Source organism: Cyanistes caeruleus, chromosome 1 (assembly GCF_971803275.1).
Source record: "Cyanistes caeruleus chromosome 1, bCyaCae1.hap1.1, whole genome shotgun sequence".
Lineage (NCBI taxonomy): Eukaryota > Metazoa > Chordata > Aves > Passeriformes > Paridae > Cyanistes > Cyanistes caeruleus.
The window spans coordinates 29,212,951-29,327,862 of NC_141701.1; the positions used below are offsets into that span (position 1 = coordinate 29,212,951).

At 41.4% G+C, this 114,912-nt stretch overlaps 2 protein-coding genes and 3 long non-coding RNA genes across 6 annotated transcripts; 3 read left to right on the forward strand and 2 right to left on the reverse strand.

Annotated features, from left to right (window-relative positions):
- The first annotated feature begins 1,325 nt into the window (after positions 1 to 1,325).
- Positions 1,326 to 6,839, forward strand: LOC111924617 (uncharacterized). Its single transcript, XR_015285408.1, has 3 exons — positions 1,326 to 1,665; positions 2,265 to 2,327; positions 4,285 to 6,839. It is a non-coding gene; the product is annotated as an uncharacterized LOC111924617 (long non-coding RNA).
- A 25,473-nt stretch (positions 6,840 to 32,312) lies between these two features.
- Positions 32,313 to 56,744, reverse strand: ZBTB10 (zinc finger and BTB domain containing 10). The gene is made up of 5 exons (XM_023921077.2): positions 55,564 to 56,744; positions 47,598 to 48,495; positions 38,916 to 39,089; positions 36,834 to 37,009; positions 32,313 to 34,422 (listed from the first exon to the last, which is right to left on the reverse strand). Exons 1-5 carry the CDS (start codon positions 56,485 to 56,487, stop codon positions 34,117 to 34,119), a joined length of 2,478 nt encoding a protein of 825 aa, XP_023776845.2. The 5' UTR covers positions 56,488 to 56,744; the 3' UTR covers positions 32,313 to 34,116.
- A 476-nt stretch (positions 56,745 to 57,220) lies between these two features.
- On the forward strand, positions 57,221 to 87,171 carry LOC111924618 (uncharacterized). The gene is made up of 3 exons (XR_002861746.2): positions 57,221 to 57,479; positions 82,706 to 82,838; positions 85,572 to 87,171. It is a non-coding gene; the product is annotated as an uncharacterized LOC111924618 (long non-coding RNA).
- Positions 87,172 to 95,793: 8,622 nt separating this feature from the next.
- LOC147655409 (uncharacterized) lies at positions 95,794 to 102,944 on the reverse strand. Its single transcript, XM_086884143.1, has 5 exons — positions 102,828 to 102,944; positions 102,588 to 102,723; positions 97,816 to 97,964; positions 96,500 to 96,638; positions 95,794 to 96,065 (listed from the first exon to the last, which is right to left on the reverse strand). Exons 2-5 carry the CDS (start codon positions 102,655 to 102,657, stop codon positions 95,857 to 95,859), a joined length of 567 nt encoding a protein of 188 aa, XP_086740269.1. The 5' UTR covers positions 102,658 to 102,723; positions 102,828 to 102,944; the 3' UTR covers positions 95,794 to 95,856.
- Positions 102,945 to 106,124: 3,180 nt separating this feature from the next.
- On the forward strand, positions 106,125 to 112,321 carry LOC111924621 (uncharacterized). Of its 2 annotated transcripts, none has more exons than XR_015285420.1 (3): positions 106,125 to 106,393; positions 108,620 to 108,687; positions 108,793 to 112,321. It is a non-coding gene; the product is annotated as an uncharacterized LOC111924621 (long non-coding RNA). The 2 variants fall into 2 exon arrangements; XR_002861749.2 differs by having other exon boundaries at positions 106,234 to 106,648.
- Positions 112,322 to 114,912: the final 2,591 nt, after the last annotated feature.

The window sequence follows — 114,912 nt, forward strand, 5'->3', positions numbered from 1 at the left end:
GTTTTTGCAAAAAAAGAACAGATAACCCAGATAACACCCCTCCTCAGTGCCCAGCTACAATTCATCCCCAGAGCACCATCCACCTCAAGCATTGAGAAACAGAGGCACTGTGTGGAAAACAACACACAATCCACCATTGAAACCTGCAACATGCTGAATATATGCAGGAGGAGGATAAAGTAAGAACAAGTCCTGCAGCACGATCTTTCAGGTCATATTTAAAGCAAAGACAAGATACTCGTCATCTGAATTCATGCATGTCACCACAAGATCATTAGCCAGCTTGATGAATGCTGTAACTCCACAACATGGCCTTCTGCCATTTGAGCTGGAGGATTAACCTCTGTCCGTGGCAAATTGCCATCTCTTACACAGATGAGCAGTGCAAGGGCTTGATGATTTCTTGCTGTTATTTGTTGACAGCAGAAGAATAGCAAATTGTGGGTGCAGCTCCACGTTTCCTGGTGCTGGTCCATCAGCAGAGGACATCCCACTCCTCTCAACTCTGCAGCAGCGATGAGCCCCTCCACCGCTCTGCTTCCTTGCCCTGGCTGGGGGCAGGATTAGCAGGGGGCAGTGCATGGGATGAGGAAGGGATGGTGTGAGCTGGAGGCAGAAATCTGCGCAGCAGCTGTCCCTGAGGCCACACCGGCTGTGATCAGCCGGCCCCCGACGGGTAATGCACCCTCCTCCAGGTTCGGGAGGAATTGATGGATAGTACTCCTGCTGCCTTTGTACTTCCTAGGCACACTTTAAATCCCTCCCCTTCAACCCACTGAGTATCTCTGCCTTGCTCAGAAACTCTGTTTTTACATTCCGGCGTCTCTGTCTGCTTCCCCACGCCCACCAGGTCCCTCCACGCAGCTGCAGCCCCCACGCTCGGGTCTCTCCAGACGCTGAAGGAGGGGACTTGCAGCACCATCTGCCCTCACGGGCTCCCGCCCTCCCCTTCCAGCCGCCCCCATCCCGCCTCATCCTCTCTCCGGCCCTGTCACCTCCCGCCCGCCCTGCCCCCAGCGCTGCCTCCCCCCGCTCGATTCTTCCCCTTGCACCAGGGGAAAAACACACCAGCTCGGCTCTCTGACGCTTTCCTGTGTTAATTCAATTAAATAAATATAACAAACGGTGACTGCATTTGGACGATTCCTCCCCACCCCGAAAAAAAACCCAAAAAAGCCCCCAACCCTCCCCCTGACAAACCAACAGAAAAACCCCACCAAACAAAAAACCCCGCAGGCACGCCAGCACTGCGTGGCGCTGCGTTCTTTCAGTTCGGGGCTGAGATCTCCCGGGTTCTCCCAGGGCCGGGCCGGGCCGGGCCGGGCGTGCCGCGCCCCGGGCCCGGGCAGCCGCCGGGCGGGCCTGCTGTTTCCATGGCGGCAGCGGCCGCTGAGGCGGCCCGGCGCCTCCCTCCCACTGCCGGGCCGGAGAGGCGGGAGAGCCCGCCCGGCCCTCACATCCCCCGCGGAGGCCTCTCCGGCGAGCCGGGAGGGAGAACTTAAAGAGAAACGGAGACATGATGGGGGCAAATCTTTTTCACCCCAGAGGATTACGCAAGCTAAGGGAATGGCCTGTGAGAGAGGCTGAGCGTCTCAGTGCAGCCCTTTCCAAGCCAGTTTTCCCCATCCTTTGTGGACTAACAACAGCAGCTCGTTTTTTCCAGGGGTAGGCTGGTTTTCCCCAGGATATTTCTATGTCCCTGTGGAAAGCACACTGATGGCTTCGCAGGACCAGAAGTGGAAAGTCGTGGCCAGCACACAAGCGTGTGCCGTGCCAGGGTCTGTGGCCTGTTTCTGAGCCACTGGGAATGTGCGTTTCCAGGACTGCTCTTTTCCAAGTGCAGTTCAATACTTCACTCTCAACCGTTCAAGATTTTACTAAACTAACATATTTCATGGAAAATTCAGCGATTAGTATTGAAGGTCTCAGTGCTGATTAGTGTGGGGATGACATTGTAGTCAAATTGGTCTGAAACAAAAATTATTATTCATTCAAGGATATCTCAGTTTTTCTACACATAAGCAACATTTCAGTCACAAGAAAGACCAGAAGTCACAGCAGCACAGTTAGTTCTTTTGATTTTGTTCAGAATTTTGATACTGACATCTTCCAATCTTCCATGAAAATGGAGACCAAAATGTTTTTACAAACACTAGGGTTATTGAAATAATTTAACTTAAAAAAACAAGAGCGTTAAATATGGGCATCAACAGTGTATTGCTAGTGCTATGTAACTGCATGCATTATGTCATGTCTTATTCTAGGAAACTCAAGGAAATCCATCGCTTCCAAATGATTCACTCCTCCAACCTGGCAGCCAGTTTCAAGTGAGTAGTACAGAAGAGTAGCACATCCTACACATTCCCTGCAAACTTTTAAAAGTCAACTTCAGGAATCCGGGATGGGCAATGCTCTGCCACAGCCAAACTATATACAGATATTGCCTTGTGCAGAAGCCTACTTGGCTATGTAACTGTATAAACTTGTTTGATATTTTCATTATTTTATTGCCGCTAAGAACTCTCACCCAAATTAAATAGTTTCAGAGAGTTGCTTTCCAAGCACATGTGAAGATTAGAAGCTCCTTAAGGTTCCATTTATGGGCTATTAATTATTATTATTATTTATGTAATTCTCTTCTGTGCTAAGTACTTGTGACTCCATGTGCTTAAGGAGCTTACTGGAGGGATTCCAAAGCAAGGATGTTGCAAAGGAGAAGAGGGCAGAAGAAGTCTGCTGCTTTTTAGAGGAAAGCAGCGTGTTGTATAGGGCTCATTGAAGAAGTTGTTTATTGAAGCATATAAAAGGAGGAAAGCAAAAGAAGACAGGACAGTAGAAGGGTTTCAGCTCTGTGCAAAGACAGTAGAAATGAGAAGGTAAATTCACACTGGTGATTTACAAGATGCCAGCACTTCTTTGAATCACCGTAGCTTTTAATATATAGCAACCACAGATTTGAAATTAGCCCTTTTCCCTCCTAAAATGCCTAATGTCAGCAAACTGAACAGGGATCTCTCCAAAATAGCTGTAAGAAATGCTAAGGAGAGAGCCACAAGTTAACCCCAAGGGGCTAAGGGGCTTAGGCTCAGATTCTTAAAGGTAATTAGGTACCTTTAAATACAAGTTAGACATATAAATCTTTGAGGCTCAGGATCTTACTTAACTAACTCTGGACTGGAGGAAGTCTCCTTAATGGATTCACAGCCACGAACCCTTTCCTGGATTTGAATCTTATTTTGTCTTGCAGAAACTGAACAGGGCATAGTTTTATGATGACAACTAGGCCAGCATGGTGGGGACAAATACCCTCCAGGAAACAAGAGATATAAATGTAGGGCGGTTAGGAAATGTATAATCACTGGTCTGTTATGGGGATAAAATACTCCATGGCTTTTGGTCAGCAATAAGATTTTCTTAGTATAAGAAAGCCAGTAAGAGTACGGAGAAAAAGCCCTAATTTATGGTGGCATGGAGCAGAATCTCAGAATTCTCAGATTTTAGAATTCTTTATTTTACATTAAAGATATATAAAAATATAAGCTATGTATAAAAATGTAAGATATATGTATATAATATTAAATATTATTTATATTAAAGAATTCTTTATTTTGATGAAAATCACTCATTTCACAGTTATATTCCTATATTCTAGGAACATAACAAACTTGCTTTTATTCATCTCAAGCATAAAGAGCCTTGAAATTGCAGTAACAATAATTTACACTACACACAGGAATCTTATAGTATTTATAATTAATTCCTTGAAGTATTTGTATGTGTTCTTTGGTTTGGGCCGCTGGCATATATTGCATTCCACACACAGGTCTTAAGGGATTCAAAAGGATTCTGAGAGCTACCTTATTAGAAACACAGTCATATATTTGCTTCTGTGTAATGTTCAGCTTTTAATGAGTTACCTTCTCTCTTTGTCTTTCTCTTCTGTCCCTACTGCCTACTGTCATAAGCCTACAGTTTTTCTCTTTAGGAATCTCAGCATTCATTGTTTTGACATTATTTGTGGTGTAATACTCAGTATTTATGAACCCTTTCCTGCTGTAATGTTATGAGGTAAATAAAAAAGAGCTAAATTTAAAAGCATCAAAGCTCATATTTGTACCATGTGAGAAATTCATAGTAATTGAAAGGTTTCTGTGATTTAAATCCAATGGAAATAGTTTTCTTTCAAGTTCCCTGAAGCATTTACAGCCCAAACATTAGTGTTGCAACATTAAATGACATACCTGCTAGAAACAGAATGTGAAAATATTTGTTTCCTTTCAGTAGCTGATGGAGCAAGTCTGGAAAATTGATTTCATTTTTTGTATTTCCATTTTTAATAACCTGGAATACAGCAAACTGAACAAGTCACCTCCTGAATAATGATGCATTGAACTAATTCACTCCTTTTTCCACAAAAAAAAAAAGATGTCTGAAGGAGTCTGAAGCACACTTGTCTTTCTTGCTGAGCTTCCTGTGCAACATCTCCTCCCGACGGACTGCAGCCCTTTGCAGCTCCTTTCCTGATCTCCACACAGCTACACAGCTCACCTCCTCCTGCCCCTTCTCGCAGCTTCTTTCTGTCTTACAAGCCTTAGTAACCTGCACACTGGTTAGAGTAGAGCTGTGTATTTGTCCTCATGCTCTGCACCAGGGGACAGCATAGCAACCCTGTCAGTGACTAAGGATCACATCAAGGCCAGGCCACAGCAGCTGAAGAATTGTGAAGGATCACAACAGGAGCACAGACCTGTCACATCTTGAGTGCTGTATAGCACAGTCATAAACACTCCCACACCCGTAGTTGTGCAGGGAGTGTTCACTGTGGTGATTCTTATGTACTATTGGGGCTGCTGGAATGAAGCAAAGCAATTCAAGGGCTGCTGAAACAGATTCAGTTCTTGATGTGTGCTGATCCCCTAGAACCCAAGCAGAAAAAGAGCTGCCTTGGTACATGAAACCACTTTTGCATCCCATCCCCCCATCTGTGCCTTTGAGAGATGATGCAGCTCAGAATTTGGTGTCTTGTTATCCAAGCAGATCTGGTATAAATCTAAAAGGTTTTCATGGCAGGAAGTGGTAGGTGGAGATATCCTAAGGGCTGGAGCAAGGCTAAGACACAGCTGCCAGGGAAACTCGGGGGGGTGAGTGGGTGGGAGGAGGCAAGAACATCCTGGCAAGAGAGCACCTTCCCAGGGATGAACACAGCTGAGAGAAAGTTACTGAGAGTGTAATGGTGCAGCAGGGGTGGGCTTCATCCAGCGCTCACTTTAAGACCAGATGTGGAATACAGCTTGCTCCATTGTGTCCTAGAGAAGTGAAACAGGAGAAGTGTCAATCTCCTCTCCTACCTCTCCACCTTTCTCCTCTCTCTAAGTAGAAGAGGAGACCTTATGGAATGAGGGTATTATTTCCTTAAAGTAAAAACCAACCTTTTCACTCCTTCCAATATTCCTTTCACATTGTTAATTGATTGTGCTGTTGTTACCAGCAAAAAAAGTCTGAGGAAGTCTCTGCTGGAGCCAAAAAATGTTCTGAACTGAGACCTAGACCTCAAATTTAGAAATGGAAAGTGAGCATTAGATGACATGCATGGAAATTCCAGCTGTGTTGCCTTCTTTATTGGGCCTAAGTCTATTTGTTCTTGAAGGCAACTCTGAGGAAGCATCACTAGGAGAGTGCTGGCATTTTCCAAGGACTGAGTGGGCTGGAGTACCTAGAAGCCACTGCTGTCTATGAGAGTATCAGGAGGATGTTTAAGATGTAGGCTGGTCAGAGGCCATGCTCCCACTAAATCTGATTGCTTACCAACTTCTCCAAGGGAAAAGAAAAAAAAAAACCCTAATAATTTGGTCCTGATTTTATTGGGAGATCTTGCAACAGTAATTGAGAGGTCTGCCTGTGGGCTAAAACAGCTCTTAGAAAGTTGCAAGTAAGAACTTGATACAAAGCCCTTCTAAAGGAGACAAATCCTAACTCCAGGTGGCAACTGTAGACTTGCACATTGTCAGCTGTGTCCAGGTGCTCACAAACAGGCATTACAACATAGAGGTAGAGGTGTCTTTGCTGGAACTGGAGTGCAAGGGAGTATCAGCTATGGGCTCTAAGGCAGTTTTTCACATTCATGTGAGTGTAACAATCTTTGACCTTGGTTTTAAGGTTCATAAAGCCTGTTACTCTGCAAAAGGCTAATAGAGCAAAAGCAGATTAGACTTTCCTAAATGAGTTGTACACATCTGAGTTGGGTTCCTTTGTTCTGGGAGCAGTAGCAAATATTTGTCATGTGAACATATTCACTACAAACTTCAGACAGTTTGTATTTTTTAAAAAAAAGTGCTTTTCAGCTTATTGCTGCAGGGAAACGGGTTCTCCCAAATCAATTGGCACAGACAATACAAAGAAGCTAGAGAAACAAGTCTGCCTACTGGGACTTGAGACTTTTTCTCTATATCCTTTTGCACAAACAAAACTGAAAGTGCAGGTCCTTCAAAATGCTGAAGTGAATGTGTTCATCTAGGAAAGTATAGTTACATCTGTTTTAGGGGAAAAATGATTCATTTGACTTACAGTAGGAAAAGCGGATGATTTCCTTTGTTTAAGACTCGGTGGGGAATTCCTTATTTGGAAAATAATTTCCCCATGTTTGGGAGAATCTGTTTGCTGTTTCCTAAGGATGTGTTTTTTAACTGTGAGAACAACCTAGATTTAAAAAGCAGAGGACTTTCTTCCTGCTAGGAATGTGGGCTACCAAGCTGCTTCAGCGTCCAACTGAACAGTTGTCTTTCATCTGAATATTGAATTTAGTTATCTGTTTGGAGAATACAGATTGAATGACCATCTTGTTACTGTGTTCTCTTTGGACTGTAAACTTTAAACAGATAGTAGTTTTAACCATTTGTCTGAAACAACAGGTGGTTTGATTAGGAAAGCACAGGACACAGCAATAAACAAGAGATTATGCAGCTGGAATAAATGAAGTGTTTCCATGTAAAAGTCTGTATTTACCGTGGCTCCAAGAGTGTTTTGCATTCATTCACTAAAGCAACAGCATGGGATTTTGCAGAATGGTGTTTTTATGCATGGCAGAAAACTAGTAAATGTCAATGTGACTGGGAAAATTCCTTAGGATTTATGTTTTGAGTTAATACTTAATCAGACTTTGCAAAAGTCAACCAGTCTGATGGAGTGGTGAGATATGAGTCAGACACAAAATCCCTATTATAACATCAGTAATAACATTATAGCACCATAACTAGTACCTTTGTTTTCAAAGTATGCTGTAAAATGCGCTCTGAGTTGAAATATAGTGTATGTAATTAGATTTTCCTGTAAAACTTGTTTCTGGAGGGATAATATTCCTAACTACTATGGGTCAAAAAAAAAAAAAAAGAAAAAGAAAAAGAAAGCAGTTCAGAGGAAAGCTATAGAAAGCACATCAGAGCTCCACATAGAAGGGGAAAAAAACTAAGTTTGCAATCTTCATGGTCTAATTAACTTGTAGATACTTCTGACTTCTCCATTTCTGCAGTGTCAAAGTACAGCTGCATCTTACTGCTCAGCAAAAAATTGCTGGGATCAAATATAAAACAACTGTTTGAGTTCATCAGAATTGCATTGAATATTTGCCTGTTACTGCTTTGATCACTATATTTTCTCCTTGTGTGGCTGTGGCATTCCTTGGAGGGGATCTACATGCCCAAGAGCCAGATGTTTGGACCTGGGCAGATGCTACAGGTTGCAAGATTAGAAGGAAGTCATACAGGTAAGTAGATAAGTGCAGGGTTTCTCTTTCTTGTACAACAGTCTTAGTCCGATTTCTCCTCCAGACCTAAAGAGCTTGTGGGACAGAAGAGAAGTTACAGGTCTTCATCCTATTCTGGAACCATTTTACCTACTGAAAGGTAGCCATAGGCCTTGTTTTCATGTTCTGTGTGTGGTCAGTAGCTGCCTCTAAGAAAGACACAGTATGGAGACAGCACATTCTGCATCCAGGAAGATTGTCCTTGCAAAATGAAGAGTTATTCCTGAAACAGCTAGCGGTCGTGCTGTGCTGTCAGTCCCCCCTGAGGACTGAAGGGGAAATTAGTCATCTACTGTGGAGCAATAGGAACAAAAAAGATGATAAACAAAAGCAAAGTCACATTATTTTGTTTTGTTTTGTTTTTATTTCTAAACCTGTACTTTCTTCTGGTAAGAGAATCAGAAGCCAAGGATTTTAAAGGGAAGAGAGATATAAAATCATCCTGTTTAATATCTTTACTGATGATCTGGAGGAGGGGATTGAATGCAATCCCCTTAGTAAGTTGGCGGAGAACTCCGAGTTGGTTGGGAGTGTTGATCTGCTGGAGGGCAGGAAAGCTCCGTGCAGGGATATGGACAGGCTGGATCAATGGGCTGAGCCCACCTGTACAAGGTTCAACAAGGCCAAGTGCTGGGTCCTGCACTTGGGTCATGACAACCTCAGGCAATGCTACAGGCTTGGGAAAGAGTGGCTGGGAAGCAGCCCAGTGGAAAAGGACCTGGGGGTGCTTATTGTGAGCCAAACAGAACATGAATCACTGTGTGCCTTGGTGGCCAAGAGGGCAAAGGGCATCGTGGCTTGTGTCAGCAAAGGTGTGGCCATCAGGATCAGGGCAAGGACCATCCCCCTGTACTCAGCACTGGTGAGGCCGCACTGAGCTGTGTCCAGTTTTGGGCCTCTCACTATGGGATGATACACTGAAATGCTGGAGCATTTCCAGAGAAGGGCAACGGAGCCATGGAAGGGCTTGGAACACAAGCCCTGTGAGGATTGATCAGCTGAGGAAGCAGGGATTGTTTAGCCTGGAGAAAAGGAGGCTCTAGGGAGACCTTATTACTCTCTACAACTACCTGATAGGAGGATGTAGCCAGTTAGGGGTTGATCCCTTCTCTGAGAAAACCAGCAACAGGACAAGAGAGCATAATCTCAGTCATAACCAGAGAGGTTCAGGTTGGCCTGGAGCTGGTTCGGGTTGGCGGAATTCCTTCACTGATAGAGTGGTTTAAGCACTGGATCAGGCAGTCCAGGGAAGTGGTAGAGTTACCATCCCTGGAAATGTCCAAAAAATGACTGGCACTTAGTGCCATGGTTTAGTTGGCATGGTGGTGTTTGGTGAAACTTTGGACTCAATTAACTTGGAGGAGCTCTCCAAACTAAATTATTCCATGATTTATGATAATTGTAGGTGACCTTGTCTCTTTTCTGCTCTCCTCTTCAGTGGAGTATTTCAACTTCTTTCTTCCTTTCTGCACATCAGATCAAGTAAACCAAAGAGTGTACTGCTGCAGAGAAATGTGAAAAATATGCTACAGCCTCACATTACCTGAAGCCCACAGGCTCCTCTCATCACTTGGCAGCCAGGCAGAGCAGGGCTGTACCCACCCATGCTAGGGGCACAGTTTTGCCTTTAGAACTCTATAGTTAAAATATAAATATGTTTCCTAGATTCCTCCTTATGATAGCATGAAGATACCTGAAACTTTGCAGTATCTAACTGATACTGGAGTATTCTGCTGCTTACACTTGGCAAGCCCCTTCATTACTAGTTCTTCCAATATTTCATACTTTCACAGAGATTTGGCCTTCTAATCACTTTTGTGTTTCTGCTAGTTTGTCATTAAAGCTATTATTTTCCTTTTGAAGAAATTGCATTAACTAGTTCAGTGCAAAGATGTCTCAATGTAAATCAGTCTCCTTGTTTTTGAGTTTGCAGTTTTGGCAGTATTGGTGATTTTCGAAGAGATCAGAGACTTTCAAGTCTTTAATATACAACTGTTAATTAGATTCTGCTGCAATTAAATCTAAATAAAGACTTTTAAAAGTTATTTAGCTCTGTTATGGACTGTTCAGGAATCAAATGAATGTGCTGTGTTCTTATACCCAAAAAGCACAGGTCATGAAGATTCAGAAAAACCTCTAGGACTGTTGTTTCAAGAAAGAAATGTACAGTTGCTCTGTTCATAGAGTCCTGTTCAAATCAATGTGGGCCTGAGCAGACAGTACTTCTCACAAAATAAGGGCTGTATTAGGTTTGTGTGGCAAGTTTTTTGTTGCAGGGGTGGCTTCTATGAGAAGATGCCAGAAGCTTCCCCTTGTCCAGTTGAGCCGATGCCAGCTGGCTCCAATGGGAACCCACCACTGGCCAAGGCTGAGCCCATCAGCAATGATGGTAGCACTTCTGGGGTAGTGTATTTTGGAAAGAGAAAAAATCCCAAAACATCAAGTTTGGCTGGGAGAGAGGAGTGAGACTATGTGAGATAAGCATCTTTGCAGACACTGAAGTCACTGCAGAACAAGGCACAGGAGATGCTTCTGGCACTGGAGCTGGGATTCTTTTGGAACCCATGGTGAAGCAGCTGTGCCCCTGCAGCCTGTGAAGGACCATGGGGATACAGAGATCCACCTGCAGCCACTGGAAGAGACCCAAGCCAGAGCAGGAGGCTGTGACCCCATGGGAAGCCTGCACTGGAGCAGGCTCCTGGCAGGACCTGTGGCCCCATGGAAAGAGGAGCCCATGCTGGAGCAGCTCACGAAGAACAGCAGTCCATGGGAAGGACCCATACTGAAGAAGCTGGTGGAGGACTGTACCCCATGGGAGGGCAGGAGGCAAATGAGAGGAGTCTTTTCCCTGAGGAGTAAGAGGCAGAGACAATGTTTGATGGACTGACCTCAACCCCAATTCCCATCCCTTTGTACTGCTAGGAGAGAGGAGGGAGAGGAAATCGGGAGTAAAGTTAAGCCCAGGAAGTGGGGTGTGAGTGTGTGGCAGCAGTTTAAGGTGTGTTAAGATTTAGTTTTTATTTCTCATTATTCTACTCTGATTTGATTGACAATAAATTAAAAAAATGTCCCCAGGGCAGGTCTGTTCTGCCCATGATGGTAACTGGTGAATGATCTTCCCCTGTCCTTCTCTCAATCCATGAGCCTTTCGTTATACTTCTTTCTTCCCTGTCCAGCTGAGGAGTGGAGTATTAGAGCAGCCTTGGTGGGCAACTGGCATCCAGCCAGGGTCAACCCACCACATTGTTTTCTGAGTTTATTGGCACTTTAGACAGAAGTAATTTTTTAGACAGTTGTAATCTGAAGTGAGAAATGTGAGGTGATGATTAAGGCTGGCTGAACTGTAAGAACAAACTTACTGTCATAACGTTCCTCAAGCCCTCCGGAAATAGCCCCCGCTCAGTTATTTTCAGAGCACATATTTGTGTTGCTATTAGGTCGACCCATTTGGTCTAAGTTAGGAGTGTTAATCTTTTGTTGGTTTGAGCCAGTCATTCTGACAGCTACTTAACAGTTTGCTCAGTGTTCATATGACCACCTTCTTTAGCTTAATGTACTGTCTTGATCCTGAAATGTGACAAGCCAGCACTAACCCATGGAACAAATATAAAGAAATAATATGACATTTCCTGACAAATTTTGGCAAAGTTGCTCAAACAGTTGCCATGAGTATGAAAGCATTTAGAAGATGAGCCCATTTCTTGTTACCAGCTGTCATTGTTTTATCCTTGGTCTTGCACCATGAATGGGTTTTTTCCCCATAAAACCACAAGCTCCATAGTTGGAGCTAAGATTATGTAGGAATTTAGTCTTTTATTTTCTTTGCCATTGACAATTCTAACAGTTGCAAAGAAAAATAATTGTATTCCATAAAACATTGGAATTTAGAAAGAAAAAAGCAGTGCTTAAAGTTTTCATGGCTTCTGATTTAGGGAGGCCTGACTTTGTGACTGAGTACTGCACATGGCTGTGCACGTGCTATGACGGCAGGGAAGCCATGGAAGAAAGTTTGCTAATTATTTTACAACAGTTTGAAATGCTTGTATTTCTCTATATGCATTTTTCATAGTAGTTGTAGCTGATTCTTAGATTAAAATAAAATGGTTGGATAAACAGATTCCCAGGATTTCAGTAGAAGGTTTGTTTGGCATTTCAAGTCACTTCTTTGAGGAGCGCTCACCTGTGACACATTACCATGACTACTAATTTATGTCTCAGCCTGTTTTACATTAGTTGTCCCTTCCTGACTCCAATAACAATTTGTTTGTTTAGTTTGTGGCAGATGTGCCAAGCTTGAGGATTAAAAAAAATGAATAACTTCTCCTCCACACATCCCCCAGTTAGGTGCCTCCACACTGTGGTTATTTATTTTGGGCAACATTGTTAGGTTCTTTTATTTGCATTCTGGTTTCTGAGCTTGAGAGTGGACCTGACTCACATTTTCCAAGCACTGTGCAAGTGCTAGGAGGGATTGTTAGGGTTTTCTTTTTCCTTAGCAAAGTTCTGTGCTACTGCAGTCTCCCTATTCCTGCAACCCAAATCTTTAGGAAGAAAATCTATTATAAAATGAGGTGCAGCAAACCCACAGAAGCTGGCAACTTATTGTTGAGCATTACTTACACAAGACAGAGAGCTCAGAAACAGTGCATGGTGTTATGCTTGTTGCAAGATGAGAACAGTAGGTATCCATATTAATTGCTGTGTCAAAATATTATGTTCTAGCCAGAAGTAAGAAAATTACAGCTAGTATGTGAATCCAGTTATCATGTGATTTTTGGAAAAAACAGACCTGAACTGCTTTATGGACAAGTCAAAAATTCCTGAACAGTAATTTATAATGAAAGCAGGCCAAAAAGTCTACCAGTGCCCAGCCAAAACCCACCACTCTTGCAGAACAAGACTTGCAGAAGATGAAGGTAATTTTTTAATTCTAAGTACTTACAACTCCCTGTTGTATTAAATCTCTGAAGTGTGACTCTACAGCTCACTGATAGGGGCCTCTTTCCTCTCGAGATGTTGGATCTCTGGTGGCTGCCCCCTGCTACACTGCACCCTCCTCCCCAAACACTTTGACAAGGCTGTACAACCACCTCCAGTCCCTCCAGCCTGACTGCCCTCAAGGAGCTGTTACAGTTCTGGCTACAAAGCTATTATTTTGCAAAAAACTTTCATCCAAGTGTACACAGTGAATTTCTACTCCCTCAGAAGAAACAGCCTAGTAGAAATCATTCCTTCCCTTTTCCTGAGATGCAAGTGAGAAAAATACGTTGCAGTCTATCACATTAAGGAAAATTGCTGGAGGATGTAGAGATTTTCCCTCAGTCTGCTCCCAGTTACATTTATTTTCTACTTTAAATGTGACCTAGTGTGCTCATAGCAGTTTCAATGCTAGAGTGCTCTGCTGTGACCCCAAATAGAGCTTTGTGTATCCCAGCTCCATTTTGTGATTCTGTCAGTCAAATGTTGGCCCAATTCTTTCTTCATGTCAGACACTAAGAGCCTAAAAGCCTGAAACCAAAGCATTAAACCATTACAAACCCATTAGAAGAGAAAGTTTGGAGATGTCATTGCTAAATCAGTTCTTGTTACAATTTTCTTGCTCACAATTTGCTACATTGGTCTAATTCCAGGTAATTTCAGGTATTATTTGTCCTCCTCAAGCAAAAAGCCACCTTAAAGGAAATAAGAAAACCTGTATGGACTGGTCTGCATGTAATATGCAATAGAGCTGTGGCATTAGGCCTACAGCCCATATGTTTCTTTGAATTTAAAGTAGGATTGTCATTCCCTATGTTTGAGCAAAGTGAATTATGTCTATGTCTACATACAGAAATAACAAAAACCAGAAATAAAATACTGAGAATCTGACTGCAAAAAACCCTAGTCTTGATTTGGCCAACCTTCTGGAGCCTCCCAGCCACAATACTAAAATCTTAAAGCAGATCAAGAGTCACAAGCAATATACTGTATTTACTTTGCAATCAGGATAGAGAATGTGCTAGAAATGGCTCATGAGGAGGAAATAAGCATGATCAGGAGTCCCATAAATTCATTGCAGGAGGCATTTGGGTCTCAGTGCCATTCTGTGGAGTTAACTAAAACCAGCATGGCTGATTCCCTCCTTCCTATGGGGTGTCAATAGGCCCACACGCTGAAAATCACAGAATCTCTGAATTGTTTGGATTGCAAGAGACCTTAAAGATCATCTCGTTCCAAGCCCCCTGCCATGGGCAGGGACACCTTCCACTAGATTGGGTTGCTGTTTCAATTACCTCTGGAGTGAGTGGATTAAAACAGATAAAAAAGTCACCAAAGACACAGGTAAAGACTTGGATCTCCAAATGCACTTTTAGATCCCTTGCTGAGAGTTGGTATTTGTTCCTCAGTGTCAAAGTACATAATAAACCTCAAGTGCTTTCCTTCCAGCAGCTACAGCAAATCTATTCCATCACTGGGAGGTAGAAGCTGGTAGGCAAACAATTCCAGTTCTGGCTACCTAAAAGCTGAAGTGTCAAGACACAAACCTTAAGGCAATTTATGACTTCTCTCACCTATAATGGAACAGTTTTCCAAATCTCTCCATGTCTCCTTTTAACAAAAGACAATCTAAACCTTCTTAAAACCAAATTTTTAGCTCCCCAGCAGAACACATACTGTCCTTTGGGATGGGGACATGTTGTTTAGTAGACAACAGAGGTGCATACAAGGAGCAGAGTATTTTAAGCTCACTGTTGTGTTGACTAATTTAGAAAATAAGTTATAAAATTGAAACTGAAGTTCTGATTGCAGTAGAACTAACATGACCTGTCCTTTTATACATCCAAAGCTCCAATAACTGTACATGCCTTTATGTAAATGGTTAACATGTGCACTGGGAAAACTGTGACCTTCATCCAGATTTGGTGATGACCATAGCCCCTTGTCACTGTTGATATATCTTTATAACACAGTTAGGAAGAGAAAAACATTTCTGATACCAGTATTTCAGTTTATTTTGGTTTTTTTATGGTACTGTACCTAAAATTTAAAGAGAGAAGAGTGCTAGTGAGGTTCAAGATTTGCTCCAATAATTAAAAAGCCTTGTGAAATGCTGAGAGAGTGAGCCCTGGCTTTTCTTTTACAAGCACTTGGCAGGTCATAAATAAAGCATGAGAGAAACAAAGGAAATAAAATTGTGCCAGCCCCCAAAGCACCTTAAGGTTCATTTAATTGCCAGAGGTATTTCTCAGTGAAGGAAAACTGCTTGTATAAAGCAAGATGCAAAGCAATCGATATTGGCAGCATTCAGTTGGCCTGTGTCTTACCCATTTTGTTTCATTTTTCTGTATCACAATTTTTTCAGGTGTTAGCTGCAAACAGGGTAAGTTCAGGTTAGATTAGTAATGAACAGGCCCTTAGAAATTCTACAGTTTTTACTGCAGTGAGCAGCCAAATGCATTGCAATCAAACATGTATTGGATAGTTAAGCACTTTAATAGACCAAGCATGTGGCTGTGGCAGCCTGCATCTTTGTGAAAGGGTCTGACTGTTGCAGTATGGACTGTTCAGCAACCGTCTTCATCCCCCCAAAAAATCCACAACTCAAAACTGAGGAAGTTTTCCTATCAGCCCACTCAGCCCTTTTTGCATCCATGATTTGTCATGTTTTAATACAGTTTAGTTTTGCATGAATTCCTCCATTTAGTTTATTCAATGTTACAAGGAAATAATCAGCACAAAATATGTCCACAATAGATTTCTGTCTGCTCTGTATAACTTGTGGTGCTGGATTCTCTGAAGAATGTCAGTCAATTGAAACTAAAAGTAGTGTGCAAAGAACCCCTCACCACTGGTCCCTGAAAAAATGCAGAAAGTCTTTTGCAAGTTAGTTTGCATATTTTTAAAAGAACCTTGGTCCACAGGACAGATAATTGAAAATTCAAATATACGGAACCAAAATTAATTAGGCTACAGATACAAAATTTCATTGACTTCCACATGCAACTGAGAGTTAAACTGATATCCTAGGTTTAAGCCTGTTCTATAGGCTTTTATTCTGATTTTTTACTATGAGTCTGCTGTTGTGCCTTCATCCATCCTCAGCTCCTCCATGTCTGTCATGAGCCACCTGTATACTGTGTACAATACTTACTTGGGTCTACAAGAGCCAGAGGAAAGACCCTGTGCTGGTTGAAATAACACCTCTTTTCCCTGTGAAGTCATTTTCTGGCAATGGAACAGTAACCAGCAGCTTTAGTTCTCAGTCTAGAGAACCTGCTTAAAAAGCTTGACATTTTTGCACAATTTCAGCCAAGTCAGTGGGACTGGCTTCTGGTGGGACTTAAGTGTTCTCCTGCCTTTAAAAGATGAAAGCTGTAACATCAACTTCAATTCAAAAAGGAATGAAGAGCAAGGAGTTTTATATATATTTATATATATATAGATAGATAGATTTACTATTGTACTCTAGCATTCTAGGACTGCACTGTTACATATCTCAGTTTCTAGAAGAAATGCATGAGACTGTGCATGTTTAAGCTTCTTTATTAGACATTTTATGAGAAAGTATGACAGACTTAACAAGAAATTAATGGCTAAATATAACTTTACAGCTACATCTATCTTTACAGCTTACTGAAAGCTAAAGTTTGTACAGACTTGCTTTAATTACCTAATTATAAAATAATACATGATGCCAAAAAGCTATCAGTTGACATTATCTGTGTATGTCAGCACCAGTTTGTTTCACTGAGCTTTTGCTTAACTCCGGACTCCCTTTAATTTTTATACTCTATGGCTCTGTCAAAGGTAAATAATAAAGCTTTGCCCACAATAAGATACTATGATATTTTCTGCACATCAATGTTAAGAATCTTATCATAAGCAGCAGCCACTTCTAAAGGAGTTCTGATCTAAGGAATTGGATTCCAATCTGAGGATTTCCTTGGCAGATGTAGCATTGCCTGATTTTTGGTGGTGCTGTTTGCCATGGCTAACTCATACACACATGAGGGTTGTTATACCATATTGTTTTGTAAAATGAAGAATAAGGATAAAGGGTAAGTCTTCATCTTTGGCCCAAGCAGCTAAAAAACCTGGAGTTTTCTGGATTGTGAAGATAACAGGGGAATGGCTTTTCCATGCATTCCTGTATACTAACAAACCCTGTTTCCCTCAGCAGAGAAAAGGAGGGAGCATCACTGTACATACCAGCACTTAGCTGCCAAAAACCTTTTCCAGGCCTTTCTCAAGGTCCTGTTGCTGTGCTCTCCTGGCCATCAAGCCTAGCTCCATCCTATGGAATCAATTCAAAGTATTCCAGTTTTTCAGACACCCAAATGGGACTGGCTGAGACCATGCAGGAACTGAGACCCATCGCCCTGACCAGCAGACAAGGGCCAAGGAAGGTACCCTCAAACATGTGAAATTAAGTAACTGGATTGAGCCTTAGCTCCCTTCATGTGAAAGGGGTTTATTTTACAATGATTAAGAAAGCATAAGCAACTCCTGGGTTAAGTTTATCATGTTTTAAAGCAGACGTGTGAAATGGATGAGGCGAGCATAGCAAACCTGGATGAGATGCAATCCAGTGCTGACATAAATCTTGCACGTGCCTTTGATTGCTTGGAAAAGCATGCCTGTGTTAAGGGGAGAGATCGTGAATGTTTCATATACATCATCATAAATTAAGACTAGCAGCCACATTCTCAAATGCTAATTAAATGTAACTCTTTCAGTCTTCCCAGCACATGCAAGCAGATTATTTTTCCTTTAGCTAAAAAATGTTGCTTGCATGCTTTCTCTTTCTTCTTTTAACTTAATTGTTTGTTAGAATGTCTGGCCTCTTTCCAGAAGGGAGAAGCTTTGATGACTCTCCTGCTGGCACAACTCGGAGAAACACATGGAATTTTTATTTTTCATTTCCATCTTAGCAGCAGCAGTCAGAAATAACTGTCCAGCTAACACTTAGAAAGAATGACAGCCACACAAAGGTTTTAGGGATAGAAAAATCAAACTGTGTGAAAATATCTGTCAAGGATTTAAACACCATTCTAGAGACAGTTCTAGGGGACACAAAAAAGGTGTTTTGTTTATCAAAGGATCATTTTTACATAAGAATATGAATGTGTGTATTAAGTAAGATAATTAAATACAAAGAAGAGACGCTATTTGAACTTGTGTTTTCAAAGAAGGGCAATAAACTTGGTGAAGGGTCTGGAGCACAAGTGCTGAGTGGAGCAGCTGAAGGAGTGTCACACTCTTCAGCAGTAGCCAGAGGCAGTTGCATGGATACAAGCGTGGGAGCAACACGGGATATGCCACATTTCCCTGGAAGCAACAGCAGCTCAGGGACTGGAGAGTATGAGACAGCACTGCACAGAGGATCACAACAGTGTGATTCCACAACATGGGGGCCTTTAAAATCAATACTGATATTTAGTAAAAAAGTAAAGATAAATGGACTTTTTTGTAATTACACCATTGTAATTTATAAAAGAATGGTGAAGGACAAAGGACTGGTTCTTGCTTCTTCTTCATTTAGACACTTATAGCTGGGTCCATGCATATTTCTGCAAATCAAAGCCACTGTTCCTACTTCACTTCTTGACGAGGATCTAAAACAAACGGGCTCTGAGGAGATGCTTATAAGGGAACAGAGTGGGATTTCAGGAAGATATTTATCACTGAAAAAGAACTAATTGTTTAATTTACTCTAAAAGCAACTTTAAAAGAAGGCTCTCTGTCATTTGTAACACATTCTTATTTAATTGCAAACACTGTTTTTCTTTCCCTCCATCTCATTTTCCAAGTGGCTATCCAATACAGTAATTGAATGAAAATTTAATTTAAGAATTCTTTGTGCCAATCTGAACAACACATTATAATCTGTGCAAAAGCTATCTGATTGACTGAATATTTTGCACAAAAGCAAACAACAGGCAAACTCTTTCTAATGGAAGGTGCTACATGGCTGAAGATGGTTGGAATTTCCATTCAAGACATTTCACAAATAAAGAAAAAAACCAACAAGAACTACACAAAGCCATCAGCTATCAAAGAAAAGCGAAAGAACATGGCATCCATATTTTCAAAATAAAGTTAGGTAATTTATTCACCACAGTTCCTAAATGACTTTTCATGGATTATTATGAGCTGGAAATAGGATACTCAATTTAAGGTCTACCAGTCAGCCTAGTTCGCATTTGGAGAGTAAAGGTCTTCCCTGCATCCTTTGATTGATTCCTGTAACGGTCTTTTAGACTCGATTTTTTTTTTCTCTGTAATGTATTAAAGTGTTTGCAAACTCTTAGGACCATCAACCAATTCCCCAAGACTCTGTATGGCTTGAGGTAGTTAATATTTCAATAGGAGTTCAGCATTTAAGACTATGCAGTAAATTTCTTTCAGACTGGCCACTATCTGAGCATCTTCAGTGATCAGTATCACTCATCAGCTCCTCAGATACTTATATAAATTAAGATGTGGATGTTTGAGGACACTTAAGGTAAAACTAAAGTGCTTTGAAAAGTCAGGGCCTATAAACTTGTCAGATTTAATGAAACATTTGACTAAGCCTCTTCAAATTAAAGAATCTGCATTTTAGGAAGTTGAAATTAATGATCCAGAATTAACTATTTGCTTTGGATTTGCCAATTATCAAGAGTAACCAATAAGAACAGTAAATCTGTGTAAGACTCTGCATGACCAGACACACCGGAGTGTTCCAACTCCATTTCAAAGTGAAGCCTCTCAAAATCGGGGTGGTTGTTTTCAGAATGTCTCTTTGTATTTGCTGCCCTGGCTGTTGCTGCCTTACAGTGATTGCCACCCTTCACTGGCCCAAGTAGGAATCACAGAAAATCTTCTATAGGTTCAAAAAGGTTGTGATAACTAAAAAGATTTTTCATGCAGGCATAAAGATTCACCACTGTCACATCCAGAGCTGCATTACTAAACTAAGCCACTGAGCCTTAACTGGGTGTGTTTCTTTTGCTGGAGTAGGCTGTGGGGCAGGGGCTATGACATAGGAACTCAGAACTTAAAAAAACCCCAGACCACTCTTCCCTGAAAATATAGCAGCAGCAGGACACTCACCAACTGCCACAATCAAATATGGGATTGAAATTCATCCCCTGTATTTGCATCAGGTCCATTTGAGAGAAGCAAAAATACTGCTTGTCCTGCTTAACCCAAGTTTCACCCTAGCCCAGCATCTTTGGAGGGGCAAACACTTTTAATCCTGGTGGGTAACAGACACTTCTACAATTAATTCAACATCTGTTTGCCACTTTGAGTCACACCTAACAGATGGGCCACATCAGCTGGGAAAAAAAATTAAACAGAAAGGGCACCTCATCAGTTCCCTGACTGAAACACTTTGTGACATATTGCAAATGGATATTAAAAACAAGGAAGACAGCTGTAGGGGAGGATGTTATCTTTAAATTGTACCTATTAATACTGTGCAGGTAGGAACAAACCCAGACTCTATTTTGAATCCTGCACCCTCAAAGCCATCCCTCCTTCCCCCTGCTCCCTTCCCAACTTCACTCTCTTTGCCTGGCGAAAGGTGGCAACTTGCTTCCTACAGCTGTAGGCATTTCACCCTCCATCAGGGAGGTATGATTGCTGCCTGCTTTGCATTATCACAGGACAATCAATCTGATCTCTGGAAGGTGCCCAATGTTTTTAAAATATGGCTGTGAAACCTGCTTGATGAAGTTTCCCACTTTACATGATCAATGAATGTTTGATTAGTGATTTTTTGTGACACAGGAATAATTAGATGGCTGGTTTCCAAGCTAACCCTTGTTATGAGCACACACAATTGTACTTCAAGCAACTGGGCACAAGAACAGTCAAGTACAGCTTAGCTTCTCATATTACCAGTCATCTTTTTCATTCTCAACGTGCTTCATAAACATTAATGATTGCCTGTCAAAATGTAGCTTGTACAAGCGTGATGAAGATTGAATCAGACTGAAGAAAGATTACAATCATTGTTATTGTGAGCATTTAACGTGACAGAGAGACAGTAGAAGGTTTCTGAACAAGTTCTGCACTATATAAATGCACTCCCTTGTGTTAAGTGACAATTTGTCAAAATACCTTAAGTAATTTGTTGTCCTTTCTAGGACCCAACCTTGCAACTCTCAGAATAACAAGGAAATTACTTAGGTGGAGAAATGGTGCTTTGGCCAATGGTCAGGATGTAAAAGCCAATGGTTACTCAGCTTTTCTTTGACCAATTTATTTTAAAAGAAGTGGTTTCTAGGCAGGTCCAGTCCACCTTCCCCAAAGTGGTCTGTTATAGACAGAACACAGAACAGGCACTCAGGCCATCCCAGACAGCTGCTTGTGCATGTGTGACTCACCTGGACATTGCTTGTGCTGCCCTCTCAACCAAAATTACAATTCAGGGCACAAGGAAGTATTGCTATTGGATCCCATGTTCCATCAGTGCAATTCCAAAAAGTATCCACCATACAGCCACAGGAAAAGGCTAAGTGAGGGTTTCCATTGTGGCAATAGCTGTTACCCAGACAGCCTGCCTTCAGCAATATGCTCAGCAAACAAAGCATAAGCAAACAATTTTATCCCTAATGTTTTTCAGGGGGATATTGGAAGTCCCTATGAGAGCAAAGGCATTACAACACCCCATGAATAGTTTCCTGAAAATCTCTAGGACAAAGTGGTTGTTCTTCCTCTGCATCATGTTAGAAATTGGCCACAAAAAACCACATCCACAACTTAGAACTAATCCTGTTATCACCACTGTGACTCCCCCCACCTTAGTCACTGCTTCAGGTGAAGACACTGTGCTGCACCAGAAGAGTTCTAAAATAAAATGTAAAGATTTTAGCATTTAAAGACACTTCAGCATCATTTAAAAAAAGCCACAGCAGGATACTGAAGCAAGACAAATAAGTAAGGACATGCAAGATTACAGGTACTGCATCATCAGCAGGAAGAGAAATACTCCTCTTACTCCCAGCCTGTGCAGCATCACACTGCTAAAGAACTTGGGTAGAAAAATCTGCCAGTAGTTACCATGGTTTGTAAATTGCTTTTTTTTCAGTAATTATTTTGGAAGTTAAGAAATTCTATGTCCTCATTAAGTCTTTGGTAGAGTCAATGTAAGCAAATAACGTGTGCCTAAAGCACAGCTCTAGGATAGCACCATTTGCCTATGTCTGTTAGTTCTGTGATCCCATAAAAGCAGATGTGTAAACAATTGTCCAGTCTATGCACATTTCAAGGAAATTTTCCTTTAATTAGCTTTAATTTGGTCCTACAGACAGGGAAGCATTTGTGGTTGGAGCATATCATGAACACCCCTGAAGTCTATCTTCAGTTAGTTGTGTCCAAAAGGAATTCAATGAAGCATTCAGGGAGCTCTGCAATAAAAACTACAGGTGGGTAACTGGGGGTGATGGAGAGCTCTGCTTCAGGACAGACCTCCTGATCTAAACTAACTCTGGACCTGGATGCAGTTACTTTGGCTTTGACTGATTGCACTGGAAAGCAATAGCTTTTTTGTCCAAGCATACACTGAACAAGTTGAAATGTCTGCACCTTGACTCTGCAAGAGCTACAGAACAGTTTCAAGTCCTCTGGTTTCTCTTGTCATCCCAGAAACAGCCCAGGGAACTGGGGGTGTGAGAAGTTCTAATAGGATCTGCATGTAAGATCTTCATTGTTTCTTCCAGCACCAGTTTCAGACAGTCAAGTTTTCTTCAGTTGCAGAAATAATCTGGAAAACAATTTCTTTGCCTCCTCATCCCTTTGGATAGGAGTAATTAACAGGCAGATAGTGCCCAAGATATTCATAGTGCCAAGATATTGCCCAAGAGCAAAAATTCCCAACCCTAGTGTGCAGCTGTTGTATTGTGGGGTTTTTTGGTTGCTGGTTATTATTTGTTTGCTTTTTTTTAATGGAGCAATAATTTGCAGTTCCCTTTTGCAAGGTGAAAAAATTAGATCCAAATGTCAGTTTTCAAGTTCAATGAGAACATGGCTCAAGCAGTATTTCAGAACAATGCATCATTTGAATTTATATACTTAGTAAGGAAGCCAAAAAAGTTTTGAAAACAGGTTAAAGAAATTAAGGGGGTGAGAAAAGAAGACTACAAATGTGGTTGTAATTGTTTTACGCTTTGCTGGGAACAAAAAAAAAAAAAGTGGTGACAACTACACAAGAAACTTGACATGGATAAACTTTCAGCAATCAATTTTTGTTATTCTGAAAAGAGAGGTTTGGGTACAGTAACTTCTAAACAAGCTAGACCTAAGCAATGGCAGAGTTGCCCTTTTCACAGTATTTGTGCCAACCCCAGTATTTGTTTTACGTCGTAATGATGTGACAAGGCTGATTTGTACTTTCCTTGGCTTTAACAACAATAGTAGCAAACTGATAAAGCTTAAGAGTAAAGAAGCTTATTAGCACTGGCAGCTTAGCCAGCAAACATCATAAAAAGGACTTAAATCAGAAATTGCATCTGTGCCCCTTGCTTTTGGCTGATAACAGCAAAATACAGGATACCAACAAATCAACCACTCTGCTAAAACTGTCAAGGAGCAAGATTAGTGCAGCCCTGACACAAAATCTGTCAATACTGAGCCTGTTATCCCTATCACCCACAATAAGGCGTCATCTCTATTAAAAGGTAAGGGAGAGCTTCGTGTCAAATTTGAAAAGCTGAACATAAACCACTTCTCGTGACAGAGTTTATTAAATATCTAAGCCTCACCACTGTCATGCCCTGCCCCACAATATTCAAAGACTGCTGCAAACCAATTAACAGCATGCTCAAATGAATAACCCTGTTCCCTGGGGAGAACGCTGGACGCCTGGTGCACTCACCTTTTGTCCCTCGGGGTGATGTCCAGGAGAAAGCCACACACTACAGAGGATGAGCATTGCTTCTTGGCAGAGAGCAAACACAGATCTGACCAAGCTTTCAGAAAAGCTTTCCATGTCAAAGGCTACTGATGTTTGTGTTCTAGCTGCCCAAGCTTTAGCAACACCTTCATTTCTCCCACTTCACTTGCTGAAAAAATCTGCTGCACTTTTTTGATACAACTGCATTCTGTACCATGTTTTATTCATAATTACAACTGTGCCTGAGAGCACACTCCTCAGCATGGAACCACAAGACATTACTTCAAGGCAAAGTTGGCATTAAATTAACATTACATGCATTAATAAGACATGCCTTTGGCCATCCTGAACACAGTGAGGTCAAATGTTCAGGAACAATCTCTATTTCAGCACCTGGAAAACAACACACAGCTTGTTTTATTCTTTTCTTGACAGAAGCTATGCAGAGTGCAAAAAATACCAAGTTTCAAACTGTGTGCTTACCAAATAAAGATAAACATAGTACTGATGCCTAAAGTTTTAGCTTTCATGTTTTTTAGATTCTGTGCTGCCTTGGTGTGTAACTCTGAACTTCGTATTAGGTGTAAGTTCTCTTCATAGGGCAGTTAGACAAAACAATCCTTTTCCAGACTGAGAACCAAGGTCACTGTTTCAGCTTGAGGCCCCAAAAGTATAAAAAACAGCAAATTGAGGAGAGCAATCTGGGAGGATGGGACTTCATAACCTGAAGCTGTAATTGGACAATTAATCCCAATATGTAAATGGACCAAAACTTATAAAAGTATGAAAACTTGTGACCCATCATCCATCTTGGGCAGAACCCTGGCTGGGCTCTTGTACTGCCCAAGGTGTATCCTTTGAAGGGCTTTTAATAAATACCTATTTTATTCCTCTCACTCTGTCTAGCCTCTGTTCCAGGTCAGCCTCTCTAGGCATCAGTTCAAGAAGTTTGATGTTTGATTTGGTACAGGAAAAGCAGCTGAGAGAGGTGGAGAGCAGCTGCATTTCAAAGGGAAATCCTGATCTAGGGTCCTTGCAGGAACAAAGAGACATAACCTGAGCTCCAGCTTGCTTATCCAATAACTGCAAGATGAAAAACAAAGCCCTGTTGCATGTGAAAATGTAGCGCATATATTATCTTTTATGTATCATTTTCATTCAACTGAATACATAGAGAGTATCAAACAGTAGATTCTGAAAAGCTCAATTAAAAACACCATTAGAAAAAATAATTAACCTTTAAGTTGGGAATTGAAGTCACACTAAACCCAAAATCTGACCTGCACATGGCAACAACAGGTTGCAGACTTACTGCTCCAATGCACTAAGCTCTTATATACTGTTAAAAGGGATGCAGTGTAAGCTCAGACTTGGAATCATCGAAGCGCCCTAGCACAAAAGTTCAAATTCCAACCGGGCTGACTCAGTCCTTCCGCCTTCCAAAGTACATAAATCTAATTCCATGTAGTTTTACTGTGAAAGGAACTCTAAAAAGCAGGGGTCCTCCTCCCTGCTGAGGATTCCCTCTCCTATGTTTTCAATTGCTCCATTCTTCATGCTAGAACTGACTGGCAGGCTCCATGTCAGATCCAGCAAGCAGGAGGTTTCTTCTTGATATTAAACATGTTGCTTTGCGAGCCCAGTGTCAAGTTATAGAAATACAAAAGACCTGGTGCAGTAATTTACAGTTAGTGCAATATAGCTCAAAAACTGGTGAAAAAATAAACCCCTAACTGCATTTTAAGATGCGTAACTTAAAACATTGTATAACAGTGGCATCAAATCCAAAATGAAAAAGTTATTGTTTGCTTTCTTATAAATATTTCACTTACAAAGAAGTGTTCTAGAATGCTAGCAATATTCAGGATACACCAAATTTGCAATTTACAAGCAGAAATTTTTGGCCAATGTCCATGATGCAGTCACTAAGGATTTACTGCAACTGTTCTAACTTCAGTAGGAGGTGTGGGGAAAGTCAGTGATCTTCATTAACACCAGTAAAAGCAAGGCAGCATCATAACAAAATGCAGAAAAGATACTGACATTAAATACTTTCATTCTTCTTTTTCCATCAAGTGGGTTTTGCAACTATGAGCTGACACTGAACAGACACAGATCTCCCTAACTCCACTGAGGTTCTTTACTACAGAAACTCATTTCCAGCATCTTTGCATCTCCAGCAAGAAAATAAGGCAATAGATCTAGAGAGACAATCACTTCAGAGCCAGCTAGTAGAAGTGCCGAAAATGTATGTGCTTAATTGAAGCAATCCAGCAAGAGATGGGAGGGGAAAAAAAAAGTACCTGGTGCAAGACAAATAAGTAGAAGTGTGTCTGAGAGAAGAGTTGTTAAGAGATTTTATCCTGTGATGATAAAGAAATGAGTCAGCATCCATCATTATGAATAAACTCTGAAGTTAAATCATTTGATGTGGTAACTTAAAACCACATTCAGTTTTAGATTCTTTTTTAAAGGTACATCAAAGAACAGGAACCTCCAATAATTCTCATTAAACACCACAGACTTACACAGGTACTCCAGTACTTTGGCTCTTGAAAAACAATTTTCTCAGGGCTTCAGGAGAGAAATATGAAATATCTCAGGGAAAAGACAATTATCTTCTTGGGGAAATGACATACACAGGGCAAAATAACCTCCCAAGCACTACCTAGCAGGCCACAGCTCAAAAGGCAACAAAACAGCTTTAAGAGTCCTGTCAAATGCTGTGATCACATCCACCACATCATCAGCCACAGTTATTAATGCAGCATGAATAGTGACAACTGCACTTAAGAGCATTCAGCATTATGAAATCACACTTTTATTAATTTAAATGGTGCATGAGCATCAAGTTTTATGTTCAGACTGACTAGTGGCCTCTTCACAATACTGTGTTGGTTTCAAAACTAAAATGCTTCAGAGCAAGATGTAAGAAATTCCAAGGGAAGTCTGCTTCCAGTATGAAAATACATACACATTTTTGGTAGATTGCAAGGGTTTTTTAGCCCTATGAGAATATAGTGGTCACCATGCTGCTTTCCACATCTTCCAGACAAAAAACACCATTCAAGGAGGAATCCAAAGCAGAATAATTATCAACAGAAACTTACTGACAACTTTAGTAAACATTATAAAATCGTATCTTACTGTTTCTAGAAAGCGAGTAGACCCTCCATAGTTGCAAATTGTCTTAGAGGTATCACAGGAAAGATTACTTTGAGATAAATCCAATAGTTCTGAAAAAAACTGTGACTGAAAATGGCAACAGTAATTTTTGCAAACTTAGCCAGAATAATATAATGTATCGCATGCAGCCCATAAACATCTTGGCATATCAAGTCTCGGTAAAGTTTAAAAGCAAGCATTTCCCTGAATTCCAGTTACTCAAAGATTAGAGATAAACCTTCCCACTCCCCCTCTTCCACTTACCTCAATTTCTGAAAAATAAAAACATAAAGACATACTAATATTATATCCTATGACCTCAGTAGTGTGATCTCCAAGTGGCTGCAGAGGATAACCTGCAGAAGGATGGCATGACAACATCTAAAGATCACATGCAGGTCACTCACTAAAGCACTATTTCTTAAGGAAAATAGTTACTTAAAGAATGTTTCAATTAAAGCAATGCTTCAGAAATTTATTTCCCACACTTCACAAATGTGAAACAAGAAAAACATTCCCAGATAAGACTTACTTTGTGACACTTCTTCACTGATAATGTTTTGCAACCTAAACCCAGGAGGAGGAACTTAAGGCCAGTCTGAACAAGATGTAACCTATGCAGAAAGTGTCTCAGGAAAATGCAGCACACACTGACTCATAAAAGCAACCCTTCCAAGCTAGACACAGCTTACAGAAGTGGGACTCAGCTACCATTTCTTGTCAAGCTGACAGTTCTGGCAATCAACATCAATAAAATCTTTGCAGGAGCTGGACCAATACTATGCCTCTACTGCATGAATTTTGGAAATAAATGCACTTAAGTGGTACAATCATTCACATGCTCAAAAATACCTTCATTTGATCTGAAAATAATTGTGCCTGTTCCTTAGCATAAGCTTGGTATCTCTTAACAGTTAATCCTGTATGCATTTCCAAGCTAAAGGGCTAAAGGGAGGCTGACTACTTCAAAGTTTGATGTTAGGTCTATCCTTTAAAGGCCAGCATTTCAAGTGTTAAGCAACATCAACTGAGCTGTACTGCAAGATAAGCACCTTTTCCTTGCTGAATGTACCCAGACTTCAGATCTACTAACAAAGCTGCTACATTCATGCAGCACTGGCTTTTCCACCACCTTCCCTCTAACTCTGCAGTTCATCTTCTAGAGCTCCTTGCTGTCTCAATGTTAATGCTTATCTACTTAGATTGAATTAGCTGAATTTTAACAAACATGCTTTTTCTGCAGCTGCTCTTTTCTAGCTACAACGTTAACACTGTTTGGTGGACTCTGAAGCTCTTTTCCTGACATATTTAGACAAAATATAATAGCTCATATTCATTTAACAAAAAAAAAAAAAAAAAACAACAAAAACATGTTACTGAATTACACTTAATTAATAAGCTTAAAACATATTCAAGTCTAAAGCAAATTCTCTGAGAAACACCATTTAGATAATTAAAAATAATGCTGAAATTTGTTTAATGACCTAAAAGTTCTTTTCCAGGCTCTTCCCAAACTGGAGCTGTAGTCCCCCACAAGACCATTTCCTCACATGCTCTAGATACAATCAGATGTGTACAATCAGGTGTGCAGATCCAGGGAATAGGAAAAGCTAATTGGACAGAGGCCTTTGGTCCTCAGTAACCCCTGGTATCCCAGTCAAGACACACAGGCAGACTTGCCTGTCCAGGAAATCAAACCTAAAACTTTCTCTACAGGGCAAACAGAAAATTTCAGTGTTCATCCTTCAAAGACCCAAAGGGCTGATGATCTACACTGAAGAAACCTACCTGTGTGTGATCTACCAAAAATATTCCATATCTAGAAGGTAAATTTAGAAGCCAAAGCACCAGTTTAAACACTTATCTAGCATTATTCAGACAAGATGCTTTTAATTAATCCAGCTGAAAGCGCTCACTCCAAAATTCTCAGGTTGGTGGAGCTGCAGGGAGGAAACAAAGCTGCAGGAGAAAGCCTTTGGGCACACACAGCACTATGCATTTCCAAGGGGATCCAAACCTTCTGCCATGCACGAGACTGGGGCTGAAGTACCCCATCTGTGACCTGCTCAGCTTTGCATTAGTTTGTCTAAAATCCAGTTTTAGGTATAATCACCTTATCTGGATTCTGCTTTTTGGGAACTAGTCATCTTTAAGTTGGAGTGATAATGTATTTCTAAACCTGCCTTATTATGAGAGAAGTTTAAAAACACAGCTTAAAATTCCATAAATTATGTGCAGTAATTTTTTTTAAAATTTTTTATGTTTTATTTTTTTTTATTTAGTATTGAATGTTAACACTCAGCCATCCAAAGAAATCTTTGCATCTACTTGTGGAGGATGAGGAGGCGAGGCACAGAAAAATAGATAGAATAAAATGGTTATTTCTTCAATTTATTTGCAGCATGGTAACTTAAAGACTGGTGCACAGAGTATTAGAAGTCTTGAAATTATGTTTACACACCAAAACGTTAGTGAGAAATTAGTTATATCTGTATCCTGAAGTGGCTAATCCAAATTGATTCAGGTAAGAAACATTATGTATAGCTTATTTAAAACATTCACTTCAAATTGCAATAATGTCAGATACAAAGTACTTGATAAGCCAATTTTATTTTCAAGTCATAAGATCTTTCTAGTGTCATTTTATGTTTTTTTCCCACATAAAATTATTTTTAAAACCCATGGTGAATTATACATGGAATCTTCAATAATAAAGGGTTCTGCTCTGCAACACCCCTTCCCCTGGATTTCAAACCTGTATTTTCTTTATTACAAATGAATTATTTTGTTACAGGTTTGTTAAAAGACACTAAATGAAAACCAACTTCTCTTTATGCATTGTGTCAACATTTAACCTTTACCATACTGTTCAGTGATGCACAGTAATGTGCTATTAAAACGTATAAAAGGCAAAGGAGCAAACATTTATCAAATAAAAAATGGGTAACAGATCACACAGTGAAGAGGGATGCTAACAGAAGGTTCTACAGTAAATTATCTACAGAAAGCTACTCAGTGCTACGACCTCTGCAGAGCCTGAACCACATTCTGAAGACACTGAATAAACTCAAAGCTGGGCTTCTTGCATAGCTTCTTCATCAGGTTGTCACCAAGTAGTGCTAGAGAAAAGTACAGTGAATTGTCCAAAACATTCAAGTAACAAACCAGAGGAATTGTTACAATGCAAATTCAACAGCCTTTTTCTTATCACATTGCACTCCATGTTTTGCCCCTTTTTAACTCTCTTTTGGCACAAGTTTTTAGGCTGCTGGTGGTGTCAATTGTCTTGCTTTCATTTCAGTTTCTAAAGACATTTAATTACAACAAAGTAGAAAAGGAACAGCAAACAAGGTACAGTACTTCCAAAAGTGAATTTTGCATCTATGTGGAATCAGCAGACTACAAAAGTATTTTGGAACAAGTGGGAGACTTGTGTTACTGGATGGCAAGAACAAGAAAAATCAAGTGAAACAAAACTTCAAAGCAAGCTAACAACCAAGATTGGCCTCATTAAAGCAAATCCTATTAACAGCCTTACCAACTTAAACCTAGGCAAGGAAAGCATCTTCTGCTAACAGCATTACTGCCATGACCCACAACTGGGAGCATAGCTCATGCCAGTGTCCTGGTCCCCAACTTTTCTTCACTTGATAATGCTTATTCTTGTCAGAAGAAAGAGTAAGTGACATGTAGTGATACCTGAAAACTGCATTTGCAGAAGGCTACACACCCCAAAAACCAGATGTACACTGTGGGAACCAGCAATTACAACTCATACTTCTTAGGATGCATACTGACAACTAAATACAACTTCTGGTTTTCAAAACTGGTTTCACAGCAAAAATTATTTTACTAGAGGATTGTTTGCAAGCTGAATGACAAAATTTGTCTAGGTAATTGGAAAATGTAATAATGTAATTTTCCCTGCAAGATGCATCTGTCACTACAATTGAAAAATGCTTTCTAACGCACTATAGTAACACTGACGTAAGACAAACACATTTTATGTCGTGTCTTCGTTACATCATTTGACCTATTTTGACCAGAACTTCTAATTATGAATCTAAAGTGAATTTACTTCCTAATTTAAATTATGTCCTGCATCACAGTGCCCTGCCAAAAAACGCTCTGCATGATTATCTCTAAAAGATACCCACCACTGCTTGAAGAGACCAGAAAGCAAACAAAAACCCACTGAGAAAGGGGAAATCCCAACATCAGACAAACTTAGTTTTCTAACAGACATGATTGAGAATTATTTTATCAGAGGACAAAATGAAAGACTGAGTGTCTTTTAATTTGATAAATATGACATTTTAAGGGCATCAGCTTTCTTTCAAAATGGAAAAAAAATCTCAAAACAGATAAAATCCACTGCCGTGTTACTAGAGCAACTTCAGCATTTCTTGGGGAAAAGAATTTCTTGCACAAAGAGAAATGCCTTCCTAATTCTTAAAATAGTGAAGAAACTTGAGCTGTCCCTCAAGAATTAGTTCTTCAGAAATTTTATTTTATTAATTTAGAACTACCAATCAAGCTAGCATATTTAAAATAATGTCTAAATAAAACAACTCAGAAAAGCCAGCCTGGAGACAGCATCCAAATTCTTACGGTTCTCCAAGACAAGAACAGTGGACCTTCACTGAAGTATTTCACACCATTTGCTACGGACAGTCATCCCTCTCTCTCCAACCTACCATGGGCAATTACATACAATTTCTAAAAGCAAGCTACTAAGCTTTACCAAGGAAATAATGATTGTCACAATGCAACAGAATATTAAGGCCAGTGAATAATAACTGAAGAGTTATAAATAACAAATGTCTACTCAAGCCTGCTTTTCCAAATAGAACCAGAACAAAAGCACAACAATTCTGTAGTGTACCAAGTGTATATTTCGATTTACTGTAATGCAGTCTAACAACAAATTTGGTCATAATTTACCAGATATACATAAATGATTTAAGTAGTAAAAGAAGATTCAGTTCCAAGAGAATAAGTTCATACCTTGAAGAAAAAAATCCCAACAAAACAAGAGAAAAAAAAAAAAAAAAAAAGGAAAATACATTAAGAATGTAGAGCCAGGTCCAGATTCTAAGCATTAAGTGAGCAGTATTCTAATAAAGCAGATTTAGGTGAATTTCAGATATATATATATATTTATATATATAGACAGATCTACCAATTGTAAACTATGGTCTTAAAAGGGATAAATGGGATGGAAAAATCTTTATGCTATACTTACATATTCACAAAGCAGAACATTACTTTAACGTTTAAAATACTTTTCATTCATATCATCTTTGCCCAACTAATTTCTACTTTGGACCCCACCAGAATTACACATTACTCATTTCAGTCTAGAACAATGAGAATAAAATGTAATCTTCAGTGTAAAAAAAGGTACCCCACCCTCCCAACCCTCCCCAAAAAAACTATTCATGTCAGGTTTACAATGATGTGGAAACTACCAATGAAACAAGTGGATGATTAAAAAAAAGCATTTTAATTCCCATATAACCGTAGTTCAAACTCATCATCTCAGTTTCAATCAGCAAAAACAATGTCTTAACATTATGCTACTGTTCTATGGACAACAGTAAAGCTTGTCTCTTTAAATACATACCAACTTTGATCAGATGGAGCACCAGTAAGATTTTGTCCATCAAAGCATAATTCATTATCCACACAACTACCATAATTTAGTTACCTGACATAAAATAGGAAAAAATATACTCATTTTAAAAATAAACAAAGTTGAAAAATATGGTGACCCTCAATTGTTTTTTATACAGTACTGTCACACTGGCCTAGCTATGTGTCATGACAAATGCTCTGCATATTTACTCACTGTGACATAATAGTACATCAGACTTATTGTTCCAATGATTGCCTGAATTCACTTGCCTTAGGCTAGACAACACAGAGGAGTTTAAGGTGAAGGTGTAATGCCCTCCCCTCCCTATGAAAGGGGCCTGAAATCATTGGTACAATATTACAAATTTAGGAAAAAAAAAAAAAAAAAAAAAAGAGAGAACTACATGGCTACAAAAATTCAAGTTTCAATGCCTCCTAGAAAATCTGAAACAAAGAGCACAGGGAGCATATCTTCCTGAAAAGTAGACAGCTCAAAGAGCATTAGTTTACTTTGGACTTTTTGTTTTTCTTAAAAAAAAAAAATTCCAGCAAATGAGCAAGTTAAATGTAGTTTGTTTACATTAAATACTAACAACAACCCATGAAGTACAAAAGAATAAAAAATAGTTTGTGTTCAATGATGAACAATGGGCACAACAGCCTAGTGTCCAATTCACATCACATAAACTAGCCAAAAAACGGACAAGTAAGAAATTATTGACCAAAAAGTTGTTTTAATATGACACTTTCTCCATTCCTTTTATTTTTATTCTGTGGGACTGAGGTATACACCAGGGAAACCAAAAAAATTTGAGAGAAGGGGAGCCTTAGAAGAGGGAAGAAACATTATTACATCAGATATTTTTTAGCATGACTGTCTCTTTTGACTAAGTGGCACAAGAGCTAACCATGCTTTGATCAGTCTATTATTTTCATTACTGGTCATTTCTTCTGCATTATCGTTTTGAAACTGATGAATCAACAACAACCTTCTTTAAAAACAGACACTAAATTAATGCCATTATCAACTTCTCCAGTGCTTATCACCCATAGCACCTGCCAGCACAGAGCCAAAAGTTTTCAACCCAAATTTCAATACGGTGTTGGCAATATCCATGACGCATATTTAAATGATTGGCTTTCACCTATCAGATTACAGGAGAGGTAAGGTTTGTATGGCAAAGACATGCTTGTGGAAAATGAGCCACTAGCTCAAATTAGCTTCACTGACTCACTGACAAAAGTACGAGTGGATTTGGGAAAGCTGTCTTGGTATTTCATACTGAGTTGCAATTTTCTTCATTCATGTTAACAGATACATGAATGTGTAACATAATTACAGTTACTACTATGTCTGAATAGGACCCAAGTAGCTATAGCCTATAAATAATAAAAAATACATTTTTCTTTTGATAACTGACTGTAGATGTGAGGACTCTGTATAATTCAACCAAACGGTTGTATGCTGTACAGTCCTGTGCAAATATCATAAAAAAATTAATAATCCTTTTTTGCTATAAGGCTTTGACCCTACATTTTCACAGCAACATAACTACCATCCAGCCTGTACCATTATTCGCAAGCCTTCAGTCCAGAAATTCAAACAGTCAATCCGCAAGTGTCCATTTGCAGCACCCTGAAGTCATATGCTCTGTCAGTCATCTAAAGGCATACAAACTTCCCCGCCTTCATCCCATCGAGACTGGTCATTCTGTTCTTCTACATCATCACCAAGCTCCTCATCGCCTTCTCCCACTTCATTTTCTTCGTATTCTTCATCCCTAGGGAAATCTGTGTCCTGCACCTGGTCTGCTCCCTCTTGCCCTCCAGGCTGAGATTTATCTGCACAGTCTACGCAAACTCCGTAACGTCGTGATCCGTGTCTTATTCCAACGCTGGCTGCTAGCATGAAAATCTTCTTACACACCATACACTTATACTTTTTATCCTTTTTATGCACCTGTGGAAAAGAAATTTTCACAGCTGAATACAGGCATATCAGCTTACATTTGCATAAAGTACTAGAACACTATTAACAATAACAATAATTATTAACACAAAAATTCCTATTTTTAACTTTTCCAAAAGATACCCAACACTGTTCAGAGTAAGGAAGGACTACTGAAGATCTATTTATATATTCCTCAAGAGATATGAACTACTGCCCACAAACAAACCACCTTGTTGGAGGCTCAGCAGGTCACCTGATTTGTACACAGGTGAATGTTCAGTTCATGACTCCTCAGGGTACAGAACAAGACTCAAAAGCAATGAAATCAGTGCAAACCCTTACACTGCACACAAGATAACTTGTTTAGAAAATCGCTTTTTACAATTTTAAATCCTAGAAATATTAAGAACAAGCAAGAGTTATTAAATTCAAGAATTCAAAGACCAAAAAATCTTCTTCCATGACTTCTCCCTCCCAACACAATTAAAACCAACATCAACTTTCCAGGTCCCTTAGGTAATTTTTTTGTCCTGTATTTGAGTCTGTGTGTAAAATTAGAAGGCTGCTGTTGACCAACTGTAAATTTGGAAGTATGCTGCTTGTACAAGTAACTCTATTCAGTAACCATGTATATTAGTTATTATCTACAAGAAAATTAAGTTGAAGACTTCCTTCTTCTATCTGGTGTTCCCACAACAGATTATAATTATGTGCTTAAATATCTCATTTGAAGTCCCATTGAAAAAGCTGCATTTTAGATAAAAGAGAAATTACCACCCAGATGAGGGGAAAAAGAAATTAGGTCATGATACAGATAGTTACTTCAGCTCTGCTGTATAATCTGGTACAGCTGATACATGTGCTTTCCTCAGCCTCTAGAGTCTTTATACTACTTCACACAAGGCACAATGTTTAAGGTTTGTTAAACTGAAAGGGGAAGGGAGGGGAAAAAAAAAAAAAATAAAGTGTCCTGACTTCCTCAGGGAAAGGACACTTCTGTTAAAGCACGGAACTGCACTGAGCTCACTCCACAGCTGTCTGACTTTATCTCCTTTCCTGGAGAAAAAAAAAAAAAAAAACTTCAGCTAAAAGTCCTGGTCAGACACTGGAGGACAGAAAACTGAAGTCCCACTCTCTGGTGAGCCACAAAGGAAGGAGCATGGCCATCAATGAGGCAATAATGCCCAAATTCTCTCAGCCCTTCTTCATATGAGAGATGCTCCATCCCTCCAATCATTTTCATAGCCCTCCTCTGGAGTAGCTCCAACAGTTCCATGTCCTTACTGTTTTGGGGACCCCAGAGCTGGATGCAGTCCTCCAGACAGGGTGTCTAGAGTGGCAGAATGACCTTCCTCACTCTGCTGGCCACGCTGCTTTTGATGCAGCCCAGGATACATTTGGCTTTCTGGGATGAGAGAGCACATTGGCAGCTCATGTCCTGCCTCTCACCCACCAGCACCCCCAATCCTTCCTGGCAGGGCTGCTCTTGACCTGTTCATCCAACAGCCTGTATAGATAACCAGAGTTGCCCCAACCCAGGTGCAGCACCCTGGAGAAGTGCAATTTACCCCAATCCATGTACAAACTTTTTCTGTCTATCTACAAAACATCTTGCAAAATGAAGGGATTTTTTAAATAACAGTTTGGACAAACGTTATTTTCTCACCACCAACAAAAGCTTGCTTTTGTTACTGCCCTAAAACACACTTTGGATTTTATATAGTATTTATTATAACAAAGTCTTCATTTCCTCATAGACTATATACAAAGTACCTACAAAATACCCAAGACAGATAATACTTTCTCTGGATTCTCAGATAAACAAGTACTCAAGTCAAATCCTGAGTTATGCAACATGCACAGGACAGTGAAAGCTTAACTGCTGGTTATGGTACTGGCAGAATGCAAGTCAGACAGATGTTTACTTTCTGTATCAGATATTTTTCTTTCTTTCTGAATCTTAAAGCAGATAATACACTATAGCTTTGTCTAGTTGTGAAATAAACATTTCAGAACTACCCCAAGATATTGTGCAATTGCTGAATTAACAGGGTGCCCTCATAGAAAATGGTGATGCAGCATTATAGACCATGATGTGCTGTTCTACTGCAGTAAAGCTAAGCCAAAACTGCTTTTCATTATCTACAGAATACTTATATACACTGCATCCCTTTATCACATCATTTTCAAAATAATCGTGAAATCACTGTCTTCATTGACGCTGCATTTTTCATTAAGAAAACAAGAGGCACAGTTATCCAAGAAATGTTTATCTTCATCCACTTCACATCAAGATAAGACAACTTACATTATGTCAAATCAGAGAACAGTTTGTTCCAACTGCCAAAATACCTGAAATGCCCCATAAAACCCCACTTGTACATGTGCATACATATACACGAACACTTGAGATTACCTACCAAGGAATGTCTCTTTACGTGTTCTCTTCGTGTAAACAGCTTCCCACAGATGTCACAACTGAAAGATCTCACGCCTGTGTGAATGAGCAAGTGTCTCTTTAGTGTTCTTCTGTATTTGGCTACATAATTACAGTGTGGACACTTCAACTTGTTCATGATTAAAGCAGAGGAATCACCTACAAGATAAGAAGCCATCAGGAGAAAATATGATGAAACACACAAAAAATAGTTAGATATAATCTGCCTGATGCGCAAAAATAAACAGGTGCCAAAACAATAAAGCAAAACACATGACTTTTCATCAGCCAAATCAGGACAAGGTCTGTCTGCAGAAATCACAAATGCTGCTAAGTTCTGCATGTACAATTCTAGTAGAAAAGTACCTACTCGTAACCAAGGCATTTTTACCACAGAAGTCTTATTTCATTAACTGAAGTAAGTTAACTACAATTTACCAATATTCCGCTTTCCTAGATGTCATTATACCAGAAAACACTTTCCTCTGGATTAGGAACTCTCTAACTCTGAAGCATTTAGATAGCCACAATCTTCTATCCCAATATTCTACTGAGAATTACATGCAAGAACTCACCAAGATCTGACTTGACAAATCAATAAAAAGAAAGTAGAACTAATTAAGACTGAATATTGACAAAAGGAGTAAGACACTGAGAGGTAGCAAAATTCACATTTTACCTATTTTCTACTTTGATCTAACACCATAAAAATAAATAGAACAGAAGAAAACTTTTGGAAGTAGCAATATCTCACTTCTTCCTTATGATGGAGGAGAACTCTATATAGTTTGCTCAAAGGATACATACAAAACAGATTTAAAATACAGTTTCCTATTACTGTGTGAAGAAAGAACAAGACAGAATTCTATGACATGGAGAAGGCCACACAGCAATACAGGATGATTTTGATAATAGCATACTGACTCAACTTGCTACAGGTGAGAATTTATGAAAATAATCATAGCCATCTAGAAGCATCCAAAAAGCACTGGCTAAGGCTACATTATTATGTGCAAGAGTTTCTAATGTTCAGGCTGTCAGGAAGAAAACGTAAGTAATTGTGTATTATGTGCACATGCTCACAGGCCTGTATCTAGAGTTGCCTCTTCTTAGGTTCTAAATCCACCATAACATGGAAGTTACATTTTTGCTAATATTCACAAGTTTGCTTATTGCAGCACTCATGTTAGCTGCATGTCAACTCAACATCACATAATGGCTTACGTGAAGAAGAGTAAGTCCTATACAGGCAGACATCAGGGCTGCAAGATATAGGAGAATTTAATGGTTTAAGAACAGGCAGACTTCCTAAGACCCAGCTTCAAATTTCTTGACTGCTAGAGAATTTCACCTTCTGATGACCAAATTTCTTCTACTGTAAACCCCAAAACATTTAAAATAAACCATAAGCCACATCCCAGTAATAGCTCAAAGTTAAAGAGAAGAGGTAAGAATTACTATTACCCAGTACTTGATATCTTCTTTTTACTGAAGACTTTATGTAGTGCGTAAGGAACTAGCAACAACTGCTTAAGATGTTTTAGATATGGTGGTGTTTTCAGTATGTTTTCAGACAGAAAAATAATTACAGATAATTGCTTGCTTGAACTGACAGAAGAAGGCTTAATTACAGCTGCACTGAACAAAAAAACATTCATTGCAATTAAGTATTTTATTTTTAATAGCAAGACGTATGTTGAGATCTCCTTTTAAAATTATATATAATTCCGTATCTTCACCATCCGTTTTCAATTTCAAAGGCCATTTATCTGTATTTAGCTTAGTAAAGGATGGGGCAGCTATCAGGTTATTCAAAGACCTCAGGTACCTTCACAATCAGTCACAATACAAGAACTGATATAAATCACACTCTGTTTTCACTCTTCCCTACATCTGAATTCCTCTTCCTCCCTCCAAAGAAGAAAGGCAAATGATATGGAAGAAGACTAAATAATCTCATAACCCTCTATACGAATGAATCAAATATTACAAGCGGAGATATAAAAGCTAGAGAACCCCTATCAGAGGGAAAAAGCCCAACCTACTCTCCATCAGATACACTTACCATTTTCCCAAGCTTCTTTTGGCCAAGATTCTGGCAGCAATCCATACTTGAAATCACTTGAAGTACCCGGTAGCAGCCCATACTTGAAGTCACTTGAAGTACCCGGTAGCAATCCATACTTGAAGTCATTTGAAGTACCCGGCAACAGTCCATACTTGAAGTCACTTGAAGTAGCTATTAAAGACACATTCTTACTTTAGCTTCCTGGGTTCTAATCAGTTATCAGTCTAATCTGTTTAGCAAAATATATATCCTTTTTAAACTGTGCCAAGTTTCTAACCTTAAAATAGTAATTGTATTTTCACACAGTATTTAATACTAAAATAACTGCATTCCTAATTTCAATGAAATGAGACCCTTGAACTACTCTCCACACCACCATTTCTTCTCCCCATCCTGAGAAAAACTCAAAGCCTTTTTCATACTACAGGAACTTTGATAGTAAGGATATGTATTCCCTCACTGTCATAATGAGGGGGCTGAAAGGTTTTCCATTGGATTCTCTTTAGAACTTCTCCATGCAGTGGCTTCACCTGGACTGCCATAGGTAGTCTAGCTGGTATAAAAGTATTTTTTACTAGAGGCATAGGGGTTTTTTTTATTGCCTTAAAATATCTCCATGGTTTATATACAGTGCTTTAAATACCTTTATATAAAGGATCCTACAGCTAAGTCTAAATCCTTTTCTGAATAATCATCTCCATTACTCCATAACCACATCAATTCAAGAGACTGTAATTACTTGGAATATAACAGCTTAAACGACTAGTTTGCGTATTTACAGTTGCTCTTAAGACAAGATCTTCAGTTTATTTGTGTTTGTAAACCAATCAGAAGTGAAAAATGCCTTAAAAAGATCTTTGCTTAATTCCATACTTTATAACAAGTAAGAATTTCATCAGTGAACATGGAGTCACTATTGCAGAGCACAGAGAAGAGAACTATAAATAGTACACAATGAAGTTTCACTAAGAAATCAACAAAATCTTATTTGTTAGGCAAAAGCTTTTCTGGCAATAGTGCAAATCAATGTTCCCCCCAATCCCCAAGACAGGAGTTTCTGGGAAAACATGAACTTATATATCCATTACTTTTCCTCACAGGCAAACAGTTGTTAAATAAACAAACTGCAGTGGTAACTGGCAGATTTCCTTTATTTATCTGGATGGTAGTTGGGTCATCACACTGGATTCCCAATGCCACCACTGTGAAAAGTCTTGAGGAGATGTATTCTTGTTTTCAAGCCTGAAACTATGCATTTTAATAGCCCAAAGACTTTTTATCCCTACACTGTTCATTCTAAGGAATTTTTAGGAAAGGAAATTCTCTTAGGCTAAACCAGAATTTCATGCAGCTAGTGGCAAGCTGCATATTTAAACACTTACAATTTGCAGTTTTACTAGAAAAAAAGTACAGATTACAAATCCTCACAGCATGAGACACATACAGTAGTTTCATTTACTGCTTGGGCAGTATTACCATTGGCAGCAGTCATCTGGTCTGCAACATAAGACAACAGTTCAAAAGGATATCACTTAACAAGTAGGAAGCTTATAATTCTATCCTAACCATTAGACAATGGCAAACAAGCAAAGCTGGATCATGACTGCCAAACTAGGCATTCCATCAGAGCTTTTAAAAAACAAAGCTTGAGTGAATTAAGAAGCAAAATAGCAGTATTGTAGCTCATCTAACCACCTATTTTGCTCTAAAAAGAAAGAAGGGAACAAACCTCCCTCTCCCTTAAGAAACACAGAACAGTGAGGATAGGGTAATTTTTTTACTTACTGACTAATTTTAATTACTGATATAACTTGTCTTATGTCGAAGAGGCAAGAACTCCTTATACTAATTTGGAGTGATGGACTCCAGCAATGGCATCTCAACAGCTCAAGGAATAGAACACAGATACCCTACAGACATGCCAACTACACATTCCTTTGAGGTGAGGAAGATGACTTCCTTCTGTAACACAGAAAGAATGAGTGAGGAAGCAGTGTTGTACAGTCTTGAGCAAAGCAAAGCAAGAGCAAAGATGACTTGATCTTAAGGCTAAAAGCCTCCAAATTACAGTAGATTTCAGGATCTAGCAGAGGAAAAAAAACACCAAAAAATACTTTTATAATGCTTAAAGTATTAGATCCTTTCTTTATAGATTTTTCTCCTGTACTGGAAATTGTAGCAAAATGTAGCTGCACAGTGAAAGGTCAGTCAGTAATAAAATATTTTAAGCACTCTTTCCTCCCTTATAGGATGAATATCTGTAAGATCAACAGACCCAAGTCTTTTCTGCACACAGACGTAATGTGCTATGCTGTGTACAGGTACTATTGTATAGCTTCCTTCAGAATAAGCATACACCAAAGACTGACCATAGATAAGAGCTGGACCAAGCTGAGCACATTATTGTAACACTGTCACTTTGACAATTCTTCTGTATTTAAGAGAACACAAATTAAACTTCACTAGAAACATTTATGTACACAGCTAGTATTTAGGTTTGAAGGGCTTAGGAGCTCAAACCTCTGCATAGTTCAAGATCTTAGCATGAGACTCAGCATAGAGCCAACCAGATTTAAGAGCTGTGCATCAGTCAGCTGTGCATGTGTCATCCGGTGCAGGTAGTAGCTACTAAATCTTTCAACCTCCAGCTGGGAAGAGAAGACCCCGTATAACATGAAAGAACACCAGCAGTGATACCACAAGAGATAAGAGGTTGCTACACAAGCTTCAGTCCCTGTAAACATGACTAAGTAGATAATAATTAAACCTAATGCTTATTCTTAGAATAATTCGTTGACCTAGAAAATCTGTTTTCTAGATTAAGCACACATTTAATGTGTTCAAAACAAAACCACGAAAAAGGCATCTTTAGTGTCTACTTGCTCATCCAAACAGGATAGACTTGAATCACACACAGACTGGAAGCTGGAAGTGCAATACCTAACCTCTACTACCTTCCCCAGATGGATATAGAGCCTACAGTCAGGTAAGCTTCCAGAATACAACATATTTGTAGACCCCTGTGACTCATAATATCCCATTTCTCCTCTCACCCAGGCCACTGCCCCCTGAAACCTGCTTGCAAAACTAGACAATCATCATCTGACCTGTTCTGGTTAACTTAAAGCCAGATGATAGACTCTTGATAGGAGGCTGAAAGCAACTATGGATGCAGTTGTACAGGTAGACAGGAGATGAGGTGCAAAGGGAGAAAGTATAGACAGGTAAGGGAGATCTTTGGCAGGTGGGGCGGGAAGCAGCTAATTAGAAGCAATAATATTCTCTGTCTCCAGACCAAGCCACCTGACCACAACTCTTCTCTGATCTCAGGTTACCTTTTAACACTTTAGTTGATTTCTAAAACGTGTAAATCAATAATCCAAATGTCAGTTAACCTCAAACATTTACCCATTCTAGCCTGCATGGATAAAAGGCTATCAGTAATCTCATCTTTTATTAAAGTCAACAACAAGCAAAGCCAAAATAATACAAAATAAAACAATACAAAGAAGATGATTAACCATCAGCACTAAAATTTACACTATGTTGATTTGAGAAGAGATAAGGACAGTGTGAAATAAAATGAAGTGGTTGCGTGGCTTTCACACCACTAACAAAAGCTATCAAAAACATTATGAAAGGATTTTATGTTCTACTGCATTTGTTCTCAGGAAAAAGGATAACTAGAAGCTAGATAGAATGATTTTCAGTTTTGAATGCAAGAGGTAGGCGTGTATCACCAGAAAGCAAGAACATGTCTAAGCCAGAAACATCCTTAGTTTGCCAAGTTTCACTCTTTTTCTGCAGCTAGAAATATGCTGATTTGGGGGGGGTGGGGCACAATAGGATACATTACTGAATATGGGGAATAATGAGAAGTTCACTGACCATTCAATAGGTCATTATAGAAAAGGAAACACATATGGTGCATTAAGGGAAAACATACAAAACTTTGCATTAGATACAGCTGTTTGTAGTGAATGAAACTTCTGATTTCCTTGCATTATTATTATTATACATTATTAGCACTGGAAACAGTGCCAAAAGAAGAGAAATATAAATACTATTTTTCACTACACTTTTTGACACTGACTGCTCATCTAGAGCAATTAAAAAAGACAGAAAGTAGAGAGGATAAGCAATTAGGCCATAGCTTTCAAGGATTGTAAAGAAAGCACTGGTAATCTACTGATACAATCTGGATTTCTATTAGAGAGCTGGATTTGTTGCTTATCTTAGGTAACATGAGGGAGGAAACAGCACTGCCAAGACTGACATACTGGGAAGGTGGGGAAAAGAAAGTATCTTGAAACTCTCTTTGTTCCCAGAGTACTCCTCACATCCTTAACCTTGTTTCTTCTGAAAAGGCTTATTCTAGAAGCATATTACTGCTCAACAGCAAGTTGCTCTTGCAACAGAGGGCTCAGACATATTTAAGACATTTTGCGAACGCAATCTTACTCGTACTCTATTATTCCAAATTTTTACTATTTTTCATTCATGAAAAAGTGATATACTGCCATGATTATGGAGTCAGATCTAACATCAACTACCCCTGATGGAAGACCAACTGATGCCAAATATACTACCCACTTCTTTTTCAACTTGATTATCATACCTTCCCTGAAAAATTCCTTCCCAAGAAAGCCAAAACTATTCTGCTGATCTCCTCCAACAACTATACCAGTGAAACACAAGGAAGTAAAGAATTTTCCTCATGCATACCATTTATTTGCAGGGGAGTTAAGTATTCTCATAGACTGTTTTTATTTATGAAGTTGCTATAATCATAATCAATATTTCACAAATGCAAAAATCATCACTTCAGATTGGTATTTTTTTAGTAAGTCAATGCATTGCACTGGGACTCAAAAGGATTTTTCTCAAAAGGCAGAGAAGATTGGAGCTGTAGGCTCAGTGACAGACCATACTGTGAGAATGTGAGGAGAGGATCTGTTTGTCTTTGGGATGATCCCTGGGAGAAGTAAATTTAATGAATGGGGAAGAGGTTGACCCTCAGATATTGCAGTGTTTTCAGGTGACTTCTAAAAACCTTTGACACCTTCACTACAGGATTACACATAGGGAATGGGGCAAATAAAGTGGTTAAAGGTCCACGAAGGAACTTCAATCTTTTAATCAGGGTATCGTCTTGAGGTCTAAAGAAAATCTGAGAGTTATAATACCATGGAAAAGTAGGAGAAATATACAATTCTTTTTTCAACAGTCAATCAAGTGGGGTTTATCCCTAACAAGAAATATATATAGGTCTTGATAAGTCCACCAATCTTGATTTCTTCAAACACAAAGATACCTGTCTTTACTGTAAAGCCTCAGCATGCTTCTCCCTTGCATCATGACAAAAGCCGGGACCAGCACTACATTTTTTGTAAGCAGGTTTAGCTGCTGTTTGTATCCTTCTGGAAAGTAGTTGTTTCTACAGCAAGCTGAATTAAATTCCCTAAGAACCTCTACAAAATCAGTCAGGAACCCTCTTGTTCCACCAAGGGCTGTTTTAATACCGCATGTGGTGTTATTGTTTCCCTCGCCCCCACCAGAGTACACTTATCTAACCTGAAAATCACAGTAACAAATTATACACTTGTTGCTTCATAAAGCTACGGGGATATTGCATGCAAGTCTCCTAAAAATCAAGTCAGTTCCAGAAAGCATAAGCAATACTTCACAACTGTGTTCTGACATCTGAGGATAGGACACTTGTGCAAAAAACAACACAAAACAAACCAGGCCCAGATGAAAGACATACCCAAGAGGTGATGAAAATTGACAAAATCACCTTGTGAACAGACATTAAGAATATGATTAATTATGTTCACTGAGCTTTTATGAACTTTTGTAAACACACTGTAACACCGACTGTGATATGCTGACTGTCGGCATGGTTATTTTCACCATGGTAAATGGTTAATTGTAGGACAAATGATGGCTGTAAACAGTAAAAGACTTTTTTAGCAGCTTATCAACTAGGAGGGAAAATACTGAGATAGGAGGTAACATTCAATGTTTTAGTTAAACAGCTACTTTAATTAATATAGCTAAAACTGGAGAAGTCTTGAAAACTTAATTAAAATGTAAGTAAATGCAAGACAGTACAAGGAATTTCAAATCCATCCTAACTTTATTAAAGTTTCTTTAAAGCTCACCAACATGATACTTTTACAGGGAAGGTGTTAAATATAAACTCACTGGCAACACAGGGTGAGAGGAAGAAGCAGCTGACATATCCTTATTGGATATGTGTAGAAAAACTCATGTTCAGCAAGAAGAGTTTAACATATTTGCTTTACTGGAACAAGAGGGGCAGCAGATGCTTCAGAAAGCCTTTACTGTTTATTGTCTAATACATACCAACTGTACCCAACTGGAAAATTCCTTTACTATAGAATTCAAGGAAGTGGCTTCAGGGATAAATTTTTGTAGTGAGAGAAGTGATCTTAAGTAGGCTTCCCTTCCACCCTATCTACAGTATTTATTTCCCATCACAAAAGCACCAGACTAACCCAAACCTAAATCAAGGGCACAGAAACACACACAGCATGTAACTGACAGTTCTGATGGTGTTATTCCCATCAGAATATGACAAAGCATAACAGTAGAAGCTCTTTGTTCCCCTTTTAACAACCAACAGGAGAGCACACTTCTTAGCTCTGAATACAAGAATTTACTATTCTTTATCTTTCTTCTTAGAGAATCATCTTATATCTATTCCAGATGATATTTTCTTATGCATTTTTACCTCGGGGCCTATTATTTTTGGTAGTTTTTCATACCCACAAGAAATTTAATCCCAAACTAAGAAGTTATTGAATAACCTGCAGGTTACTCTACAACTCATTCTTGACATTCCTCCAACTCTCCACTCCTCCCTCTTCCACCTTTTCTTTGGCATAGAGGGAGCAGTTAAAAGAAGAGCAATTAAGGGTGGAATCTATCTGCAAAGCAAAGAAAAGAGCCACAAGTAGAAGAGAAAGAATACTAAAAGCTGAAGAACAGACTACGGGTGAAAAGTAAGCTACACCAAGCCCTATTTCAGTCACTCTTCTTGTTTCAAACAACATACATGCAAGAACTCAGTAAATGTGAAGGTTTTATTACAAAAATATTGGATATGGCTTCCAAAAGAATTCTGACACTGACAGAAAATGTACCTGGGAACTATGTACTTGGGAACATATGTGCTGTGCTCTGAAAATACCACAGAGATCACTAGTTGATTAGTGTTTTAGAGCTCAAGAAAATAAACTTCCCCCTGCAGTCACAGAACTTTTAATGGTTTTGGACAAACACCGCAACACAGATTCAGTATGCTCTATGTCCAATACAGTTCTTTTCATCAAAATGCTACATGGATGTATTTTGTAATTTATTTCTTTAGCATAACAAGTTACTGGAAACATTGGTGCTTCTGTAAAATAAATAAATAAATAAACAAAAATTGACAAGGACTAAACATACTGCACTTGCCCATGTCCTCTGTTATTTCTCCAAGAAATCTTCACAGCACACATATAAAATTCCACTGAATTCAAACAACTATTTATATCTGTTGTTGGTGCCATTACACAGTAGACATATTCTCTGTATTTCCAACAGTGAAAGACATTGACTATTTACCCCAAATAAATCATCAACAGAAATCATATACTAAATAGTATCAGAAATTTGGTATTTGTGCAGCTAATACACACATCCTCAGCTCTTGCTCCAGACCCTCTGCTGCCCTTTTTCATGGCACTGCAACTAGAGCAAGTAGTGCAGCTCAGCACAGGCAGAATTTTTGTGTGGGTGCTAAGGACTCAGCATCCCAGTATCTGCAGCTAAAGGTGCTTCATTTAGGCTAGATCTAACCTGGTGCTGCGGACCTGAGGCCTATTAGTGATTGTCACGTTCCTGAAATACAGCTTCTATCCTCAGTTCAGCCAGAAGGATGCCTGTGCAGTCTAACAAAGCTTAGCCAGCAAGGCAAGTACAGGAAATTCAGTTCACAAGCACGCACCCCCAAGTAAAGCTAAAGCAGAGCTACTCAGAGTTCAGAGATGAAGACCAGAGATAAGTAACTCCTCTGAAGCATTTGCAGAAGCACTCCTCAGTACAGCTGCTTCTCCAGAGTTGTTCTGCTGTGTCACACTACTCATTAAGCACATAAAGTCTCTTGTGCTGGAGAAACACATCCCCAGTCCCAGCCCACACTGCTCTATACTGGCACATGTCACCGTGGTGCCCAGGTGCTGCTGGCATGGCACAGCACAGCCATGGGTCCCCACGTGCCCCACTGTGGAACCACTGCTCGCCTGTGTGCCCCAGCCCCACAGGCAGGAGCAGAGCAGGGCCCCTGGAGGAGACAGGACATTCACAGTTCCCTGATGTTTGAAGCAGGCATACATTTTAAACTGCTTTAGAAATGAGACACATCTAAATAATTTTATTCCAGCTGTGTCTCATATCCACCCCAAACTTGGCTTCTAAATTGAAATAAGTTTTCAAAACTATTAATTCATCAAAAACTGAGGCAGGTAAATGGTAGTACTTCAAATGCATACATTAACTACTCACACAGCATAATAAATTTAAAAAATAAAAACCGAAAGTCACAAAGGCAGGTACTTCAGTCAATACTTGAATTTTCAAATGACATTACTGGCATTAAGCAATATTTACCTGCTTCTTCTTTAATAAATGACAAATCTTCTTCTGGATACGGGACTGACGGTTGCAACACTGAGCAATCTTCAGAGTTCTCTTCAGTATTGGGTGGTATATTATAAATAAATCTCTTTGCAGTTTGGTTTTTCCTTCTTGCTTTTCCAGGTTCTTGAACGGATTGTCCCTGTGCACCCATGTCGTTCCACACGAAAACTTTCCCCTCACCTTGAGATTCATTTTCAGCCATTTCAGGTGAGCTGTCCTGGACCCAACTGCAGTCATTCATTTGGTAGCTTTCCATTTGGCCCTCATCAATAGGGTAGGGATCATTCTCAGTTTTTATGCTACTTGCCAAATTGGTAAGGTTTCGTGTTGCCCAGAAGCTGGCAACTTTTTGATCCCTTGGAGATAAACCATCCCTGCTAACAGATCTTCTGTTGTAATCCACTACAACAGTCTCTGGAGCTTCCGATTTTATACTTATGTTTAAGGCATCTTTAATGAAGTTGCGGCAGGACTGGACAACCTCCGTCATCTGAAGGTAGCTGGCCACCGACATCACTTCAATGGCGTTTTGGCTCGTAAGCACGAGGTTACCAGAATATAAGAAGTCCAAGATGACAGAAAAACCTTGAACAGCAACAACGTCTAAATAGGTAACAGTGGTTTGGTTACGGCTTTCTTTGTTTGTAAAGCAATACAGAGTCTTAAAGAAGCGGCTGCCTGCAACCAGGATGTTCTTGTGAGCTCTGAAGACCCTCCCACTCACCACAATATTAACATCACAAAGAATGCCTTTCTTCCTCTGCTCGTTGAGCTCTTGCAGGAGCTGATAGCAGTAAGAGTTCTCATTTGGCCTGCTGTTAAAATCACAGTATCCTTCATTATTCAGTTCTGATGGTAACTCTGCCTCCTGCAATTAAAAAAACCACACAAACATAATTAGCTCTTAATAAATGCTCTCCTTAGTTCTTCAGCATTATAATAAGGATATGAAAATAAACTAAAGAAGATAATTTTAATCAAACTATTTTCTGTTATTTATGTTCTTGGTCACAAAAGCAGACAGGAATATATAACTAACAAGATACTTCTGAAAACTAAAAATCATGCTCTCATTTTGCACCTTCCACCCCCAAAGTTTGAAACAAACAGAGCTAGTAGATTTGCCTTGAGGGGACAGGAAGGGAAATTTCAGCCAGAAGTAAGGAAAAATATAGTTGAGTGTGAAGTACTTGTTATTCCTAACCCACATATATTGAGGATTCAGGAGCCTCTCTTTCCAAAAATTTAACTAGACGATTCCTACATATTTAATCCCTTGTTCTTCCCCAGAAATCTCCATTAAGCAATTAACCAGAATCCTGATAACTGATTTAACATTTTCTTCATGCTGAGATACAAATACATGGATTAAGTCTGTAGGTCCCAGTCTGTCTTGAATGTTTTAAAGAAAACATATTGTTAAAGTGGATACAACAGCAAACATATTTCTTATACAGATTTACAAATTAAGCATTTACCCTTTGGTTTTTAACTGCAGCAGGTTTAGGATTAAACAGTGTATCACATGACAAGCAGACTAAATACCAGAGGAAAAAAGAAAAACGAAAAACCCAACTTAAGCTTCCATTACAATACTTAACTCAGACTTTCTTGAAACAAGCCTCCCAGACTTTCCAGTGGCAACACTGGCACAATACTTATTACAACACACACAACCTTTTTAAGATGTGACACCATAGACGACTTCAAAATTTTGCTAAAACCTGATATTTTCAGGCAATCCAACACCAATACATAATTCATTACTGAAGATTAGTTCAGATAGGGAGATGTCAAGAGATCTGAACTGGATTTGGAGAACATAGAAGACTTCTAACTCATGTTTAGATAAAGATGATTCAGAGATGCTACAAAGCAGCAGCTAGGAGAAAGCAGAAAACACAGACTAGCATATTTGAGACCATACTTATATGGGGTGACATATGCTGCCATCAAGAACAGCAACAATGACAGTCTGTTTCATACTCGATCTCCTCCAAGAGTCTCTTCTTTCCTAGCAAACAAGGGAAGTTCAAAACTGGATAGCTCCAAGCCATATCATTATTTTCTTCTCTCATCGCTTAAAACACCTCACTGATCAGGGAGCTAGAGGTGGTGTTAAAGCTCACATGCCTCAACATTACAGGTCAAAATCAGTATTAAGAAGGTAATGTTAGCACTGTCATGAGCCTATAAACTGTGCTGGGGCTAAAATACATGTTGCAGGAAAGTATTACTCTTAATTTGGGACTATGGCAGAAACCAGCTACATATATTTAAAAAGTCACTTTCCACCCCACAGGCATTAGTGGATCAAATCAGTACTCATCTCAATTCATAATTCCAGTGTGGATCACTGGAATGACAACTGAGGCTGTAACTACATTTAAGATGGTGTTTACACCTATAAGTAGCAAATAAGGACCAGTATAACCAAAACAGAAACTGCCATTTCAGCATCTCCTGCAGAGAAATTTCAATTTGCTGTCACATTTAAGTTGCTCCTGAATCTCTACACTTCTAAGAAAAGTACTTCATTGAAGGGGAAGAAGAAAAAGCAATTAGGCTCTTATGTGAAAACAAGCAATAGATCTTTGCCCAACCTCATCTTAATATTTTCAGTGTACTTTCTGACACACCCCAAGTACTCCCTCAGATCAAGGCTGTGAAACAGTTTGCTCCAGATGTGGGACAGCTAAAGCTGTCATTCTGAGTTCTCAGCAGATTTTGGTTCTGGGCTAGTTTCCTGTCACTCCAGCACTGGAGCACTGCATAGTTTCAAAACACCAATTACACTGACACTGGATCAGATTAAGATGAAAATTACGGTACCCTAAAGTGCTGTCATGCTCGTCAATCATCAGTGACTTGCACCTCACACAGTAAATGTTAGGTAGATGCTATGATAGCTGCCAATTTCACTCTCTGAGAACACATTAAACACCACATAAAATTTAAAAAAAAAACCTGCAGCAGTTCTTTTGTTTTGACAAATGTCTGATTAAATAATGGAGATAAGAGTACATTTTAACTGAGCAAGTATAAGTACCCAATCAAGCTGGGACAAAAAATAAATTTGTATTTACAATGTGAGGTTTTTGTTTCCTGAGAACAGGACAAGCCAGCAGTGTGAGGAGGAGCTGCAGATCATAAATGCGCTACAACAAGACAAGACTGAAATCTCCATTATGACAAGACCAAACGGTTGAGTGGAAAAATGAGGTATTGTGCAACCTGTGTCCAAGCAATAGGGGTGTGTGTTGGAGAAGGAGATCAATCAGTGTTACAGCTTTAATTACTACTATAGCTTTACAGAAGAGGGTGCATAAACATTTTTAAAACTAACTGCAGTACTAAAACCAACGGTTCTACTGCTGGTATGGTACAACAGTTAACCCTAGTGCCACAACTCAAATGAAGTCCTGACATCTGGACAGTTATCAAGTCTATGAACACCAAGTATAACAAGGAGAACTGACATTTACTATGAGAAAAATAAATAAAACAATATTACCTCAAGAGATTTGGACATTGATACAGGAAAAAATACAATACAGTTCAACAGAAGGTAAGGTGCAGAAAATAATTACAGGAAAAAGTGTATTTGCAGATGTCTGTTATTTACATGACACATCATCATAAGGGTTCTGTTTTTCTAATGAGTAAAACAAACTAATCGTATTTGCTTAAATGCCAATTATATTTTCAGAATGCAGACCCCATATTCTCATCAACTAAGTTACTTCAACACCAAACCACCTCATCCTTTAATAAACACTAGTAAGAAATAAAAGATGAAAATCAGCACAATTTCATTTCAATTTGTGGAATCTTCAGTGTTTTAAGTCAAAAACTTCTCTCTGTGGGTGAGATTAAGTGCTGTAACAGAACAGAGACTGCTTAAGGAAACTAATATTATACTCAGTTTCAAACAGACTTTTCTGAATACACACAAAGACAAATTACTATTTTATATGTATAATTCATTAATTAAACTTGTCCAAAAGCTAACAGGAGCAGACACAGATGATCAAAAACTACTACCAGAAGTATAGTTTGTTTAGTTTTCTCTTTCTCCTACTGTTCCATCAGCATACTCTGTCTCTGGGAGGAAGAACAGTGAGGGCAGGAAGAATTAAGAAAAACCCAAACCAATCTAACCACAGATTCCATCTCAGCTGCGTGTATATCAAAAGTAGTTATACCACATTTTTTAATCCCTTCCCCCCCTACCACATCTTGCTCTACAGCAGTTCCCTGTGGCCCTAAATTAATTTTACCCTGGTAAATGTATCTTTTTTAAAAGTAAGCTATCAGTACCTTCTTAACCACATGCAGCTACAGAGGAAAATGAGCTCAAAATATGGTCCCATCAGCTGCACACGATGCTCCACTGTTACTGTACACACACAGCATCGCTCACAGACAACTTGGCAATTATTTCACTAATTACCTAATATCGAATTGAGTAACTTGAAATTTGATAAAAACACTACATGAAAATACACTGATAGTCTTTACCCTGAGGCCTGACTTCCTCCTCAACTTCTTTGCTCTGCTTAAAGTAAGTCAAGAAGTTAACTTAGAACACTGTAATGTAACTCTAACATCTGAAGCATGACTTCCATTCATCACCGCTCACATAATGCAAACAATTCCAGTTCACATGGAAAAAATAACACATCAAAGGCCTTCCTCCTTTTGGAGAGCTTCTGCTTTAAACCAACATGCCTGTTAGACTGGAGAAAGCTTTTCTGGCAGTATTTCCAAAGCTTAGCTCTAAATTATGGCTAGAAAGAAAATGCTTTAAGAAGATGATTTGAAGGGAAGAACCCCCAGCAGCCAATAAATCTGCATCTTATGGACCCAAATTCATCAAAGAATTAAAATATTTTGCCGCGATTTCCCAGCAAACATTCACTTCTAAGATTCTTGCCACACAATAGTCTGTTCAGTAAAAAAAAACAAAGGTAGTTTCAAGGTGATAGATTTCCTTACTGTTTCATGTGGATAAAAATTATTTTAAAAATTAGAATCAAAAAAGATTCAAGAATTTGGTCTTAGAAAGAAGCATCGGCTGACAGCTCAATACCCTTGAATTACAGCAGCTGCAACCACTTGTGATGTATTTTGGCATTCCAAATTAAATGTATCCCAAAAATAAACTGAAATCATCACTCATTTCTTCACGAGTGTTATATCCAACAGACCTATAGAAATTTCCACTGCTTTACTGTCTTAACACCTACAATTTCCTTTCTGTGCTTGAGTGGTGGCACTATGCCATATGTTTATTAGCAGCTGCTAAACATGCCCTGCAGTTGAGGCTTGTCAAGTCCATAATACATGTGTGTTGTCTCTAACACAAAGGCTGAAAGATCTCTCCCAAGTTTCATTAAATCTAAACGGCTTTGCTGCCTCATTATGTATGTTGGAAATACGGTCAGGGTACAAATTACCTACTTTTGTTCCAAGTATCTGGTATCATGGCATTTAGAAAAAAAATGGGGCTATTGTTTTCGTATTAATTTAAACATATGTATCAAAAGAAATTCAAGTGCCATTAAGAGTATGAAAGGATACGGAAATTAAACATAGAAGGGAAAGAAAACAGAGATTCTTAATCAGGTTTTTGATAAAGCAACTGTAACGTGAAAGTGCACCACAAAGAAAACTACACTGACTCCTGAAAAACTGCAATTCCTTCCCTCATGAGAAGCTTTTAACTGAAATGTAATTGCAGAAGGATGCACAAAGCACTGTTTTCCACTCAAACAAAATCACTATCTCTTTACAGCTACCTTTGTCCCAACCTTATCTTTAGTACAGTGAAGAAGAATCACTGACTCATCATACTGTTTCATTTATTATCACAGTTACTACAAATATTTTTTCTTAAACTATCAGTGGTATAAAAGCAGAGATTCATTTTTACAAATATTCCCATGACAATGAAAGGTCTTCAAATAAACACAATCTTCAAATACATACTTACACTAACTTGTAGGCTACTGTGATAAGCCAAAATTCTGTCCTCCCTTCTCATTTTTAAGTTTTATAGACAGGGTATTTAACAGACTCCGGGTAAGAGGACAGAAAGAAAAGAATAGTTAACTGAGTAGGGAAAAAAATGCATGGAATTGCTTTTATTTAAATACAGCAAAAGCAGAGTGAGAGAAGCTTCCAAGTGTGGAAGGGATTAGCAGCATCCACTAACACAGGAGGCAACACAGTGACAGAACGTACTTCTACAGACTAATCATTCACAACTCAAAGCTAGAAACTAGGCAACAAGACAGAAAGGAAGATACGGCAATAGCATTATGCAAAACTGGAACACTTTCAAAGATATGAAGAAGTGAAAGAAACTAAGAATGAAAGTTTCTTAATTAGAAACAACTAATTGAAAGCAAGTTTGACTAAAACACTCCAGAGTGAATAGCAAATCCCAGAAGACTGAAGAAAACTAGTAAGATGACCTACTACCACAAAACATCTGTAATATTTATCTGCTGTAAAATTTATCTGCTATAAAACTGCACTCACTGAAAAGGTAGTATTAATCATCTTGAAGGTGAGTGCAGCATTTGTAAATCCAAAAAAATTATTATGGCTAACCGGTATTTATGCACCATAAGGTTTCCCTTGCAGTCCTGCAACAGCTTCACATAAAACTTGCATACATTTTCCAAGTAGTTCTAAGAAAACTATTGTTCACTTAGTACGTTTTATAAGTCATCCTGTAATCCTCATATCCTGCCCTAACACTTGACTAGCAGCTCTTGTCCAAGGTACCCTCAGCTCCTTAGAGCGCTCAAGCAATAACCTCAATCTAACTACCGCATTATATTTCAGATTCCAAATAAAGCTACCCAACCAAGGTGGGTGTTTTAATTAAAACTGAATTCTAAATGCATAAAAACGGAGTGACTAATCAATTTATTCCGGCTAAGAGCCTAACAATTCAAGGACTAGCCTACCCTGAAGCAACACTAGCTAATGCCCGCAGGCGAGTTTTAACGCCGGCGAAGCGATCGAGCGAACTTTAGAAGCACAGGCATCCCTAGGAGAAAAGGCTGCAGAAGGCTGCGGATTCAACAAGGGTATTCTTTAGGGGCTTTTCATCCACATATGTTCTAGAGCAAGCTCTAGAAAGCAGCCAAGACACACAGTAATTTGAAGTTCAGCGGGGAACGTGGAGAGGTTCACTACTCCTACAGCGTTAGAGGAGCGCTGGCATAGTAACGCGGCTTTCAGGAAACCACATGTTTATCTCAAACATACACCAAGCGATTGCATACTTCTTGCTCAGCAACTCAATCCAAAGCAACACAATCGGAAAAAAAAAAAAAAAAAAATATTTCAGCGCGAAGAACTTAAATACACGGAGTTATCCGATTAGTGCACCGGGGCTACACCGCTAAGCACGGCACAGCGATTCCAATTTCACGCCGCCGCGTCCCCATTTCACAAGCGGTCGCTGGCCGGACACTGCCCTCCCTCCGCCTCTACCGCAGGAGGAAGTTGTAACGAGCGTATTTAAATCAGTGCTGTGACACTGGCACTCGTACGGAACTTTTTTCCCACATCGCCGGTTTATCTTCACGAGATAAACAGATGAACTAATGAAAGCGGCACCCGCCAGCGCCGGACGGATAACGGGAACGGAGTACAGCCACAAACAACAGCTCGTACTGTGTTTGTATGCCTGCCAATATCCAGCGGGAGAGCCACCCCAAATCCCAGAGGGGGCTCGGCTCCCGCTCCGGACGCGGCGAGCGAGAGCAGCGCGGAGTGTCCAGCCCGCCGGGCAGCAACAACCACGAGCAGCCATTTAAAGAAGTTCATGCCGTGGGCACTGGAAAACCTCACCTATGCGAAAGGGGAGGCCGAGATTGCCCCTCCCTCCTTCCCTCGCCCCCTCCCCGTCCCGTACCTGCTCGGCGCTGCCGGGCTCGTTGAGGCGATGCTCGGCGGAGAGGTGGTGCCGCAGGAGCAGGGTGCGCTTGTAGTTGCGGGTGCCCTTGCAGAGCTCATCGTGCCCCCCGGGCAGGGGCGCGCCGGACATGATCAGCTCGGGGGGCGCAGCAGCGGCGGCGGCCGCGGTGCACCAGGCGCAGGACATAAGGCCGGTCTCCTGGCAGTAGTAGAGCCACGGGAACTCCTTGAGCCAGGAGCCCTGGAAGGAGATGTGCAGCTTCTGCAGCAGGGACTTGGGCCTGGCCAGCGGGAAGTGCCGGATGCTCTCCCCCTCGCCGCTGCCCTCCGCCTCGTCCCCGCCATCGCCCCCCGACCGCCGGCTGCTGCTGCAGCTGCCGCCCTCGGCGCCGCTGCCGTCGCCCAGGCTGCCCCCTTCGCCGTCCTCCTCGTCGTCGCTGCTGTCACTCAGCGAACCCCCGTCCTGGACCAGTTCCTTGCCCTCCAGCAGCCCCTCCGTCTCCAGTCCCTCCGCGCCCTCCAGCTCCATCTCCTCGTCCGCCCCCCGCCCATTGAAGTGCTTCCGCGGCCAGGCCGCGGCCTCGCAGCCATTGTTGGCGGTGGCGTGGGCGGCCAAGAGCCCCCCGCCGCCGCGGAAGGCCAGAGTCCGGCGGTTCCTCTCAGCGAACATGGGGCCGGAGGCGGCGGGGGGCGACGCCGCGTCCTGGGGAAGCAGCAGCTCCTTCTCCTCGGCGGCGGTGGCCTCCAGCTCTTCGGCCTCCAGCCCCTCCAGCTCCGCCTCCTCGTCCGCCCCGCGCCCGTTCAGCGCCTCGGGGTCTTGCCGCTCCCAGGCCTCGGTCCCCGCCGCCGAGGCGGCCGCCGCGGGGGTGACAAGGCCGCCGCCGCGGAACGCGAGCGTCCGCCGATTTATCTCCGCGAACATGGCGGGCGCGCCCCGCGCCCCCCGCCCGGCCGAGCGCTCCGTCCGCCGCGGGAACGGGGCGGGGGAAGGAGGCGCCCGGCTGCCGTGCGGGGGCGGCGGCCGAGAGAAGCGAAGTCCGGCCGCTCGCTCCCCGCTCCCCCGGGTCCGGCCTGGATCGCGGCGGGCGCGGGGCTGCCCACAATGGATCCCGCTCGATCGCTCGGCGGCGGCGGCGCTTCCGTCCCGACAGGCCCCGGATCGGGTCGGGTGGCAAATGAACAACGGGCTGCCCACAATGCACCGCGGCCGCCGCCCGCCGCCGCCGCAGGGGAGGGGAGGGGGGGCGCGAGCGGGGGGCGGGCAGGAGGGAGGGAGGGGGGGCCTGCGGGGGGCGGGCGCGCGCTGCGGCTTTCCGCGTCACGCACCGCCCGCCCCGCCCCGCCCAGTGTGGGGCGGGGGGGGGGGGGGGCACCGGGGTCGACCCCCTCCGTCCCTCCTTTCCTTCCCCCCGCATCTGCCCGCGCCGAGGGGGCCGTAGCCCGTCCCCTCCACTGCCGGAAGCAGGGAGGGAATGGGGACACGGCGGGTCCCGAGGGGCGAGCGGCGGCGGCTGCGGAGCAGCGGCCGAGCCTCGCCGGGGCCCGGCAGCGGCGGTACCGTTATAGGCGCGCGGGGTGGCGCGAGCGGCTCCCGCACGTGCCGGCGGGGCGGGTCCCTCTGCCGGGCGCGAGGCGCGAGGCGCGGCGCGCGCGGTAACGCCGCGGGGCGGGAGCGCTGAGGGCAGGTGCACCGTGGAACCATGGAATGGGAAAAGCTGGGAGGCACCGCAGTCTGGGCCAAAATGCAAGCGGGGTCAGCCTAGAGCACACGGCTCAGGATTGCTTCCAGACGGTTCCTGGATAACCGGGAGACTCCACGATCTCTCCGGGCGACCTGTACACTTGCTCACTTCTCCCCCACACCCAGTGTGGGGGGAAACAGAAAAGGAAAAGCAAGGAAACTCGTAGGTCAAGGTACAGCTCAGTATGTGAAAAAATGAGAGAGAAGGAAACCAGAACAAGTGCTCAGGCAGTCACTGTCCACTCCCCAGGGGTATGCCAGTTCCCAGGAAAACGATGGTTAATTTCCCTCTCTGCCCGGGAGCACGATGCCACACAGCTGTCCTTGGTTTAGTGGTGTCACCTGCCCCTCCATTTGGCACCCCCAGTGTTCACTGGGGCAACAGAGTAAGAAACAGAAAACGCCTCGGTGCCGATGCTGTTCAGCAATGACAACCCACCCTGCCGCTGTAAAGAACATTGAGTCAGATCCAGTACTATAGATCACCAAATATCTTCGAGAGGGAGGATGGTGAGGTCTTCCACCTGAAGAGACATGGTGTTGTCAGTGTCATGTAATGCTCATACATATATTCAGCAGTAAAAAACCACAGCCCCCTGTGTCTTGGCCTGGAAATAGGCAGGGGTCTGGGACAGCTGGCCTTAAGCTTTTGAGAAGACTTTGCAAGAATACTATAAAAATTTTATAATCCAGAATGATTTCCTCCTTCCAAATAATTACTTGGGAAAATGAAATGTTTGGTAGAAAATTAATTTATATTCTGGGAAAATATTTCTAAAATTCTCGGGGGAGAGGAGAGGAGAGTCAGTCGTGGAGAAACAGAAACTGTAAAAGGCAGTATCACATTTCTGAAAGAGGAGCAAAAATTATCTAAATCTAAGCAAAGACGTAGTTGAATGGTGGGAGTAAAAGAATTTTTAGATTTGCCGTGCCTCGCTGGAGCACAGGGTGGAGGTAATGATTCAGGTCTGGGTCCATTGAAGCGAAGGGCTCCCATGATACAGTTGCTATACAACAAAAAACAGACCTGTACTTCATAAAGTTTTAGGTTTTGCGATGTATCCATAATTTTGCTGTGGTAATTGATTCTCACCTGTTGGCATTTGTCAGCTAACTCAGCCTTATTTCTTATCCATTTTATATTGTTTTTAAAGAAATATTTTGTGGTGTAGATTCTTTCTCTCAATATGTTTAAATTAGTCCAGATGGCGGTGAGTGTATGCAGAGTTTGCAGGAATAATGCCTGCTGGATTCACATTTACAGACCAGGTTGCTTGTGATCTCTGGGAACATTAAGTGCACCCTGGACTGGTCTGTTAAAAACCTATTCTGTGGGCATCCAGGAATGAGCTATCTAACACACAGGAGGAATGGTAGGATAACCAGATGCTGTAGGGCATCTGTTCTGAAGTGCAGGTAGGTGTTACTTGATTGCAACAGGTAATCTCGAGTGGTAACAAATCGATACAGAATCATAAAATGATTTAGATTGGAGGGAGCCTCTGGAGTTCAAAGCAGGGCCAACCTTACAGTAAGTTTCTCAGTTTGCTCCGCCCAAATGGTCTCATCATGCCTTTGTTGTCAGCTCACTATGAGGGATTCCACCACTGAGCAGTGCTCTCAGAAAAGGGAACATAACTGAATCATTGTTGCTAATTTAATTGTTCTATAATGGCTCTGCTACGCTGAAATCAAAATTGCATTGGTCTATTTATTAATCGAATTTCACAGAGTGTCTTCACAGACACAGGTTTCCCTAGGTAATCTTAACTTTTGCATGATGGTTTTTGTTGCTGAGTAATTTGCAAAAAATTACAATTGCAAACCACTTAATCTTCACAGCAGAAGCATTTTCAGACTGCTTTGTTGCAAATGCAGTTTTCTATTGTGTTCGTAGTAGGACAAAATATTTCCAAAAGCATCCTGAGATGCTGCAGCAAAAATGCATTTATTTTGTAACAACACTGTAGTTTCTTTTTCAGCTTTTCAGTTCCCCTGACAAACCCACATGCTACTAAAGGCTCATAATTAAAAAATAACCATTGATGTACATCTGCAGGCAATTTTTTAACATACCTTTTTCACCCGCAGTCTCTTGAGAGTCAGTAGTGTTTACTGCCAAAGTTCATTAATTTTGACAACAGCCAGGATATCTTTGCTTTTACGCTCTTTGATGGGACAGTGTAGGTAAGAAATCTTTAGAGGTTAGCTTTACTAGTACTGGAGACAGAAAATTCAGTTTTATTCAGTCTGAAATCTAGTTCTCCAGACACAGCATGGAGCTTCCTTAGCTTGTGTCTCTGATTCTCCTTTGGTTCTTTCTGCTTCTTTCTCCAGTTGCAGAAAGATGTAGAAATCTTCCGCTGTTCAGTTGGGAAGAAACATAAACTGATTCAGCTTCCTGCAAATGAGAAGCCAGTGCCTTACACAAGACAACAGAATTAATAATTGATACCTCAGTGCTACATACACTATTGCAGTGTGGCATTTTGCTCCAAATCTAGAAAAATCCAAATATAACTATGCAACTGCCAGTCACTGGTAGTACTTTGTGCAGGGGACATCATCCAGGAAGGCATTACTTGTTAGTTATTTTTGTTTTGTCCAATATTTAAAAATAAATGGTCATAATGCTGTGAAAAGGGAGTGAGCATCACATAAATCCTGTTCATCACTCCAGCTGTATATACATCTGGGTAGAATGGTTTACAAAACTCCTTTGTGGATGAATGTAATCACTTCTGTTTCATAATGTATTTCATATTCATAACACTACTTAAAGCTCACTCTACCAAAACTTTTAAATGTGTGTTTGTATATACTGCCGAATTAGGTTTTCAGCGAACAAACTGCAAGCTCCCACACAAAAGCGTAGGATATTCTGCTTTTAGATGATAAAACCTGTTGTACAAGACACTGAGGATTAAATTCTCATACTTACTTGCATGATTGATGCCAGTGTGTTGTCCATAAAATGGTTTTGTCAGAAGGGACCTCAAGCATCACATAATTCCAAGCCCCCCACCATGGCCAGTGACTTCATTACACACATCCAGTGTCTCCTTTTGTTGCAGATGAGGAGAGTATTTAAAGTCTGATTTCTTACAGAAGAAATGGATCATGCCATGAGAAACACTGTGCCTTTCCAATGTGTACCAATCATAAGTATTTTCAACAAAAATGCGCTGATACTAATGGTATGTTATAACTGGAATGATTTGTGTCCTGCAGTTCCTGCTGTGACCTAAGAAACACCTTCATGATGAGGCTGACACTTCCAAGACAGCTTCTGAAACTGCTGGATTGTTGTCCTATCCCTAGAGTACATCTCTGTATTGGGTATTCAGTAAGGAAGATTCAAGATTTCTTTTAAAGAACTTTCAAGGCTCGCTAACATGATTTTTGTGTTATGAAATCTATATTCCTGGGCATGTGAAAGTTTCAGTTCAAATACCCCTGTATAATGAGGGACTTTGGAAGCTGGAAGTTGACTGATAGGAAAGAAGGCACCCTTGTCTCTCAAGCAAAAGCATTTCTCTGCTGTGGGGATCACACAGGAAAGTGAATGTATTGGAATTGGAGCCTTATTACCAGGGCAGGAACAAGTGCATGTTTTTCCTGATACCCTAGAAGTGGAAAACTAGATCATAGCAGAAAATAAATAGTATAAGCTGTCACTTTGTAGTTTGAACTCTGCTACTCCACAGCACAAGTACCAGGAAGAGAATGCAATGATCTAAGCTAACGAGGAAGAACTCAGAAACCTTGATGCCATTCTTAGTCTGCAGTTCTGCCTGTGCTGTGTGCTCAGGTGTCACTGAAGTACACATACCAAAGTAGATTTTGGTGGCATGTGTTCAGCTGCCTAGGGAGCCTTGAGTGCCTTGGGAAGACTCGTGTGCTGGAATTTCATTGTTGTCCAACCTGGCATGGGCATATCTGGTCATTTCACAATCCTTGTTTCCAGATTACAGTTGGAGAAGACTTGAAAAGTGTAATTCCTATTAGTATAAACTCTCACATTGGTTGTGTCATCACAATGTTTGGACTAAATTGGCAGCTGTTTCTGAGATAAATTGAACTCAAATTGAGCTTGTACAATAATTCTTCTTGGAATTACCTTGTAAGTGATATTTGGAAAAGTAAATCACAATCTTTTCAGGTCAATTACTTAATTTTGCACAATCACACACTGTGACCTTAGGTTAGGAAGGAAAGCTAATCGTCCATTGTCTGATACCTGTTCCCTTGCATGCTCTTAGTACACAACAAATATGAGATAATGTGCCTTAATTTAGCCTTCAGTGGAAGAATTTTCAATGTAATTGCATTAACTCTGTATTTCCTGAAGAATAAAATACACATATGGACAGGTCTTGTGTGTGTAAAATCTGTAACCTGTGTTTACTTATAAATCTCTGGACAACAGTGTGTACCAGATGTAACTGCTCCACTTGAACATTTTGCCAGTTTGTACCTCTGTGTTTCCCCTCCAATGCTGCCATTACTGCTGCCATAGCTCAGCTGGTAAAAGGAATTGTTTAGGAGCACTTCCATTTGCTTCAGGCAAAGTGAGCAGGTTGGTTTAAACCCTCTTTGTTGACTAATCCATCTGACTTGTTGGAAGCACACGAGGGAGTGCTCTCTTAATTCCTTCTGCCAACAGAGCTGCGGGGGTGGAAACTCAGCAGAGGAGTGGTAAGGAACAACTGGAAGAATGATAATGTCACCGAGCAGCCGGCACACCTGTCTGCAAGCTGAGTGCCAGCACATGACTTCTGTCTGCTCCATGGGTATTGTAGCTCTTCCAAACAGGTCTGTGCCTTTCCTGTTACACATTCTTGGCTTAAATCTCTTTCATGCTAAGTACTTTTATACAGCTCCAGCAGTACAAAACAATTTGAAAGCATCCAGAGGTGTTAAAGCCTCCTTATTCAACAAACTATGTCAGAAGGTCTAATGGATGAATATCAGTGATTAGTCTTGCAAAATTAAATGTATCATTTCCTTATCCTGAACTTGAGCTGTTCCTGTCAAGGATGCCAGATGCACAGACAGCACCTGGATGCAGGGTGGCAGTGCTGTCCCTCTGCCGAGGGACAGTCTGTTCTGGGGCTGTGTCACACTGATTTTACACTACTGGTGGATGTTCACATTGTGAAGTGGAGGGGCCCAGACTTCATTCCCAGTTTGTGCATTTTCTCATAGCCATGTGAATGACCTCCTGTTACTCTCAGCCTAGAGGGGTTCAGTTGCCAACAGGCCTCTGAGAGGAGTTTTGTCTCCCTGGCTGTGAACAGCTGTCTTTGCCATCTTTCCAGGTATGCCCTTCCTGTTGCAGAGCCTTCTCCTCTAGCTGCATCATCAGCTTGCCAGAAAGGTCCATGGGATGCATAGTGGTTTCCCTTCTTTCAAGGATCCTCCACACTGTCTTTTCCTAATCTCTTTAGATTCCATTTTCTTTTATTTTCATGTTGGAGTTTCTAAACATCCTTATGAAGAGATTTGTCTTTATCCACCACTGTTGTTGTTATGACTATTAACTATCTCTTCTGCTTAGTCTGATCTTAATGTTGTAGCTTCACATAACTGCTTTTTGTTGGGTTTTTTTTCCCCATTTTTTTGTTCTACACAAGGGCAGCCCTGCTATTGTTTCAGTCAATCACCTGCAGCCTAAATGAATTTTTTTCCAGCGAAATACATGAACATGTGTTTGCCTCTAGATAGGTGTATTTTCATGTGCTTCCATGAAGACAGAACATAGAATTTTGCTAAAAAGAATTAATATTTTTCTGAAATAAAACTGAAAGACCTGATTGGAAGTTTACAATAGGAGGTTGAAATCTGCTCGCTCATTGTGGCCAGCTGCTCAGATGATGAAAGGATTGTTTTTTTATTATTATTCCTGTAGCTACAGCTATGACCAGTTTAGTCTTCACAAATGCAAGGCATTTCCACTTAGCTTTAACCTCTTTTAAAGTAATTTACCATGTTTATATCTAAGATTTGTTATTCTTTCTTATTCACAGGTTTCTGATTCTTTTGTCTGCCTGAGTTAGGTGTCTCTTCTGAATGATGGTCAGTTCTGAAAGCATCTGCTCTTCCACCTTTGACTGGGAAATAGTACATTTTTGTTCTTCCATGTCTTTTGTTTTTTTGGTGGGCCTCCATAGTACTCCTGTATTTTTCAGTCTGCAGCTTGGATGGATGTGTTTTATCAGGCAGTGAATGAGGTGTCAAAGATACTCTCTAATCAGGAAGGGAATTAAATCCTTCTGTTGAACAACTGCATTTTCCCTGTGACTTTGATCAGTGCCCCTTCAGTCTGGTCACAGTCTCCCCCTAACACTCTGATCTCTGACTTTGGGTAATCCAATGTATCCCTCTCTTTTTATCCAACCATCCAATTCTTTTTTTCTTTTTTTTCCTGGATAATCTTACACATTTTTCCTACTTCTAAATCTGTTAGTGGGTCAATGGTACTCTCCATCTTCAGTGACCAAAGTTCACAGAAGGCATAAATCTCCATTCAGCCTGCCTCATATTAATTACTGAGCAGTTATTAACAATTATCATGGGCTGCAAATTTCAGCTGAGTGGAGTTAGTCCACACAGTGATGAATGGTATAGTGGTATAGGAGTGAATTTGAAAATTCTGCTTATTAAAATGTCCTTGTAGGACAATGTTTGTGGATTCCTTTCTTGGGAGGAGGTAAAGAAACTACACAAGCCAATTAATTGTTGGCACACTTTGCAAATCCTGCAATTCTATACAGCAGCCATAATTGTAACCGTATTTGCTGGAGGGAATTAAAATGATACTTTAGAATATTGTATATAGAGTAGCTTTAATCACTCAGAAAATCAAATTTAAATTAAAATTCCTAAAACTGAGTGAAATCTGCCAGCAAAAATGCTAATGCCAGGTCAGTAAGTAAATCCAGTCAGTAAGGAACACTCTCAAATGTTATTACTGCCGAACACATTATAGGTGTTGCAATTTCTGCTGTTGCCAATGCAGCACATTCACAGTCGTGAAAATATTTTCCTCTGGCAGTCTGGCAGGCAATGCGCAGGCATGGCTGCAGTGCCACTGCAGCATAGCACAGGCATGGACCAAAGGGAAAAGTGAAGAGAATCAACTTTGATGCAGGTTCCAGGAGGAGGAGGGGCAGCCCTGGCTGATGCCACCCTGCTTTGCTTTCACTAAGGGTTTTCCTCAAGGTCACCACCTGCAGTGTCTCTGAGCTGGCCCGAAGCCCAGACAGCCAAACCCTCAGGAAGATGGGAGTGGGCTCAAGACCCTGACACCCCATTTTGTCCTTAGAAAAATCCCCTGCCAACTTCACCAGCCATTCTCTGAGCTAATGCTCCCTTTTTGTTTTTCCCAAAGTAAGCTAGTGCAAGCAAGGCAAGGACTCCACAGCAAAGCTGACTGCCTTTGCACTGCCCTTGTGCCATCCTTCTCCCTGATGTACATTTTTCTAAAGCCAAACCATCAAAGCCTTCAGCCTGCCAAAACATTTCTCTCCACAAACAGTGCTACAAGGAGTTCCCACATTCAGTGTTGATGACCTTACACCTAATGTATGCATTCCCCTATCTGAATCAGAATCCTAGTAGGAATACCCTGTGATATCTTGGGCACTCCCTTTAAGGCCTGGGAAAAGGTTGCTGAAATACTGGTTGCTGTTCCCTCCACTATGGCATGGACCTAGAGTGTGTCTCAGAAGGATCAGCACCTCTGGTGCCACCCTGGAGTGCTCATGCTCAACATCCTCTTTTTCCTCCTCTTTCTCCTCTTTGTGGTACGAATAAGCAGCTGCCCTAGTCTACTACATTTTAATGGCTTTATGTCCTGTGGGGAACATTGTTGCTAAATGGGTGTTCCAAAAGGCATCACTTGTTTTCACTAGGAACTCCTCCTCTCCCACATCCCCCCATTTTTATATTATTGCTAAAGTGTGAACTCTGATGCTTTGTGATAACCTGGTTTAGTTGGTAAAACTTCAGGTTTGCCTCAGTATAACTACTAGGCTTTTCTGGAAGGGGTGAGTAAACTGGAAAATATTAAATTGTTTTTGTATACCAGAGAATAGGTTAAGGTATAGTACTATTGAGATTGAATCGAAGTGGCTACTTCAAGAGAAGTCTTGCAGACACATCTGTGTATGTACTTTCAAAATTACAGTTAGCACCTTTGTAATAATTTGATTTAATCTAGGGAGGCTACATTTTCAAAACCAGGTGCTAATGCTAATGCACTTAGTACAGATCACCCAACCACATCAACACTCATATCAACAGTTCCATTGTGTTTTCAAAGACATGACATAAAGGTATCAGCTCTTGAACCAGAAGTCTCTAGAAGACAGAAATTGTTCTCAAAGAAATTATTTTTGAAGAATTTACATATCCACTGCAGTTTCCTTGGTGCAAATGCACACACCCCCAGTCAGTTCAGTCTACAGTTTGGGAGCAATTCTGGGTTTTGTGCTGGTACCCTAAAAGCAACTCATGAGGCCAGTGATGTTTAATCATTCCTGGCCAGGAGACTCCTGTGCTGGCAGATCTGTTCTGCTCTATTCTCATATTTCTTACACCTCTTGGTTAGAGCACAGCTACATGCTATTTCTGCTGGGCATTCTTGGCACCAGGGAAATACAAGTGGTATAGGAAGGTTGTAGCAACTCTCCACAATAGCAGCAGTTTTTAAAGCATGCTTGACAGTTATATGAGTGGGTTTTTTGCACTGGCTTACAAATACTGATCATAATTTGGAATCTCAATGTTGTTAGGGTACACAATCATTAGGGGACTGCTCTCTATAACGGTGGTCTCAAAATGTTTTGATAGTGTACCCCTATCACCAAAAAAACTTTATATATATATATATATATATATATATATATATATAAAATGTCATCATAATATATGATGTGCACTAGAAAACATAGACAAAATGAAAATTAGAGAAGGATGAGCTAAAGAAAAAATCATTAATTTATTTATTAATGGTACAGAATGTGTTTTCTTGGTGGACCCCAGTGGGTCATTTTTCATACCTCTTTAGTCCACACTCCTCACTTTCAAAGCCACACATCTAGAAGATAGGCTAAAACTCAAGATGAGAAAACACGACAAAAATTAAGAAAATAAATATTTACCCCTTGGCCTTGAAGTATCTCCTTAATGCAGGTGGTTAAAAACTTTTGAAAGCCTGCTCCAAGGCTATGGAATTAATTCCCTCAGGAGCTAAGACAATTGCAAATGTCATCATCCAAATGTAAATAAGTTTCTTTAACCTGCCTGTATGACATAAACACATTGCAACATATACATTAAAGAGAAGCATCCAAATTATCAAAGCAAATCCTCCTACAAACGTCTCCCCTGGGGCAGAGGAAGAGAGAACAAAGGAGGTGTTGCTTAATGCACTACTGGAAAGCAATTGGGTGTTGCTGCAATGGGGTGAGAACGTGAATAGACTAGCGTGTGATAGAAAACCGAATCTGTTACTGTTTCTACTCAATTAAAAAATGGCACCAGTGTGAATTAAATGTTCATTTCAGGTCAACAGGCATTATATAGTCATTTTTTAATTGAGTACTACTTGTTTTGGATTTTTTTATTGTTTTCTTCCTTCCACAGTGGCATCCTGACTGTAGCACCATGAGTAAATTACTATAAATCATTGACCCTAGCTGTGTCTGGCTGTAAAATAACCTAATTTCTTCAATTCACTTAAGAGGCTTTCTTGGGTAATATTTCAGTACAGCTGTATTGCTTTGTTGGCACAGCTCTAAATATAGATCAACCTTTAAATTGCTTCCTTCCAAAATTGGTTCAAAAAAGTATTACGAGCTGTAAATTGAGTTAATATACAGGACAGTGAATCTCAGCCTTCCTGAGGTTACTGTCTTACCTAAGGGTGACATTTATTTCATCTTTGCCGTCTGGCTAACTCCCCTAGTTGCTGCATGAGGTAGGATGAAGCTGGAATCAAGAATTTCTCTGCTCCTGTGTCCTTTGCACAAGGGAAAGAACTAGAAAACACTGGTTGCATGCTCCCACCTTGTTTATGTACAAGTTATTCAGCCAGGATCTGTTTTCCAGATGCATGTAGGAAAGGAAAGAGACTAATTTCGTACTTCATCCAATGCTTTCCTGATTATGACAAGAAAGCAGGCTAAGTTTTTGAAGTGATTAAGGCTGGCTAGAAACTTCTGTTCTACATTGGAAACTGTACTTTCTGGAAAAAAATTGGAATTTAATAGGCAATCTTTTACTTCATCATGTTATCTCTATCATGACAGAAATGGCATCTCTTACTGAAGCACAGGGTCTTCCCTCTGACTGCCCTGGCTTGTATGCTATGAAAGATGTAGTTTGACCAGCTTGTTCTGCTAGCTGGAAAGAATGGGATAACTTTACTTGAAACAACAAACTCTTTCTAACTATGGAGCCAGACTGCAATGGGAAATAGAAGTTTAATGCTGAGATGGCCAGGAGCAAAGATTTTTACCCTTGTTTCAATGTGATTTTCTACCCTGGTGTTTCCTAATCAAAAGTTTTGGAATTTGTGTCCTGTGCTTCTCCAGGAGGTATCTTGAAACAGAACCTGTAAAAAGTTGAATACAGCTATTGAAATATTTGAGTATGGAAGACTAACAATTGGTGAAAAATGCAAACAACTTCTTTGACTAGTATAACAATAAATAGAACTGCGGCAGAATTTATATCTGTTAATAGGTTCAGAGAATCACGGAATGGTTTGGGCTGAAAGGACCATAAAGATTGTCCAGTTCCAACTCCCCTGCCATGGAAAGGGACATCTTCCACCAGACCAGTTGCTCAAAGGCCCATCCACCCTGGCACTGAACATTTCCAGAGACAGGGAGCTCACAACATCTCTGGGCAACCCTTTCAGTTGTCTCACAGCACTCATCATAAAGTGTCTAATGGTATCCTACCTAGACCTCTTTCATCTTGAAAATGTTGCCTCTTGCCCTGTCACTCATAGACACTGCTAAAAAGTATCTCAGCAGCATTGTTTTTTTTCAATCCAATTCTAAGTACTGAAAGGTCACATTAAGGAAGGTCACATCCCAGGACCTTCTCTTTTCCAGACTGAACAACCCCAGCTCTTCCAGTCTGCATAGGAGAGGTGTCCCAGCCCTCTGATCATCTTTGTGGTCTCCTCTAAACCCACTTGAACAAATTTGTGTCTTGCCTTTTGCTGAAGTCCTATCCTTAGTGATTACTGAGTGCTTTTTTCATGAAAGAAATTCAGGAATATCAACTGGATTTGGGATCATAAAACTGGATGAAAAGGAATAACGACACTTCCCAGTCTCCTAAAGGAAGTCTGAGTTTAGCTTGATGTAGAGCAAGATCGTCTTTGAACTTTGATGAGTTTTGCATAAACCTATTATCTAATACCTATCAGGTATTAAATGCTTCTGAAGATGATCTGAGTATGAAATAGGGCATTTTAGTAACATTTCCATAACAGGGTGTGTAATAACTCAGGAAGTATACTAGCAACTTGCCTCTTGTCCACTCATTTATAAATAATGCATGTTTTGTATCAAAGCCAATATTTTAAATCTACAACAGACATAGAAAGCACAAACAAATGTTCATGTGGGAAAACAAAAATGCAGGATTAACTCTGTTGGTATGAACTATTTGAATCTTGAATACATTAAACCGTGTTTGTGAGCAACTGTTAACTTTGCAAGTAAAAGGTTAAAGCAAAAAATAAGCTGTGGTATGATGGCAAGTAGACAGAAAGATTTGTGATTAGAAAAAGTATGACTTTCTAGTATTTCTAGAAGCGTGCCTGAATAAATCAGTGAATATTATTGAGAGTTACCATATTGCTCAAAGGGCTGTTACAGAAACATGTCTCCTTTTTATTTTTTTCTGAAATTCTTGGCCAAAACATCACCACTAGCCTTATTTGGTTATATTTCTCAATTTACAGATTTGCTTGTGAATTTTTCTACTCTTTCAAGTGAATCAGTTAATTGATGTTTGTGCAATGTTTTCAAGACAGAACTACCTACAATGAACTACAATAACCCATGACTGCTACTTAAAACCTAATCAAAATTCTATTTTTCATAACTAATCTGCAAATAAGTCTCAGTAATAGAAGGATTTTACACAATGCAAATGTTGCCTCAGAGTTCAGGAAGAGTCATTGCTGAAAGTTCCTGAAAATCTAATATCAATTTGGCCTTTACCCTCATCATAAAAAAAAAAAAAAAGAAAAAGTCATATTGTCAAGTTATACAGGCAATAAAAAACATACAAAGTTTCCCACTCTTGTTCCTTCATTTATCAGCAAAGATGGTTTTACACTTAATACCAGGAGACCTTTGGCTGATGTTTGTGACCCAACAGACACAGATGCTGACTGAGTACCTTGAACTGCAGCTAAGCACAGCTGTTGTTGGAGCTGGAAGCATAGGCACAAAATATTCTAGTATTACGTGGCCTGGAGAGCATGTTAAACCAGGTAGTGCTCATGGGGAGAAGAGGACTGCAGACCCCTTAGCTAGTCCCTTCTCCTCTTCCCCTGCAAATACACATATCTTTGGACATTGTTGTTGGTGATAATAAATACCTCCTAATATGGTCCTACTGTTATGTTCAGAAAGAATAAAATGGCCAATTTGAGCATCCTGTTTCAATTATACATTCAATGGCATGAAGTATGGGTAATATTCATGTTACTGAAAACAGGCAAAGACTTAAACAGGCAATATCTCAGCTGCACTTTGATCCCACTGAATGTGAAGTATCTTCATCACTCAGCATGTGGACTCACAAAAGTTACTGTGATGTTATCACTCAGTGTCTGCATCATGGGATAAAGCACACATGGTGCTGTTTACACAGTTTACAGCAAGTTTTCAGCTCCATGTCTTTAAAAAGTGACGGATGTTTTACTGTAGTACCCACACCTGAATTCTCAACCCTCCAGGCAGCAGCAGCAGCAGCCTGCTCCTGAGCTGGGAAGGTGCTCCTAGTGGCCTCCTACAATGTTAGATGATGGAATAGCATGGTTTGGTTCTGAAGGTGCTGTTAACTCTGGCAAATTTTCAGGACAGTGGAACTGCACTTCTCTGAGGTTATGACCCTACACCAAAGCTGGGAATTAGCATAGACAAAAATCTCACAACCTGCATCTGGTATCTTCAGTCTGTTACATCACCAGCAATCTCTTGTGATTGACCTTCAGAGGTCAGATATCATTGCTGGCACATTTTCTTCCTGTCCTGGATGTCAGATTTAAATCCTTATGAGATACCAGGATAGTTACATGCAGGAGCAGGAGGTTCGTTTCCTGTCTGGATCCAGGTGTGATGAGCCTGCAGAGTGTGTCAGCAAACACTGGTGGACTTGGAACCTCCTGGCACCTGGGATCAGCAAGGGTAGACAAGATCTCTCACAACAACTAATACACTTCAGCTGCTGTAATACTGTAATATCCTTCCCACTCTTTTTTTTTTTTTTTTTTTTTTTTTTTCCAGTGGGCTCTTGCAAAATGTCTTCAGCAAAGCTGGCAAATAATGTTTTATCTGTGGCATCTGGTTTTATCCAGCATCTGGTCTCCACTGGGGTTGTGTGACCTGTGGGGTCATGAGCAGAATGCCATGTCTCACAAGAAGAGTTTTGGCCACTGAATCAGACTGCTTGTGGTTCAACTCCTTTTAGATGATACCACAGACTAGAAAAATTTCTGTATGAAATTCTCCCTCGACATGCTTGTCCTCAAATTTCCTGCAAATAACATGGTGAGCTTGGCAGAGTAGCTGGTTACAGACTTTGTGTGTCTTACTGCTGTGATTCTTTGTCTTAAGTCTTGTTTCACATTCTGGCATCTGTGACACTCCTTAGCATTGACTGGTTCCTGTTTTTTATCTTGCTCACACCTTTGGCTGTTGAATGGAGCTGGAGAAAGTCCAGGCTTCACCCTGGTGCCTAACTCTTCAAGTCAAATCCATCTTCACAGGTTTGGTTTTTGGCTTTTTTTTTTGGTTGATGAAGCTAGTGATACTTACATTGCTAACAGTGATGCTTGTTATCTTCACAAAATTATTTCTGCCTTTCTTCCACTCTTTTCCAAGGTCTTTCTTTTGTTTTCAGTCTTCTGTTATGTACATGCATTTTACTGCATTTTTAACTGTTATTCTTTCTTTGCTGCCTGATCTCTTCTTCTGTTTATAATCCATGTCAAAGAATTTGCCCTTTATATTTTAGTGGGTTGTCCTGGTACCATATCCAGCAAAATTCTAATAAAGTCTTCAGCAGGCAGAGTCAGTGTAACAGTTTTAGTCTGTGCCAGGGAAGGGATCCTGGCTAAAAGATCTTTATCAGGAAGCGATTCTTGTGTCCCTGCTGTTCCAATGATTGAGAGGCTCCCCAGACAGCTTCTCAGTTTTATGGCCATCTCAGTTCAAATGCAGAGATGAACCTGGCCATGTGTCCTGTGACCATGGACAAGTTCTTCTACACCTTTACTATTTTCAGTCGCCCTTGAAAAAACCCAACTTTATTTTTGCGCGCATTGAATCTTTTCTGCCCTGTCTTTAAATTCCCTCCCTCCCTCCCTCCCTCCCTCCCTCCCTCCCACTTCTCAGTCTTTCTTTCATGCCGTTTCCTCTCAGAAATACCCGAGCCAGACTTTCTTTCAAAATATTTTGCTGAAGATGTGATTGCATTTTGTTCAGAGTACTTCCCTGAATAAATTTCTCATTTATTCATATCCTTCTCAATCTTTCAGCTGTTTCCATCTGTCATGGGCTGCTTATGTCCACCTTTCCCTTATCTAGATAATATCTTTTATTCATATATCCCATTTCTAACTAATCCATCTCCATGACCTGCACTGATGAAGCTTTCTCTGTGTGGTTATGTTGCTTCTCTTTTCCTCTCTTCACAGACATTCCTCTGATATAACTCAGTCCAGATTTTCTCAAGGCTATTTTATAGGCTGTTGGCACTTGAATCTTTTATTTTCTATCACTCACGTGAGCTCTTCTACATATTTTTAGATATTTTTCACAAAACATCTGGCTTCCCTAAAATCTGCATGCTATAACCTGTTTAAATAGTTAGCTGTTGTAGCACTACTATCCACAGTATGCTCTCACAGTGAGTATCCTGCCTTTGAATTAAATGTTTGCATGATTTGCAAAGGCTTTTAAACTTGTAGGCTGTGGTCCATTGTCTACCACTACCATTATCAGTGTGCTATTTCTGGCACATACCTTGACTGTGACGTTGATTGTATGCTCATCAGCTGTGTCATGTTTCTGGATAGAAGAAATCATAACTTAGAGACAGCGAGTAAATTTTTTCCACATGCAATCACAGACCAGACAGCCTTTCTGCCAACTGTGTGGTCAAAGGGGGGTCAGCTAGAGCAGGTACCCAGCACCCCGGGGGTACCCCCAGTGTCTGGCCTCCAGCTGGGACTTGTGCCTCCCTTCACAGCTCCCTGAGGCCAGGTTGTGCCCAAGGGACAAATCTGCATACATCACTACAAATACTTTTTCTAGAACATTAGTGTACTCAACATTGGATTCTGGTCTTTGCTCTACCATTTTTCAAGTTACACTTGGTAGTAGCAAAATCTTATCCATTTGCTATTCATCTGCTTCTTCTAAATTTGTGGGGTTTTTCCCCCATAATTTTTATGCTTGTATTTTATATTGGTTTTTTTTCTTGTCCTCATGAGACTGTCTGGTACGGTGAGTGCTCTGCTCCTGACAGGGATCAGGGTTATTTTGCTGGTACCCAGGGTGTCCTGACTGGCATGTCAGACATCCACATGAACTTATGGATAAAACACCGGGTCTACAGAACAGCCATACCCTACGGGGGAAGTAGATAGGGTCAGACAGAACTCTGTAGGAAACTCTGAAGGAAATAATTTACTTATTTATGCAATACTTATTTATGAATTGAGCCTCTATTACTAAACTCATGTTTTTCAACCCTTCCCACTTGCTGAAATGACTACAAGCATTTCTTTCCCAAAATAACTGTTTTCCCACACTCTATATTGGTAGTCTGTAGCAGCACACCTGGATTTTCTTTATAAAGTCTGGATGGTAACAGCAGATACCAGGACAACCTGCCTGAAGTTTTCACAGAAAATAATTTTAGTCTTGTAAATATAGCAGCTGTGGGGAGCTGCTGATCTGAGCCTGTTTCTAGGCTGCAGGCAATTCTTTATCCTGCTTCTGGCAAAACAATCTTCTTGCCTTGTGAAGCCTCTCCCTAAGCTTTTACTTTTGCTCTAGCTGCATATGCTGTGTATCAGTCTGTGGTTTGCTAATTTAAACTGCTGTTTGTTTATCTCCTTTGTCCTTCAGAATGTGCTTTGGGTCTTTTGCCAGGCAGCAGAGCCCACATGCTTGCTTTGCAGAGGAAAAAATTTAAATCCAGGTTTTTTTGTCTTGATTCTCTCCTTCATGGTTCTACAGATGACATAGATCTTCTGAGGGCACTGAACCAAGAAGTAGCTAATCTGTTGTAAATGGCCTTAAAGTGTTTACTCTTCTGTGTTTATATGTGTGTGTATAAATATATAAATACCTTAAAGAAATATTATATAATATATATATATGTTTTTATTCCAGATTCAGTACTTGTAGGTTTGCAGTATATTTGAGGGTATTTCATGTCAAGATCTTCTCTCCCTCTGTCTGCATTGCAGGTCTGTCCTCTCCCCTGTCTGTCTGCCAGCCGAGAGGAGGTGGACCCTAATGGACTGTCCTGCTCACCTCTCTCACACACTAGGGAATGGGTGGGAGATGACAGAACCATAGAATCACTTGTGTTGGAAGGAACCCTAGGTACCATCAGGTTCCAGCCCCCTGCCACGTGCAGGGACACCTTCTACCAGAGCAGGTTGCTCAGACCCCAGTCCAAACTGTCCTTGAACACTTCCAGGGATGGGGCATCCACAGCTTCTCTGGGCAATGTGTTCCAACACCTCACCATCGTCAAAGTAAAGAATTTCTTCCTAACCTCTAATCTAAACCTACTTCCTTTCAGTTTTAATCCATTCCCCCTGTCTTGTTACTACATACTGTCATAAATTGTTGATGGCCATATCTCAGCCTGACTTTAGAAGAGGCACAAAAAGCCCCCACTAGTCTAGTAAAACTAAAACAAAACAGGAAGGTGTGGTAGGCTGTGGTGGCCTTTGGTTCCTCGTTTGGAATGGCAGGTATCTGTCCCAGCCTTGCCTGGGAATGAGATAAAAGCTCATATGATAAGCAGTGTATGCTGTCAAACATCCTTACAGAGGAAATACGGTGTTGATGGGCTAACAAGAATGATTTCAATAAGAATCTGTTAACATAAGCCTGAAGCTAAAGCTCGGCTAAGTCAGCTGATATAAAACGTTTTAGCATATATGTGTCAGAAGGACTCCTGTAGCCCAAAATGAAAAAAAAAAGTTTGCCTGATCAGCTTCCTCTTCTATAAATAAAAGAGGTCACTACTTCAGAACTGAATTCAGATTTAAAAAGTCTAAAGGAATTTTGCATATTTAGTTTAAATCTGTGCTTAGAGAGAGGTATAAGTCCCACACTTCACAAGGTTTTCTTATCTGGAGTGATGGCAACGGATCAATAGGACAGATTTTCTTTACCACCAATAGACACACATTCTTGTGTACAAAACAGGTGTTGCCCAGAGTTCTCATAAATAAAGGAAGAATTTCATGATATTTCTCACTGGAAAAACATAAGGGTCTTGAGCCAGATTTTCCCCTGTTATCACAGAAGAGTGAGAGTTATCCCACTGCCTGTGCCACAGCCTCAGTTGTGACCCTGTTTTGAAGAGAAATTATGCCAAATTAATTTCTCTCAGTAGCTGCAGCCATTTTGCTGGTCTGTTTTAGTGAGTTACAATTTGAGGTCCAGTATATCCAGCCTCCTGCTGTGCTGCCCTTCTCTTGCCATGAAATACATGCTGAGCTGCTGAGGGTGAAACTCTGGTCTTCTGCATTCTTGTAGTTTTTTAAGTGGAAAGATGTGAACTGTCCTCGCTGAGATTTTGAGGTAATCTTCCACTACAGTTCCCTTCAGCAAACTGCACGGTTTTAATACCAAGTAGCTGACAAAGTGGCTGTTAACAGGGCTGTAAAAATGTTCTATGTGCTGTAAAGGCGATATGGTACTGGGAATTTGAGACCTTTTCTTATGAAGACCCTCAGCCAGTCATCATCTTAGGGAAAAATATCGATGGCAGCTATCAAGACTGAGCAAAGCCATTCCAGGGGTCCCTCATGGCAGCTGGCTCAGCAGGCTGGTGCCACCCTGGCCAGCGTGGCAGCTGAAGAGAGGAGCTCAACCTCTGCAGTGGATTTGGTGAGAGGGAGTCGCAAGGCCATTTATTACTGCTTTGCTCAGAAGATGACAGCGGAGCCTGGAACATTTCAATTCCTCTTTATGTACACAGGGCATGAGTGTGAGCCGCAGACAAAATGGTCTTTATAAGGCAACAATTCTGGGGCATCTGGGACAGCACTAAGGGGATGATCCGTGCTCTGGCTGGGTGGAGGAACCTCGCGCTGCCCCACACTCCTTTCACCCCTAGGTAAACTGGGGGCTGGAGGTGCTGACTGGAGTGGGAGCCCGTGCACAGGTGCTGGAGCAAGGTGGGGGTGTTTGAGTAGAGGGGGAGCTCAGGGTCCTGCAGATCAACGTCCTGGCAGTCACTGTGCAGAGGGAGCCAAGACTGAATTGTAGCTGAGGGAGGGTGAGAGAAAAGTAGGTTGCAACCTAAATTCTTGGCAGCAGCAGAAGCTGAATGAAATGCTATCGGTGTTGCTACGGTGGTGGTCTCTGAGCTGCCTAGAAGCCAGGATCCCCACTGCATTTGGAGCTAAATTCTTCTTACATGACTGGCTGGCTGTGTTCTGCCCTTAGCCTGTGCTGGGGCCACTTATACGGTACAGGGCTCTGCTGGAGCCATTTTTAGTCCCTGACTGGTTTGGACTGGTCACAGTAACCAGAGGCTGCAGTCTTTTTGCAAAGCTGTTTGTTATCAGTCACCCTCAAAGTTTGCTGTCCTTGTTGTATGGCCATGGTTGCTCTGCATGCATCCATGCTCTGGAGCTGACTCCCTCCTCTTGCATGTCCTGAGGACTTTGTGATGGGCGGAGTCCAGAGCTACAGACTACCTGTTTGTTTTTTTTCCTAGAAGATAATGCATGCTTTGAAAAGAAATCCACCTTACACCAGAACAGAGACATTTTTTACAGAACTTCTGTCCTAGAAGTCTACAAAAGACAGAAGAATGTTAGAGAAACAATTTAGTACACATTTAAATGAACCAAAACCCAACAAATTGTTCAAGATCTGTAAGCAGTGTGAACCATGTATATGAGATTTACTTATTATGTTTCAGCTCTCTGAGGCAATGCAATATATCTGCAGCTAAATCTGAAGTTTTATGCCTTCCTCATGTTGAGAGGCTGAATGCATCATAACGCTATTCTGCCAGGCATGTTTTGGATGATAAAAGCAGCATAAGAAGCCTGGGAAGTGCCACAGGACTGCTTGACTTCAAACAGCACAGCTACATGGACAGAGAAGATGTTAGAGCTGGTGCTTTGTACAGTCAAGGAAGGACTCTGTGTTTGAAACCATCCCCGTCATTCAACAGTAGCTGAGGCAGATAGGGTAGAGATGAAGTGGTTGGATGCATTCAGTGTGTGGCAAATAGTGTGAAAGATTCTTCATAGAATCACAGAATAAACTGAGTTGGAAGGGACCCACAAGGACCCAAAAGCCCAGCTCCTGGCCCTGCACAGCACCATCCTCTGTACATTACAACATGTGCCTGACAGCACTGTCCAAACACTTCTTGAACTCTGTCAGGCTGGTGCTGTGACCACTTCCCTGGGAAGCCTGATCCAGGGCCCAAACACCCTCTGGGGGAAGAACATTTCTCAAATACCCAACCTAAACATCCCCTGACACAGCTTCAGGCCATTCCCTCGGGTCCTGTCACTGTTCACCACAGAGCAGAGATCAGTGCCTGCCCTTCCTTTTGCCCTCACAAGGAAGTTGCAGATTGCACTGAGGTCTCCTCTCAGTCTCTTCTTCTCCAGATGTAACAGATCAAGTGACCTCAGCCTCTCCTCGTATGGCTTCTCCTCAAGGCCCTTCACCATCTTCATGGCTCTCCATTGGACACTCTCCAATGGCCTTACACTGTTATGCTGTGGTGCCCAACATTGCCCACAATATTCAAGGTGAGGCCACTCCAGCTCAGGGCAGAGCAGGACAATCCCCTGTGTTGCCTGGCTGGTGATGCTGTGCCTGATGCACCCCAGGACACAGGTTCCAGAACTCATTGGGGAAAATATAAAAGCCCATTAATAATAAATTAATTAAAATTAATAAATTAATTTTCACTGTAATTTTCTGGCCTTGTCTGAACTCACTGTGTAACATTTATTATTCACATTGCTTACTGTAGATTACATGTTCTTTAATGAGATTCAAGTGTCTGTGCATGGGAGTGAAACACCCAGATTGGAAACCTAACTGTTCTCCAGGTCAGAAAATTAAACTCCCACTTGGGAAAGAGGTCAGATTCAGCAGTGTCAGATCTGTATAGTTTCCCAAAGGAGTGAAAACACAAAACAGTTATCTTTTGTCACAGGAGTTTGTAAGGATTCTGAAAACGGCTCAAGAAGGTTCAGCTCCTGTGAGAGTGACTCTGGGGTGTTTCATTACTGGGAGTGTTTCTGCATTTACTCAGCCTGGATTTATTATTAACTTCAGAAGAGTTAATCCTGATCTATTCCCACACAGTTAACAGCAGAAGCAAAAATCGTTGCAACTCTTGAGACTAACAAAATGTTCCTGGGCAGATTAATATGAATTATTACTGAGGAGCTAAGAGTTGTTTGAACAAGTACATGTAGCAACACTTCCTACCTCATTATATGGAAAAGTAAATATTATTCCCATTTTTCCAGTTAGAAGAGGGACACAAAGAGATTCAGCAACATGCCAAAGGTGGCAACTGTTGGAAGAGCTTGAAATAAAATTTGTTTCTTGTAACTTCTGAGACATCTTAGAGTACCTCAGGACATGGATCTGCTCTGGTTAAGACTGTGGAAAACCGCCCACTAACTACCCTAATTCAGGTCTGCTGTGAACTCATGATTGTTTTTCTGTTGAATTACTCAGGACAGTAATGTTAATGTCATCTGGACAAGGGCAGATTATACCTGATAAGGGAAAAAAAAAAAAGAGAAGAAAGCCTTTAGGGGCAAAACTGTTCTTCAAACTCTTTTGAGCATACTTGAACTGGCAGAAGGATTTTGCACCACTTCAACACCTATTGTCAGATAGCTGTGAGGCATTTCAGCTGGCATCAGGAGCCCTCCCAGAGGAAATAGCAGCCCATGGAGTCACTGCTGGGTGTGACTCCATAGCCCTGGAAGCTAAGGAGCAATCAAATGCCAAGCCTATCTGATGGTTTTTTCCATCTGTTTCTCTACCAACATGCAACAGGAAACTTGCCACCGTTTCTAGGGAAGCAAATTTGTGTGATCCCCTCTATGTGTTCATGTCCCTGCCTGCTTTGACCACATTTACAAGGATGTACATCTTGATACAAAATGATTTTCCAGCACAACCCTGTATAAATAAGTTACCAGGCAGAGGAGAGAACTGAATCTGAGTGGGCATGAGATCCTCCCTAGTGACTTCTGATGGTTGAATCAAACAGGTGAGTTTGGTGGAGAGCACACAAAGCTGACAGCCATGTGCACCATGAACTGAGTTAAGATTTTACCTGTAAAAGACAGCCAAACAAGAAACAAAAATCCTCAAGACAAAGGACTCATTAGTACACTACAAATGGAAACTGTTGGGAAAGAAATGAGATAATGAATGTAATGAAGAGCGGATTTAAGGTCCACATTATTTTTTTTATCAATATTTGGTTTTTATAATGTTATAATAATGGGGTTTTTTCCAAGCTGTCCCACAGGTATTAGGTTTTAGCCTGTAGCATCCCCACAGATTTTGAGATAGGAAGGTGCTCAAACAGTCCAACTGTATGTACTTAATTGTAAGTCAAACTAGCTAACCTATTTACTCAGGAAAATAAGTGTTAAGGAATGTCTTTACAGATGAAAATCATATATTGTCAACTGAATATGTGTTCCTTCTCCAAACATAAAATACTGAAATATTTTAATGTAGAACAAAGACACTCAGACTGTATTTTGAGGAGAAAAAACCTGGAGTTTGAGAGAGATATTTTAGGTTACCTCCTTCACTCAGCACACATGCTCCTATTTTAGTTTCTCCAGGAATAAATGACACTGGAGACACCAATCCTTCTTTCATTCTTCACCTCCTAAGCAGAATGAAGTGGACAGACTAACCATGGATATGGTCTGTGACCCTACTGCCTAATTACAGTGTGTCAGCAGCAACACAACAGAAGTTTTCTGATGTTTGCAGATGGTAGAAGGACAATCAGATCAGACTTTACAATGACACTGCCTTGGTCTTGATCCAGGGCTCTTCAAATTCTCCATGGCTTTAAGGGTGTAGCTTTCCTTCTTGGTAGTTACTGTCAGTCTTTAATCTCAATTCAATATACAATATACAAGGTTCAGAGCTGCAAATGCTGCTGATATTTTAGTGGGGAGAGGTACTATGGATGAAAAGGGAGAGAGGGAGAGAGGAAGGAAGTGAGAAATTAGAGGAATGACAGAGGAAAGGCAGAAGGATAATAACTGGTTCACTGTTATTAGATTACAAAGACAGGTGATTAGACAAGGAAATAATTTTACTGCTCGTGCCACTGTAATTATTTAACCTCTGTGCATGCTTAGAGTAGTGCTGATTTTAATGTCAGACCCACAATTAAAGCAAATAACTCATGTTCTCGTTGATAGAACAGCACAAAATTAATTTTAAGAGAACAAAACTGCAATTGCACGGATCTATTATTTCCTAACTTCTAAGTGTCTGAATTTACCATCCAAGCATCAGTAGTTTTAAATAGCTTGAGTTTACTGAGTCAGTGCAGTTTATAAAGCTCTTGGGATCAGAAGAAGGCAGAGAAGCCTCTCAAGTACGGTGCCAGGAAGCTTCACAGCCAAAGCAGTGACAGCTGGAGGTGGGAATTGGAGGCTGCTGTCAGTTTTTAAAAGATTGATGTGTTTGCAGAACAGGACATCATGTCAGTGGCAGAAAAGAAGCAATCTTTTATCCCACAGTAGGGAGTCTGATGCAGAAAGCAGCACCTGAACATCGGTTCTGCTTTGCCATGAGCAAAGCAACGCAGCTTCCAGGCTGTCATGAGGTCCCTCTGACCAGTTTTACTGGTCCCACAGATTTCAGTTGCTGTGTGATTTCCAAAGATCAGCCGTGAGCATGTTCCCCAGAGGGTCCTGCCCAGCTGGTTAAAGCTCTTTTCTGACATGAGGTTCAGTCTGCGGACTACACAGATCTTGAAAACACAGCCTCTAACTCCTGTACTTTCAAGGACAGTAACTGTCTAAGTTTCAGCTGTGTTCTTCCTGGCACCTGTCCTTGAAGGAGGCTCTGTGGACATGATTCCAAATGGATGAAGGGGCATAACTTCTTCTGTATGTTGTCTGTGAAGGAAATAAGCAACACACCCAAGCAGACTGCGCTGCTGCTGGGGTGCACACAGAGTGCACAGTGCACAGGGGCATGTCAGAGGAGAGGGGGAAGTGTCTGAACTTGATTACTCTGCAGTGATTGTACAGAGCATCTGAACAATATGTCACATGGGTTGGATTGCTTCCCAGGGCCAAGTGCTTGAAATTATGATAAAGTGGCATCTATATTCCACCTCTTGTTTTTCCCTTCCCACAGAACTTTCTTACAGGACTTGCCAAAATGAGGAGACAGTTTACTTTTCTGCATATGGGCTTCAGTGTGAGCAGAAAAAAATTAACTAAAACAATGTTTTCTTAGACACCATGTCATTCCTGAAACTTGGTCTTGCAATGTATTTGTAAGGACAGTACTGCTGTTCCATGAAGCATTAAAGCATTCAAGGAACTTTAAGGAGTAAGCGTGGGCCTTAAGGTCAAATGCATGCTGGAGTTAGGGCCAGCATTGAGGAAACCACCAAGGCCATAGAGAGAAAGCAAACAAATTGTGTAAATAAGTGGGTGAGGCTTATCAGTGCAGAGAAATACCTGAAGGGGGAATATAACAAAGACATAATAATATGACATGAAAGATTGCAATATGTCTAATACATCATAACATTATGACATATTATGTCGTATTATGACACAAAACACAATAAAAAGACATAGCAACAAATAACAGTCAGACTCTCATGAGTAGTACCCAGTGAAAGGATAAGAGGAAACAGGCACAAATTGAAATAAAAAAAACCTGTTTAAATATAAGAAAGAACTTTCTTTACTGTGAGGAAGATCAAACACTGGCACAGGCTGCTCAGAGGCAGCTGAGTGAAGTCTTTCCTTGCTGGTATTCAAACCCCAGAGAGACATTGTCCTAGGAAATCAGTTCTGGATGACTGCTTTGAGCAGGGAGTTAGAACAGAAGACCTCTGTGATTCTGTGTCTCTATGAAATTCACTTACAAAGCAGGTGAAATGTGGCAGCCTTAGCAGCACTGTCCCCAGTAACAGCTAAAGCATCACCCCGAGAGCCTAGGCGCCACAGGTGGAATGCTGAAAGGCATCAGTGCACTCTGGAAATCCTGCATTAGAGATGTGATATCATGCTTTCATTAAATAGCTTATGAAAAATTGTTGTAAACAACAGGTCAAAGGTCTCTTCTGTCCCTGTGTTGCGGGATTTGATCACTAGTAAGTAACACAGAAAAATAATAGGTCCAGGTACTGATCAAAACATCATAAGACAGAAGAAGAAATCCATGCTTTGGCCACAGTCCTGGGCTTCAGTATCTGTACACACAGCTAGGAGTCCTGCTTAGCCTTTTATGAAATACAAGCAGTGGAAACAGCAGAAGACATTTTTTTAAAAGATTCTGTTATGGAATACTGTGCTTAAAATATTACATGTATATTGTCACAGTGACTTCTTGGGCACAGCTCAATGGAAATTGTGCAGTTTTTTAGTGCCTGCAGTTTGTGAGGTAGAATCATCATTAGCTAAGGAATCTTGAACTTTTGGGGTAATTTTTAATGATGTATTTCAATGAGTGTAATTTTAATGGAGCATGTATATATGAACAAAAATCTGTGTATCCTCTTTTTTCACACTGTGTTTTCAGGCAGAAGATCTTCTTTCTTGTACTTTTTCAATGAGGTTTAAATTCCTTTCTGTATCTTGCCTCACACTTCCATCATTCCTTAGGTACCAGAGCATCCTATGAAATCTGATCCTGTTGGCTCTAATCTTTGGCTGGCCATTTATGTACTGAATTTGCAGAGTTGCAAACAAAGGCTGGGATCATGATGGGGAGGCAAGAAGAGGCAGGACTCTGCAGGTTTGTCCTTCTTTTTTAACCCACTTTTTAAAAAGACTTTTTACATCTAAAACCTTAACTTTTGTGTGGTTTAGTTACTTGACATTGGAAGTAGCAAAGGGCTCACCTGCTACTTCTAGATGTTATACAGCAGTCTTAACAGTAACATACTTGTTTATATTAGAAAACTTTTCTTTGACAGCAAACATCTTTATGTTGAACCACATGGTGACTGTTGTGAATACATTTACCTCAGTCTTTCCATTAGTCTTTGATGCTAATCTAGCATAATTGTCAGATATTAACCATAGTGTTAAAATAGATTACTCAGACAAAGTCCATTAAAATAATCAGTGTTTGATCTTAGACAAAAGAAACTTCAGCTGCCAGCGTTTGGAGGTGAGAGGCTGAATTCACTGAACACAGTGACACTTAAATTGTATCATTAGCATTTATGGACTATTTGTGTTTATTTTGTGCTGGAAGGGCCTACTTCCGTTCTGGTATTGCTGCTAATTTTTGTGCTGGAAGAACTCCAGCATCCATATGAGCTCAGAGCCACTGCAAGAGGTGGCACCTATGGTTAAGGCACTGAACTGGGAGCTGGAAAATGAGAGACACATCTCCCACACTCTCTCAGATTTCCTGTGTGAATTCTCTACACAGCCCAGTCCATAAAAGCAATCAGATGCCTGATGTGCGACCCAGGTGGAATTTGGGCACCTGGATGCAAGTGACAGCAAACCTGCTTCATCCCACAATATCTACTTTTCTGGGATGCAGGTGTTTTTACCTGCAAAAACCTGTTCTTAGGTGCCCTCTTTGCCTAGCCTATGCTGGGCACGTTGTTGCTATTTTATTTCCATCTTTGGTCTCATGAACTGCACATCCCTGCCCTTCAAAGGGGCTGCTCTGATAAATGATTAAGTAAGTGAGTAAGTGCCTAACTCAGACCATTCACAGTCAGCAGCAAGGACAAGTATACACATCAGAATGTATCCTGATGTAGGGCTGCTGGTGGTGCCAGTAGCGCTTTCTTTCTATGAAATATCTTTTTGTACAATCTTTAACCCTTTTCTCACAAGGTAGAAGACTACAAACATGAAGCAGTATGGCAAAAGCTTTTTTTTTTCCCCAAGATTTGGTCAGAATTAAAGTCTTGCTTTAACTTCCAGCACCACATATCCCCACCAGCTTTGTTTCATGAGTCCTACCATTACACCTCCCAGAGACATCACTCTGGCCACTTTCCAGCTAGCCTGGTCAGTTTTCCTGTTGGCAGAGATGATTTAAGCTACCGGATTTCAGGAAGTAATTCTGATATTCCATATGACGATATTCAGAGGTCCATATGCAGTAACCCCATGTCTGTGCAGACAGTACATGCAGAGGAGGCCTCTGCTCCTCCAGCAATCTCCTCCAGGGACAGCTGGTTTTCACAGATCCCTCCAAAGCATCCTGGTGACAGTCCTGATGGTACATCTGCACTGCAAACTGCCGAAACCTTTTCACCACAGATCCATGTGGTAAGACTGCAAGCAATATCCCTGTCAGAGAATTTCAGCAGTTACAGAGAGATAAAGCCTGGAGGAGAATGTGCTGTTTCAAATGCATGCACACATATTTATTTTCTAATTTGCTAAGGTTTAAGATTCTGCAGATATCCAGCAGTGGTTTAGCCTGGAGTTAAGGCAGCTATGGAGTGTGTGCAAACATAAAAGGGTGTGTTGTTCTGGCTTCTTGTTTAGAAAAGTTATTAAGGTTTGAGGGTTGTTGGTTTGTTTTTTTTTTTGTGTGTGTTTTGGTTTTTTTTGTGGTTTTTTGGTGGGTTTTTTTTTGTTTCTCTGAAATATGTGCAGCAAGAAGAATAAAAACTGGCACAATGCTATATAGATCTGAATTTAAAGGGTCATTTGAGAAACTAGTGCTCTCCCCTGACTGCTCTCTCTGAATGCTTGGCCAGACACCTGAGACCTCATGGCTCTCACCCATGATTGCTGCAAAACCCTGCCAGTTAAATGGCCATTGGAGCTGAGGAGCCAAAAGATTGCTCTAAACTTCCACAAGTGTGATAGGAAGGAGACACTTTGAAAATGCAACTAATGGTCTTCAACTGTGTTATCAATATCTGCTTTGTTTATTAACTGCAAATGCCCATGTACATTTAGACACTGTACAGTAACACCTATGTCCTTGCACGTGGAAATTCTCCTAGCTAGCAGATAATCCAGGAACAGACTGGACATTGAACAGCATCATACATAAATGAGTAACCAATTAAATTATCATCCTAAGGACTCACAGTTAGTGGTCCAGCTTTCAGGCTTCGTCAATAATTTCAAATTCTGTGAGAGATGTAACTTCTGCATACTGACTGCAGCAGAGCTGGGAGGTTGTGAACTCCACCCACTGGTGACCTACATTTTGGCTGTCTAGTCAGCCTCTTCCCAAGAACTACCTACCTCAAGCAGCCACTAGCGAATTACTGAGCCTGCATCCGACACTCCTAACCACACACAAAACAGCTCAGTTCAAGGAGAGTCCTGCCAAAATAAGCACATCCTCATTCGCATTGGAATGGCTGTCTGAAGGCAAAGGCAGTTAAATATTTCTCTGGAAGATGTTTTTTCTTACTGGAAGGTGAAAGATCCTCATTTCCATGTTGATGTACTTCCAAACTTTTCACATAGAAATCCCTGTTCTGAGATACACATTGAAAAACTTGACCTTTGGGTCTCTTTTTTCCTTACACAGGGCCAGGTGGAGCGAGGGCATCTTTGAAGGATCACCACCGTGGAAATACAAGTTCTGCATGCCTGAATTAAAGCAAAGCAGAGCCCAGTGCACTCCCTACTTTGGATTTCAATGTATCCTACTTGACCCTTGCCTGTGCTGGGCTTCACTCACATCCAAAAGCTTTGTCCACACCTGAGGAGGCATCAGGTTCAGAGTGAAGATGGCTCAAGCTGTTTCCTTGGTCCTGTTGCTCCAGCTGTCAGCGGAGGCAGGCTGTCATTGCTTATCTGGCTGCTAAATCCTTCACATCTCCCCATGTGATATCTTACAAACATTTTGGAATGAACTGATGTGCAGATTTGCAAATTATTCATAGGAACCTGTGCCTCAGCTTGCAGTATATCTTTTCAGAGCCATGGCAGGCAACCGGCTACCCAAAGTCAAGAAGTTTGGGGGAGCAGAGTGGGACTGGGTTCCACTCAGGGATGCTGGATATCCTGAGTGACCAGTGGATGGATGGAAGGTGTGGGTATGTGCAGCATCTGGCATTTCTGTGTTTTCTGTTCCCTGCCTAAGGGCATAGTGAAGAATTACCAGGATCTGCAGTTATTTTCAAGAGTAGGTGGAGTGGGCAAATGAGTGTGCTGGTGCCTGGTGGTCTCTGCTGAATGGGTAAGGGGACATACAGTTCTGTGGAGGCAGAAAAATGTACTGGAGGCTGGGAGAGAACGGCTGTAACAGGGACACTCTGAAGGACGTGGAGATGTGGAGTTAACCTGTGATTATTTTAGGAGAACAAGAGAGCTGAAGGAACCTTTTCATCCAGAACAGGAGAGTGCTGTTCCACTGATGCAAGGAGCCACACTGATGGCAAGTGAGAAGATTTTCAGGTCTTTCTGTGCTTGGTTCTTTGCGAGATGTCAGCATTCCTGTCCTTGGCTGCTCAGGAGGAGCAAGGGAGTGGCTGGAGGCACGTGGCTTCTGCCCAGCTTCAGCTCTGCCCAAGACAAGGAAACCCTCAAGATGAGATAAGGCAGGTCTGATAGGGAGCTTGGGGATTTTCAAATTTTCCTTTCCCTCCACAAGATAAACAAAAGAAAGGAAAAAGGAAAGTATTGAGAAAAAAAAATGTATAGGGTTGAAAAATACCACTAAGAGTCACTATTTTCATTTTTTTGCCATTAAAAATATTGTTTTGCTTCTTTGAAAGAGCACCAATTGTTTAATTGACCCCAAAAAGGAAATGGATTTTCTGTTCTTTTATAAGAACCCGATGTGCTGACATTTTCCATCCCGAACTAGAATTAAAACAGCCACACTGAGAAAACTCAGTGTATTTTATTCATCAAAGAACGGAGACTACTTTGAGGGAGGAGTTGAGGGAGGCTGTAGTTTCATGTTGCATTTTCTTTGTGAGCAGAGCAGCCCTGGGTGTGTTTTGTTTTGCATTTTTTTTTTGAGATCTTTTAAGCCAGTTAGAAGATGGGCTCACTGATCCGGTTTGCCGGGCACACAGTCATTGCTGGCACAACTGCCAGGGCAGCAGGGAACAGCGAACAGGGGGGGCATGGACAGGCCTGTCGGGCTTTGTCAGACAATAAAAGGTAACACAAAACTGTAACAATCTATAACTCTCTTTTTCATAAGTGAAATGCAGTCATTTCTAGAATTAACTATGATGTGTGGTATATTAACAATATTCATTGGCACTGTACAAAAGCAGAGGCTGGGAGGAGAGGAGGAATCAAGCCCTGAAGGAAGAGACACAGGTTTATTATCTGAATATATTGATACTCGCTGTTTTGGGTTGGGCTTCTTCTTTTAGCAAATACTCCTACAAGCTCAGCTTTAGAAAATAGAGCTGTTTGAGATAACTGCTCATCATCTTGGGATGTAGAAACTTCAGCGTCCCATGACATTTTAAGAACTCTCTGAAATTTGCCTTGAATCTGTATTTGTGCTCATAGGAGAGGCTGACATGAAACAATTTTTTTATGCAGAGGGACTTCACTTCTATCCAAAATGATCCAAGTCAGGTAGCTGAAATAATTTGTGCTGGTGACTGTTGATACAGTAAAAGTCCAGGGATTGATGTTGCATAGCCACATTTTGAATAGCTAGGAGAACAGGTTTCTTTCATGCATCAGTTAATTATGGGATAAGTTATAAAGGCAACTGAGCATGAATTCCGGCAAGGCTGAATTCCTGTCATCTGAGTCACCCGTAGAAGGAGGAATTCAAGAGGTCCTTGTGCAAACATACACTTAGCCAGGGTCTGGAGGGCTGCCTGACATGCAGCAAGGCAGCTGGGACTGGCCAAGGAGTAAGGACACCCCATCTCTTTACACTGATGTGGCCTCGGAGCTGGAGCACCCAGGGGTGCTTTCAGAGTCCCACAGTGGAAATGATTTATCAACAGGAAACATCTAGATCAAGGACACAAGGGAATGCAAGCCAGCGGTGATCAGATGAATGTTCTGTGTTAAAAATGTTTGTAAAAAGATTTAGAGACACAAACTTACAAAAAATCACCATGATATTCTTGTCCTGAGAATCAAAAGAAATTACAAAGCATTGGCTATATACATATATCTGAGTTCTGATAAAAATTTAGTTTGTTATTTTACTTCTGTTTTTAAATACAAATTCTTGTAAAAGAAAAATGACTGACCAACATTTGCAGAGAAGACGATTCCTAAATTAACATCTGCATATTTGTCTTACATGCTTCCCTTTGAAATCTGATGCCTGTAAATAACTGAAGAAGTAGATCTATCCTGACAAAAATGTTTGCACAAACCTACAGTAGAAATCTGATTCTCAGAGTAGAACTCTGATTCTCAGTGTAAAGGCTCAGGTAGAAGAATACTGAAATTTTGTGTAACCTGTTTTTCAATCAATATATTAGTTCTCAGATTTGTAATGCTATTAAAACTTTGTCATTAATTGCTGACTTGTAGAAAGAATTAATAATTTAATGTGAATTAATTCACAGAGGAAATATGCGTAATCATGCATTAATTCTTTTTGAAATTTTAATCCTGGTGAGTCTACTTTTTTATGTTAATCAAAACTGAATTAGTCTAGGACAAAATAAAAAAAGGAGAAAGCAACAAATAGCAATCAAAATGTGAAACATTTCAAGCATTTTAAAGATATTTCACTTCTCTAGAGGAACTGAAAGGAATAGAGGAAGACCCATGCAATGTTCCCACTGCATTTTGGACATTTATTGGTATTTTAGTACTAATCGGAAATTACAAAGAAGAGGAATTTAAAAATCTAATCTGAGAAAATTAAAATTAATATGCCATTGATAATGATAATTAGTTGTAACAGAATATTATATACACAAGTATTAAAGAACTAACATTTGCAGTCTACTGTATGCTTTAGGGAATATGTGTATGAGTACTTGTATTTGTGTGTCTGTACACACACATACAAACATATATATATATATATATATATACACAAGTATTTGTAAAAAAGAGAATATGCACAAGTTCTGGTGGAAAAAAAATTTAAAAGATGAAAACCAAAAGTGCAAATCAGGCAGAAGAAGTCTGTTTTGAGAACCAATAATTTCTGTTTATATTTTGCTTGTTACAGTCAAACCAATACACCCAGAACTCAAGGAAAGCAGCTGGTGGAGGAAAGCTGTTATCTCAAGTAGAAAATACAAGACAAACAGCCTGTTCCCAGCCATACAGGTTAACAAAACACATTGCTGTCTTGTTTCTGTAAATTTTCTCCTTTGCCTAATGTCCCAGGTACAGAGAAGCGCAGGGCCACATTCTGAGGTCTGGAGGTCTTGGGGATGGCAGGTGTCTGTGTCCTGGCTCCCAGTAGCCACAGCAGTGCCCCTCTGGCAGCCCTGGCTGCACAGATGTGCTGCTCTGACAGACCAGCCGAGCACAGCCAAGCAGCATGACCTCTTTCAGACCACAGCTTTGAGTTCACGCCCTGCTTTAAGCTCAGCCTTTGGAAAGTCTGAACGCATCTGCTTCTGGCTTTGCAGCAACTTGCATCTGGTGCTCATAGCACATCCAAAGTCAGAGCTGTAGCCAACCTAGTTTGTGCTGACCTTCTTCTGTCAGGGGGTTTTTAAACACAGTTGGACAGATGTGGCAGCCAGTTTGATGTCTGCAGTTTTAATAAAGCCAGGCGCTCACACTGGTGCCTGAGCTGCAGGAGGACAGGCTGTGGTGTCAGACCTCATGTGGTTTTGAAATAGTTTCTTGTGGCATGTGTGATATCACTGCAGAAACCAACTCCCTCAGGCTTCTAAACACCAGTACTGCATGTGATTTCTGTAGGTAATGCATCCTTCTTGTGGTCCCTGAGCTCCTGTGCTACTGCAGTTGCATATTAATCTGAAATTTAAACATAGCTGATGCACAGAGATCCTCCTAACCTTATGCTTTTTTCTGTCTTTGAATGTCTGTACATTAGTATGTGCTGTCTCCTCTGTTTTGATCCTAATATGTTAACCAGGTGGATGTGGTGTCAGGCATATGGTAGGGTTTACCTTTGGCAGCTGCTGGCAGAGCTCACTTCCTAAGGAAATGTCAGAGGGGGAGTCGCAATGGACATATTGTTCCCCTTGGACCCTGTGGCCTCTCCTCACTAGGAGTAATTTTTCTGCTACATCCTTGGCAGAAGGAAAAGCTAAAGCTCAGTAGAGTTGCTGTATTTTCACGCAAGATTTACTTTTAAAAGTAGCAAAAAATGTAAATAGAAGATGATTTAAGAGGGCTGTTTGGATTTTTAAATTTTTTTTCATAGTGCTCTGATCATACTGTGAGTGAGGTCAGTGTAAAGTAAGGCATGAAATGCAGCATCCCACACAGTGAGTAGAAAGTGTGCCACTTTCTTTGCGGCCAACAGACAGCAAAACTTGTCCTGTTGTAAGACCTAGTCCATTTTGTTACCAGAAACGGGACAGCAGCTATGTTAAAAACAGCTGTGCTTTCAGGAAAAGCTCAAACACCACTTCTATCCTCAGTGAACATGACATTTTTTCTCTCTGAACAGCCACCCTGAGTAAGTTGTATTCAAAGCCCAGGCTGTCCTCACTTAGTCACCAAAGACTGAGGAAAAGGGAGCTCCCTCACCCCACATACCCAGGGGCAGCTGCTGTTATCTCCCCATCTCCTGTTTCCAAGCCACAGGGCAGCATTCCTCCCTGCCTTCCTGCCCTGTGGGCAGTGCAGGCGAGGCAGCAGACCTCCCTGCTCCTTGGGCAAGCTCTTCCTTGGAGCTGTGAAGGCAGTGGCAGAGAGCTCCTTAGCTGGTCCATAGGGCCTGTGTGCACAGCACCAGCAAAACACTGCGTGGCTGGCTTTTTGCTTTAGAAAAATGCTGTACAATGAATAAATGAAACAAAATAAATAAATTAATGAATAAATTCAGTATGATTGCCCTGGAGGCTACTTCCCTGATTATGCCCCACTTCTGAGTGCTTTTCCACTTTATGGAGGTGAGGGATGTAAACCAGTCTGAGAGAAGTCCAGCTTACACTCCCTTCAGCTTCAGAAGGCTTTGCTTTTTGCTGTTTCTTAACATTGTGCTTAGGTAAACTGTGTGTTTATAGAACTAGAGACAGCTTTGGTGTTACAGGGTGACCCTGATGACAAGCAAGATTTCTCATTTATCCATTTCTAAACATTTTCTGCTGCTGAAACCAACAAAACATAATTATTGGAAATGCTGGGAGAATTGATGAGAAAGTCAGAAAGCAGTATAGAGGAATGGCTTGGTTATTGGTCGCACCATGAGAGTTAAGAACCTTTTTCTGTAGCTTAAATCCCTCTGTGCAGCAGGAAACTGAACAGCAAAGTCATCTTTTTTCATATTGCAGCCTTTACACTTCGTAGTTCATTGAAAGGTGGTCACAAATGGCAATGACTTGGGAAAACTGAACAGGACTAAGACCTTCCCTGCTTACCCAGTTCAACTGGTTTGTTTCTCCAGAAAGTAGGATCTGGCATCTCCTGACCTGTCAAGAAGGTTTCCAGGCTACTGAAATTTTTCTATTCCAACCTCAAAATCTGGCTAGTGATAGCCAGTCTGGAAGTGTTAAATATTTGGTATTGTCCTGAGTTCCCATCTCAGCTGATGGACATCATAGGCTTGTTTTGGGGATGGATCGGGTCCGATGGATCTTTATTGACTGATGGAAGCTCTTGGACCCTGGCCATGTTTTCCAGGGAGCTAAAAGAGGCTTAGCCAAGAAAACAGGTGTTGCTATTCAGAGCTGTGCTCTGTCCTTGGCTCTGTCACAGAAATTTTGGACAAGCTGCTAAAATCAGGCTTTTCCAAAGTGGCTACTGATAGTGTTTCACTCTGCCAGACTGCCTGCTTGAGAGCTGGCTGCTTCCTTCATGAAAATATTGCGGACATCTCTGACTGCATCTCAGCTGTCAGCTGTGAAATGAGAAATTCACAGTGATTCTCTTTGAGGCAATGCAAAAAATGAATTAATTTGGGGTTGTTTTGTACTTGGATAACACTTCTTCAGGACAGCCTGGGAACAAATTAATAATTCTTCCTTCAGATCAGGGTCTCAGTAGTGTGTAGTAGGCAAAGAAAGAAGGACTTAAAACTGAGGATAGACCAAATGTTCATGTACCTCACCCTCCCATTGCCAGCTGGGCAGCAATTCCAGCAAAATAGTATGTTCTTGTGTGACTAAAGAATAGCCATAGTGCAAATGCAATATCTCATTTCTATCCTTTTAGTCCTATTTATTACTTGTAAATATTTGGCTTTGCAGCTTCTAATGTTCTTTTAACCGTCTTTTTTTTAATGGCAACTAGTATTAAAACCCTCCAAATTCATCTAAACAAAATTAACATCTCATTTCATTAAGGAAATAGCCATGCTATTAGTACTAGTATCCTCAGGAAACAAAATTACATGGAAATAAAATGGAAAGGTAGGAAAATGTATCCTCTCTTCCTGGTTTTACTTTATCTCCAACTCTTCCGCAAATGCATTAATAAATGCAAATGTTTTGGTATTCCCAGTGCCTTCTCCCACTCCCAAGAGATTCATGCAGGGCAGAGGAGGAGGAAGTGAAATGGGGCGGTGCAGTTTACAGACAGTTTATAGCTGTAACTCATTAACAAAGAACCCGATCTCCAGTGAGTGGAATAACTTTAATGTTCATTTTGCCCTTGACATTTTTCTTACACTGGCACAGGCTTAAGGTGATGCCTGCTTTGAATTTCATTGTAAGCCCACTTCTGATTCTCTTTTTTTTCCACATTTTTTGAAGCAGGATGTCTAGTTATCCAGTAAGTGGCAGCAAATGGCTTAAAGATTACTGAACAGTAACTTGTTATCCAGTGAATCTTTGACTAGTGAATGAACAAAAGTCATGTCTTTCTGTACATGACTACAGAGAGTGAAAGAGGAAGGAGAGGTGTGCAGTTTCCATTCTTGCTAACCCTCAGAAAGATCTTGCCCTGAAGTTTTGAATCGGTAGAACCACCGCTGTTCACAAGATGCCCTAGCAAAACAAATGCTGAATTCAGTTTGAAAGAGTTCAAGCTGCCTAAGCAAAAAGAAACTTTTTGGTGATGTCTTATTCACATGTTTCTTGTGGGTGGTGAGGAAGTATAAAACTGAAGGAAAAAGAAAAGAAGAAAACCAAACAGAAGGAAAAATAAAGGGAAATGGTATGCAAAAAAACACTTTATCTCAGTTTTTTAAAAAAATATTTTGGAGGGTAAGTAAATAGGAATAAAAGAAACAGTCATAAAGAGATCCATTTCAGTGTCATCCTGCTTCTTTTCACTTTCTTTTGTAAAAAAGAAAACAGAAACCTCCAAACTGGATTACAAAAGAGTATATTTATGAAATAAAAGGAAATGGAAACAAATATTTAACCACAAACTGTGGCTAAGTGGCACCTAATTTTCTAAAAAGGAAATACGAGAAAGGACTATCTAAGAAAGAAGCCACATCTGGTAAAAGTTTTATGAAAAACCCAAACAATAGCATGTTGAAACAGTAATTAGAAACAGTATCCTAAGAATTTGCTTCTACTTCTAGTGCAGGCTATTTTTCAAAGTGGAAAGACATCCTAGATTCATCTATTTCTGGGACTAAAAACTCCAGGCAGTGGGCTGGACAGCAGTGCAGGCCATTAACAACCCATTCTAAGGTGTGCCAGAGGCGAATGGCAAATTCCATGGGTAGTTCTGGGCATTCTCAGGTGGGGAAAGAGTTACTCAGTAATAAACACTGTGCTGGAAAAAGCTCTTAGGATGAAACAGAATGCCATTTGCCAATAGTAAGGAATGAGCCTCTGTGGTTTTCACCCTCTAACCAGGCAGATACAACTGTTTATCTGCCTGACACATGTAAGTGGTTACTGAGCCTGTTTGTGATCTGAAGTGAGGCAGTGAGGCTGACAGGGTGTTGTGACACCATCATGCAGAAGATAATCAATCCAGCATTGTCTTTGCATTTATTGGCATGCACACAGCTGGGACAGACATATGGATGACAGGGATGACTGTGAACTACAAGTGACCCAAAGCAACTGAAAAGGGAGTCATGCAATGAAGCTGATTCTATATGAAATATCTTTCAAAGACATCCACTGAGACTAGCCTTGAAACAGATGACAGATAATGGATCCTGCTGAATCCATCAGGATCACTTGAAGCTGCTATGATTGGGTAAGGGATTGGAGCCATCTCCAACAGGGTGAATTTTACTGTATTTAACCACAATTTAGTTCTCTGTGGGTCAAGATGGTACAGTTGAAGTGCACCTTGAAAAAATGTCTGGTGCAGACAAGTTGTCCCTTCCCAGCTATGATAGCACAGTTCAGGATGACTCTGTAATTCTAGGGCTTGGATTTCTGCTCTACTGATGGGTAAAATTCAAGAGGTTAGTTTAAAGCTCTAGAAGAGCAATGATACCTAAGGTTTTGATTTTGCCATGATTAAGTCCCAGGCTGCAAATCTGCCCATGCTGATGATATGTGAGAGGTAGCAAAGAAACTTCCATCTGGAAGGGATTACCTTAGTCTCTCATCTAACCTCTTCTATCATAGGCAACTCTATCCCATATTAACTCAGAAAGGTGTTTCTCAAAAGGAGGAGCCAGCACACCTTCTTTGCCTTATTGCAGTGCAACTGCACTGCTGTGTTGTACAATGCTCTCCTATGTCAAGGATCCCACTCATCCCAAAGCAGAGGCTTCCTCTGAGCTTTCTGTTCTCTGAATCTCATTTTTAAACCTATCTTTTTGTGTGATGGAAGTCTATCTGCCATTTGGGTGTCCTGTTTCCTACTGGGCAATAATTGCAGGTAGGGTGGGAGGTGAGGATTAGCACCATTTGCTGGGGATGACAGCCTGAAGTGCACTGGGGCTGTGAGGATGGAAGAGGAGAGGCAAGAGAGCACAGTGGAAGAATAAATCAGGACACAAGGAAAAGTAGTGTAAGTGAAATGAAGATATATAAAAAAGAAGATAAAGAGATAAAACCTCACAGACTGTACAAGTGAAAAGAGTCATATTTGAGATTTCAGAGGATGCCTAGGTAAAACCTTGCAGTTTGGTGTTCACATTTCATCTCACAAATACACCTCAGGAGATGCATCCTGCAAGTCATGGTTTTCTTTTCCATGGTCATTTCATGTTTTCACAGAGAAAAAAGACATCAAAGTACGTGATTGTAAGTATAGATAGTACTAACAAATGGTTTTTCTGTAGTTGACATCTGTGTATGGATTTTGCTCCATTGCTCTCAGCTTCACAGATGCCAGGTCACAGTTTTCTTTTTTAAAGTTTTACAAGCTTTTGGCAGTTGATTTCCCCATCTCCACCCCCAGCTATTGCAATCACTGTCACTACTGAAGTGCACAAAAGAAGAAAATGTGGATTTTTGCTATGGAATAAATTTTCCATTTTTCAGAAAATGTCTGAAGTGTTGCCATAGTCTCTGCTGTTGGACAGTACTAGATAGTGCACTGTTTTCAGTGTGATGAAGTCAGAAAGGAGCTGTGGTGCTGATGCTCTAGGATGGATTCTGAGGCTTCTTGCCCAAGCTGTATGACTTGGTTTAAATGTTCTGGTTCTTTCAAACCAGCCAGGGCACACTGTGCTGTGCTCCCTGCATTCGGCAGGCTGGTACGTAAGTAACCACATAGGATGGTGCAGGAGGAAGAAGACAGCCAGTAAACAAGACAATCTATGAATAGCAGTGAAAACAACTGTACAATTAACAGCCTTTTAACTGCTTTTATTAAACCCTGGTTGCCAGTGTTCTTTAGTGCCACTCCTACAAATCTGAGAGGTAAACCATAGGGTGGCTAGAAGCTTGCCCAAAGTTCTCTACCAGGATAAGATGGCACTTGATCACAAAGCCACTAGCCTGTGGTTGAGGGTAGTCATGGCTTTGTGGCCTCCAGCAGTGACATGCTGACTGGGTAGATGGCAAGCTGCTGAGGAACATCCACAAAGCAGCATGGTAATCCTTGCTGTGATTTCCTGGAAGACAAGCAGGGTAAGTACCAAGAAATTAGACGATTTCACATCCCTGGAAGAGCTCAAGGCCAGGTTGGATGGGGCTTTGAGCAACCTGGTCTAGTGAAAGGCATCCTTGCCCATGGCATCAGGGTTGGAATTAGATGATGTTAAAGGTATCTTCCAGCCCAGGCATTCTATGTTTCCATGGTTATTTCCAAAATGTCCCCCTTGCCAGCTTGCTGAACAGGAAAATTCACAGTGCTTCCCACAGCTCCGGACAGTGGCCGGTGCGTTAGCTCAGGCTTTAGCCTGCTTCCCTGGAGAAACTGTGATCTCCCAGGGATTGTTGAACCTGTCCAACTGCATTTCAAAGAAGGACTTGAAAAGACACCCCTGACCTTATAGGTTTTCTGTGAAGGTCAGCTACTGTGTAAATTAGAGAGACACAAACTCACCTCCTTCCTGAAGAGGATCACCAGCATCACCCGCAGCTCTCCTACGGTAGCAGAGATGCTGGGGCTGTGGCTGGGTCCAGGGAGACAAGCAGAGTTTGGGGGGAGCTGTGAGGGAAGGTGTTGGTATCATGGGAGTCTGCTGAGAATGAGAATTTGAGCTTTCAGGATGCAAATCAACTGGAAAAGCAAGATTCATTAGTTTGCTGCTTACAAGAAACCTCTTGAAATTGTTCTCACAGAGTTTTCTCATCTGCAATGGAGGTTGAGCTTTTGTCAGGAAAAAGTAGTGAAGACACACAGCTAAAAGGCTTGGAGGTTAGTAAGCTGCTCCTAGCCATGGCCAAGGCTTTCCATACAGCCCTGGACAAAGCACTTTATTTTTCCAGGCCTCAGTTACCTCATTTATAAAACTGGAATAAAGATTATTTTTATCATCAATTACCTTTGGTAGATCCAAATTACATTTCTTAATCAGTGCTAGACATATAGTATCTGACAAGCTTTTGACTACATATTTTCACAGACTTGGTATCAGATTCTGACTTCTAGAGAATAATCTGCCTTTCTGTAAGCTATTTAAAACAATGACATATAATACTGTGATAGAAATAATGGTATTTAAGAAGGCAGCTGTTTAAAAACAGTTTCCTGGCAGAGGAAGATTAGTCAAACCATACTATCAAAGCCAAGTCTTCCTTCAGATGAAGACCCAGTCCCTACTGAGATGCTGATGATAAGGTCCTCAAGGAAGGGAGGACAGCAGCCCCTAATTGCCAGAGCCACCCCTCTGAGTGTGCCCTCAGGGGAGAACAGATTTACCAAACAGCTGCTTAAAGCTCATTCAGCCTTTCAGGGGCATCACATGCAGCTCAGGAGATGAGTTCTCGCACAGCTGGGTGGTTTCTGTGTGAGATCGTTCCTCTCAGACCGTGTGTGTGTTTTGCAGTGGCTGTGTGGGACAGGACACGCACAGTGCTTCCAGCAAAGGGTCGGGCTGTGCCTCTCCCCTGGCCCTGGCAGTGAGCATTGCTATTCAGCCTTACTCTGGATGGCTTTTCTGACTTCATATTTGGAACACCACGAGTGACTATCAGATTTCATCTCCTCCTTATGGATAACACCCCAGGTGATGACTTTACTATTGCACAACATAGCTTATGGGGGAAAACTCTTTAACCTTTTCTCCCCAGCTTCTCTACCAGCCTCACTCACCAAATTCCTCTTCCAGAATTGAAAGCTCAGCATTTGATGGAGCACATATCAGAGCACTTCTATATTCTGGTAACTCCTTTTCCTTCCAGGGCTTTGCAGCTTACCTTGCAAAACCAGGCCCCTCCAATACAAAGTTCAAAAATCACCAACACAGTGTGAGGATCAGGGAGGAGAAAGGTGCTTCCAAATAAAACCTTTGTGTGTCTGGATGGCCTCAGATTCAGCCAGTGACCTTTTCTTTCCTGGCGAAGTCCTGTATCCAGAAGGAACTGACAGTAAGTTATGGAATTTTGTGATTCTTTAAAAATTTTGTAATTAACTGTGTTTAATTATTAAGGAATGCTTGAATGTTTTATTTTTGCTGGTTTTGATTTAGATCTGTATTGGTTGAGTGTCAGTAGAAAACTCTAAGAAATTACCTCACTGCACTTGCAGAAAGGAACTCCATGGACACCTACCCCTTAGAGAACTTAGTCAATAGATGAAGAACAAAATTTAATAAAGAATTGTTTGATGCTTATCATATAACTAGAGATAAATTAGATGTTATAGAACAAGAAAGACACCATGAGGAAATTAAGTAGTTGAAGGTCTGTACACCCCAGAAAACTTGATTAATACATTGCAGGTGCAGTAAGGGAGCCACTCTGTAGGCTTGTACACCTCAGAAAACTTAATAGTAATTGTCTAACCAGGACAGCAAATTTGATAAAGCACTGTTTAGCTGTTAAGACTTGGGTTATCCATTAAACAAAGATAGATGAGGTGTCCTGGTAGTAATTAAAAGAAACAAAACACGTATACCATGATGCAATAAACTGAGAGGACTTTTGGGAGTGCCTATAAAAAAATCTTTTATGTTATAGGTTATACGAATGTCTTTGAACATGTCTGCGGTGAATAAATTCTGAGACAAATTTTGACTCAAAATTGTTATTAGGAATGTTTAGATTTAAAGCTCTTTGTTTCAGAACCTGTGCACCTGTAGGAAAGATCATGCCAAGAGCCAGGGAGGTCCATAGTAGCAAGGTGTGCAGTTCACAGAAATCCCTTGGGAAGGCTGTTGAGGCCGATGCCTTCACACCCCAGCAGCACCCCCCTCTTTATTCACCTTCCAAACTCTTCAGCCAGCCTGAGCTGCACCCTGTGCCTGGCAGCTATGCTCTGTAAAGTATCCCTTGAGCTTTCAGGTTTGGCAGCATTTCTGAAAGGGTTCTGCTTACCTCTCCCCAGTCAAGCTCTGCCTCCCTGACTGCAGCACAGAACCCTTAACCCCCCTTTCTTGAGCCAGCCTTCAGCCTCCTCTAACCAGCACTCTGCAGGGATCTGCCATGCCAGACTCAGAATGCTGGAAGAGCAAACTAAGGAACTTCTTAGCTTTGAAAGAAAGAGATCCTCGTGAATATTTCTGCTAACCTAAGGAAAAGTGACTGTTTATCTTTTGTCTGCCTCACACCCTGTGCCAGGCTCTCCTCATCTACTCCCTTCTACCAAGAAGCAGAGATTCAGGTGGACTGGAGCACTCAATTTTGTGCAGAGACCAAAGATGGCCCTTATCCCTGTCTCCTGGGTAACCTTAGGACATGCAAACATGGATTGGATTTTGTGGTTGTGCTCATAGGATAAGGACTGAACTACTTCACTAAGCTTCTCAATGCTCAAGGAACACTAAGCCAAATATAACTTGCATGGTGAAATGTTATTTATGCAGAGGATTAACAGATAGCTCAGATAAATGTGTTTGTTTTGATTGCTTATCTGCCCCAGTGGGAGGGCAGAGGAGCAACTCGCATGATTTTACATCTAACTGCAACAGCCTTTTCAAAGAAAACTTCAGTAGCATGACTGAAGTTAGACTGCAAAATTTCTGTTGAATCCACTTGTAGTACATGACTTTCTCCTACTAGACCTTTATTTCTTCTTTGCCTATTATATGATTGTTTGGTTTGGTTTTGCTTTCTACTTTTCAGTAACGCTACACTGAGTGTTACCTACCTGTGTGTTCTGGGCTGATAATTTTTGTCACCCTTTTAGTGATGGGAGAGGAGATAATTCACCATTGGAATCAGTTCAAGCTTTGCAGCATTACACACACCACTGAGTATTACTGCTCTTGTTTCTGGAAGCAGAGTCAGGCTACATCTGCCAAAATCATCTGGCTTTCTGAAACTGGCATAGGTAGTCCCCAGCTCTCTGCAAGTGCTTAATTTGTCTGTGTTTGGAGGTCAGTCTGCTTAATGTAAGCCTGATTTGTCTAGGTTCTGACTCCCCCTTGAATCTTCTCTGTGATGCTACAGTTTCCAAGGGTTTATCCCAGTTATCGTTTGCCAAACAAAGCAGCTGGTCTGCAGCACACTGTGAGATATCCTCTGGCTGGGTCTCCATTTCTTTCCTTCTAACACATTTACTACTTTGCCAGGGCATGATCCTCCTCAGCTTCACATGTCTGTTAAGCAACAAGAGCTTCTCATGACAGTACCAGTGCTCATCCCTGATAAAAGGGCAACTGTTGGGAGCGCTGGGGATCTCCAGGTCCCTGTGATGTCAGAGGATGGAGGGCAATGCTGAGCACACATGGCTGAAGGCAGCCTGTCATGTAACACCCAAGTGAGCTGGAAGCCCTGCCCAGGAGCCCCAGGCTCACCAGCCATGTGTGAAGGCCAAGGGGCCAAAGAGCTTCTGGGTTATGCCTTTCCTCTCTACAGAGTGCTTGATTGTATACTGTCAAGACTGTGGAGCAACTTCTGACTGTGGCAAACAACTTGTGTTCCATTTTGTTTGAAAATGGAACATAATGGATTTCAATACATTGAAACAGCTGTTTGTTTTAACCATGGTGTTAAAACAGCTCTAACTGTGACCAGGCATCACTACCTCTGTCTGCTGCAGCTCTCACCCATCCCCTTCCCTCTTTCCTGCAGCTCAGTGTGGGTGCTGAAGCCCACTGGAGGAGTGCAGTGGACACTCCAGCAGCTCATGTCCCTGGCTAAACCCATTTCTGTCGGGCTGTGTGTGGGTAACAGGCCTGAGCTTGCAGCAACACCTCTGCCTTTGAGTGCAGGAGGTGCTTGGAGCCCTGAGGATCCTCAGCAGCCCACAGGTACCAGGATCCTCTCTGACAGCACATGAGGCTTGGCAGCAGGACAGCAGCCAGTCATGACAGGGTGGGTAGGAAGGGGATTTATAAGGTGGACTTGAGGCAGAGAGCTTTGAGCCTCTGGGCTGTGGCATCCCAAATGGCGGAGAAAAGGTGCAGAAAGTGTCATGTTCAGGCCTCCTTAGAGATATGCATAGCTGAGAAGTTCTTCAGGTGAGCCACTTTGGGTGTTGAGCTGTTCTTTGTTCCCAGGAATGCTGCACAGCTCTCTGGGAAAATCCCTCCCACCTCTGAATTTCACAGGGTTTTAAATTCATGGGTCAGATGACAATCAGGAAGATTAGATGCTTGTTTGTGCTCCCCCACTCCCCCCTCCCTCAGTAGATGAGATGAGCCAGCGTGGGAGGCTGTATCTGCTATCCAAGCCATTTTGTGTTCCTTCTTTTTGAGGTTTGTTCAAACGAAGGAATGAAGGAGCTGGCTGATATTTCATTTGCAGGTCTCCCCTCCCAGGCAAACGGAGCAAAATACAAGAGTTTTTTCTCCTCCCCAGCTTACTGTCCTTCCAGCTGAGTTCCCAGGCTCCCTGGGGCTTGTGTTCTGCATGGAGCAAGGGCCAGCAATCTGTCAGCTGTGCCCTGCACACGACCTCACCAGCACAGACTGCATCTCACGTACACTGGCCTACTTGGGACACAGTCTCTTAAAGTTTATGCAAATTCTCAGTACCTTTGCCATCTTCAGACCTGGACACAAGTGGCTGAGGTGCACACTGTGTTCAAGAGGGTTCAGTTAAATTTTAGATGAAAAATAGTATGGGACAGGTAGGTTCACTGATACCACAGAATGGTTGTATACAACAAGCTTGCTATGTCCATCTGTGCAGGTATAAACCTATTGACTGGAGCAGGGTGATGGTGCTTTTAATTTCCAGTGAGATCCAGCTGTGTGACTTCAAGGCTGTGCTGTAGATGTGCATAAAACACCATCTGGATATAAGGGGGCATCCGGCTATGTGGAGTGGGAAGTAATATCAGCAGATGTAAAAGCTAGAGACAATGCTCTCCTGGGTATTGTTGGCTGTTGAATTCACTGGGTCACAGCTTTGGGATCCAAATCTTCTAATCTTGCAATTTTTACTGGTTCTTGAGCATATCTGACAAATTCACAACAGCAATTTATCAACTACCCTGCTGCTGATAAACCTCAGGGTATAAATTAATAAATCAAGGTATAAACCTCAGTGCAATTTGATTCCCTAGGTCTTTTCTTCTATAGGAATTTCTGGTTTAGGTGTAATAAAACTTATCAGTGTATTAGGCAACAGCCCTGGCATAGTTAATGCAGCTGATAACAGGAAAAAGGGCACAAGCATATGCTGATCTTGTTTTAAGAGTTGAAATAATCCATCAGATATTAATTTTTCAAGATGCAAACCGCATCTATGAAATGTGTGCCTGCCCACCTTTCTGAGAGATCAGGCTTTAGCTTGCAAACCATTTGGGGCATGAATTGTATCTTCTCTCAGACCCCGTAAGAGCAGAGCCGTATCAGTGCTGTGGTTAGAAGAGCCTTCAGGCTGACTAGTCACACCACACCTTGGGTTTCTTCCATGTGAGCACTTAATTAGATTGAACTCTGCTAATTTAAGATAACAAGATAAGGTTAGCCCGGTTAAGTGTATGTGGCGATTTTATCTGCTATCAGCGGTAGGCTTTGTCTTTTTCTTTTAGGTGTGTTTAACTTGCAATTCCCCACAAGGTTGTTATCAGCACTCACCTGAATGAGAAGGAATCAGGAGCTGCAGTTCTGCAGGGAGCAGGCAGCCCTGGAGAGGGGGGAAAGTCATGGAGCACTGTGCAGGCCTTCAGGGGAGACACTGGCCAATGTTTAAAGTCAGGTGGGAGCTCTTTGCCTGTAAATAGTGCACATACACAGACACACAAACACATGTATCGAGCTAGACCCAGCTCTGCACTCTCTCAGGCTCTGGAAAATGTAAAGACCTTTTGAACTTACTTGTTTTTTAAAGCCTTTTGATACCATGTTTTGCACTTTCTAAGAAGACCAAGACAAAATGATTCCGTGATTCAAGGGAAGCTGAGATTTCCATCTTATCAGTTACTTTCAAGATAACTGTTAAAAAAGTAAAAAGAGGGTGGTGATGTAACATCATAGGCTGGAGACACCAGAGCTGAGTATTTTGTAAAGTACCAGGGATTTGCAAGGTAGGAGCAGAGGTGCAGGTTTGTGTCCAGGTGTGTGGAAGCTCTGACACGGCAGCTCACTGCTAGGACACAGGCAGCTGCTCTGCTAAGCCAGGGAATTGCTGATCCCAGAGTACCTGCAGTTATGTCTGAGCGATCCTGGAAACAGCCACCAAGATTTCCTCCAGAAGCTGGAGGTGAGGAAATGCTCCCAGATGAGCAGCATCTCGATGTGCCATTGGGACCCCACATCTGATCCTCTGTGCTGGTGTTGATGATCCAGTGCCCAAGAAATCAGGACAAACCAAGTGCTCTGACTACTGGTTGTGATCTCATTGCATCTGACTGCACCTGCAGGGGAGCTACAGTAGGAATAGCAGCATTTCCCTGAGCTCCATTTGCATTTTATGAAAGCTGACTTCAACCTGCTCCATGGTTTGGAAGGCAGAAGGGAGAACAAGGATACAGGGCTCAGGTAACACTGTTCCTCTGTCTAGAGCAATGAAGATGGAATGAATCAGCATAGATGAAAGAAAAGCTATTTCTCTTCTTTGTTCTTGTTGTATTTATTCTCATTAGTATTATTCTCAGTAGTATTATAACAAATTAATAGTGTAATAGTATAATTATCATATCAACATATATAATTATTATTATATTATATTACATTTGTTTATTATATTATTATATAGTAAGAAATAATAAGATATAATAATAAATAATTATTATAATTATTAACAGTATTATGTAGAAAAACTATGTTCCTGAAAAACTTCCTCTCCTGAGAATGGTGACTTCACATTCAAGTATAGTGAGAAATGCTGAAAGCATGCAGGGAAAATGTCGTCCCTTCTGTTGTGTGCTATCTCATAATAATAATTTGGGGCTTCAAATATGGAGCATAACCTCCCTCAATCCTGTACAAAATAAACACTAAAAATAAACAGTCTCACCCCAGAAGTGTCTATAACCTGTGTATAAGGCATCTGTCCTGCAGAGAAAGGATGTTGCTTTGGAAAGCTACCAGTATGCCTTGATTTTAAGTACCATATTCAGCTGAATATTTGCACATTATTTTATTACAGTTCTGGAATTTATTCAAGTTAGCCTTTCCAGCTTCTCCTCATCCTGTGATTCATGCAGGTGTCCCAGCTCATTTAGAAATCAGTCCTATCTGAGGTCAGCCTATCTACAAAATTAGCTCCTTGGCAGATGCTGGCACCTCAGCTACTGTGAATGGCCTACTGCAGATCACTGATAACTTATGTAACCTCCAAAGTCATTTTGTCATGCTAAAGATCATTATTTGTTCTTCTTTGTTCTGCCTTTCTGAGGTTAGAATCTGTAAAAATACATGAATATTGTAACAATTAATTTTTCTCTTCCCTGTAGTTTCTTGCAGCTCTCATCTTCATAGTTTTTTTTCAGACGTGGCTGAGAAGGGCCTTGACTCACAAGCTGTCCACTTCTCCCCAGCTGGTGTCCATGATCTTCAAATGTGCTTCTCCCCTCCCCTTTAAACATAAGCATCAAACTCTCTTTTATGTGTTTTCAAAAGGTTTGGATTTTAACCATCAGCAGATGCAGCAATCAGTCATTTAGTACTCACATTTTGAGATTAACTTCAGTAAGTGGCAGTAGCATGGGACAGATTATGTGTATAATGTGTTGTCACTATCACATTTATCTAACAGTAATCAGATATCTGTAATTCTGTATTCATTAGTTCATTGGTAAATGAAGCTGTGCTGCCAGATAGCATTCTCTGCTTTGGCTATAGAACAGTTTAAAGGTCCATGTTTGGCTTTGGGGTGTTTCAGCTCAGGAGAAAAAAGTTGATGCTGTAAACTGGTGTTGCTGACTGAAATGAATGCTCCCCCTGCTCCTCTCTTTGTTTGCACTGAATGGCACCACCACAGAAGCAGCAGCCAGGGAGCATCGAGAAACAGCCACAACCTTTCTGTATGTGCAGCAAAATGCTACACTGAGAATAAATATTTGTCATACCCTACAGGTCCTACAAAGTTGCAGATGGAAAAAAAAATTAATCTAGTTTCAGGCAACAAAGAAATTAGTGCTACAGCTAGTCCTTCCCTATATTTCTGTACTACATCCCCATGTAATTTTTGAGACAGCTTCCAGCATGTTCCCCCAAAACATGAGAATGGGGGGTCAATAAGATTAAATATTAACATTGGAGTTGGGTACTAATGTCTGACCTTATCACTAGTCTAAAATTGGATATTTAATAAACATCATGAGACGGGGAAATCTCTTCTAATAGCCTCTGAATCTTTAAAGTGCGGCTTCCCCAGCTCCATTCCGTGCAATAAGCTCTCACCACAGCCTCTGCAAGTATTTGTCTAAAGCATGAACTTCATGCCAGTTCTCTTTAATTTTTAAATATTGATGGTAGCACAGTTTTTAGTCCATTAGGGTTTTTTAGGTGCCCCTTGCTGCCTCTTCACCTCTCCTCTCCTGGCCTCCATGTCAAGAGACAGTTCCTGGCATGTTTAATTTACTAATACAGTTGTCTTAGTAATTAGTAATAGTAGTTAGTAATTATTATATTAATAGTTGCAATAGTAATTAGTAATTATTAGCATCCTACAGTCTAGGATGCCATTGAAAAGGGTATGCATTTAGCTTTTGCCCCTGAGCTGGGGCTGTGTTAGCTTCTGTTTAAATAATAGGTTTGTCTCTATCAGCATGGGCAGAAAATGAGCTTGGACTCAATGCCAGCTTGGGTCTATTGCAGAATACAGTGTGGCTTTTTCTGCCTTCTCCTTCCTCTGAAGTATTCCCTCACTGTTCCCTTTCTGACAACTTTCTGCATGTTTCACTACCAATTTAATCCTGCAGCAGAAGAACACAGATGCAGTGAGATGTTTCTGATGAAGACTTGGTATACAACAGGCAGTGATGACACCATTTTTCTGCAAACCTGCATGAATCAGGGTCAGCACATAGCATGATTAGACATGTGTGACCCCTGCTATCCGGAAACGTGGAAGGGCCAGCTGCTAATCACAAACTTAGGGGGTGGGTCAAGCTCTTGGAGCTCCTGTAATGAGTTATGCAATAAATGGACACACCTGAGAGCCAGGATGCCATCCAGAGGGACCTGAATGGGCTTGAGGAGTGGGCCCATGTGAAACTGATAAGGGAAAACCAGGCTGACTACAAGGCTATGAATCTGGATCAGGGCAGCCCCTGGTGTCAAAGGCTGTGGGATGAGCAGATTGAGAGCAGCCCTGCCAAGAAGAAAGTGCTGGAACTGGTGTATAAAAAGCTGTATGTGAGCCAACAGTGTGCACTTGCAGCCCAGAAAGCCAGCCATGTGCTGGGATGCATCCAAAGCACAGCAGGTCAAGGCAGGTGATTGTGCCCCTCTACTTCAGTCTTGGGGAACCCCACCTGTAGTGCTGCACCCAGCTGTGGGGTCCTCTGCACAAAAACCCCAGGGACTTGTTGGAGCAAGTATAGGGTAGGGTCACAAAAATGACTGGAAGTTTGAACACCTTTCCTAAGAGGAAAGGCTGAGAGAGTTGGGGTTGTTCAGCTTGGAGAAGACAAGACTCCAGGGAGACCTTGCTGCAGCCTCTCAGTACTTAAAGGAAGCTTATAAGAAAGGTGTGGACAGACTTTTTAGCATGGCCTGTTGGAATAGGACAAGGGTAGTGATTTTAAAATAAAAGATGGTCAAATTAGACCAAATATAAGGGAGGGGTGTTTTTGTTTTTTTTTTTTTTTGTTGTTGTTTTTTTTGTTGTTGTTGTTGTTTTTTTGGTTTTTGTTTGTAATGAGAGTGGTGAGGCACCGGAACAGGTTGCCCAGAGAAGCTGACCCATCCCTGGAAATGTTCAAGGCCAGACTGGATGGGGCTGTGACCAACCTGGTCTTGTTGAAGATTTCCCTGAACAGTGCAGAAGGGGTTGGACTAGATGACCTTTAAAGTGCACTTCCAACCCAAAATGTTCTGTGATTCTATGAAATGACGAATGTCATAGCATGATTAATGTCTGTGACCTTCTCATGAGATTGCTTGTGTGGAAATAGCTTGTTGAAACGATATTTTTATAACTTCTGCACAAAAGTGTGGACTTCATCGGTAAAAACTGGTACTTTCTATCAAAGCCTAGCTAGTCCTGTACTGGATTTAATAGTATAATGCAGCTTGCTTAAAAAATGCATGAATTTTCATGTCTTTCTCCTACTGGCTGGCCTTGCTAGCATGGTAAACAACATGGTATAAGGAGCACTGGCTAATTGTCTTATTCTAAAAGAACCTGTTCGCCTTCTCTTAGATAAGGAAAGGTTTTGGTAAAGATTGTACTGAACTCTTGATACAAAATAACTGCTTAGCTGAAGGATGACAGTGGAGACTGAAAATTAAAAGCTCAGTGCCAAATGAAAGCCTTGAGGTGAGGATTAATGTGTGTAACTCGTGTCAATAAATCCAGTGTCAATAAAGCCCAGTGTTTACTGTGGGCTCAACCATAAGTTGTCTCTCCTTCAGGTTCCCAAGCCACCTTTGTAGCCATGGGTTATTAAGGTTATTAGTCCAGTTATAGCTTTGCTTGGCCAGTGTCTACTGCTCCTCTCAAAAATTCCAGCATCTGTAGTGTGGATCATGCAGCTCCCTGCATCACCTCCTTTTTTGAGGTGCTCTGGGTGGCTCCAGGGGGAAACAATGCAGAAGCCCAGGGCAAGGGAGACCATGATCTCCAGTGTGCTCATCCCTGAGGCAGAAGAGTGCACTTGCACTTGTGTCAGCATTTGTGCTGATGTTGGCACGGTGCCCTGGCTTCCACTGCCGTGACCCCGGAGCAGCACTGCACACATGCAAAAGCCATGGGAGGAGGCAGTGGGAGAATCACTAAAATAAACATGAGCAGAGAAGGATTATTGCAGCATAAAAATCTTTGTGGCTGATTTTAGCAGGGGAAGACCACAACAGCAGTCTAGTTACATCCAGGAAGGAAGTGTGTCACATGCAGAGATCTTTAGTCACAGACAAGCGGTTCAGAGTGGGTAATGCATAATATAAATAGCTCCTGAAGTCTAGGCTGGTACAAGTTCACCTGGCCATCTATCCTAAAAATGCTTAGAAAGTAGTTCTAAAAATACCACATGCAGTTGCTGTGGGATAAATGGAACTTAAAACTTCCATTATGTTCCTGTAAATGAACATTAAATTAGTGAGATGAGCACCAGTCCACTAAAAGAAAGGAAAGAAAATCCCTGCTCCTAAGGCTGATGAAGGCAAGACTGGAGACCCATTCACACACAGAACTGGACATAAATTGTGGAGTTTGAGTAAGGGAAATGAGATCAGTAACAGTTGTTAGTTATGAGTCATCCCTTCACAGTTTTTTGGACCATGGGAGTGAGCAGCATGTTCCAAGCAATATGCTTACTGGAGTAAAAAATTTACTCCAGTACACCACAGCCTATTTACATCAAACAATATTATTGTGGCTATGGCCTCCAGGGAAGAACTGAGCTGAAGCCATAATGCAACTTTTGATAACAACTAGAAGTAAATAGAAAGACTAAGAGAAAAACTAATTTAATGAATGTTCCTTATTTAAATATTTATAGAAGATCTTTTGCTCCAGTATTCATTCTACTGAAGGCAAAATATGGCTCTCCCCTGTTAAAATTATGAGGTGAGTAATATTTAATTTAAACTAAAAATGCTTAGTATTAGATCCTGTAGGGTTGTATTGCAATATCTAATTTTTAGATGGCTGGCTTCTTTCTTCTGAATACAGAATGCAGAGCTAAGCACCCCAGTTTCCTGTGTGGAGTAGCAGGGAAGAAGGAGAAGGCTACAGAAAGAAGAAGAAACTGCATACTTTCTTGCTGGGCTTTTTTGTCAGCTGCAGTTTACTGTGAACCTGCAGCTTCTTTCTTCCTACACATCACACAGGAAAAACTTTTCTTCTAGTCTACATTTAATCTATTTCAAGCAGTCTTTTGCCATTCCAACATTAGAGTTTTAGTTAAGGAATGTCTTTTTGAAACATATTGTCCAGTTGTCCCCACTTACTGCTTGTGGCATGGCACGCCTGGAGTCTGTACACTAGACCCCTTTCAGATTAAATTAAGCCATGAGATTCTCCAGGAGCACATTTGATGTGGGTGAACCACAATGCATGTTCAGTCCACTGGACCAGACGAGCTGGTCTTAAGTAACCCTCCTAAAAGGCACCTAATGTAGATGTCAGGCTTTCAGCATGAGCTGTTTCCTTCTGCTGACCCTTCCTATCTTGGTGCATTACTTGTGGTGCAGACAGAGCCCTTCTCTCAGGTTGCTTCAGGTTGCTTGGACTGAAATGTTTTTCTGCTTCCTATTTACCATTGGCCTACAGCTAGTTCTCACCTTCACCAGAATTCAGCTGCCTCTCTGGAAAGCATATGAAAAAAAAAAAAATCATCTGTATAAAGTGCAAATCAAATATTAACAGACAGCTGACACATAGTGAAAACAAATCACCTGATTATGGAAATAAAAGTGAGAAGCAGCACTTCATTGATTTGTAAGAAAAACTTTTTTAAAAGTTCAATACGTGCCTGCTTCACATCTCTTTAGCTGCATAATCACTCATATTTTAAACTCTCCTGAAACACAGCTGCACATGAGAGAGCAGATTTCTGGCAAATCCCAACTTCCCTGCATCAGTGCAGGCAGGCATTTCTTAGATACCCAGATATGATTGTCCACGACTGTGATTAGCACTATTAACATGCTACCTAACTGAATGCCTCCCTGACTCAGAGGATCAGGGGTACGTAGGGGATTTGTGTCTCAGGGTGCTCCTACTGCCAGGCTGGCAGGTCCCTCTCTGTCCCAGCTCTCATTTCCCACATGAAGAATCATTTTCAGTGAGATGCAGCAGGAGAGCCTTGGTTGGGAGCCCACCCTGTGGGTGTGCAGGGCACTCTCAGAGCAGAGGGTGTCCCTCGTGCAGGACCTGATTTCTCAAACTCTGGCACTTTGGTGTTAGGCTGAGCTGCTCTCCACTGCCAAGGCAGAGCTACACCACAGCGTGCTCTGAAGCAACACTGTAGGTGTTTGTGACAGGATAAATAGTCAAGAAAATGGAAACAGCTGCTGAAATTAGGAATTTCCTCACACAAGCAGAACTATGGAGGTGGATCAAGCTGCAATGAACATAATTTCAGGGCACCAGAAGTTTCCAAACTGAAACATTTTTGAACTCACTGTATTTTAACAACACAGGGGGAAGTACAGAATAATTAGGGTGCAGCAATACAAACTTATTTCAAATAATTTTCTGCTGTAAAATTTCTCACAAGTAATGTCCTTTAATTACCATTCACCCAAGTGACTTAAAGCTTATCTTACTGCTCTAGTAGAGGCTATCTAAATTTGAAATCAAATAACCTTCTACAGGCAAAAGGCAGAGACCTTGTTAAGAACAGTGGGTAACCCATGTAGGATTTCTCCAAGCCAAATGGAAAGAGAAAAACAGCCTCTGAAGGCCATGACTGCTCAAAATGGTAGGAACTTACATAATACATTGCATATAAGTGTGTCAGGAACTAAAACCTGGCCTGATGGAATGAGTTGCAAATGCTGAGGAAAGCATACTGGCTCCTGAAAGCATATTAGAGGCTGGAAGCCAGGAAAAAAATAAGAAAAAGTAACAGAGGAAGTTGTCCTGGGACAGATCTCCTGGAGACAGAAAATTTGGGCCAGCAGAGCTGAGAGGAAAAGCTGTTTTGAAAAGAGTGAGCAGCATAACAGTGTGCTGTTCATTTCCAGGTTGTTTTGGGGACATAGGCATGTATGCACTTCCCTGTAAACAAACAGGACTGCTCAACCAAGAATAACCTTACTCACATAATCTTCTCTTGCCAGCAATAAACCCACAGTGCCATTGAGTATGGGCTGACTGAAACAAAGCTGCCATATAATAGGAGCATGTTTGGACAGCCAGCTCCTGCTGCATCAGCTGTTTTGTTGTACCTGGCTCTTCATGCACAGGAATGCAAATGGAGGAGGGTCCCATGTCCCTGGGAAGTGACATTTCTGGTCAACTAACCCACCTGCAATCAACACCTTAGCTCTGAAAATGCATAGTGGATATGCAATCAGACAATCTGGCCCAGGATTGTCTTCAGTGAGCAGGAAGCAGCAAAGCAGCAAGGTGTGAGAAGCTGCACTGCAGTTACAGGGTCAGCCAAGCACTCTGACAGTGCTTCTGAAGCTAAGTGTGTATTCCTACAGTGTCACTGATCTAAAGGAATATCTCTGTTTTAAAGCCTTGGAGTGCAGCCAACAGGGAAACTTTCTGTGACAATGATCCTCCTGTAGCTCCTCAAAAATGACAGATTTCCCTGGGCAGGCAGGATGCTGGAGGTACAGTCCTAAACATTACTTTCAGCAAACCATGGGATATACACAGAATTTCCTGTGGAAAATTGTTTGGGTTGGTTTGTTAGGGTACATGGCATTTAATGTATTTTACAATGGCCTTTTACAACAGAAGGGTAAGAACAGAAATCTAGCTAATTTAGGAGTAAGCTTTCTGAATGTGTGCAGGGACTTAGATGATGTGGTTGCTGTAATATCAAAGGACTGGCCTCAGCCTGTTTAGAGCACCCCCATGATCCTCCTGTTGCAGTGTCTTTGAGGCTAAGCTTTCTGTCAGTTTATGTGGTCTTGACCTTTAATATCACTTGGAGGTCACTATTTTCAGGTGCCACAATAGACCTGTTGTGTAATACAACTTCATGGCATGGGAGGGAAGCTGGGCTCTTTGCCTGCTAACAGGCAAAACCTTGTTACCTCACAAGAAATGGAATCCACTAAAAGTATGGTAGGGACCTGAGGAGGGTTTCCTGAGCATTGGAGGAGAACCTCACACCAAGGTCATCTTGAAATAGCTGTAAGATGTGTCCCCTCAGTCCTGTGCACTGAGAAGCAGGAAACCGTCCAGTGAGCAGTAAGCTGTATCACCTGTAATCCCTGTAGCTCATGCCTCCTCCATGGTTATCAAACCCTGCAGGTCTTTCCTTGCCTAAATAGTCCAGCATAGATAACTGGACCCCAAAACATTGTTTTTTCTGGCAGATAGCTGCTGTATAGGTTTGGGCTGTGTTACTGCTTGGAGTTGACACCAACCATCTAGCTCCCTAGATGACGAGCTCCTTGTGTGTGTTTGCATAAGTTTAACAGCACTTGATTCCTCTGCATCTGCCACACATACTGAGGCTTGTGCCTGCTTAAGGGTTCCCTCCACTGTCTCTTCCTGTTCCCTATCCAGCATGGGAGGCAGGTCTGGCTTGCCCCTTGTTTCTGTACAAGCACCAGCGGAGCTAGGAATGCACATTCTCAAGGACACTGTGCACAAGCACAGGAAACAGCAGAAGGGCACTTGGCTGTGGTATGTGGACCCTACCTACTTCTGCTGCTCCAATCCATGTGTTGGCCCCATGGCTCTGTTCTCCATCCCAAAATGTGATGCTGGATAATTCCCACGGGATCTACATGAAGCTGTGTCACTCCCAGGCTGGGCACGCCCATCTGGGGCTGCAAGCACGCATTGGAAATACAGCTCAGGATGGGTTACATTAGCATGACAAGTTAAAGTCTTGGAGACAAACAAAACCCTTTGGGGTCCATGATCAGCTGTGCCACACCCACTTAAAAGTCCCTGCCTCCCACCAGGGGCTGTCTTTGGCTACCTCCCAGCCTCAGACCCTGCAAAACCTGATCCTGCATTTCTGCACAGCCAGCTTTTGAAAGCAGGTAACCAGGCTGGTATTGCACCCTTTCAGGTGGGCTGCCAGGGAGTTTCCAGGGGCTGCAGCTTGAGCACAGCCTGCCAAGCAAGTGGTCAAGGCACCAAGGAACCAGTTGGGACAGCCCTTGCAGAATATTTTCCTGCCTGCTCTGTTGTCCTCGTGCCTGCCAAGGTGGCACAGTGCCTGCCAGTCTGCTGCCAACTCCCTGTCACTGACAGCCCAGCCAGTGTTACTGCCACAGGGCAGCTTGTTCTTGCTTACATATTCACTCACTCTTTTATGGAGGTATCAGTAATATGCTAACACTGTGGTCTCTTTGGTCAAAGTCTTCTGTGCATAGAAAATGAAAAAAGAAACAACCAAATTCTTTGAACTCCCCTGGGAGCATTTATCCAGAACTAGAGATGGTGAGGAGAGCTATGCCGTACCAAAACCGTACTGCAAGCATACTTTATCCTGCTCATATCTGTCCCACATTCCTATGAATCCCTGAGATAAGATCTTGTCCCATACAGCAAATCTGGAGCATCCTGATCTGTATGGACTCCAATTTAGGCTGAACCTCAGAGGTGGATGACCTCTGTAGCTGACATGTAGGTCAACATAAATACATTCAGGTTTTGTGGTCACAGCTGCTTGCTGAAGTATGGGGGATCACCTTTTTCCCCCCTGTGTTTCTGTGAGGCCTAGGTGTGCAGTGCCCACCTGTGCATCGCTCCATATGTGTGGTATGAATGTCAGAGCACTGGAGGAGATGACACCCGAACGGCCTTGCAGGGCAGCTTGCAAAGACTTTCGAGAAATGTACCATACCAAAGAGCATGGGATTTTCCCAGGAGCTGCAGCTCAGTGCTTCTCCAGTGGCACCCTCTGGTTGACCTCTCAGAGCACTCCAGATATGACTCATGATCACTCACAACACCAGTCATCAGCAGGGGGATGTCTTAGGTGTACTTTCATTTGCTGTGCCAAGTTATCTCTCTGCAGAACTACCAAGGTCTTGGCACTCAGAAAATGAAGAAATGTGAAGTTTTGTTCAAACATACAGGCCAAAGCTATGCATGTTAACTATTCACATGGCTCAGGCTGTTTCAGGGGTGACTGTACAAACCATATGGTGGGTATAAGCTCTCTTGACAAGCCCCAGCAAAATGTATTTTAGTTTCAGGCTCAGCAAACTGTCACTGACATAATTCAGTCAAAATACAACATGCTCTAAAGGGATATCTCTGCCTGTTCACTTTCAGGGTAACACCCCTTGCCATTTGGCCATGAGTGGGTTATCTTGGGAAAAACCCAGATGTTTCAAAGAAAACTAGAAGTCATGCCCACATGATATAATAAATTTCAAAGAGATTGAACCTGAGAAGTTTTACCTGGGTCTTGCCCAGGGTAGTCTGTCTCAAGACCAGATGTCCTTTTCCCCACAGATGTCTGTCTCCAAGGCAGCTATTTCCAGACCTATCTTTCTGTAACTGTATTCATGTAGTTAGAGCTGTAAAAGCCAGGTGAGTCAAATTCCCTTGGTCAGACATTGCCATAGTGACTTTCAACTTTGTGCTTTACCCCCTGAAAGTCCCACAGGGAAGAGATCTTAGTAACAATCTCTTGTCTGCTGGACAGAGGGATGTGGGATGGACTCTTACACCAGCAGCACAACTGTCCAAGCCTGCTCACCGCCTGGAAGAAGAACAAATAAAAGGGGGGTTGGAGAAGGAGCCAGGACACACACATTTATATAGGATTTTTGATACAAATGAGCCCTGAGGAAGCAGATCTGTTTGGATACAGTTGGTGGAGGTCCTATTTTCTACAGGGTCCCCTATGGAGACCCACTGACCATTCAGATTGTGTCCACAAGGACAATGATAGTGTTTGCTGTTCTGTAAAGGCCTCTGGTGTGTGCAGCAATGAATCTCCTGTTTTTAACTTAAATGGAACCCATTTTTAACACCCTGCTTAATGGTACATTTATGGCAAAAGAATGACTGTAGCAGGGGATACAAAATGCTATATTTAGAGACAGATTTGCCTGTCAGTTGGAGGTCTCTGAGTAATGAAACTGTCACCTTAGACCCTCATTCCTCAGGAAAATGGGCAGTTGTATCAAGCCTGCA

Bases quoted from the DNA above. Each gene is read 5' to 3' on its own strand.
- ZBTB10 (XM_023921077.2), bottom strand. From the start codon at position 56,487: ATGTTCGCGGAGATAAATCGGCGGACGCTCGCGTTCCGCGGCGGCGGC. The intron at 48,496-55,563 runs GTACGGGACGGG...TTTTAATTGCAG, and splicing joins AGCCCGGCAGCGCCGAGCAG to GAGGCAGAGTTACCATCAGA. The intron at 39,090-47,597 runs GTAAATATTGCT...TGTCTTTAATAG, and splicing joins ATTTATTAAAGAAGAAGCAG to CTACTTCAAGTGACTTCAAG.
- LOC147655409 (XM_086884143.1), bottom strand. From the start codon at position 102,657: ATGACTTTCCCCCCTCTCCAGGGCTGCCTGCTCCCTGCAGAACTGCAG. The intron at 97,965-102,587 runs GTGAGTGCTGAT...TTCTGGATACAG, and splicing joins CCTGATTCCTTCTCATTCAG to GACTTCGCCAGGAAAGAAAA. The intron at 96,066-96,499 runs GTGAGTTTGTGT...CTTGTCTTCCAG, and splicing joins TGATCCTCTTCAGGAAGGAG to GAAATCACAGCAAGGATTAC.